General features: G+C 42.8%; 1 protein-coding gene across 2 annotated transcripts; it reads left to right on the top strand.

The window, feature by feature from the left end:
- The first annotated feature begins 24,675 nt into the window (after positions 1-24,675).
- GABRG1 (gamma-aminobutyric acid type A receptor subunit gamma1) lies at positions 24,676-117,543 on the top strand. 2 transcript variants are annotated; one of them, XM_074991798.1, is made up of 9 exons: positions 24,676-24,902; positions 50,812-50,960; positions 68,978-69,045; positions 88,743-88,963; positions 91,235-91,317; positions 94,793-94,930; positions 97,102-97,254; positions 100,263-100,474; positions 112,790-117,543. In XM_074991798.1, exons 1-9 carry the CDS (start codon positions 24,802-24,804, stop codon positions 113,066-113,068), a joined length of 1,404 nt encoding a protein of 467 aa, XP_074847899.1. In that variant the 5' UTR covers positions 24,676-24,801; the 3' UTR covers positions 113,069-117,543. The 2 variants fall into 2 exon arrangements, with proteins under 2 accessions (XP_074847899.1, XP_074847900.1); XM_074991799.1 differs by lacking the exons at positions 50,812-50,960; positions 68,978-69,045 and having other exon boundaries at positions 24,774-24,902.
- Positions 117,544-129,858: the final 12,315 nt, after the last annotated feature.

Genomic DNA, 129,858 nt, shown 5'->3' with positions numbered 1-129,858 from the left:
CAATAGCTGGATCAATGCTTAGGTTCTATAACAATCTAATATTTATCATTTCTTAATTTAAAGGATCATATCAAGTTATATAAAGTCCATGTTACACAGTACTTCAAGGCACTATTGAGGAAATACTGTATAAGAAATTGCATTTATATCACATTTTATCTTGCTACTATTTAACTCGTATACACAGTCACATAATTGTTCATGATACTTTACGCAGAAATAATGAGATGCAGTCTCTGCTTTGAGGATCTTTCACTGGAAGGACATAATCTTGCAAACCTGTATATTAGAGAGTCATGTGATGGGGTCTTGAGTTACATAGTGCAAGATAGGATGCAAAATGAATTGACGTACACCAAGGGCACCATTTATGGGGGCCTAGGGAGGTCTGTAGCCCCCCTGAAGTTTGAACCCTTGAATTTCACACCTGAGGTATGCTTAAAGCCCATGCTTTAGCTCCAGAAGCGGCTTTTAACTGCCAGGTTGTGTCTAAACTGCAGGCTTCTGTTGGGCAAAATTGGCAGATGATACATTATTACTCAAAATAGTTAAGTCCACAGCTGACTGCAAAGCATCACAAAGAGATCTCACAAAACTGAATGGTTGGGCAACATAAGGGTGGATGGAATTCAGTGTTGATAAATGCAAAGTAAGGCACATGGAAAAAATATAATCTGAACTATGCATTCAAAAATGATGAAGTCTAAAATAGTTGTTACCACTCAAGAAAGAGATCTTGGAACTATTGTGGGTAGTTCCCTGAAAATATCTGCCCAATGTTCAGTGGCAATCTAGAAAACTAACAGACTATTGGGAATCATTAGGAAAAGAATAGATAAGACAGCAAATATCATATCACCTCTACAGAAAGTCATAGTATGCCCCATCTTGAATACCACATACATGTCTGTCACCCCATCTAATAAAAGATACTTTTATAATCCTAAAATTTAGTTCTATTTAGCATACAATAATTATATATGACATGTTAGTTAATCATAATATCCACACATTCAGTGAACAATAAACTAAAATCATTGGGGATAGACCACGGTTCTCTCAGTAGTAGCAGCCCACTTATGCTTCTAAGGGATCATGATTGCCTCCTATGGGGCTCTTAGCAATACTTTAGAAGAGCACCTTTTCCCCTGCCTTCGACCGTGCCAAATGACATGGTCTTTCTACAGCTTTTGCTGGGGTGGACAGCCCTAGATACCCTCTACCTCTCACCCGTCTTCAACTGTGTAAATATCTCAGGTACAGCATGGAAACATTTCCAATAAGCATACTTAATTACAAGTTTCCCTGACACATTTTCTTGCCTTCTACATTTTAGTTGCCTAGAAGACGTGAGCACAAAAGTCCATCTTCCCTGCTGTCAGCAGGCACACAGGTGCAGGCAGAATAATTTTGTGGTAGTGCCTTGTTAAATATTTGCAGCACAGTTTTGGCACTGGTAACAACCCAAGGGCAGTTAGCTCAAACAAGTGGAATAGCATAGAATCCACAAAGTTTAGCAGTTCTCTGATTCTGTGGCAGTTTATCTAAATTATAGGGTATTTCTTGTGACATTTTTGCTTTAGATCATAATCAGATTTTGTGGGCAGGAAGGTTTTGTGGGTTTGGGGATTTTGTATGTTTTTCATTGCATGGATGGTGGCGGGTGAGGTGTTTTTGAAAGTAGGGGCTATGTACAGGTAGAAATGAACTGGAGGACCATGGGCCATTTTTAGAATCAAGGGAAATAATGGGAAAAAGGAGAGCAACACTTTACACAGCAAAGCATTTAAAACATTTTGAACAGATGTCCTTGTCACTTGTGGATATGCAAGACAGCTGAAGTGGGAAATGAATATTCATAACGGTTGAAATATTAAAAACAATTCTACCTCCAATTTCTTTGCAGAGCTTTAAAGTCCCTGATATAAATTATTAAAGAGGATAGAATTCAGTGTCTCTTCCACTTTGCTTAGACTAATGCCAGCTCTTGCCAACATTATATAGTATTAGTGAAAAATGGATGCTACTGAGTTTTATTAAGGACTATTCTTTTGTATTGTGCTACAGGATATTTACTGGCTAGTCAAAAAGTCAAGTTCCAACATTCTAAAATGCCCATATTTGGTTTAAAGCTGCCACCTTCCAGCGCTCTCTGGTTTTTATCAGTTTGACTGGCCAGAGCCAAAGTTAGCAATTTTATGACCTACTTCTCTTCCTTCTGTCCACTGTGAGAACACCAGGTACATAAGAATGGCCTTTCAGTTTAGGATTATGCCAACAACTTGATTTTTTGTGAGTGTGGGGTGGGGTGGGGTCATGCACATTCTTCAGCATGTGTACCAAATTCACGGCATAAATACATTTCATAACTCATCAATGCTTAACTCTACAACCTAAATAACGTTATTTTAACATAGGTTTTTATACAATTGCCGAAGTTTTTTAGGGGAAAAGCAAATTCTATTATCTGCAACTAGCAAACCCCAACCACATGCCTCACCAGTGGAGCTTTAACCTTAACCCTTCAGCACAGACTTTTATGCCTTCATTTACGTGAGTAGCTACATTAGCTAGCAGGAAAAAATGGGTATGAGCTTCTTATATTACATAATGGGACTGAAGAAGATCAAGAGGAGACGCCTTCTTATTGCTGAGCTTCAAAGGACTGTAAGCAGTGGAGTTCTTAGAGCTTCTCAGAAGAACATAAGATTAGGCAAGTGAATACAAAGGTCCCCTACAAGTTGCCCCTCTTAAGTTTTTGGGGTTCTGTTCAGGAAATGTATTTTACTCAATTAGGGTCAGATTTTGTCTCCCTTTTTTGTGTTGGACACTACCTTACTCCTCAACCACAGTATCCAACATACCTTCCGTTTGCCCCGGGTGGTGAACGGGACACCATGCTGTGGTGAAATGGAGCTCCCTCTGCCCACTCCGTGCATACGCCCCACCGCTTGGTGGGACAAGTGCATGGTGGCAGTGGCGGCTCCTCAGGCCTTGGGGCTTGGGCCCCTGCTGGCTTAGCTTGGGCCATGGATTGGGCCCTGATGCAGCTTGGTCATGGATCAGGCCCTGCTGTGGGCCCTGACACAGCTTGGGGTGTGCATCGGTTCCTGCCAGGGCGGCTCACTCAGGACCCAGCATGGCTCCTGCTGGCGCAGCTCCTGTGGCTACTCACGTGGTTGCGGTGGCTCTGGTGAGTTGTCACAGTCAGTTTCAATGGGCGTGGAAGGGGTCCTGGCTCTGTGAGATGGGGAAGACATTGCTAGTGTGGGGCTGGGGGTGCCTGGCGCTGGGGGAGAGAGAGGGAGAGAGTGCATATGGCGAATCCAGAAGAACGCCAACCACAAGTGTGGCGATCTTCAATTACTATTGGACACTGCTGCTCTGCAAGGAACTCTTGAAATCTGTGGCTCTCCTCACAGAGCATCATGCTATCCAGCACGAGTAATGAGAGTCTGATGATATCAGTCTCCTGTATACCACAGGTCGCCAACAGAATCCGGTTCCCAAATATTAAGCCTCACAAATGAAGGATTACAACCCCCAGGAGAGCAAACTACTGTGTGTCATAGGAAGAGAATAGGAAGGACTGAAGTGCATGGGTGCATGAGGCCGCTAAAATGGCAGGGGATTGATTATGTGAAGGATATCCTCACTCCTGGGTCCCCTGGGGGAGAAGGCAACCTAAGCACTCTGGTTATGTCTAAACTGGAGGATTATGTCGACAAAACCTGGGGAGTATATGGATTCCCAAAAGTGTTCTGTTGACAGTAAATCAATAGAACACAACGCTTTTGTCGAAGGTCTTATCCCACTCCCCACAAGCCATGCCTGCCGACTGAGATTTGTCAACAGAAAGCCAGTCTGGACATTCCAGGGGGCGCTTTGTTGAAAGACAACCTCCAGAACTCCAAGCAGCCCTGTCTGCTGTGCTTCCAGTTGGCCGTTGGCCAGGCAGTCTGGCTGCTCTCTGTCGACAAAGCATATTGCTCTTGAGATCCGCTTGGCAATTTGGCCACAATCTGCCCACAGAAATTTTGTTGGAAGACGTCATCTGAAAAAAGAAACTTCTGACAATAAATTGCTGTACTTCAGATATAGCCTTCATGTGGGAATTCTTCACCTCCTCTACTGTCTCTGGCAACACTGGTATTCTTTTTTGGCTTGCTAACTTACTCGCACCACTTCACTCCAGCTTCTTCTTTTGCTTTCTCCACCCTTTCTCCCAGCGGGGGAGGCCTTTCAAACAGTCCTGTGGCACCCTGAAGTGAGCTCAGCTAGCCCTAATTGATCTGTAGCAGCCTCTCCTTGGATGCCTCCCCAGCTCAGTGGTGCCTCACTGCCCTGAAGTATCCATCTGTTCATTAATCAGGTTTTCTCTCTCTCCCCTTCTAAGCTAGCTTTCCAGCCTGACCCTGTCACACCAGATAATCCTGGCAAGTGCTCAATGCCCCATTTTACAGCAGAAAGTGAAAAAAAACCCTAATGTTCTGTGAATCTGACCTGGGGGGAATTTTTTTCCTGAGTCCCCATATGACAGTCAGTGAAATTCTAAGTATTCAGCAAGTACTAGGTAGCTAAGCCTCTCAGACAGAATGCTCAGGACTACCTCGGAACACTCCAATGCTCCCTGTCCAATATCCCATCTCTAGTCAGGACCAACCATGAAGTTTCAGAGGAAGGAGATGACATGAAAACAACCAGAATAAATTAGAGGTGGGAAATACCCCCCTGACCCCCACTCTAGTTGTTACGTGTTCCAGCAGGTCTGGAACAATCTCATATGTGCATTAGTAGCTGGCCACATGCAGCTTGCTGAAAAGAGTAATCTAAAAATGCCCTGCTGATCATTCCAGCCTTGCTCTTACACAGGTGTGCAGAATGAGTGGGAGGGATAAGAGAGGGGAGAAAACTTATGTGGACCCTTATTCTTCAAATACCTCTAGCCAGAATTACAGCACCTAAGGGGGAGGTAAAAACAAAGAGGAGCTGGCTCTGGAGCCATGTTCCTTGTTCACCCTTCACAGTAGCCATGATGTGAGCCTGATGCAGCAGAAGTAGTAAGTCGTACCTCATAAAGAGGTAAAATAGGGACAGGCATTGCCTGGGGAGGGAAAGCCAGAGTAGAGCAGAGACAACTACTGCACTGGATCCCCTGGCGTAAGGAGGACAGGTGTTGGCCGAGAGAGAGAGCAGAGCTCCTCAGAATCCGCCTGAAGTCCCTGAACCCTGAAGGTAAGAACTGAGTTAAACTTTTTCCATTTGTTTATTCACTTCAAAAGAATACAGCTCCTGGCCAGACACCAGGCATAGCAGTGCATGTTTTGGAGCTGGGGAATAGCTCTGCCTAGGGACAGAAAGTTAGAAAAAACAACTCAAAACCTGAATTAATGGAAAAAAATATCTTGGAGCAGAAACTCAAAAGACCTCCCCCTCCCCTTTAAATTTAACAGCAATTTGTAATTAAGTCCTTTGGAAACCCTCGAGGTGAACTTAGCCTTTGAAATCCACCCAAAAATATTGAACACCACTTAGAAAATGTCCTTCATCCTAAACTCCCTCCTCCCATGATCCGCATTTAAAGGTGTCGGTGGTTTTCCTATGTGACCCATTCAATGAACTGTTAAATTAAGTTTAAAACAGAATGATTTGAAACCTGTTCAGGTACACAAACATAAAGGAAAATATTTTCGTTTGTTTGAAGCACATGGAAGCGAAATACAGAAAAGTCCCAATGAAATAGATCACTGGTGCTTTGAGGAGCTTTCTGTAATATATACATAAAATAGAAACAATCTTCTTGATAATGTAGCCAGTTCAAGCAAATGTTTAAAGAATTTAAATGTTGAACAAATGTAATGTGGGATCAGACTTAATATGCTTTTCATGCCATGTAAAAGACCATAGAATTTAGTCACGTTTGTTAATTATTAAATCATTGGTGCTTATGTTTGACATTAGTCCCAAGTAAGACAAATATAGATATTAACATTATTCTAGCTACAGCATCCAGGACAGACTGTTTTAAAATTACCTCTTCATTACCAGTCTAATGAAAACACAGTAGGTTGAACATATGTCATTCTGAATGTTTGCTGGAAGCCTGAAGTCAGCACATAGTCTGTCACGAGTACTCTATTATCTTTGGGCTAATTAGTGACTATAGGCTACAGACAGGCAATAACTCTTGATGGGGCAAGTGGTCAAGGACTGCACTCTTCCATGACATTAATGGAGGAGGTGCAGAATCTGGGATGGAAGTTGGGTGCAGAAGGGAGCTTGGGATAAGGGATTGGGGTGAAGTAGGGGTTGTGGGGTCCAGGAGGGAATTTGGGTGAAGAAGGTGGCTGTGATTGGCTCAGGGGCCTGGGATGCTGGATGGAGTTCAGGGGTTTGGGTTGTTACCCAAGTCAGGAGGCTGGGGTGCAGGGGTTTGGACTGTGACCAAACAGGAAGGGATTGTCACCTAGGGCAGGGTACATGTGGCATTGTCTGGGAAGGGGGTATGGGTGCAAGAGGAGGGGCAGAAGGTGTGAGTTATGTGGGGTAGAAGGGCAGGAGTGGGAAGCAGAGGGTTGGGGGAGGGAGTGTCCCACGTGCCAAAGGAAGCTCTGGCCAGGAGATTTGGCAGTGTGGCTCCTGGCCAGCAGTCCTTTGAGATAGGCTCTCTGCCTGCTGCAGTTCCAGATGTTCAAAATTACTCTGCTCCAAGAGACTGTCTGCTTCAGATGCTCAGGGGCGGGGAAGGCTTCACGCATTGCCCCTTCCCACCAACAAAAAATATCGTAGCGCCTGTTTGCTGGAAACTGTAAACCATCCAATGGGGCTGAAATATTTTTCAAGGGAGTGGGAGCAGCATGTAAAGTCTCCCGTTCCCTCCCGGTGTCTGGAGCAGATTGCTACATGGAGCCGGAAGCAGCTTAAAACAGCGGCTGGCTGCTCTGTGCCTGAGGTCCATGGGATGGATCTGGCAGGTTGGCAGGCCAGATCTAGCCCGCAGGCCGTATCTTGTCCACCCCTGCTTTAGGCCTAGCCTTGAGCATTGTAATTCAGACACACACTTCCTGGTCATAGTTATTCCCCTGCTGGTCTATACCAGCTGCCAATTATACCACCCCTGCCCCAGCTCAGCTGTACATAGTCATTAAGTTGGGGTGATGAGGAATACGTGGTTCTTTGGATTCATTTTTCCCAAGATGGGCAATAGATAGAGAGACACACACCAGCTGCTTACTCACGCTGCATGCTGGCCCCAGGTCTGGGAAGTGCTTACTAGGATGCATAGGTGAAAAGAAGGGGAGCTGTGGGCTTAGTATGTACTGGATGATGATCACACAAGTGACAGATTAGCTCTTTGTGGTGTGGTCTCTATGATAATGCGAAACTGCCCAGTAAGACGAAAAGCTGGACAAATACTCCGTTTTGATTGTATGTCCTTGTGGTGAAAAAAGGAGACTTTGAGTTGAGGGACACTGACATCTTATCTTGGGATAGAAAACAGAAATTTGTCTATTTGTCTACTGAGAGAGACAGAGAGAGAGAGAGAGACTGATCAGCATGGGAGTAGGACAGAGACCCGTTTCTGAGGTGGATTTTCGGCTATGACCTAGAGTCTGACATGCCATGTACAATGAAAAGAAATCTCCTAAGAGAGTTGTCATGTCATGGCTCTCTGAAATGACAGCTCTGCTCAAAAATGCACTGGCTCATTTTCCTGAAGCTGGAAGGTTTAACCACTGATCGCTGATAGAGTGCTAAGAAATCCAGTTATGGGGGGTTAGAGCCACAGCTGTGGTGAGAAGGAAAGGAAGGAGGAGGCACTCAACCCAGACAGCAGTGCCTGGAAATATTGCCCTTTTGGAATGTCTGATACCTACAGGGCGTTTGGGTGGATGCAGCAAGCCAACACTATGTGCTATACTTCTACAATAGGGGTAGTCAGTTCTCTCAGCCCAGCTAGCGATTGAAAGGATCCTGCTGAGGCTGGTATCACTACCAGCAATGTTAGCTCTCCCTGGGGTTGCAGTGATGTGAGTCGGACCCCTTCTTGCTGAGCACGGATATAGTGAATGGGGGAAGGGTGCAAACTCACTGTTGTCAGCATGATTACAAAGGAGTAAATAAGGACACATTTCCCTGATTGTAGGAGTTTATTCTTTCCCCTCCACCCTTGAAGATCAAAACTGAGCCCTCTATCTAGACGCTACGACACTGAAATGCTGGAGAAGATGGTTAGATGCTACTGCCAATACTGATCTCGTGATGCGCTGGCCATTTAGAAGTCCTCGCTTTCACACATAACTTGTCTCACTCTCAGGACATGCAAGGGTGCAGTAGCTCTCATAGGGTCATGAGGACTAAAGTAAATGGAAGGTTATGCAACAGTTCTGTTGTTTCAGCCAAAATGTATTTCATGTTAATTCAGCATTCATGTCATGCTCCTTGTTTGCTTTCCCTCCCAAGTCTAATACGGATGAGCCAACCAGAGGATCAAATTACATGATGAATCCTAGTCACATACCACCAGAGACATATTGAGCATAGTATATTGTTGTCATATTAGCCACCCAGTAACAGAGAGTAGGGTGGTTAATTCATGAGTAGATTGTGACCTGCATGGGAAAATATGATCGACTTTTTTTTTCCTTTCTGCTTCTCTGTGATGTATAAAGAAGCTGTGGAGGGTTTTTGTCAAAAGAAAGATATCCAGCTTATTTTACACTAGTAATTCAGATATTATTGACTCTAGAAAACCCAGAGAATCAGTGGATTGGAATCAGAATCAGGCTGGAAGGAATGGGTAGGTTTGGTGCAGATCTGGAAGAATAAACCTCAAGTCAGCATCCTAGAATACTAATGATTAGGTACAGTTTAGATGCCAAAGGGAGAGTTGCATTAGCCATAGCTCTGTGTATTTGGAGATTTAGCTTGTTACTTTTATTTTCCATTCAGAAGCAAATGGGATTGCTGATATATTGAGATAACATGGGAGACCACCAGTTATTGTAATAAGCATTAAATAGCCCTGAAGAAACTTCTTGGCTCATAAACTTGAGATATTCAGGCCTCAAAACATCTACCATGGGATATTTAACTTAAGTTTATTTAAGGCATTCTCTACCTCCTCCAGATTTCCTGATGCCTCAAATTATCTCTGAAATCTAGAGTAAGGGCTGGAATATTAATTCTCTCACTTGAGTGCCTTAAACTGGTGATGGGGGAATTCTCCTTAAGAAGCACATGAAGTTTTTGATAACAGATAGTTCCTACTTTTACCATTTCCTTTACTTTACTATATCTGCGCCCTACATTATTCTGAGTTTCTGGAACATAATTATAGTCTACTTGCCCTTTAAGTTTATTTGCTTGTACAAAATAAACCAAAGTGAGAAAAAGTTAAGTGTTCCATTAATTTCCCTGTAGGAAGTTAAAAGTATCACAAGGATTCTTTTAAAATGATTTATAATAATTTCTTGCCTTTGTATCAAAGTGTTAATTTGTAGCTTAACCAATAAGACTGCAACATGTCAATAAAAATCTCCTGTAATATCTTTATTTGCCATCCAGAATATATAAGATTACAATCCCTAGTGTTGCCAGTTTCTAAATAATTCAAGTTCCTCTTCTAGTGAAACATTTCAAGTCACTTTATTTGAGGAGGAAACAATTTTCTTGCCTTATTTCCAAGTATCTTAAAATTGTTTTCTGATCTCAGCCTTGCTGAAGAACGATTAGAGGTAACACATTCTCAATCCCATTTTATATTTTTTCCTTAAATGTAATCAAGGCATATACAATCTGATCTGTAGTAGTTTGAGGAGGTTCACATAACCCTTTTTTCACTACTCCTAAACTGCAACCGTTATCACTACTGGAAAGTTTGGAGAAAACTCAGCTAAAGGAACCCCACAATGTTTCCCTTCTCTGGGTCCCTTCCCAGGAATTTTAACTCTGGACAGTAAGATCTAGTCCATAACCATGCACGCCTAGAAGAAGTAATCTACAATGCGCATTTACTTCCCGGGGTTGTGTAGAGCTGTGGGGAAACAATCTTATTTTACAAGTATCGTGTGTCCAAATCCATGTTTTCACCATTTGTTTTCAGCAGACTCATGGATTGATAGTGAAAATGGGCATCACCCTAAACAAAAGGGACATTTTGCTGAAATTGACAAATTTGCATTAAGCCACAATGTTACAGCAGAAATATGGTGACATTTCATTTCCCCTTGTATCCCATTCCCATCTATTCAAACACAGGCCAGGCCATAGAAAACCCACAGATAACTCTAGGTTTTATGCTCCCCTGGCAGCATGCCACTAATCCTGACCATTACACATAGCCCTTGTAAAATCCTCCATCCCCTGGAGGAATGGAGCTACATCGCAGAGCATCTTTTTAGCAGCTTCCCTTCATACCAACACCATCACAAGCAGCAATCACCTACCTGCTGTCTTGACAGATTCTTGCTAGAGCCTTTCATAGGGATAGAGTTAATAGGTATACAGAAAAATAGTAAAGCACCATAGAAATTACTTTTAAAGAAGTGATACGTTTTTATTAAATTTTACAATACTTTTCTATAAAAATAACCCTGCTAGCCAGCCTTTTAGTTCTGCAGCATTGCCACCTCCCACACGTGTTTTCTCAGCAGCCTATACAAAGCCCCTGATCCCTTGGAAGAAACTTCAGCAGCAAGAGCAGATCTTCATCAGTGATAGCAGCATCTGGCCCATATCTCCAGTTTTGTTCACGCTTCTTCCCCATGTCTGCCTCTGATGCTTCTCATCATGAGTGCTGGGATTCCAGACAGTTACTGCTCTGTAACTGCAGAATCGTTTTGACCTAGGGTCTCCTTGGGACTTGAGAGCTGTCTTCATTGCTGCTAGCTGATTGGCTGCAGTGTACTGACATTCTTGTTGACTGTGTTTCTCTTCAGCTTGTTTCACAAACTCTGTGCACCAAATTCAGTTTAATTGCTTTGTTTGACTGCACCACTCGGCATTTCCTCCTCTCCAGATTAACTAGTCTGGGGTGGGACCAAATATGGCGGGGTTCAGGTTTCAGTGTGTGGGAGGAGACTTCTGGGGAGCAGGTGTGGGGGCTGTGTAGGACAGAAGGTGCAGGAATGGGCTGGGGGTGGGGGATCTGAGTGGGAGGTATGGTACATAAGTGACCTGGGGGCAGCAGTGTGGGGCTTCATGAGTGGGCTGGAGGTGAAGGGTCTGGGCAGGAAGGAAGGTACAGGAAGAGGCTGAGGGGGAGGGTCTGAGTGGGAAGGAGGATGCAAGAGTTGGGTGGGGGGCTGAGCGGGGCGGGGTGCAGGACCAGGGTGGGACTTTGGGTGGGAGGGGGTGCAGGGGCAGAATAGGAAGTCTGGGCAGAAAGAATGGGCAGAAGCTGGCTACCGGAGGGGACTCTCCTCCATGGCCTGCTACTGCTGTCTTCTCCGCTGGTTGAGAAATGGCAGCAGTGGCAAAAAAAGCCTCTCTAAAGAGCTTTTTCTCCCCGCACTGCTGAGCACCCCTCCCCCCACACTGCATTTTTTCCTGACCAACCCAAATCCTCGGTGCTTCATACATATTACAAGGTGTCAAACATTATGCTGAACTAACAGTGGAAAAATTATTTCTAAGTCCATTGGATTTGCAAACTTTCTGTCACAAAATAATGCCAGCACTTTAAACATTTTCTGCCCCCTCCCCCGTGCAGGCATGTAACAGAGTTTGTGAGAGCAGGAGTGACCCAGTATGGCTGTCACTGAACCTCAGCTTCAACATTCAGGCATTCTGGGACCTGTAGGTGCAACAGGGATCAGATGTTGGCACATCAATGCCAACTTTCCCTCTAGCCAGGGTGCTCAACCACCTCCTGTGCCACTCTACCCCTTACCACAACCCCTCAACCTTGTTCTTCTCCCATTTCACTCCTTCCCCCAAGCTCTGGCTCCTGCCCCATCACCTCCTGTGAGCACATTGCAGCATTGTTCCTCTTCCTCTGTCCTGGACCATCCTGAATGTGGCAGGAAGCAGTGGGAGAAAAAGCAAGAAGTTGGCCAGCAGAGCCACCAGCAGATGCTGGAGGGAGAGAGGCAGAAGGGGAGTTTGGTTGCCAGTGGATGCTGAGCACTATTAATTTTTCTGCAGGGGTGCCCCGGCCCTGGAGCCCTCATGGAGTTGGCATCTATATGTTAGCAGACTGAAAGCTGGGCCTTCTGGGAAAGGCATCAGGAGGAGAAAAGTCAGACTCCACTTCAGTAGGGGAGAGACTGGGCACACCCATGGCAGGTTTTGATCCCTGGAAGGAGAGTAGGAAGGAACAGAAGTAATGGCCGTCAGTCCCTGAGGAGGGGGAATTGGGAGTGGAGCCCAAGTAGAGTGAAAGACTGCTGACAAGAAGGCTGTGAATAAAAATAGAAACAAGCAGATCTAAAGAGTGATCCTAAAAAGTTGTGCATCAGAGCAGATTAGACTGGAGTCTGGACAGCTGCCCATAGTGTAGAGTTCCAGGGTTGCATTGTAAGTGGAGGTCTGTGAGGTGCCACCTAAAGGCAGTGATAAAATCCCCGGAGATGAGAGGGACTTATCTCCTGTTATGTAGGGGTAAAGGGATTGTGAAAAAATGCTGTGACCATGGGACAGGTACAGTACTTCACCTGGGGAGGGCAGGAAGTCCTGTGAAAGCCCTAGTGACACTAGAGGACTGGTTAGCTCAAGGAGGGCCATGGGCCCCACTGAGCCCAGCTCCATGGACTGACACACAGGGAAAAGGGGACCCCTATGTGGAAGGGGAAATGATTTTTCAGCCTAAGGACAGCAAAAGACTTTTTGGGCTCCTGTGCTAAGGACAGACCTGTCTCTGCAACTGCAGGGGAAGGATCTAACACTCAGATGGTGACTAGCAAAAAGCTGTGACCCAAAAGAGGGTGAAAGATATTGGTGTGTTCTTTGAACTTGAGCTCAGGAGAGTGTTTCGGTTTTGGCTGAAGAGTTAACACACACAACTGCCCTACCAGTCCAGAAAACTGAGCCACAGTCATGCAACTGGTGGTGGCCATGCGTAAATCAAGAGAAAGCAGCAGTGTTGCGGACTGTGTCACTTTTTTCTGCAGCGGAACCACAGCACTGTATCCATGTACTGAAAGATTGTCAGAAAGACGCTGGGAGGGTGACACAGGAATGTAGTGGGCAGTACTTTGACTGCTTTGGGACTCAGAGGAATGTTCAAAGTTCAGGATGGGCACTACTGAGGGCATAGCAGGAAGCTGTCCGAACCTGTGTAATGAATTCTGGCTAATGGAGAGAATCCCCAGAGATCCAGGAGCCCTGCAAAATATCACAAAGTGACAAAGGTGTTCAGATGAATGTCGGCAATTCCTCTCTTCATTTTTTAATTGGCCTGCCTATAGGAGGTGCAGGATGAAGCTGTGCTATAGCATATGTTCTCTCAAGGTAGACACATTCATAATTATAAAAAATCATGACAGAAAATATCCTTTGCCATCAGCATCTCAGAACACTAAACATCACTCTGACTGGCAGATGCAGTGACTCACTGTACAGAAAGATCTCCAGGTGTGATTTCTTAATGAAATATGAGACAGAGGAGGAGGATATGGGTAAACAGGGATGACTATAAAATTGCCAGGAACTGAGGTCTGTCTTCTGATTTTCTTTTCAGGTCCTCAGAGGTCATTATGGTTTCCACCTGAAGAGAAAGACTCACCAGAAATCACTTTCATATCTTATCTGACGGTCACCTGTCAAATTTGCCCTCAAATTATTCAATCTGGAGAGCTTAACCAGTACAATGTCCACAATACTTGAAATTAGGGTTACTAGCAGTTTTCCCTGTAAGCTGAGCACTTGGACGGCTCCCCCTCATGAGACAGTCAGGTGTCACCCAGCTGATTAGCACAGCCTCACCAGACCCCAACAGTCAGCATCATATATTTCTACTGGTGGCGCACATCTGCACATGCCTTGGTGCACCTAAAATATATTCTGCCCATGGATGGAAAAAAATGACGGGGAACACTAGGTGTCCAGTTTTTCACAAAAACACCTCGTTGGAAAGGGACCATGGAGGCTCTGGTCAGCACTACCGACCAGGCTGCTAAGAATCTAGCTGGTGGGTGCAGCAGCTGGGGGACTAAGGCAGGCTCTTTTAGCACTGTTGGATTAAGAAACATATGTAGGGTAATATGCAGATCAGCAGCTTGTGTTTTTACCAGCTCTGTGATTAAATAGAAGACTTCAATCCCCTGAGTTGTCAACTAAGTATGAACATGAAATTCACACCAACAACAAAGATTTTGCATAGTAGAGCTAGAGTCATTTGCACAATGAGTTCCTTGATGCTTTTAAAAATCATTTAAAAGTCATTAGTTTAACTGCTACATCTTTAGAAAACTGCCTGAGGCCAAGCCACATGATTATTACTGTCTCCAATAGCATTTCAATACTGAAAACCAGAGTTATATTTTTTTAAAAATGTGTGTATCAGTGCTTTTGTTTACAGGAGTTAACTCTTGTTTGATCTGGGCATTCCTGAAGTGTTATAAAACTGCTGCAGGAATATCTCAGTTATGCAGAAATCAGCACAGCATGGTACTATTAAGAAAAATGTGTTACCATAGAAGTTTAGTAGTTGAAATAATTTAGCCAAATAAATCAGTTTGGTTTCATCTTCTCATTTGGTTATTTGTGTAAGTTTACCCATTCAGCAGTATCCTTTCATTTGCAGGTGTTGGAATTTAATGAAATTGAGTTGTCTTGCTGCAGATAAGTGATGCTTTGGACATAGTCAACTTTGCTTTTTAGCAACACATTCCACATAAGTATAGGGAGTGGTCTTAAAAACTTGCCAATTGTGCCTTGGAGTACAGGGAAATAAAACAACTTTATTTAGAGCATTTATCTATGGAATAATTGGCAAGATTTAGGGGCAATCATTCAAACAAGATAAAAGTATAAAAAGCTTCCTTGAAAATCCCATAAAATATAAAACTCAATGACAACATCATAAATTAGGTATGAATTTGATAATAAAAGCTGTACTATTTTATAGCCTTGTTATTTTGCATTTTATTCTTTAAATTCTTCTTCCTTATTTAAATGACCATCGTGAGCTCAAATAAGATGTATACGCTGATGGCACTAACTTTGAATCCTCAACAGATATAGCAAATGTAATACAGATGACACTGTCCAGGAAAAAAAGTGAGCATAAGGATGACTCATACAAGATTAGACTCCTTATTAGTCAGACATACACTGTACACAGAAGTCATGATGAAGGCTTTTGATAATTTCCATTCAACCAACAGACCACACCCATTCCTTTTTGATAATTAGATGGTAAAATGCTTTTATCATTTTTAGCTTGACCACCATGACTCACTCTGCCTGGGGTTTATCACACAGGCTACACAGACGCTACAGCTCATGCATAATGTGGCAGCACTCCTGGCTGAGAGTCAGTCAACTCTTCCCTCAGACCTGTGCTCTAATCTCCGACCTAGTTCTTCAGCATTCTATTCTGGATCCAAGTCAAGGTATCAGTGTTGCTCAACAGGGCTTGAAACTTACTGGGCCAGATGAACTCAAGAACTGTATTCTTATCTATGACATACTTCAGAGTACACTGGGGTTGATGCAAATAGCTTCACTCTGGATCTTGTTAGCAAGAACTGGAGATACAGAGGTTTCAGCAGAAGGCCTCTTAAGCTATGGAATAAATTACTGAGGAGAACAACCTGAGCTCAACCTAAGCAAGGACATGTCTGTGTACTGGCCTTCCCCAGAAAGATGAGCTTGACGAGCGTAAGCACCTCTCTGATTCTCACAATTTTTTATGTACCCAATGCTCTTTCAGTAACAGCATCCTACAGAAAGCTGTGCTCCTTTGCAGAATTTCCTGTAATTTTATGCCAAAATCTGTGATTCTTTAATAGTCAGGGAAACAGGGAATGTGTACTTAGAACAAGAGGAAAGTTGGAGAATGAAGTTGTGAAGATGAGGTGTCAAAGTCAGGTAAACTACTTTGAGAAGAGGGAGAAAATGTAATAGAAAGAGTTTGCATTGTGTTATATTGTTGTGAGTTTGTCTGTGTTGTTTTGTAAATCAACAAGCCCTTGATTCACATCTGTAATAGGATGAAAAGTACTGGTCTGAGTGATGACTTCAGCAGGGGTATGTGTTGCTACATTATGCATGAGCCTCTGTGCATCCCCCACATAAATGGGTAATGGATTGACGGAGTAGTTGATGTTAACATTGCTCTTTTAGGGACAATTCACTGTCCTTGATAATTTGATGCCACTGCCTAATGAGCATTGAAACCAAAGAAAGAACCTTTTAGAGCAAATTTTTGGAAGCAAGTAAAGGAGCTATGTTATGGTATCTTATTCTTGTGAAGTAATATCTATCTGAGACAGACTTCCTTCAGCCATGGCAGTAAGTGTTTCCACGACCTGTACGTTCTATTAAATCAAGGAGGCACGGGGGTTCCCATTATGCATCTCCCTGCTTAATGCTGTTTCATATTTACATTGCTGCTGAAAACATTTTGCTTTACATCCTTACGTTCCACTCACTTTTGTCCTCACACTCCCCTTGCTCACGCCCACCAAATTCATATTTTGCACCAGTGTAGACCTGAAGCAAGTGGAAGTTCCTCTCTGATGTATGTCCCTCAGTCCCTAGATTGGAAATAATGAGTTCCAAGTGCAATGCCAGTGCAAGCAGAATGAGTGGAGCCAGTGAACGCAAGGGGCTCCAGAGCAGTGCGGCTCTGGATGCAAAAGTGAACATTGTAAAGCACAGGAAAAAGGCACATATTCTGTTGCTATTGCTCACCATCTTGGACTGCCACCAACAACTATATGCACTATTATCAGGAATGCCAGGGACATTGTGAGTACAGCGAAAGCATGCTTCAGCACATTCCTCTGTAAAAATTATGCAGCAAAAAAGTGACAGCTGCCACCCTTTGACATATGTTTGAAGTGGCTGAGGAGCTAATTGACATTTTTAAGGCAAACATCTCGTTGATCATTCTGCAAACATGGCACAGACCATAAATGATGTCTTGGCAAGCTAGAGAGAAATTTGCAATGCCAGATCTTGGCACGGTAAGCAAACAAAGCTGTATACTTCCTTTAAAAAGGTGGTGGAACCAAACTTAGTGATGTTCATATGGCATTTTCATCCTCTGCCTAAGTAGTAATTTTTTAAAAAATGATAATGCTACTAAAGAGGGATTTCAATTTAAACTGCTGTTTAAAATGTTAATAAAATGATGGGAATGTTTTAAGTATTTTTAAAAATGCAGTTTAAAAGTGCTACAGTAATAAGAATGGTTTTAGATTTACAATGCTGTTTACAATGTTAAAAAAAGATGAGTCTATCCTGAGAAACAAAGATTGGAAAAGATTTTGAGTTTGTGGTAGACAAAAAGACAATACAAAAGACAAAAGAATGTGAGCTCCCAGCACAATGCTGTTGCCAAAAAGACAAATGCAATCCTGGGGTGCATGAAGAGGGGGGAAAAATCTAGGAGAGAGGTTCTTAACACTGTTGTGCAATGGTGTGATTGCTCCAATATTGTGTCCATTTGTGGTATCCATGTTTCAAAGATGATGTTGATTAATTGGAAAGTTTTTAGAAAAGAGCCATGAGAAGGATTATAATAAAAATATAAATATAAAGCATTCATAAACTTGCTTTATAGTAACAGGCTCAAGGAGCTCAATCTATTTATCTTAACAAAGAGAAGATTCAGGGTTGACATACATAGTAAGGGTGGGGTGGCTTCCATCTGACACTGACAAAGAGACACTCTCACTCCACCGTCAGTGAGCAGAGTCAGGAAGCCACACTTAGCCACCGGAAGGAAAGGGGCAGGACGGAAAATTTTAGAGGTGGGACTTGCTGCTCAGTTGTGTGAGCACCAGAGAAGGAAACAGGCCTTTCTCACTTGTTGTCAGTGCTTACACCCAGGATGGATCTCTGCTCCACTGAGGACCCAGAGGAGGTGCAGGACTGCTGATGGACCAGTACCCAGAAGAACTACTGAAACCACTGCTGACCTCATGTCCCAGAGAGACCAAAGAATTCCAGGAGACAGAGGTAGGCTCCAAGGGGTTGTAGGGCTGCCAAAACTCAGGTCAACATGTTTTGGCAGGATTCCCACTGACCAAACTTCAGGCTCATCTCCAACTCTTAGAGCCCTGAGTTGGGACCCAGTGGAGCAGGCTAGGTGGAGGTGCTAATAATGGCCCAGTGGTAGGTGGAGGGAAGGTAGAAGAACACTCTGTATATGATTTCTTATCTATCTAACAATTAGCCCTCCAAAAAGGGCTGAAGACAGACCTGATCTGGACCAGTTATATATCTTGTGAAAGCAACTTAGGGAGATGGTCATGGCTTCCATGTAGGCCGGCTGATAGCGGGAGGAGAGGACAACTGCCCCAGGGCCAGCATTTCAAAGGGGGCCCATAGTGCCAGACACCACTGCTGCTGCTTTGGTAGTGGTGGTTGGAATCCCAGGCTCCGTTGAAGTGCTGTCAGCACGGCTATGACACTCCAAGCCATGTGTGTAAGTGGGGTAGGGAGGCAGCACCATTGACTGCCCTATACCCCACCCCTTCTGCCTCTGCCTTGCTTCTTCTGGGGCATGGAGATGGGCCCCCCTCTCTCCTTGCTCCTGTGCCGTGGTGGCTGTTTCCATGAATACCAGGGAAGCATTGCATACAGCCATCACAATCCTAGAAGAAGTCCTCTTTCTTTTTATGTAGAAACTTGCCTGCTGGGAGTCCTAGGTTATTGTGAATCCCACCCATTGCTCCAGGTACTGATAGGACGCTAGTGATTTCACAGAAATCTCATGTGTCTCTCTTGCTGGGAAAATCTACAGCAGTCTGAGGACTGACTGATGATACCTATGATTTGGGTAATGGACCACTGAAAGGATCCAATGGGAAATGGTGACTGAGATAGACACTGATTCCTTTTTTATGGTAAGGAAAGATGGAACTGCAATTGACATATGCTTCTGGATACACACCTACCTGACAAGTCCAAAGAAATTCTGAGGGGGCTGGTACATGTGAAGGCGAGAGGGGCTGAGTGTTACCTCCTAACTTGTGCCTGACTTACATACCTGTATATCTCAGTCCCCTCTCTGGCAGCTATTGCATGACTAAATTGTTGAACTTGTCTCTTTGGTCTCTGGTGGATCTCTGCTCTGCCACCTGCGAATAAGCCCTCCATTACCCAGTCACAGGCCTCATTCAGCTATATTTTCCTTACCATGATACGGCTGGACTGAAGAGAGGGTGTGGATCAAGGACTGCCAATGGCTTTGAAAGCCACCAAATAAAATCTGTTACCAGCACTGAGACTACAATCTACTAGTGCTATGTTGCTCTGGAGCTAGATTGTCAAAATGATCTGCACCAAAAGTAGCACATAGGTCACAGTCCTGATGCATGGCATTTTCAGAAGGCCAGTTACATTCCATACAAACATGTTAGGTGCACATTTTCCACAACAAGGAGGCAATGCTTAGGCAACAGTGGGATATTTAATGTACAGGAGATGGTACTGCCATTATTATGGCTATTCCTATTGTACTTTAGCTCTGCAAAGGGCAGTGTTTTCAGCACCAACTATCAAAATGGCAGCAGGTGCATAGTGTAATACTTTGGCACTAGGTTCAGGCCCAAAAGCTTCTATCCTCCATTGCCATTTTCAGAAGGGCATGGGGAAGGAGACAAAGCATCTAAGAGATACTCCGATATTTGACAATTGTTGTGGCTGTAATTTCAAAAGCCAAGGATTGTACCATTCTGTAAAGTTTCACACCACAGATGTCGTATGAATGTAGAAAGCAAGTATTTTCATATATCTAGCCAGCTAGCTGACAAAATGTATATGCAGTAGTTTGACTATTTGATTTACGAGCGTAATAGCCAATGTACATGGGTAAGCTGGGCTTGCACAGATGCATGTGCATTAGTATGTCTGTCGAAATGTGGTGCCCAAATAAGCTGTTGTATAGATCCACCAAATGGCAATGAACCTACACAAACACGTATTGTCTATGAAAGATCAAAGAAGTAATGCATTGTAGTGACCCTAATACTATTTTAATATTTGTTTGTAATATCCGAAGAATATTGCCCCTTCTTATTAAACTATGGTGCTAGCCTTTTAAAGCGTAATTGAGGTGGACAGAATTTTGGTAAAACTGGTCCAGGAGATAGATTGTAAAAATCACATCATTTTGGTGCAGCATTCATATTATGCTCAAAACGTGAAAAAGCTACATTCTGCCAAATAGTCAACATTATAGGAGAAAATAATATACATAAAACTTTGATTTCTGATAGCTTAATACCTATTTAATTAAAATTTCAAGTTAGATATAACTGTCTCACATTAAAATGATTGCCAACAGTATGACTATAGCTGCACTTGATAATTTAAATGAACGAAGCAGCGTGAAGTGAGTCTGTTCATATATGGGAAATGAAACAAAACAGTTTTCCCTGATTTCTGATTTTTAAAAAGCACTGAAGAGACTATTTCTTTAAGAGCAGCTAAGATGAAATTGTGACTCGGTGTATGAGATGGCAGACGTAAGGGTGGCATGACAGAGAAGGAGAAAATTAGGGACAGTGTTTATCATACCATTCCCCTGGAAGCCTGTGGGAAGCCACTATGAATAATGCTGATCCTAGGTTAGAAAAGTGTTCAAAATATGTTAGAATAGTTAGATGTCTTCAAGTCACCAGGGCCTGACGAAATGCATCCTAGAATACTCAAGGAGCTGATTCAGGAGGTATCCAAGCCATTAGCTATCATCTTTGAAAAGTCATTGAAGGTGGGAGAGATTCCAGAAGACTGGAAAAGGGCAAATATAGTGCTAATCTGTAAAAAGGGAAATAAGGACAACTGTGAAAACTACAGATGAGACAACTTCACTTCTGTGCCAGGAAAGATAATGGAACAAATAATTAAGGAATTCACCTGCAAATATGGAAGATAATAAGGTGATATGTAACAGCCAGCATGGATTTATAAAGAACAAATCACGTGAAACCAACCTGATAACTTTCTTTTCCAGGATAATGAGCCTTGTGGATAAGGGGGAAGCAGTGGATGTGGTATACCTACACTTTAGTAAAGCATTTGGTATAATTTCATATTACCTTATCAATAAACTTGGGAAATACAGCATAGATGCATATCTGGTTGGATAACTGTTCTCAGAGAATAGTTATCATGGCTCATAGTCATGCCGGAAAGAAATAAATAGTAGGGATGAGTTTTTGGACCGATTCTGTTCAATATCATCATCAATGATTTAGATAATGGCATACAGTATTCTTGTAAAGCATGGGTGTCCAACCTTTTGGCTTTCCTGGGCCGCTTTGAGTGAAGAGGAATTGTCTTGGGCCGCATATAAAATATATAATATAGTTAATGTATATAAATCACATAATAATGTTAAAAGTTTACGATCTCGTGGGGCCGCGTTACTAGCTGTCCGTGGCTGCATGCGGCCCGCGGGCTGCGGGTTGGACACACCTGTTGTAAAGTTTGAAAATGATATCAAGTAGGGAGCAGTTGCAAGTCCTTTGGAAGACAGGACTATAATTCAAAATCTAGACAAACCAAAGAAATAGTCTGATGTAAATAGGATGAAATTCAGTAAGTACAAATGCAAAGTATTCCACTTAGGAACAATCAATTTGCACCCACACAAGATGGAAAGTCTAGGAAGGAGCACTTCAGAAAGCAAACTAGAAATTAAAAAATGTCTGTAGCTATTTGTTCTTCAGAACCCCTCTTTGCCTTTTTTACCATAGGTTGCCCTCCTTTCTGGTGTACTTCTTGAAAGAAGGATGAGGCTTGGAGCTATATTTATTTCAGAGACACACAGAGCATGTATCAGCTTTGCTGGTTTGTCTTTTTGGTATGCTACCAATGGTTTTGGTTTCAACAACTTTTCCCCTTATATACCATTTTAAAATGGCAAATCAGATGAAAATGAAACCTGTGCTAAATTTTAATCTCAACTGTAGTTGTTTGTTGCTGTTACACACTAGCATTGTCCTAATCTTTGCCTGAAGCTAGAATTTTTCGAGTGTGCACAGACTGCAAATTCTACAGGGAGCTGCATTGAAATTCCTGGGCCTTGGTGCAGGTACAGCGGTGTCATCATATGAAAGAATTTGTGGGGTCTTGCCGTGAGTTACCATGAACAGCTCTTCACACAGTTTTCTCCACTTATAATGTGTTTCTATATCCAGTTATGACAGCATGTGGGTAGGATAATATTTTTATGGATCAGGAAGAACATTAGTAAAATGACTGATTTTATGCTCTTTGAAAAACTGTGCGTACACGCATGGGCACACACTATCCAGAGACAAGCCTGGACAGCAAATGAGAGTCAGTGTGGTATACACCCTGCATAGGGAAAAAAGTATTTTTAAAGTTCACAGTCAGAAGGGGAGCTGTCACTGTATCCTTTTTCAGGAATGTGTACATGTTTTGATGTGATTGCACTCATGCCAATGTCATCATTCCCTGGAATGACTCTGCCTCCTGGTGCTAATTCATCAATAAGGAGAATCAGGATCATGCAAAATACCATGCTTTGCTTTCTACTGTCACATTTCCTCCCTCCCCAGTGACTTATTTTAAGTGTTTGAAATTTTCTCTCAATACACTATATCTGTCTGACATGTATTGTAAAAAATTCTTATTCTTTCAAGAAAATATGGATCTCAAAATACAATATGTTACCCTAGAGGAAGACAAGAATAAAGAACCCATTGTAAGAAATTCAGCAGTAGACAGGAGATTGAGCTGCACATCAATATATTCTCCATCTTTGACCCCTTTTACTCTTGAGATTCAAAAGCTAAAAATTATTCAGCCTAATGAAACAGAACAACTTATTAGAAATTAAAGAACCACATTTTGACCTGGATGTTGGTGCAACTACACTGACTTCAAAGTTGTTTAAAATGTAAACTCTGCCTATCAGAGAGCTGTACAGTGCAAAATTTATCTAGATTCGAGCTTCTGGCCATGAACACAATGCAAATAAATAAAAAAAGTGCAACAGAAAACAAACACACACTTGCAGTTACATAATTTATTTTTTATTTAGACTTCTGTCCCACAAACATTTACACACCTCATTAAAATCAAGTGCTCTGATTACTGCTTATGAAATGAAGCATACATGCAAATCTTCATGGAGTTGGGCCATAATCTACACAGTGTCCATTTACTCATCCATAGCCCAACCCAGTTGTTTTTAAAAAAGGAGCAAAAACAACCAACACCCCATTATCCTTACATTTTCCTTGTGCTATATTGAACATGCTGAACATTCCCCTACAATTTACTTTGTAGAGGGACTTCCATGCAGCCGTGTCCCAGAATATTTTAATCCAATCCCAAACTTTCCATTCCAGAGACCTTAATTTATTCATAGTTGTAAAATCCCAGAATATTCCTGCTCGGCAAATAGTATGACCCTTCTTTATTAAAGGAGTGGAATATTGTTGGGGAAACTGAGGCGGGGGGGGGGCTGCTAACGTGGGGAACAGAAGAAATCAGCACCCTCCAGGGTTGTGAGTTCAAGCCTTGAGGAGACTTTCAAGGTTGCAGGGCAGGTTAGATTAAAAGAGTAAATCTGCCAGGAATGGTGATAGGTCTTTGAACTGCTGTAAGTGCAGGGGACTGGACTTGATGACCTCTGAGCTCCCTCCAGCTCTATGAGACATATATAGCTTTCTTCAGCAACTTGACTAGGCTTCTTCCTCTTAATATTTCAGTTCTAATCAGTATCAGCAGCAGGAAAGATGAACGGAGGGGGTTGAAAGATGTGGGCAGATGAGATCAAAAGAGACGGAGCCTCCTGGGCGGGGGGGGAAATCACACATCACCCACCGGGGTGATGCCCCCCTCCTTGTCCTCAGGCATCAGTCGTCCAGGGAGACCGAATGGGGCAGCCTGAGGTGGAGCATTCACGCAGCTCCCGCAGGAAGTTTTATGCCAGTCCGTCCAACCTGCTCCGCTTTGAGGCGCGCTCCAGGCAAGTCGGCCGAGGACCCGCAGCTGGCCGCCTTGCGGGGTTGCCGCTGGCTGCAGGGAGCGCGCGCGCGCGCGCCGCCCGGCTTTTCCCGTCCCCATAGCAACCGCCCGGGCAGCAGGCGCTCGAGCCCCACGCTGCGGGGCTGAGAGGTGGGGAGCGAGCCGCAGCAGGTGTGTGCGTGCGGTGAGGGGCAGCTCTGGGGACACCCAGGGGGCAGCCGGAAGGCAGCTGGCGGTTCCAGAAGGGCTTGGCGCGCAATTGGCTCCCTTGCGCTCTGCTTTAGCGGAACCCTTCGGCTCCTTGGGGCTCCGAGCGCTTTGCAACTGCGTCCCGCCCAGGGGGCGCCCCGCGCTCCGCCCGGCCCTAGCGCACGTCCCTCTCTGCGCGGCGTGGGGTCGCTTCGCCTCCAGCCTCAGAAGCCTCCCACGCAGTACGCGGCTCGTAAGGAAGCCCCGCCCCTGCGAGGGCCTGATTCGTCCAGCACTTTTAGAGATAATTTATGGAGCCACCTGATGCGCCTATTGGGCGAGTTGCACAGTCCTTGGCGGGTTGGGCCCTACCTGGCTGGGGGCGTGTCTCTCCCGGCGCCTACGTGCGGGGGGACCCCGGCGGTGCGGAGTAACTACTAGGCTCGAGAGTCCCTTGGAAGGCGAGCCTAGAGGAGAGCCTTAAAGCCAATGGGTTCGCGGAGGCGGCCCTTCTGCGCCGGGCCCCTGGGCAGTCCGGGCGGCAGGGTGAGGCTGCTGCTTCTCCTCCTGACCGTGCGCTTGGGAAACGGGTAAGTACAAGGGAGGGCGCCACCTGATGCTCCTCTCCCTCTGCTGATCGCTTGAGGGAGGAGGGACCTGTTGCACAGTAGCAATCACCCGTCGCCCAACTCCTCTTAGCGCAGTGGTTGTGGGCTCGCTTTCAGCCTCGACTTGCATCACTTTCACCTGCCTGAGAGCATCGGGGGTTCTAGGAAGGGGAGTGCCCTGTTGCTGGTGCAAACCTCCGCACGCATTTCAGCTCTTGTGCAGCAAACGACTCTCGGCGGGTACCTCTCGTGTGAATCTGACATTGAGCCACTAAAACTTTCCTTGCACTGTTTGTCATCGAGTTAGCAGCGTTTGTGCAGCCCCTGCTTCAGTTTAGCTGTAGTAAGTGTCTCCGCTTTGCCTTTAAAGCGATGCCTTTTTCTTACCACTTGATAGTCACTATATGGGGGCTGTGGAAGTCAGTATTTAGGAATCTTCTCAAAGTGTGAACGTATTTGTCAGCGTTTGTTTCCCTAGAGAGCGTTAATACCCCGCAGTAAAAATTGTTTCCTGCCGGCTGCAAGTTATTCGAGTTTCATCTTCAGTAGTTAGTAGTTTCATGTATTTATTGATCTGGTTGAGTTTGTGAAAAAGAAATCTTTGACATCTGACAAATAACTGGCTGCTGTTCTTGCATGTGAAAAGTACTCTAATGTGGACAAATTTGCAAATGACTTTGTCCAATCATTTATTTGAAAAAGAAATAAAACAGTCAAATAAGAGTCTAGTTGTACCAAAGGGCAACTGCTGCTTTGTTTTAGTTTTCCACCAAACTGGTACTGTCTGTATAGCTTTAGGACTTAGGTCCTGACCTGGCATAATTGAAGTCAATGGGAGTTTTGCCTTTGTCCCTAGTGGAATTAGGATCAGGTCTATTATGCACATGTGGAACAGTTTGGTTGGTTGGTTCTGAGGTCCTGTTGTGTTTTCAGCTTTGGACAACAAGCTTTAAAAGAGAATTGGAAGACTGGTCATAAAGGTTCTGAAGAAGGCACTTGCTCCCGTGTCAAAATGGCATTTATAAATGTCCATAAAAGATTGTGTTTTTTTTATCTTTCAACTCCTTTAATAATTCAGAGGTGTTTTTTTATATATATGCTTTCATAAAAACATTAATTAGCTATGAACATGCAATAAAATATTGCCCAGCATATTTATCTTTTTAATTATATTCACCAAATTATCATTCATAGATGATGCAGCAGATGTGTAATATATAAAGGATGTCAAGAAATCCATTAGCATATGTTTAAAGAAAGCCATTAAAACTTAGTCCCCCCCCCCATGCTGAGCTATCATTTATCAATCTGTGTGAAGTGTGCAGATCTTAGCTTATGTCTCATCTTCAGAGTACTGCTGTGTGATCCTAGTTACAAACACCACTGATTACCCTTTTCTTAGGCATGTTCTAGCATCCGTTTCTTTTTTAAAAGCTTGTCAGATTAAGGTAACATTTTTCAAAAGCCCTGATGGAAATATCAGCACAGCTGTGCATCTTCAGAATTTCAGAATGTTTCTTAATGAATATGTTGTGCCTCAGGTATGAAGGAAATTATCAAGTTGCTTGAGAGAAAAGAATATGTATGCTCATGTTATCAGTTCAAAGACTATGTTTAAAGGATAACTCTGATCTTAAAATAGCTGTAGATGACTTTTCATTTATTAAAATAAAGGATGATTGTTTTAGAGGAACTGGTATGTATATATTTAATTAAATGCACATTTATAAATAAGTTAATGAAGAACCCTCCAATGAGAGGGAGAAATGTCCTTGGATGAGTTATTTTATTCTGGGCTGCACAGTGTCTTCCCAGATAAAATGGAAACTTCAATCTAAATATGTATGCACTTCTTCTATCAGCTCTTTTCAGGCTTGCTTTTCAGTCACAGACTAATTGGTGATATTTGTTGAGAGATGTTCCAAGTGACCACAAATGGATATGTTTTCCAGAGACTGAATTTCTGATGTGGAGTTTGTTAAAGCTCATTGATGTCCTGCAGGAGCTGTCCAGGACTTTCTAGATCCCTTCTTAATATTCTGCTGCTAAGCTGAAAGGAAATTTGGAGGGAGTTTTCTGCTCCTCTGCCTTCTGTTCTAATCTGTTGGAGATGGTTTTTCCTTGAATTGCATGTAAAAACATTCTATAAAGCAACATTTGCCTCTACAATATATCACAATTCCCCAAACTGCAGATAATTTCCAGAAATTGCCCAGCACGGGAGATGCCCAAACTCTAATATAAGGGCCCCATCTTTCACACCACACAGACTTCACAGCACCTACACTGGACACTTGTTATCTGTGTATGGTCTTATGTGCAAACCTCCAGAACCCCTGCTGCTAGTAATTGCAACTTTGCAAGTAAACTACTTAGTGCAAATGGAAAGTTAGAGAGTACCTGTAGTAGTACCATACTTTTTAACATAGACTACCAGCTAGAGATGCACATGCATGACCATCTTCACTTTTGCTGGCAGATTCCAACCTCCTAATACTCCATGCCCAAATCTTATCCAGTTCCAGCCACTGGTTCTCTGCAGCATAGATTTATCCAAACAGAGCAGCCTGGACTTCTACTCTTCTTTCTGTGCAAGTCTATGCAATTACGCATTCTCAGGTTTGAAGAAGGGGTGTTGCATGGTTGATGCCTTTACAAGGTGGGGAAAATAAGGTTGAGGTGTACAATGTAACACCAGATTTATGATACTGCACTTCTCATTTAGAACCAGACTCCAAATTGGGTCGCAGCGGAGATGACGGGGCGGGGAGGGGGGGGAAGTATTTTTTGTTAAATATAAGCTACTAACGAATGAAGGGAAAGCAAGATTTTTTTTTCTTCTGCATAGCAAACTTCAAAGCTCTGTTAAGTCAGTGTTCAGTTGTAAACTTTTGAAAGAAAAACCATAATGTTTTGTTTCAGAGTTACAACCAACTTCCAATCATGGGGTGCTCGTAACTCTGAGATACTATTGAAGTTACTTGTTGGTCACTTACTTCTAAATACTTGTGTTTTTTGTAATGAACAAGATCATAAAGTTAAGTTGTCTAAACATAAAAGAACAATAAATATAAACAAATGCATATAGCCTCATGACTATCTTAGACTATAATCAGAGAAAAAAAACTTATTACTAATCTAAAACACACACACACACACACACACACACGCTATATGAATCCTTATGAAAACAAAACATGTTATTACAACACATGTTGATCAGCCTCCATGGACATACTACTGAAACTTACTTCATTATTTATTATACTCTTCTACCAATATACATTATTCTTAAGTAATAGCAATTACACTTTATAAAAATGTAATTTAGTACAACCGTCTACAGAGGAAATGCTCGGAACTAACATTCATATTCAAATTTGACACATTTAACACGTGGGTTGAACAGGGACAGCAATTACCTGACCCATTATAAGTACTCTTTCACATACTTTGATGCTTGATGTAAACTTAACTTCCCTATCCCACATCCCCCTCTCTCTGCTCTTCTATCTGATTTGCCAACCTTGATAACAATTTTTCTGATTTGTCAACTTTGAGAACAATTTTTGGACCTTTGTGCTTTATATATAGAGTCTGTTCTGGTAAGGCTGTAGATATGAAGAAGTGTGTCTGTCCTGCAGAATCTCAACACCTAGTAAATTTTGTTAGCCTTGAAAGGGCTACTCAACTGCTTTTTTGTTTTAGTTGATACATATATATTAATAACTCTTTACTCTCAGTGTGTTCTTTGTGGACAATATATACTGAACTCCAGATAGCAACAGTTTGTTTTTTTTTCTTTCCTCACATCAAACAATGAAATGTTAAGGCTGTTGTGATAAAATATGTATTTCTTAATTTTTAAGAATAATGCATTCGTATGGGCAATAAAATATATAATTAGCAGTTAACTGTCTTTTATGTGCTTGGGGTATGATGTGATGAGAAAGGACACTATTGTCCATTAGCAACCATAACTGGTTTTGGTTTTTAATTGAAGGTTGTTTTATTTAACATTTAACCATATTTTTAACATTTTCTTGATGTAATATGGTATATCCAGCCATACATTAGTTTAATACTGAGAGGAAACTGTTGTGGAAATAATTGTACTTCCCTTACAAGGAAACTTTCAAACTTTGCTAAATGAAAGAAATGCCACTTTTAATATGAGGAGGTGTGTGTGGTGGCTTTTTTTTTTTTACATACTCCTGTATTTGAATAAGAGGTTTTCTGTACCCACTCGGGCAGAAATCCTGCAAAAAGAACTGACAAGAAGACTCCCATTGTCCTTTGTTAGCCTTGTCTTGAGATACAGGGATCTAATCCTGCAGCGTAACTTGCAGAAATGGCAGCTATATTTCTGCTTGAACCCACAGTGAAGTTAGGTTCTTGTCTATAACAGAATATCTGCTTTCTCTGAATTCAAGAAACTACACTTTAAGCAGTGCTATTGAAACCAGAAGGGTTTGGGTACTGTGACACTGTACAACTGTTCAGGTGACCAAGCTGTCACTGTGACTCACTACATCAGTACACAGTGGTGGTCTCTCAGCACAAACTTGGTAAAGCAATGTCAGTTTAACTCAGTGGTGTCCAATAGTAATTCAAGGATCGCCACGCTTGTGGCTGTGGTCCTTCCATATTCACCACAGCCCTCCTCCCCCTGTCCCCCCACTCTAACTCCATGCCCTCTTCCTTCCCCAGAGTCAGGCACCCCGCCACCGCTCTAACTGAATATGCTGATGACTCACTGGAGCCAGGGATTTTGAGGTCACAGGAGCCACGTGGCTCCGGGCTGGGGCCGCAGAAGCCGTGCTGGGGTGAGAGCCACAGGGGTTGCTGTTGCTACCAGCAGGGGCTTGTCTCACCAAGTGGTGTGGCACATGTGCTCAGTGGGCGGAGGGCACTCCATAGCTATGTCTACACTAGAGCACACCTTCATTCAAAAGAGAGTGGTCGGAAGATGCCCTTGCAAGGGGGAGTGTCTACACATGGGCCGTTGACAAGCGCTGTTGAAAGGGGCCATCCAGGACTTCGAAAGAGTGTTTACACTCACCAATGGCCTCCTTTTTGAATGAAGGGGCCAGGAAATGCTACAGACGGGGTCGCAGGACAGCCAAGCCCTTCTGGAGCCGCAACGAGCTGCTCCTTTAAAGGGCCCCTCCCCAACACCCTCACAGCACCAGGCCTGCGGAGCCACCAGCGGAGTGGGAGCCTGGTGGCTGCCCTGCAGCTCCTGGCAGGACCCCCCGCCCACAAGGGGCAGACCATGGGGTAGTCTGCTCCACCCCCCACCCCTGGGCACTCTGCTGGCTCTGGAGCTACCCCACCAACTCAGAGTAGTGGGAGCAACCGGTCGTGGGGGAGTGGGGTGATGACCAGCGGCTCCAGAAATTCTGAATGTGGCCATAGACCTTCCTGGAGCTGTGCCACTGGCTGACCTCCAGCCTGAGACACCAGGGCACCTGGATGCACGTCCTCCTGATGTAGAAGAGGGGTCACGATAGCTGTCTGGAAGCTGGCTGCTGCAGACAGCTACCGCTCCATGGGACACCAATTTGGTGTGGGCAAGGCCGCAGTTGGGGCCATCGTGATGGAAGTAAGGAGGCCTGTGCACCCACCCACCAGAGGGCAGGTGGCCAGGCAGGGGCTAGGAGTGCAGCCCGGGGTGGGGCCAGTGGGGGCCAGGCACACCTCGTGCACTCTCATGAGTGCCTGTGTTCCCTCCCCCAAGCAGGTGGTCTGCTGTCAAAATGCCATGCTCCTCCAGAGGGTCATCCACATCAGGGACCTGGATGTGGCCATCACAGGCTTTACAACACTGGAGTTACTGAATTGCTTCAGGGCCCTTGAAGGTACCCACATACCTATCTGTGTCCCGGAGCATAGTGGAGACAGTTCATCAACAGGAAGGGCTACCATGCTGTGGTCCTGCAGGCCAGGGTGGACAGCCGGGATGTGTACATGGGCTGGCCTGGCTGCACTCAGGATGCTTGGGTCTTCCAGAACTCAGGCCTGTGCCTCCAGCTGGAGGTACAGACCTACATCCCCCACAGGGAAATCCTGCTGGGGGACACCACTGTGACCCTCTGCCTGGTGGCCGATGCAGCATACCTGCTCCAGCCCTGGCTCATGCGGCCCTAAGTGGGCCACTCCACCCCCAGCCAGGAGAGCTTCAAAACACACAGCTCAACCACACCCACCGGTTGCTCGAGCACACCTTTGGCTGCTTGAAGGGCTGGTAGTACTGTCTCCTTGGCCACCGGCATGTGGGTGTCATTGCTGCCCCCCAGGTCATGGGCACCTGCTGCATGCTCCACAATATCGTGGCGAGTAAGGCAGAGGCCTTCGCAGGAGTGGGCAGTCAAGGTGGCACGGGCTACCCTCAGCCGCTACTGCCCTTGGCTGCCAGGCCCACCAGGATGGGATCCATGCCTGGGAGACCCTGTGTGGGTACTTTGACCAGCGGCCCCAGTGAGTGCCTCCCTGGCCACCCCCCCCCGCCCCCGGCAGGCCTACTGCACACCACCTCCTGCCCCCCTCTGCCACCAAGCACACAGCACACAGGGGTTATGGAAAACTAAAACGGTGTATTGTAAACTTCAAAAACTGTGTGGGAAATACTTATTAGTAAACATAATGGTACAGCTAACTATATGTACAGGAAGTTACAGGGGGCTAACTATATATTGGGAAGGGGGATCTAGGTTGCGCGCCCGGTGGCCATCACTCTGGGGCAGGAGTAGAGGGGCATGACCCCTGCTGCCCCTGGGTCCTGCACCACCCCTCATCCGGGGTCTGTTGGGGGGCGGGTACAGAGAGGTAAGGCTGGGGATCAGCTTCAGGCTGGTGGTCCAGGCCAGCGGGGTCCTCTTCTGGGGGGCTGGCAGGTGGGACCATGGCGGGAGGGGGCGGCCAGGCCAGGAGCTCCTGGTAGGAGGCTGAGACTTCCTGGAACATGGCCAGGAACTGCTCCCAGGTGGCCCAGTGCCAGCCGGCCTCCCCCTCCTAAAAACAGAGCCATCGCTTGGCCAGCTCCACCCAGCACCAGATGTAGGCGGGAAGGTGGGGGTCATCTGCTGGCCACCTCTGCCTCCACCATTACAGGGCTCATCATGGTGCTGGTGGTGGCTCTGGCTGGCTGCTGTCCCTCACCTCTGGGGGGCCATCCAGGACCATGGATGGGGTGAGGCTCTCCTGGCCCTCAGATGGCGTGGCTGTGGAAACAGTGGGAAAGAAAGGATCAGGCTGTGAGTACTGACCCGTGCCCCACCGTGGGCATTGGGGCCCTGGCCCCTGTTCCCCATCCATGGCTGTGATGGTTCGGTGGGTGGCCCCCTTGTGCAGTCTGTTCCCTCACCCCTCCCCCTGGGAGCAAGGCACAGTGCTGTCTGCAGGAATGGGTGCTGATGAGAACTGGTGGCCATGCCGCCATCCAGGGGCCATGGTCCGCTGAGGCCCTGGTGGGCTGGGGTTTGCCGGGGTTGTGGGGAACCCCCAGCTGTGGATGGTGCCCCTGCCCCATGATCTGGGGTGTGTGCCCTGTTGCGTATGTACCTAAGGGCCCACCACCGAGGTCAGGGGATGGCCGTCTGGCTGATGCCCAGCTGAAAGTGCGGGACCAAAGGTCAATGACCAGGTCCCCTCCTCACTGGACCAGTCCCCAGCTGAGGCTGGTTCCATTTCCGTCACTGGTGGCATGGGGCTAGCCAACAGTCCCAGCTCCTCCCCCAGCTGGGGCTCCTCAGCAGAGGTGTCCAGGAGGGCTGGTGGGGAGGAGGTGTCCGGGGGCCCCAGATGCTCCTGAGCTTGGGTGTTATCGTGCCACAACTCCTTCACCTTAGTCCCGGCCTGGCCAGGCGTGCGGGCAGGGCGACCCTGGGTAGTCAGGACCTTGGCCAGCTGGGGGAAGGTGGCCGCATTCTGCCACTTGCTCCCATCACCTGGAGCACCTCCTCCTCCTGCCAGAGTCCCAGCAGGTCCTGGAGCTTGTGCTCACTTCAGGAGGGGGTGCACCTTTTCCCCGCCCCCCAGCTGGACCCTTGGGGGATCTGGGGCTCCTCACCTGCCTGGCTGGTGGCCATCGTGAGCAGGAGGCAACTGGGGGTTGCACTGAGGTGTGCAGGGGCAGTACGTGCAGTAGCTGCTGTCTGTATACTCTCAGCTTCCTGCAAGGGGGTTTCCTGGTCCATGCACCACTGCCGCACTCACTGTAAAGCCCCGCAGGGGCTGGGCAGCACACCTCTGCCTAATAGCTGATTGCCACCATGGCAGACCCCGCTCCTTTGAGAAAGCAGGATGTGGAGCATCTACACATGTCCTTTTTTGAAAAAAAGACATCAAAAGAACAGCCTCTTCCGCTTGGAAGAGCGGTTTCCACTCCTGCGGTGCCTAATGTTGATCTTATCTTCCAAAGAGTACGTGGCGTGTGGAGACATGCCACTTGCTACTTTGAAGTGGGGCCTGTTCTTTTGAAAGAACCAGCTAGTGTAGATGCAGCTCATGTGTGCGGGTCTGAGAAGCTCCATTTAAATGCTCCAAGAGCTGCATGTGGCTCCAGAGCCCAGAGTTGTCGCACCATGGTGTCCTGCTCACCTCATGTGGCGAGTGATGAACTGTGCCCCATTTTTGTCGCATCACCTACAAAGTCATTGCTTGTTTTAGTCTATTTAATTATATAGTAAAGGACCATTTAACTGTCTTTAAGCTATTGCATTGTGAGTACTGTGTGCGTTAACAGCATAACCATGTTGTTATGTCAGTTTTTGGTGGCAAAGAGAATTGGTGATGATAAATAGCAATGTTTGGGATGTTGAAAGGACGCTGCTGGCATACTATGGTGTAGAGGAGACAAGCTTGTTTTATGTAACATGAATGACTGTAGGTTGAAATAAACAATCCATTGATTCAGCCAGAAGATACAATTACAATACTGGTTCTGCAAAATTTTATGCATATGAGTAGTTCTATGCATATAAATAGTTCCAAATGAGTTCAATTAATCTATTTGCCCATGTAAAATTAGATTTGTGTAAATGCTTGCAGAATCAACACCTAAATTTTCACGGTCTATGAGGACACTGAACTAACGCTAAAGGATCTAGGAAGACTAGAAATGTTGTGAAATAACAGCATGAAGTTTAAATGGCAAAAAGCCAAGCAATATATCTGGAAGGATATATCCAGCACTGTATGTTGGTTTCCTCGCATCAGTGTAGTGCCATAGATGACTAAAAGTATTATTCAAAATTCAAGCGGTTCTTTAAAGTATGGTGCCACTTGTATGTTTTTTAAAATGTAGGTCTGTTGTGTGGTTTGACATCCTGTGTATAATATAGCTCATATAATTACACTTGATAGTTTCTGTATTGAAACTTCTGTTTTAGATGCCATATATCAGTCCTCAGAAAAAACCCTGTAAAGTATTGGAAATCTACTATGTCTCTAGGTAAGTCATTCCAGGGGTTTGTTACTTTATTTTGCCTTATTTCCAGTTTGAACTTCTGTAGCTTCAGCTTCCAGATACTGGATCTTGTTATGCTTTTCATTTCTAATTGAAGAGCTGCGTGGTTCAGCCTGTCACAGTCCTCATCTCTGGATTGTCTGGATTGTCTCCAGTCTGTTCTGAGTGGACCTGACTACTGTATCCCACATGCTTTTAAAGCCCCTTCCACATTTTCCCCTCTTTGGTTTGTGCTTTTTGAAGGCACTGCTTAACCACATTCACAATTACCTTGAAATACCAGAGAATTACAGATTTATGCAAAATAACATACAAACACATCCTCATTAGTCTCAGCTCACTTTTTCTGAGAGTCTGAGGTCTCGTCAGCTTTTCAGGCGAGACAGTGTACCTTCTGCCTCTCTACAGCCAGGCCTTCCAGCACAAGGATACGCATGCATTCTCTTAAAAAAAAAAAAAAAAAAAAAAAAAAAAAAATGCCTCCTTAAACACAGTCTGCCCTTTTTCCCCATGTGCTCCAAGTAAGAGATTTCAACATCTTTTTCCAATCTGTCTTTGTAGAGTCCGTTTTCCCATGATGATGGGCCAGTACTTGAAAGACTATTAACCTTGGTGCTCCTAGATTGCTCTGTGATGGTTTCCTCAACCATAGACATTCAACTAGGTTTCAAGCCCCAAATAATAAGTAGAAGTTATAATCCAAAATAGGACACTGCAAAATAAAGGAAACAATCAAGGTTACAAACCAAGATGGAGCTCAATACAAAAGAGTTCACATTTGACAACAGACACATCCCACTCTGTCATGCTGTCTACTGTTGGAAATCTTTCCTCATAATAAGTAGTTGTAAACAATGATCGAGTAACATTTTACTTTTTGGGATAAGCTAAATGGATTGAACTACTTAAGTATCTCACTGTAAAGCATACTTTCCAGATGCAAATCATTCTCATAGCTCTTTCCAGTTTGTCAGCATCTTTCCTGAAGTGGCCACACTACAACTAGCCACTGTTTGCTAGTAATGTTCTCACTAATGACTTGTAGAAGTAAAACCACCTCCCTGTTCCCACACTGTTCATGTGTCCAAGGCTTTCATTCATTTTTTGAGCTACAGCATTACAGTGGGAGCTCATGTTCATGAAGCCCTAAGTACTTTTACAGTGTTGGTGTCTCATGTGACTCAGGTTCTTTGTTCTTACACTTGGCTGTACAATAAACCCACGAAATGTATGATTTTGAGTTGCACTTAATTTGCGTTAATATGAGTTAAGTGCAACTTGAAGCCACTCTGAGGCTGCCTGTCTGGCGCCCTCAGCTGGGGAAAGCTGGGGAGAAGCTGTGCCTGGCTCTAAGGGTGGTGGGGAGCTGGGAAACTGACTGGTGCTGGTCAGTTTCCCAGCTCCTGCAACTGGTGTGGAGCTGGGAGCCAGGCTACCACGCCGGGCAGTTTGCTGTCTTGTGTGAGTGGTAGTCTCCGCTGTTCACAGGAGACAGCAAACTGTCTCCTGTGAGCAGCGGAGAGCTGCGAGCCAGGCTCCAGCTCCCCACGCTCACGGGACACTGGTCTGCTTCCTGGCTCCCCAGTTACATGAAAATTTAAACTTATGTGGAGGTTGCCAAAAATGCAACCTCTGCTTAAGTTGGGGGTTTACCGTATTAATATGCTTACTGCTGAATTGGCCTCACTTCACTAAGTGATCCAGAACAACTACTAGAAACTGATCTGCCCCCATCGTTCTATGCCAGTCCACGTATTTTTGCAATGGTTTTATGTTCTCTTTCAAATCACTGGAAATGCTATTGAGCAACACTGGGCAAAGAACAGATCCTTAGTAGCTCCTCCTAGAACCATTCTCGTTTGGTGAAAATTCTTCCTTAATAAGTATTTTTATCTTGCTTATATTAAATCACCAGGTGATGTGATCTTATTCTGGACAGCATAAATTTCAGATATATAGGGCTTTACTATACCTCTAGCATCACGTCCTTACCCCTCATAGACTGTCATATTCTTTTTCTGTATCATTTCCCCCTTTCACAATTGGAGTATTTAGATTATGCAATTACCTAAGCTTATCCTTTTATCTTGGTTCTCTGATTATTCTCCACTTATTTATCTCTGTTTGGTTTATGTCGATAGTTCCACGTTAGTGTTTTGTTTACATTTAATTATTCAATTAATTGCAGGATCTGGCAAAAAAAAAAGTCAGGCAGAAAGGGCCTTCTGAGTTTTGAAGTCCATAATTTTTTTTTCTTATGTTGCTGGTATAAGAACTTCAGAAGGACATCAAAGCATTACAAGACGTACCTATCCATATTCCTCTGTTTTATTTATATTCACTAGGAATATTTTTTCTTAAGTAGGATTTGAGTAAACACACTCTTTACCACCAGTTACTGGTGTAAATACTTTTGACTGATTAATTCATCCTGATAAGATTATTTTTGTTTACATGATATAAATTGAACGCTGACCTTAAGAACATAGTACTTTGTGAAAAAGGTTGATGTTTTTACTACAACAGGCTTTTGCAGTTGAAAATCACAGTCACTTTTACAACATCTAGCTGTTCTTGGTGCAGTGAGAATAACAATTCTGTTGATGTTCAGGTGGTAACATTAAAATCTGAATAGGAGAAAGGAAGAGCTTCCAAGCTGAAAATAGTGAGCACTCTCAAGAACCTTGCTAGACAAAGACTTGCTTTAAGAGGCCATGGTAATGAGAGAGGCTAGTGAGTTTCTCACAATGGCTGCAGATGTGTGCCTAAAATGCACAAGTGGATGTCACAATTATCAAGCAGCTCAAGTTTTGACATCAAAAATAAACTACTTGAAACATCTTCAACAAGATTACAGTGGAGGAAATTGACATGTGATTATGGAATAGAGAGTGATGGAAGGATGTGTGGTCCTCAGTAAAATAACATAGTCTTTCGAGATGAAACCTTTTCAGTATGAATTTTTTTTTAACCAAGCTACAGGAACAGTATCAGAAGATACTTCTCACATTTTTTTTTTATATCTTCCTGCATCTGTTGGGGAGTAACCTAAGCTTGACTCTGATAGTAACTGGCCAAACAATGTTCAGGTTTGTGGGGGAGGGAAGGCAGCTGTTATCCCTTTTTTGCTTTCCAGCATTTGTTATCTTAGTTACACAAGAATCTTAGTTCTTATCTCAAATAATGAAAGAAGGGGATGCGTGAAAAGTGAAGTGCTGTCCTTTGGATATCAAAAATATTATAAATAAGGTTTGCAAATGCTCCCTAGAAGCCCTGTAGGCAAAAGCAGCCTATGTCAGTCAGAGTCCGTTGTTTTGGTATCACAAAATTGACAAGTTTTGAAATAAACAGGCAGAAATGCTTGTGGTTCTGAATAGAATGAGTTAAGTGAAAAACTCAGCTAACTTTGGGACAGCTATGTAAAATGGGGCAACATTGTTTAGGCTTTTAATGACTTTTAAAATGGTTTGGGTGCTTCAGTCTCTGAACAAAGCTTTTCGAGAGAAATTGGAACATACAAGGAACAAAAGCAGCAGTGGTGGTAGAATAGCTTGGCTTTCGTTAGGTCCAGTGATAATTTTCAGTGAAATTTTAGAGCCGCTTAAACTGATAGCAACAATAAGAGGTCAATTTAAAATTTGTTACAGATGGTATGTATTTCCCTCAAACATATGTAAAGCAGGAGAGAGCAATGTGTAACTCCCTCAGGACATCATTTACACGGGGAGACCATTTTTTAGAATCTGCTCTTCAGTGAGTGAAACCAAGATTTCATGAAAAGTAGTGAAACTGCAACAGTGAATATTTACGGGGAGACATGACAATGTCCTTGTTATGCACCCAAAGATAAATCTGGCTGTAGTGAAAGTTCAGTTACCTATGTTATTCAGGTATCACAGGTGTTGAAGGTCATTTATCCAGAAACATAAGGATGTTTTTTGAAGTGAAGATTTTGCTACGATTAAACATAATGTTGCTGATCTTATTATTTGTGGGATTTTTTTCTATGCTCTTTGGAGATGTATTGCTAAGCTGTGATGCATCAAAAGAGGGTTGATCACTGTGACATACCCGTTAAGATACTGATACTAGATGCTCTGGGCACACACAAAATTGGCAACACATTATTTTACAGAATGATTGATTTGAAATGGAACTGAATGGATTTCGATTAGGGACCTGAGTGTGTTTTGATTTTTTTTTTTGAAACAAAGTTTTTTTAATATTTAATGTTAAACTTTTTTTGGTATCTAGTATATCCTTTGAAACCTCTGCCTTTCCTCCTGCCCCCCCAAGTACCTCTGATTTCTGTGTACAATATATTTTAACAGTATGTTTAGACTACTTCTTCTTCTTTAAATTTTTCCACTGCTGTAGGGCCAAAATCTTCTATCGAAATAGCACCATCTGCGAGCAGTCTTATTTTAAATCATTGCCTCCAGTTGGAGAGGCAATGTGAAAAAGGGTGGCAGAACTGATTGTTAAGAGTTATGTATCTTGAGCAGAAAGGGGCTAGTTTTGTTCAAAGCACTTCTAAATCCTTTATTTGCACATTCAGGCTACGTCTACATTGGGGCGCTACATCGAAATAGCAAGATTGAAATAAGCTATTTCGATGTGTAGGGTCCACACATCCTCAAGGGCTGGTGCCGCTGACATTCAGCATTGATGTAGGAAAGCGCTACATTGAAATGGGCCCCACAGGGGAGCGTCTACACACAAAAGCAGCCCCGATCAGAATAAGGGGGCTAGGAAAGCCTGCGGACAGGGTGACAGGGCGGACTATCCCTTCTGGGGCAACAGCAAGCTGCTCCCTTAAAGGGTCCCTACGAGACACACTCACCCTGCACAACATGAGGTCCGCAGAGCCAACAACCGGTTGCAGACCCCATGCAGTCAGCATGGACCCCCAGCTGCTGCTACAGCAGCAGCAGCAGCAGCAGCAGCAGCAACCAGAAGCCCTGGGCTAAGGGCTGCTGCACTTGGAGACCATAGAGCCCCACAGGGGCTGGACAGAGCATCTCTCAACCCCTCAGCTGATGGCCGCCATGGAGGATCCCGCTATTTCAACGTAGTGGGACGTGGATCGTTTACACATGCCCTACTTCGACATTGAACGTCAAAGTAGGGCACTATTCCCATCTGCGGATAGGAATAGCGATTTCGATGTCTCGCCACCTAACATTGACTTCCGTGTCGAAATAGCGCAGGGCACATGTAGATGTGACACGTGATATTTCGACATTGTGCCGGCTACTTCGAAGTAGCCAGCTAGTGTAGACACACCCTCCAGGGCACACTGAGTAGTGTTTAAATCTAATCCTAAATTTTCATTATAGTCTTCTGTAACACAAAATATGTATTTGGGCTTCCTTTGAAATAGGTTTCTGTGAACATCCGACTTCAAGCTCATGAAGCAAAATGACCTACTTGTCCTTTTAGTCTTTGCAGGCAAAAGTGAAGCTGTTGGGTTCCATTTTTTTCTGAAGCCAGGCTGCCATTAGGAAATGGGACTGTGGGAGTAGGAGGAAGGGAATGTTTTAGAGGCTAGCACAGAAAGTCATGAGAAGTGAAATGAATGTGTTATACAGGAAATTGAATAAAGGGGATACAGGAAAATGTGCAGGAGAACAGAGAAAGCTGGAGGCAAATTGAGAGGAATGTAGGGGCATGAAGTAGACTAAAGAGAACTGTTAGGGAATGTAGGGAACAGGAGGAGCCATGCCGCATCCCAAGGGATGTGGGATAGTACATGAGATTCTTTATGATTAGTAAACATGGAGGTCTCACTCATGTCTTCTGAACGCTAGGGCTATGTCTACACTACAGAGATCTTTTGAGAGAAGCTCTTGTGGATGATCTCTTCCAAAAGAACTTCTTTCGAAAGAGTATGTCCACACAGTAAAAAGCGGATCAAAACAGCGACCTGCTCTCTCAAAAAGAGTATTTGCACAGACCTACTCTTTCAAAAGAATATGCCAGGGATCAAAAATGAAGAGTGTTCTTTTTAAAGAAGGGCCCTGCGGAGCATCTACATGTGTTTTCTTTCTAATGCAGCTTTTGAAAGGGGGCGCTCTTCCTGAAACGACAAGTGATTTTCGAAGGGAGCACCACATTCTTTTGATTTGCTTTTGAAAGAAGCTCCATAGGCTCTTTTGAAAGACCCCCCACCCTCCGCCCCTTCTTTTGAAAACTTGCTAGTGTAGATGCAGCCTAGGGGTTGGTAATACATCAAAAGCAATATAGAGATGACAATAAGCAATTTCCTATTGGGCATTCTATATCCAGAACTCTCAAATAACTAGTGTTTTTAACCGTAAATAAATATTAGTTATGTTTTCCATAAGTACAGTGTAGTGAAAGTAAAAAATAAATACAGTTTAAGTTTACAGTGTACAATACTGCTGTTGTTGGTAAAATACTCTGCATACATTTTTGTTTGTTTCTTAACATTAAAGATAAACAAGATTAGATATTATACATTGCTAGGCATACCTTTCTACTACCCAGAATATTTGAATATCTGGCAACCTCCTGGTCCCAGGGCTGCCGGATATGAAAGAGTTTACTGTACCCTTCTATATATGCCCCCTCTTTTGAATCAAATGATCTGTTCTAATGTACTCCTTAAAAATACCTCTCTCCCCACACCTGCTGCTTTTCCCCCTTCTTCCCACTATCCCCAATACGGTCAGTTCTCCAATTGCTGTCACCGAGGTGGAAACTTGTCTAGATTAAGTACCCGCTGCTGTGAAATATACGTTTATTGCTCCCTAATATTTTTGTAGCATTTCTGACATGTGCAAAACACAGTTGGTCCACTTGGTTTCTTTTTTTGTCCTTAATGGGTTTTAGATCAGATCCTGCTGAGGATGTGAAAATTTAGCCAATTCATTCAATTTCTGAACCTTCATTAGCAGACCATAAAAAGAACTTCTTCACTGTATAGGACCTAGAGTTGCCAACTTTGTAGTTTCAGAAAACCAAACGCCCTTGTCCCACCCATTTTTCACTCCAACCCTTCTCTCTTCACTGCTTGTTCTTTCCCACTCTGCTCACATACTTATTTCTACTTCAAGATCCTAACAGACTTACTTATTGTTTGGGCAGATATATTTGTCAGAGTTTAGGTTTTATTTGTTGCAGGGCACTAGAGCTGGTAGTCGAAATAGTCAAAAGGGATCCTTTTAAAAATGAAATTTCACAAAGGTTTTCTTTCTTCCCTTCCCCCCCCATCCTTCCCACTTTTGATAATTAGCTCTTTGTTTTTTGTTCACTAAAGTTCTTGTAATTTTATTTGTGGAATTAGGACTGCACATTATCAGAACCATTAAAAGCCCACCCCTGAAACCCAAATCCATAGAGTCCAACCACAGAAATGCACCTGCTCAGATTTTTAAAAGTTAAATCTGTAGAAACTGACTCCCAGACTTATATACAGATACACATGTATACAGCTAGCATACACTAACACATTTTTCCATAGTATTTATTATTACAATTGTTTAGTGCCTATGGAAACCAACTAAGATCAGCAAAAATAACAAAGTCCTGTGGCACCTTATAGACTAACATAGTTTGGAGCATAAACTTTTGTGGGCAAAGACCCGCTGCATCAGACGCATCAAGGAGGAATTGATCTCGTCAACTCTGGCCTTCCTATGGACTGGGACAACCTCCTTTTCACGAGCCTGTATAATTAGACCCTCCTGGAATTTCCGCTACATGTGTCTGATGCAGCAGGTCATTGCCGATGAAAACTTATGCTCCAAAATATCTGTTAATCTATAAGGTGCCACAGGACTTATTGTTGTTTTTGCTGATACAGGCTAACATGACTCATCCTATGATACTTGTCTGCTAAGATCAGGGCTGCATGTTCATACACATGTAAACTTTTTGTTGTAGACACTTTCTTTTTAATATAGTGTTGACAAAGGTGGCAGGAAATGTATGAAAGTTCTGCAATAACAACTCAACAGCATTTTTTTTTTTTTTGACATAATACATTTATTTTAGAGTTCCTCTCTCTCATTTAAAAACTGTTTATGAAATGAATGCACAGATCTTTATGTCCTAACTTATTGTGTGCACAATCTAGCAAAAGAAATAGAAATTGAAGTACCTTTAAAAACTGACACTCTTATTTATTAGGTCATGAGCTTCTGTGGGAAAGACCCACTCCTTCACATTCTGGAACATTCATACAGATATACATTCATGTGGCAATATACTCATCTCCCTGCACACAGACACGGTCTGTTACACATACGTAATGTACACAGACACTATTTCATACACTTTTCTAGGGACTGTCTGAATCGCCCAGCTGGGAGGAGGAGTGGGCTGGTGCGGGGGGTGGGGGAAGATGGAGGAGGAGGAGGGAAAGTAAAAGAGGCCGAGGATTTGAGCAGGATGGGGATATGAGGGGGCAGAGAAGGGGGGCATGTAGGGTAGATGGGGATCCAAGGGAAAGGTTAAGGCTACACCTTTGCTGAAAATGTGAGGGGCACGGGGGTGTAGAGGGGCATAATGGGAGTGCAGCAGTGTATGGATGTGAATGGGGTACAAGGGTGTTGGGAGTGAGAGACATGGGGTCGGTGGTTCTGGGAGGTGGAGAGAACTGGAAGTGATACAGGGTTGAGAGGGGTAGATGTGGGGCAGGGCAGCATGCACCAGAGGCAATGATGGGAGAATAGGGTTCATATCACACATGGCAGAAAGGAGGCCAGGATGTTTTATCTACTCCCAAATCAGTCAGGGCTCCCGAGCACAGCAGGCAAGCTGTTTGCAAGGCCTGGCCAGCAGTGCTAAAGTCCACTTTCCCCAGCATCTCCAAGCTGTGTACACACCCCACCCAGTTTTCTCCTGCTCTCCCACCCTCAAACGAATGTCTAGTCCTCAACCACCAGTGTGCCCCTCTCCCTTTTCAGTGCCTCATTCTCCATGCCCTACACTGTGCCTTTCATCCACCCTCTTCTTCTGTGGCTCCATTTATGCCCACTGCTTTGTGCATCTGCTTTGGCTGCAGTCAGGCCAGGTCCCAGGCAGCTAGTCCCACACTGGGGCCAGAGTCAGCCTTTGGTGCCCCCTGGCTGGCAGGTATTGCGCTCCTATCCGCACACAGTTGACAGTAAGGAGGGTTAGGTGGCCTAACAAAAAGATGAGGATGAGGACAAGGACCTTATCACTTCACTTCATTCTGGCAAAAATGGAATATTTAAATTAAAAAGGGGGAAAAATGGAAGAAAAAAATCTGATACATCTAGGTACACAGGAGGCCCAGACAGAACAAAGTGGGAAGCCGCAAAAAGAATAGTTAGCCTTTTTATAGCTTGTGTTATGTGAGTGGCTCACTTGTGTGCAACATGAAAAGAGTTTTACCTAGTGGGACTATAATGAGTAACAGAGTGTGGGCTGAACACTGGGGCTGTTAGTGGTAATGACTTAATTTGTTACTTCTCTGAATCTTGCTCTTTGTACAGATTTTTGTTAAGTGGGTATTCACACTCTTTCTGCTTTATAACCACAAGGTCTCTGGAAGAAAAAGTACACAGGAATAGGTCCTGCTGTTACTTTTTTCCAGGCTCTGTTAACTATATTTGGGCTCTGGCCATATCTTTATCTCCTAGATGTTTATGCAATGTGTAGCATTGGCTTTCCCATTTTCCTTCTTCCCAATCTGACTTCACTGGCACTGTAGTCTCTGGCAGCCTACAGAACTAAGGCTGCATCTTGTCAATGTAGCTGTACTCTGGTGTCTGATCTTTCTGTCTTCACCTTTGTCCTCCGTTCATTCATATCTAACTAGTATCAAATGTCTCAGATACATTCAGGTGAAATGGGGGATGTGTGTGGCCAAATGTGTTGTGTTGTGAATACCAATGTAGTGACTTCAGCAGATGGCTAATAGACACTGAAGTACAGTAGAACCTCAGAATTACAAACACCTGAGTTACAAACCAATCGGTCAACTATACATCTTATTTGAAGCCAGAAGTATGCAATAGGCAACAGAAAAAAGAAAGTATTGTACAATAATGTGGTGAATGTAAACTACAGGTTGAACCTCTCTCATTCAGCACCCTTTGGGCCTGACTAGTGCTGGATCAGAGAAGTTACTGGACCACGAGAGGTCAATATTGTTAAGATTACCAATGCTTTGACTGTTTGCTGGGCTGTTAGAAGACATTTAGAAGTAAATTACAGCTAAATAACCACACAGAACTCTGAGAACCAGGACTGGTGGCTATAAACAAATTTTGAGACCACAGGAAACTCGGCTACACCCAAGTTCCTAACTGTCAGGGTGGTCAAACAGTGGAATAAATTGCCAAGGGAGGTTGTGGAATCTCCATCGCTGGAGATTTCTAAGAACAGGTTAGATAGATGTCTATCGGGGATGGTTTAGACAGTACTTGGTCCTGCCATTGGAGCAGGGGGCTGGACTCAATGGCCTCAAGGTCCCTTCCAGTCCTAGTATTCTATGATATATGGTCATCCAGTTAACTAAAATCATGCCAGATTACAGATGTTGCTGGATGAGAGTGTGCCAGATTGGACAGATTCAAACTGTACTAAAAATAAAAAAGGGAAAGGTGTTTTTTTTTTTTTTTTTAAACTTTTTTGACACAGTAATGAGACTTCTTATCTCATTTAAATTAATATGGTTACTATGCAGATGACCAATGCTGCTTTTACTGCTTTCAACCTTTGAGTCAAAGTTCAGCTGTGAACTTTCGAAAGAACAATCATGTTTTGCCCAGATCGGTGAACAATGTGCATTCCCAAAGTGTTTGTAATTACTAGCAATTAAGGGGTTAAAAATGGGCTTTGGCTGGCTCAATGTAGATGCAATGCTATTAGTTCTGTTCAAGGCAATAGTGAAGGTAGGTGTAAACTTCAGATCTTTTTATAAGCGCACTGATCTGAAATGTTGTCAGTTCCGATCACCTTACTGACATTTCATCATAGCTTTTTATTATAAGTATTCTGTGTTAGGAAGGAAATCAAAGTTTTCAAGTACACAGAGTCATAGGGAACACTGAACACTTCCCTGTGGTTTGTGCACTGTTAGTTCCTATTATCCAGAAATAAAATGTCTTATCAACTACAATTAGTCATATAATTCATTTATTAAAACTGTAAGGTCATTTTATCTAAAACATTTAATCTTTATGGTCATTGATTGCTTTTAGGCACTTACATTTCCAGTGTGCCTATAATCCATGGTGCGGGATTTAATTTTACACACGCTGTCTTCAGCAGAAAGGAGCAATATCATTGCTCTGTATTTTTACAATTAATTACATAACTTGACACGTGTTAATTACAACTTTAAAGCTCATCTGATTTTTTTTTTTTTTTTTTTGCCTCATATTAAAAGTAAAACAAAGACCTATGATATTAAAGTCTGAAGATGAACATTCTGCCTGACACTGAAAAGATTTATTCAGTCATTAGTCACTTTGCTCAGGGATTTGTTAGTCATGGTAACTTCTCCAATTAGTTGCAAGGTAAAGAGCATAATGCGGTTATGTTTTGTTTAATTACAGTTAAACTGAACAGTAACTAAATATATAGTTAGAAAACTTCATTTCTAAACATTTATTAGTTATGATATGTGGAAAGACTTCAAATTTAGTGTTGTTTGAAAAGAATTCTTTGTGTAATCAAACTCCGTATCTGAAGTACAATGCATGATAATTAATGTAACACTATGGATCAGTAAATTCTTAATGTTTGAGAGTCTTATTAAATTCATTCTTAATTTTAGTGCCAAAGACCATTTTCCAAAGGCTTCATAGAAAGTGGATCTTGTTGAGACAAATCATACCTATTTCTATTACTTTACACTTCCAGTAATATACAGAGGGAAAGAGGTTAATTTGTCTTGCAGTGGAAATACTGAAATATCCTATGACTCACAGTAAGAAATAGTTTTATTTTTTAATGTATATTTATGTTCCCTCCTCTGCTTTTAGGAACGGGTGAAATTCTAGCAGTAAGAATTGTGGTGGAAAATGGGAGCGATGGGTGGCATTAATATGTACAAGTATTCAGTAATTTACTTTTATTGTGACACAGTAATAAAATGGTTTCTCTCTCAAGTCTGCCCTTGCTGGATCTTTTAAACTACAGCTTTTAGTTCAACAGTTTCACCTCTGTACCATAGAAAAAGAGAGACACCCAAGAAAATGAGTGAAAATACCACTGCCTTGCTGTTGAGGAGGCAGAATATTGAATGTATTTCAAATATGGGATCCTGGACAAATCAAAATAAATGTGGCATCTAATAAGAATCCTCATTAGACTTACATAAGCAAATTTTGAAAAACTGAAAGGTTCCGGGATGGAATTCTTTCAACTGTTTTCCTAGTGCCATATTGCTGATGGGCATTGATCTTAGCAGCTTATGTTTGTATTTGTAGTGTGGAGTTTTGAAAGTTTGAGGAAAGTAGATGTTCCCATTGTTTGGGGGGAGTGAAATAATAAACCAAGTTATACTTAAATCCTATCCTTTTTTTTTTTTTAAATGGGTAAATGTGGGGCAAGAGTACAGGAGTGTATTGACTACTATAATTTAGAACATACTGGAATCATTGGCCCTTTTGGTATATCCTTACTACATTAGCTCAAGACAAAATTCCTTTAGCTAAGACTCAATGGCTCCTTAGTGTTGGAAAGTAACTAAAAGGGGACAGGATCACATCCACTTCACCTGTGTCTTCAGAATTTCATGGGAAGAACTCTCATTCCTTAAAATAACTCCACTCAGGCGTATCCCTGTACCTATACTGAACCTGTTGTTTTTAGTGAATCTTTGGTAGGTGCAGGTTCTGTCTAAATTGAGTCACAGTGGCAGGGCAATGCCTTTCTTTAATTAAAAAAAAAAAAACTGCTTCACAGTAATGATGTCTCCTTGCAATATATGTGTGTTTAAATTCATTCTGACTACTCCATTATGCTCAAGGAGAAAAGCAAAGAGAGTAGAAAGCCCATATATTCAAACGTAATTAAAACAACAATTGCAGTAACAAGGTAGGTAAAAACAGGGACAAAACATAAAATAGCAATCAGTAATTCTGCAAGGATGAATGTAGTTGAGACTTCTCTTATTACTCACATTAGCGTATAGTATGGAATTTCACTGAGACTTTTTAAATATTTAATAGTTGTCTCTGTACAGTACTATCAAGATGTTACATGTTATGCAATCCCTTTCAATTCTAAGGTGCTAACATGATTTCCACACTATTATTGGGGGACCTAGCAGTGAACTCTCTCGCTACACTGTCTAATACTTTCCATTATAAAAGATTCTTACAACTTTTTGAATCGTTAACAACTCCATTGTTTGTTTTTTCTTTTCCCCCCAGAAGAGAAGCCCAGGGATCAGAGAGGTGCATTTTGCTCATTCCATGAATAATCCATTCATCTTTGACTGAATTGTAAACCACTGAATATAGCAATTTCCATTTTGTGCCTGCTTAATTTTGTCAGCCAGCCAAACACCTTGAACATTGAGGCTTTTTCTTGATAACCACAGCAGCAATGTGTACTGCAAGGAGAACAGACTGAGCATCCTTTGTTAGTTGTAGCAAGGAGAGGGAGGGGAAGAGAACTCAGCAGAGTTCTCCCCAGCCCCCAGCTTTCTCACAGACCACATGTATCCCCAGCAGCCCAGACTTTCCTCTGGCAGCACTACATGAGGCAAAATAGCCTTTCCACCTCCCAAAGAACTCGGATTTCCCTTTAATGATTAAAAATATGCATGGACTTCTGTAATCTGTCATCATTTATAACAATGCCTTTTAATGGCATTAATTCACTATAGGACAGTGAAAGTTTTTAAAACTAAAGTTGGGATTTTCAAAATCACCGCAGTGATTCTCAGTGTGATCACTAGTCATTTAGAATATAGCTACACTAGATTTTAAAACCTGCAGCAGTGACTCTCTCTGAGCTTGGGTCCGCAGGCACCTGCCTCAATGCTAAAAACAGCCGTGTAGATTTCAGGGTTGGGCTGCAGCCCAGACAGGGTGGTGGATTTCAGAGACTGAGCTCCAGCTCAGACTAGAAGGTCAGTCCTGTGTGTGTGTGTGTTTGTTTTTTGTGCCATAACACAAGTCCTGTGAGGCCACGTCTGTAGGCTTGCTATCTGAATATGCTGCCATGGGTTTTAAAATGCAATGTAGATGTACACTTAGGCACGTCTGAAAAATCTTACCCTAGGAGTAAAATGGAAAACAGTACTTTTTTTTTTTTTTTTTAAAACTGTATTGATGTGCAACTTTTTCCAAGGATGGTGATTTCATTCCTTTTTGTTGCCTAAATACCTTTTCCCTATCTTAGCACTGAATTGATTTCTCTGGATTCCATATGCTCTCTTGTAATTAATGTTACACAGCCATACAGTGTCTATGCTACAAAAATAACTTGAAAGTTAAACTTTGAAGCAGGGCACTACTCCATTCCTGGGAATGGAGTAAGGACTTTGAAGTTAAGCCTCCCTCCTTTTGAAGTTAACTTTGAAGTAAGGGAAAATGTATGCAGACTCTGTTAGCTACTTCGAAGTGGTGCCTAACTAGCTCCTAGAGCAGACTCGCCCTATGACTCCCATAGTTACTACTGAGACAAGGTAAGTATTTTTATTGCATGAGTTTCTGTTAGTAAGCAAGACCAAATTTTCAGCTTACACAGAACCCTTCCAATAAAAGGTATTACCTCACCCAACTTTCCTCCTTATTATTGGGGGATCACCAGGCCTAACTAGTTACTATCAGTTTTGTTTGGTTAGAAGCCAACAAGAAGTACTTGAAAGATATGGGTGAGTAACATGAATTGCACATGTTAGCAATGGAGAAATATTTAAGTGTGCATTCATCTGATTCAAATGGATTTCTTCCAGGCATTCTTTGACCTTTTTAAGATCAGATAAGTACATCTATATAAACATGCAAACCTATACCATTTTGCTTCTGATTCAGTGATAAATTATAAATTACTTACCTAACTGAAATGTAGCTAATAAATAGGCATGTAATTGTTTTCCTTGTGTATTTCTTCCATCTTGATAAAATGTCCTGATAACAAACAATTGGAACTAAAATGAACATTATAGGACTCTTGCTGCAGTATGGTTACATGCAAATAAATTAATGACACACAACGTTTAGCTCATGACTACGAACATTTATTCATAAAAATAATCCTTGAATACTTTAGGAATCTTTGCTCAATATTTGGACCATGTGAAATCAATAGGCCCTTATGTAGAACATTTGGAGGCTAAAACCAAGTATTACCATATGGCAGATCTTGGTTTGGGAGTGATGTTACTGCACATTAGGAGAAATGTTAAGGTGATGGTCTTGATTTTTGAAACACCTAATCAAGACTCAACATCTCTTCAAAAACATTATCATAGTGCAGGAGTCATCAAACTTACTGGCCATATGAGCTACATAAAATAATGTTCAGAAGTTCAAGAGCCAGAGGACATGCACAAGCTACACTGTGGGACAGTGCCCGGTGGGCTGCAGAGCTGACACCTCTCTGCAGGGCTAAAGTCAGACTCCCCACTCTGCAATGCAGAAGCTCCTAGTCCCACAGTCCCTCCTCAGGGCAGGATCTCTGAGCTCTCCTGCCCTATCTGATAGGGGTCAGCAATTGCCCTCAGACCCCACATTTCAAAGGGACCCAGAGCTCCAGTTGCCACTGCTACTTTGGCAGCACTGCTGAGCACAACTGTGAAGAGAGGGAGGGGAATGGGGAGAAATCTGTGCTGTGGTCTGGGTGGTGCTGAAAGCTGACTGCTCTAGGCCCCACTGTTCTGCCCTTGGCTCTGCCCCTTCTGGGTGTGGAGCCGGGCCCTCCTCCCACCCTCCCCTGGTGCCCATGGCAGCCGTCGACTCCATTGCTGGTACGTGGAGATTGGGTGGCTGGGTATGGGGAGGGCTGTACAGGGGTCTGCAAGCAACTGCATGTTGGCAATAAAAGAGCCACATGTGGCTCATGATCTGCAGTTTGTCCATGCCTGGCATAATGATTTTAAATACATCATTTGAATTGGGAAACGCTTAGGGGACAAAAATCCTCAATATAGAGGTGAAATTGCTGTTAAGACTTCACTCAGCATCACTCTATTTGTGATCAGAGTTACTGTTTTCTGAGTGGCAGATGCTTCTCTTGACACATCGCTAAGGTGGATGAACTAGCAGGTGCTCTCTGCTATTATTAAAAAATAAGCAATAAAATAGTTCCACATACTTGATATACGTGCTGGCACCAAAATGCATTCAAATTGTTTACATAGTCACTAGGCATCCATATTTACTTGGTTATCATTTCATTCTCCCTCGGGTGTATACATTTTTCACTGGTCTCTCTTCCCTCATTTTTTATTCAACCCCCCCTTAGTGCTGATAAAGCTGATGATGAAGATGATGAAGATCTAACCATGAACAAAACATGGGTACTTGCACCAAAGATTCATGGTGGAGATGTCACTCACATACTGGACTCCTTACTTCAAGGGTATGACAGTAAACTTCGGCCAGATATTGGAGGTAAGTTCATCTCGCCTTATATAGTAAATAGATAATATGAACCAGAGAATGCAGACATTGCATAGAGTTTAACAAAATGGCAGCAATTAGCTGTTTAAAAGTCAACTGTTCGTGATATAATGCATCAAGCTATATAAACAGAAGGTCAATAACATGGAACATATGAAAATGATGTTCCACTTATTATAGCAACCACAGTAGAAATTTATGCATACCTGTTTTGTACTGTGTAAAGTATTAACTTTTGAGGCAATATCAAATAGGCAACAAATCATTAATTTTTTTGTTTGTTTCATTTTGCTATTTTAAATGTGATCCTTCTTATTAGACGGCATTACACATACAGACCTTTCATAAGCTGTCAAAATCCACTCATCTTCAAATATTTATTACAAGTGTTTCTCATAGTAGTAGTAGTAGGCATCCTTCAGTCTGCATAGGCTATGGGTCGCGCCCTTTAAAGTTTCGGTTGAGGACTTCATTTACGGTGTCTATTGTGACTATGAAGACCCACACGAGAGTGACAGTCCTTGCTGCATCTCTTGCAGATTGTAGTGGGTGTCTGGCAAGTCCTTATTGTGCTTTCTGTGTGCTCGCTTCTCCTCTGCTAGCTGTCTGATCTTCATCTTGCCCTTCTGAAGGCCCTTGTGTAACCCCTGCCTCCATCTGCTGCGGTCGTCTGCTAGTTCTTCCCAGTTGTCTAGCTCTATGTCTACCTCTCTGAGGTCTCTCTTGCAGACATCTTTGTAGCGCAACTGGGGGCATCTGGGAGGTCTTTTGCCAGAGGCTAGCTCGCCATACAGGATGTCTTTTGGAATCCTTCCATCATTCATCCTGTGGACGTGGCCAAGCCAGCAGAGTCGACGCTGCCTGAGGAGGGTGTGCATGGTTGGGATTCCAGCTTGCTCAAGGACGGCAGTGTTGGTCACTGTGTCCTTCCATGATATTCCAAGGATGCGCCTGAGGCAGCGCAAGTGGAAGACGTTCAGCCTCTTTTCCTGGCGGGCATACAGGGTCCAAGTCTCGCTGCCATAAAGGAGGGTGCTGAGGATGCAGGCTCTGTAGACTTGCATTTTGGTGTGAGTGTACAGCTTGTTATTCCACACTCTCTTGCGGAGTCTGGGCAGAGTTGTGGCTGCTTTTCCGATCCTCCTATTTAGCTCAGTGTCCAATGACAGGGTGTCAGTGATGGTGGACCTGAGGTAAACGAACTCGTGGACGACCTCTAATGTATAGTTGTCAATGCTGATTGATGGGGATTCAGCAACATCCTGACCAGGTACGTTTGTCTTCTTTAGGCGGATGGTAAGCCCAAAGTCCTTGCATGCTTTGGAGAACTGATCCAGCAGTTTTTGAAGCTGGTCTTCTGTGTGAGACACTACAGCAGCATCGTCTTCAAACATCACGTCTCTGATGAGGAGTTCTCGCACCTCAGACTTAGCTTTCAGCCTTGCAAGGTTAAACAGTTTCCCATCAGATCTTGTGTGCAGCAAGATGCCCTCTGTTGAAGATCCAAAGGCATGTTTCAGGAGGAGTGCGAAGAAGATCCCAAACAATGTTGGAGCAAGCACGCATCCTTGTTTGACGCCTCTCCTGATTCTGAAAGCTTCCGATAATGTGCCGTCATATTGGATGGTTCCGCTCATGTCTTCGTGGAACGACTGGATCATCTTGAGTAACCGTGGAGGACAGCCTATCTTGTGGAGCAGTTTGAACAGACTATCCCTGCTGACCAAGTCAAAGGCCTTGGTCAGGTCGATGAAGGCTATGTAGAGTGGCTTTCTCTGCTCCCAGCACTTCTCCTGCAGCTGCCTTAGAGAGCAGACCATGTCAACGGTAGACCTCTCTGCGCAGAATCCGCACTGCGATTCGGGGTACACCCTCTTAGCAATCTTCTGGAGTCTGCCAAGGATGACGTGAGCGAACAGTTTACCAGTGACGCTTAGGAGGGAGATTCCACGGTATTTGTTGCAGTCGCTTCTGTCTCCTTTGTTCTTTACAACGTTACAATGTTAGCGTCGCGCATATCCTGTGGAACCTCACCCTCTTTCCAGCACAGGCACAGTAGCTCATGTAGGGGTTCCAGGAGTGTGTCCGTGGCACATTTGATTACCTCTGGTGGTATACCATCCTGACCAGGGGCCTTTCCTGCTGCAATGCTGTCGATGGCTCTCTTCAGTTCATCAACAGTCGGTTCTTGATCCAGTTCATCCATTACTGGTAGGAGCTCGACGGCATCGAGGGCTGCATCAACCACAAAGTTCTCGCGTGAGTTCAGCTCGGAGTAGTGCTCAACCCGGTGCTCCATCTGTTTGGCTTTGTCAGCAATGACTTCACCAGATTTGGATTTCAGAGGTGCCATCTTGTTCTGGGTGGGTCCTAATGCCTTCCTCATACCCTCGTACATTCTTCTGAGATTACCAAAGTCAGCACAGGTCTGGATGCTGCTGCATAGCTGGAGCCAGTGGTTGTTGGCACAGCACCTGGCTGTCTGCTGTACTGTTCTTCTGGCCTCTCTAAGTGCTTGCTGGGTACTCTGGCTCGGTGAGCGTTTGTACTGCAGGAGTGCAGTGCGCTTCTTTTCAATGACTGGAATCATCTCATCGGAGTTAGCTTCGAACCAGTTGTTCGTGTTTCTAGCTCTTCTTCCAAACACCGACAAGGCCATGTTGTAAACTGTATCCCTCAGATGTTGCCATTTGGTTGTCGCATCGGCGTCCCCAGGGTCGCTGCGCAGATTTTCCTGGAGGGTGAGAGCAGCTGGGGGGAGAGGGGCCAGTGCAGTGAGGAGGGCGGACATGGGAGCAGATGGGGGTAGTGGGTTGGGGAGGGTCCTATGGTGATGGTAGCGGGGGGGAGGGGTGGTGAAAGGTGGGGAGGAGGGTCCTGGGGATATGAGGTCATTGCTCTGCAGGGAGCTATGGTGACTTGTGGTGACAGAGAGGTATGAAGTAGTGGGATCCTTAACCACATTCTCCACACCCCACTGCCTTGTGGGTTATCCTGGGGGGAAGAAAGGCTAAGGGAGTAAACCCTGACAGAAAATCCAGAGTGGAGTCCAAAGGCGGTTCGGTGTCAACTTCTGGCACTGTCCCGGCAACTCCTGCAGCTGAGCTGGTACCAGACGTGGGGGTTATCCTCTCCTTTGGAGTATATCAGTAAAGCCAAGAGGGGGACACTGGTGTCTGGGCAGCCCAGAGTCTCCATAATAAGTGCCCAGGCTCACACCCAGAGAGGTACTCCGGCATCGCTGAACAGCGTTGCATCAACACGGGAGGCAACAGATACCAGTTATAAGCTCTTGCTCGATAGGCGTAGAGAACGAGCGCCAGAGGTTGCCTTCGACGAAGGGAGAGATCCTTGCATCTCACTGGACAGTCACCGCCTGCCTCAAGCTGGGCAGCCCCCAGCCAATAGGGTACCGTCCCGCCACAGTTCACCTGCCTCGCTGGGTGCGTGAGGCTTCAGGTTCCTGAACCTGACAAGTGACTGAAATTTGGGCACCAGGCAAACCAATAAGAAAATCAACAAGAAATGAGAAACATCAACAATTTAAGCTTGCTTGCTGGAATGTGCGGACCATGCTGACTGGCTTGACTGAAGATCTTCAGGCCATCAGTGACACCCGCAAGACCGCTGTCATCAACGAGGAACTGAAGAGGCTCTGAGTTGATAACGCTGCACTGCAAGAGATGCGACTCGCAGATTTGGGATCTCTAAAGGAAAAGGACTACACCTTTTTCTGGCAGGGTAAAGCCCAAGAAGAACCCAGAGAGCATGGTGTTGGCTTTGCTGTCAGAAACACGCTTCTACAAATGGTTGATTTAGTCATGGGCGGATCAGAAAGACTTCTTCGGATCACTCTTCAAACTTGCGCTGGTCCTGTCCACCTGATCAGCGCTTATGCTCCAACCCTGTATGCCACACCAGAAGTAAAAGACAAGTTCTATGATGTGCTTAGTGCTGCTGTAGTGCAAATACCTGCTCGTGAACAGCTGTACATCTTGGGTGACTTCAATGCAAGAGTTGGAGCTGATTGGGCCTAATGGCCTTCCTGCTTAGGACACTTCGGTGTGGGAAAAATGAATGACAATGGACAGTGTCTCCTTGAACTGTGCACGTACCACAATATGTGCATCACAAACACATTCTTCCAAACGAAGCCACAGTACAGAGTGTCGGAGACACCCATGCTCGAAGCACTGGCACCAACTAGATGTGGTCATCGCTAGGCGTAATAACCTCAAAAACGTCCTTCTGACATGCAGCTATCATAGTGCTGACTGTGATACAGATCACTTGCTAGTTTGCTCCAAGCTCAAGCTGAGACCCAAGAAGCTGTACCTCTCTAAACCTGCTGGAAGGCCCCGCATTGATGCCAGAAAGACAGCAAATGTTTCTACCCAGTATTTTTAACCCTGCTGGAGACAATACAGTGCTCTCTGTTTCATGAACAGGTTGAACTCAACTCACTGTTACTGCTTATTTATATATAATCATGGAACACAGTAATTCTGGAATACAAAGTATATTGGAAAGCTAGAACCTGCTGGTGCAGGAGTGCCCTGTATGGCTACAGCCACACAGCTAAATTATTTTGAAATAACATTGCTGTTGTCTACATACACAGTATTTTGAAATCAATTTGAAAAAGCAAATACGTTATCTCGTAATTGGTCAAGCTCATTGCAGGAGGCATAGCACCTATTTCAAATGGTTATTTTGAACGAGGCAATCTTAAGGAACGTGTCTTTCAGAAGGCACATGGTAATGAGCGGCTTGGGAAGATGTTAATGAGGCGCTGAAATAAATATGCAGTCCCTTATTTGCATAATGGCGGCCACATGCGATTCGAAAGCGTGTAGATGGGGGGGGCCTATTTGGTTTAAGAAGGGGCTTTCAAAGTCTGGGGGGTCCTTTTTGAAAGGCTCCCATCTACACAGGCAGCACATGATTCGGAAGTGGTACTTTTGAATCGTGCATGGCTGCCATTATGGTAATGAGGGGCTGCATATTCATGGAAGTGCCTCATTAGCATCTTCCCAACTTGGTCATGACCATGTCCCTTTGGAAAGGAAGGGGCTTGTGTAAATGTACCCAAGATGCCGAATAGCACTTATTTAGAAATAGCTATTGCAAAATAAGGGCTATACCCTGTCTTTACAGCACCTATTTCGAAAGTTATTTTTAAATAGGTGCTATTTTGATAGTGTGATATGTTCAGACTTTGTATTTTGAAATAGCTAAGTGACATTTTTGAAATACATATTTATGTGTAGCAGCCCTGTTTTGAAATAGTTGTTCCAGAATAGCTGATTTCTAATAAGGCTGCTATGTGGACCTAGTCTGTGTGAAAGAAAGCATACAATCAAATTTAAGTAAAAATTTTATATAAACTAAACTGTACCATGGTTACTAATTCGTTGCTTGAATAATGAGAATATAGTAGTAGGGATATACAGTTAACTAACTGGATAGGATGGTGGTAATGACTGAGGAATGCTAAGGGAGATTAGTGATGATACAATTAAAAACGCAGTAATGGGGGATTTCATCTATCCCCAGTTGACTTGCTACATGTGTCCTCAGGAAGGGATGCAGAGGTAAAGTTTCTTGACACCTTAAATGTCTGCTTCTTGGAGCAGCTAGTTCTGGAACCCACAAGAAACAAGGCAATTACAGATTTAATTCTAAATGGAACACAGGATTTGGTCCAAGAGGTGAATATAGCTGGACTGCTTGTTGATAGTGACCATAATATAATTAAATTTAACATCTCTGTTGCAGGGAAAACACTACAGGAACACCATAGGTTTAACTTCAGAAAGGAAAGCATGTAAAAATTTGAACATTAATTAAATGATGCCTTCTTATCAGAAATTAAGAGATACAATACTAAAAGTGTGAAATCCCTACAAGCTTCATGGAACTTTTTCTTTAAGACCCCATAATAGAGGCTCAGCTTAAATGTATATCCCAAATTTGAAAACATAGTAAAAGCACCAAAAAGTTCCACTGTAGCTAAACAACAAAGTAAAAGAAGCAGTGAGATACAAAATAAAATTAAAAGAATCCCCTTGAAGTATAAGGTAAAGCTCAGTGAGGAAAGCAGAAAGGAGACCCAAAAACTAATAGCAATTTTAAAAGTACATCAATAGCTGGAATGTTGCAAAGTAAGCTCTCATAGCATAAGAGAGAGGCTGTTCTCATGGATCAGGAGCTTGTTAAAAGATGGGAAAACAAAGGATACGAATAAATGATTTGTTTTCACAGTGGAGAGAGGTAATCAGTGGTGTCCCTTAAGGGTCTGTACTGGCATTATTACTATTCAACATATTCATAAATGCTCTGGAAAAAGAGGTAAACAGTGATGTGATGGAGTTTGCAGATGATACAAAATTGATGAAGTTAAGTAGAAAGCAGACTGCTAAAAGCTTCAAAGGGATCTAATAAAACTGGATGACTGATCAACAAAATGCCAGATGAAATTCAATTTTGATAAATGCAAAGTAATGCACATTGGAAAGCATAATCCCAACTATACATAACTAGTTTAGCCCCCTTTATATTATGTTACTACTCCAGTGAAAGATCTTGGAGTCACTGTGGATAGTTTGCTAAAACATCCACTCAATATGCAGTAGCATTCAAAAAAGCAAACAGTGTCAGGAGTCATTATGAAAGGGATATATAATAAGACAGATAATATCATTGCCTCTGTATAAATCTTTGGTGTGCCTACATCTTGAATACTGTGTGTAGAGGTGATCCCACCATATCACAAAGATATATTGGAACTGTAAAATCTTCAGTAAGTGGCAAAAATATGAAAAGAGATTAAAAAGACTGGGACTTTTCAGGTTGGAAAAGAGATGACTGGATCGGGGTATATGCCTGAAATCTGTTAAAATCATGGCTGGTGCACAGAAATTAAATAGGAAATTTGTTATTTACGCCTTATAAAACAACAACAAGGGGCCACCAAATGAAATTAATAAGCAACAGATTTAAAAACAACATGAGACAGTGTTTCTTCACACAACGCACAGTCAACCTGTGGAACTCATTGCCACAGGATGTTCTGAAGTGCAAGCTTGTAACAGGTTCAAAGGAAAGCTAGAAAAATTCATGGAGGATAGGTCCATCAATAGCTATTAGCCAGGATGGCAGTGAGCGTGTCCCTACTTTCTGTTGGCTGGAAGCTGGCAACAAGCAACAGGAGATGGATCACTTGTTCCATCTGAGACATGTGGCACTGGCTATTGTTAGAGAGACCTTGGTGTGACCTAGTATGGCCATTCTTTTGTTCTGAGAGGTCAGGGTTCCTTTCTTCTAGACTCTATAGATAAAGAGGAAGAGGTGATCTTGTCTTGAAGAGCTTATTGTCAAAATCAATGATTTTTATTTTCAAATATTTCCATTTGTGGACCCCTAAAATATGTCAAATGGGAATGCAGAGCCCTTTCAAAATCTTAGATATAGTCTGTGCCCTGTTTCCAGGGGTTTGTGGACCACAAGTTGAACACCACTGATCTTAACAGAGGAAACAATCAGATGCACAAAAACCATGAAACGACTTTGCCAAGGTCATTGGTATGGCCATGATTGGAAACTAGTTTTCCATACTCCCACACCAGTGTCGTGTTCATTAGCTCACATTGCCTTTTTCTGTTTCTGAGAATCCTTCTTTTTCCACAAACTTCTGTCCCTGAATAAAACATAGGTTATCAGACTGTGTTCTTTGTTACTCCTCTCCAGAAGAGGTAAACTGCTATCCGTGTACATCACTGGCCTCAAAATCTGAACCATTCAAAGAAATGCATACTATATATTCACCTCCTGTCCTGCTGCTTGTTAAAATGCAGTAGACATTTAATAGAGAAGGAAACAAAATTAGTCAGTAATAACACTTCTCCTATACTCCTCCTTAATAATGTTGATAAAATCTGGTGTTAGTTTCAACATCTCAAAACTTGCAGAACCAAGTAACTTGACCGGAATTAACCTTCAGGTTCAAGTAATGATATCCACAGAAGAATTTTTGCTATTCAATTACTTTGACTCATTCATAGTAGCAATGTTTTTATTTGAACTTGAAGCCTATCGGCTCAAATACCTGCAAAAAGGTTTGGTTTCTTCCTGACGTTGACAGACCATTTCAGAACAAGGGGAAATTGCTGTTAAATTTCAAAGTAGAATCCATTCCATTGTATGAGACACTGAGTTCCCCTTTCTGCCTCTTTCTGGTGATTATTCATGTGAAAGTTGAGAATTCTATGACAATTTTGAAATTGGACATTGTATATCCAGTTATTTTCTGTCCCTTTCATTCCAGTATTCACTACTTTGAGGACTGCTTAAGAGCCACCTTGTTCACTTATGGTCATTATTTCTAGTTTATTTGCTATTGTTTTGAAATGCTTAAAGCATAAAGGTTCTGTTCCAAAACCATATTCTGTTCTAAACATTGTACTTCTGGCTTCCACATGGCTGTATAGATCCATGTTACATACAGACATAATATTGTAAAAGGTTTTATTATTATTCTTTATTATTTGGGAAATCAACATTAATTTCTTTGTTTGCTTGTGTTCCCTCTTCCCCACCACATACTTCTGGTGCATTTCTCTCTTGTTTTTACAGTGATCTGTCTTGTTTCATCTTTGGTCCCACATATGGTCAGGTCTCAAAGTGACAGAAGCAAAGATCGAAATGGTTAACACTTTCAGAATTTCCAATGTAAAATAAAATGGAAAAAGTAAAAAAATATTCACTATTTACATTCCCTCCCACGAATCACTGTTCACTCCATCCACATGACAGGCACTGTCTAGATCCAAAAGAAAAAGTGACACTCCTCTTACGATACACAAGATCCAGCTAGTGCATGGGCATGCATGAGCCACAAGAAATTCACAAGGGCCCTAAAATGCAAACCTGCAACATAAACAGGAGCCACACTCCACCAGTTAGATGCAATTACAGTATTTACTGATTTTTGTACAGGTAGATCCTCTCTCATCCAGCAACATCTGTGCTCTGGTATGATTTTAGTTTACCAGATCACCGCTTATAGTTGTGGCCAAGCTTTCTGTGGTCCTGTAAAGTTTGTTTGCAGCCACCAGTCCTGGTTGTTAGTATTCTGTGCAGTTGTTCAGCTATAATGTACCCCTAAATTGTCGTCTTTGAGCCCAGTAAGCAGTGGAAATGTTAGTAATGCTGCTAGACAATATTGTTCTCCATGGTGCAGCAAATTGTCATTCAGCACCAGTCAGCCCTTGAGGGTGCTGAACTAGAGAGGTTCAACCTGTAGATGTTTTCCTCAGCATGTAACAATACTTCTGTCTTGTCTGAACTGGGCATCCTTCATCTGATGTCCTTTAAATTGTTATCTCATTGTGAGATTGGGTTGTTTATTTTGCTGGATCCACTGAAATGGGACGTTTGCCATTTATTTCAATGGAGCCAGAATTTCATCCCATATCTCCTTCCTGGCCTATCTAACAGCATCCTGAACACACTGAACAGAGGAGGTAGACAAATGGGTTGTTGTGGCATCTCACATGGAAACCCCTTGAGGCAGATGAATAAATGGTGATCTCATGGATTTCTCAGACTGGGTCTATCTACAGCAAAAAAAAAAAAAAATAAAAAATCTATTTTAAGGCACTTAGCTCGATTTTACAATGCGACTGTCTTTGCTGCAAATACTATTAGGTCAGTTTTAAGGGGCACAAAGGTTGACTCTCACCCATCCCTCCCATATGGTGTAACACCAAGTCTAATTGTAAAAGGTTGGGGTGTATGGGGTGTCCAGGGAGGGGTAGCATGTCTGGTATGGGGACTTGTCGTGTCTCTTCGGGGCAGTTTGTGCACCTTTGGTCACCACCTGGCACCCAGCTCTCACCTGTGGCTCCAACAAGCTGTAGCATGCATCAGCCACACCCTGATAAACTGCTTCGACAGGCGGGCTAAACCAGGTGAGGGTAGCCGGCAGGTCAGAACCCTGTGGTGAGGTAGGGAATTGCCTATCCCAGCATGCAAAGTCAGCCCCGGCGGACTGGGCGGATGAGATCAACAGCAAGATCCAATGACCAGGAAAGTGGTTCTGCAATGCACTGTGCAGAGCAAAGGGCATGACAAGGCACCAAAGATGGTATGTCCATCTACTGCAACCTAGGAAGTCCTAGCCGTGACGACTATTGTGTACCATTGGAACCAGGCTTCTGAGGCAGAGAGTGGAACTGCCCCTGTGCAACTGCTTTTCCACTTTAAACATTCTCCCGCACAGGTTCTTTGCACGTTCTCATCACTTCTGTTTACCTCAAAGTCCTATGATGATCGCGGAGGGGCGAAGTGACAGGTGGAGGTGACCCCTGGGAGTCGTAGCTCCAAACCTGCATGTAGGCGGCCTGTGGACTTTGATCACTCGACTCTGACCCCGGGATGACAGAGAAGTTCAGCAGCATCCCAGGCGACTGAGCAGGCCTTTTTAGGAACAGCACTGCTTACCCTCAAAGAAGGAGGGGACTAGAAAAGGTGTCCCAAAAATTGCTTGTCCCAGCCAAAATGGCCAGCATGCCCCAGCTGGCAGTTTTACCCTCACAGCGGTCAAAAAACAGTGAAAAGAAAGATGATATTTGCAGCATGGAACGTTTGCACCCTCTTGGACAGGGAGAATGCTATGAGGCCTGAGAGAAGAATGGCCCTCATAGCAAGAGAACTGGCCCAACATTGACATAGCTGCCCTGAGTGAGAACAGACTGGCAGAGGAAGGCTCCATCTGCAAACCAAAAGGAGGTTACACCTTTTGGAAAGGCAGTCCAGAAAATGAAGACCAAATCCATGAAGTGGGACTTGCCATCAAGACATCACTTCTGCACAAGCTTCCTGACCTACCAACTTGCATTAGTGAGCATCTGATCAAGCTCTGCTTCCCCCTCAACACCTCTTGCCATGTTAGTCATCAGTGCTTGAGCCCCCACACTGAATAGCAGTGACGAAGCAAAATAAAGTTTATATGAGGACCTTGACCATCTTGTGAAAGCAATTCCTCCAAGTGACAAGCTTCTCCTGTTGGGTGACTTCAATGCCAGGATCAGCAAGGACAGCGGGACCTGGAAAGAGGTGCTGGGGCATCATGGTGTTTGGTAACATGAATACCAGTGGCCACCTTCTGCTGAGCTTGTATGCAGAAAACAACCTGACAATTACCAACACTCTCTTCAGGCAAGTCAATAAATACAAGACCACATGGATGCACCCGAGATCAAAACAGTGGCACCTCATTAACTGTGTCGTCAGTCGCAGGGGGAACATTCGAGATGTTAAGATCACCAGGGCCACGCAGGGAGCTGAGTGCTGGGCTGATCATACACTCGTCAGATCAATTGTTATGCTGCACATCATACCACTGCACCGCAAGAAGCTCAAGGTTGTCAGAGTCTCCTTCAACATCGTGAAGCTGCAACACACTGGTCATCATGAGAAATTCTCAGCCTGTCTTGATGAAGTGCTGACATCCCATGGACCTCTGGCTGGAGACCCAACACAAAAGTGGGACCAGTTCAAAACCCTGGTGATGGAGTCAGCCAAGTCAACATTAGGACTGAAAAAGAGAGTTCACCAAGACTGGTTTGATGAAAATTATGAAGCCATCATGAAGATCTTGGAGGAAAAATAGAAGTCATTTCTGCTGTGGTGAAACGATCAATCCTCAATCTCCAAATGTGGTGATTTTAAACACCTTCAGAGCCAGGCGCAAATGGCACTTCGTAAAATGCAAGATGAGTGGTGGGAGAGTAAAGCTGATGAAGTCCAATACTACGCTGACACCAAGAACTCCAAGATGTTCTTCGGTGCTATCAAAGCTATATGTAGACCTTCAAAGCCAAGTACGACACCTCTCCTGTCTGCAGATGGCATGACCCTTCTGAGGCAGAAGAACAGCATCAACAATAGGTGGAGAGAGCACTTCATCAACTTTCTCAACAGATCCTCCATTGTTGACCCTGTGGCCCGAGACCAGATCCCTCAGAGACCCACCATTGACCGTCTTGACCTGCCCCCTACAATAGATGAGGTCAAAAAGGCAATCGGCTAGACCAGCTCTGGCAAAGCCCCTGGGATGGATGGTATCCCTGCTGAAATTTTCAAGGCGGCAGGACCAGAGTCACTTGAAGCCTTTCACAACATTTTGATCAGCATCTGGGAAGAAGACATACCCAAAGACTTTATGCATGCTGCAATCATCTCGCCCTTCAAGAACCAGGGCAAAAAAGCTGACTGTGGAAATTACCAGGGCATCTCCCTTCTCTGTACTGCTGGGAAGATCTTGGCTTGAGTCATCCTCAACCATCTGATCACCAGCATCTCAGAGGAGAACCTACCAGAGGCCCAGTGTGGTTTTTGCCCAGGCTGCAGCACCATTGACATGATCTTTGCTGCTCATCATGTCCAGGAAAAGTGCATAGAGCAGAACTTGGATCTGTACACTGTCTTTATAGACCTGACCAAGACATTTGACACTGTCAACAGAGAAGCCCTGTGGATTATCCTGTCAAAACTTGGCTGCGTGAGAAGATTCATTAACCTCATATGCCTGTTCCACAATGACATGACTGGCTTTGTTCTTTGAAAGGTCGAGTCCTCAGATCTATTTGAGAGATCCAATGGTGTGAAGCAAGGGTGCGTGCTGGCCCGTGTTCTTTAACCTCTTTTTTGCACATCCGTCCTTGCCAACACAATTAGGGACCTGGACCGTGGAGTCTACATAAAATACAGATTTGATGGATCACTTTTCGACCTTCATCGTCTGAATGCTAAAACCAAGAGGCTTGAGAGGCTCATCCTTGAAGCCCTTTTTGCTGATGACTGTGCACTTATGGCACACAAAGAATCTGATCTCCAGCTCATCATCACCAAGTTTGCTGCTGCCACTCACCTCTGTGGTTTGACCTTCAGCCCAGGAAAGACCAAGGTACTGTTTCAACCTGCTCCAGGATCTGCTGTTCTCCTCACTTCAATCTTTATTGAAGGAACAGAGTTAAAAACAGTAGAGGAGTTCAAGTACCTTGGCAGTGTGATAGCCAATGGTGGCTGCCTTGACAAAGAAATCCAATGCCAGAATCTGCCAGGCCAGCTGGGCACTAGGACGTCTGAGAGCGTGAATGTTGAATCAGCACAATATCCAACAGTCAACTAAACTGAAAGTGTAGAAGGCTGTAGTCCTGACTAGTCGTCTCCTCCTGTATGGCTGTGAAATCTGGACCTTGTACAGAAAACATATAAAACTGCTGGAGTGCTTCCACACACACAGCTGGAGGTCAATACTGCACATTCAATGGCAGGGCAGAGTTACGAACCTGGAAGTCCTGGACAGAGTAGGAACCATGAACATCGAAGCCATGATTCTGAAAGCCCAGCTCCGCTGGACAGGGCATGTCATACAAATGGAGTCAAGAATCCCTAAGCAACTCCTCTACGGTGAACTCTCCCAGGGCAAAAGGAATCCAGGTCGGCCTTTCAAGAGGTATAAAGACTGCATGAAGGCTAACATTGCTCATGCTGGTTTAAAACAAGATCAGCTAGAGCAGCATGCAAAAGACTGAACAGGCTGGCGTGCTCTCATACGACATGCATATGACAACTTTGAAGAGCAGCGATGCATGCTCCTCATTGATGCTTGTTAGAGGAAGAAAGCAGCAGCAGCAGCTGCACCAACAGAGCCAGAACAGTTCCCTTGCCCCCACTGTGAATGCCCAGGCTGTTCAAAGCTTGGACTCCTCAGCTACATGCAAGTCCACAACCGATGAGCTTGTGCAAGCTCAAGATGTCATCGTCAGACATGATGGACTACCTATATATAATGTGTGTGTAAAATATTAAATTAGTGGTACTGTGGAAATGGTGTTTATTTTGAATCTATTTTATTGTCTTCCAGAGGTATACCACAGGTATCCCACAATGCCCCAGAGACGTCTGTTCTGGCCAGTTTCACCTCTGCCACTCCAGGTGCACAGGAAGTAGGTAACAGAAAGCCTGGGAATTTGAATTCATTTTCTTTCTGACCAGCGTGGATAGCAAGCCTTAGGAGCACACCTCAGGGGCCAGGGCATCTAGCCATCATGAGTTCTTCAAGGTCTGATCTGAGTTCTCAGGGTTGCAAAAGAGCCCCAGCACGGAGCCATTAGGAGATCCAGGATCTCATTTCTCTGTGGGGTGATGAATCTGTGCTGACCAGACTGTGAACCAGCAAAAGAATTGTGGACATTTTATGGGAAGATTTTCCAGGGCATGATTGGGAAAGGGCATATCAGTAATGCCGGGTCAAAAATCAAGGACCTCAGACAGAATTACCAATAGGTGAGAGAAGCCAATGGGTGATCTGGGGCATCTCCCAAAACATCCCACTATTATGACAGCACGGTATCGTTCTTGGGAGGGACCCAATTATGTTCCCCAGATTAGCATGGGCTTCTCAGAACCTGTCCTCAGGTGTCCGGTGAGAGCAAGAGGGTGAGGAGGAGGCAGAGGCCAATAAAGAGGAGAATGCTGCCAGTCAGCACATGCACGAGCAAGCTGATCCTGCCAGCCCGGAACTCTTTGTCACCCTGGACCTCGTCCCTCATCAGCTCCTGATACTCTCGGGTCCAGCAATACTGGAGAGAACTCTTCTGGTGCGTGCATGCATATATACATTTTTTTAAAAAATTATTTCAGGTGGGGTTGTGGCTGCATGCCTTGACATCCCCTCCACCCCCCCGCCCCTGAGCTGTCAGGATCTTGCCATGTATGCAATTAAATGGTCTGGAGAACTAACATCTGTTTTGCAGAGGTTGATTCACTGTCATCCTTTAGAAGCCAAAAGCAGCCTTTGAAAATAAAGTTGCAATGATAGTCAAACAGAGACTCTCATTGTATGGGGCAGTGTGCTTTGTCACATTTAAAAAATTAGATTTAAATATTGACCTTGACTGTATTCAACAGGCAGCATGAGAGAGGGAGATAAGGTTTCTGTGATGCACCGCAGGAAAAGTTCCAAACAGGATCTCATCCTGCAGCAGCTTGAAAAAGCAGAGAGGGAGTGGGCCAAAGCCACTGCTGACAGAAGGTGGAGGTAGCAGTGGTGACAAAACATGCTCCAGTGCAGGAATCAGGATGTGGCAGAGCTCCTGACAGCTGTCAAGGAGCAAACTGACATCCTGTGGTCTGTTCTTGAACTGCAGAAGGACACCCACCAGAAGGCTCTGTCATGTGACCTCCTCAGTGTGTTGCCCAATCTGCCCTCGATATTGCCTGACCTCTCCCCCCCTGCCTTTGCTGCAGGCACTGAATGTGGGTGGAGGGGGCGGGGAAATGGGCAGGGCACAGACGGACTCGTGGTCCATCCCCAGGACCTCTCTATACTGCAAAAGGCTCACATTCCCCACATGTGGTACTCGGATTCCCTTTTTTCCTACTCCTCAGTCCCCTAAATAAAGTGTGTGTGGTGGTTGTGTGTGTGTGTGTGTGTGTGTGTGTGTGGGTTTTTTTTTTTTTTTTGTGAAAATCAGTGTCATTTGTTGGTTTGCATGGGTTGGGATGCAGTTGGAGGTGCTTTCATAAGGGTCAAGCACACATCATTATGAGGGTGGTATCACAATAGTTAAAACAGCAGATTCACGTGGCTGTGTGCTCATTCATAAAGTAATTGTTCAAAGTCTCCCTGATTTCCTTTGCTTCTGCATGAGCTTTACTTAATGCCCTATTGTCCAGCTGTACATAAACCCTGCCCAGGCCATCTGCCTCTGCCACCCATGGAGGCATGAAATTTCCTTCCTTTGATTCGCAAATATTATAGCGAATACAACATACTGCAACCATGGAGGGAATGTTGGCTTCGCAAAGGTCAAAAGGTGTCAAAGGACACCTGAATCTGGCTTTTAAATGGCCAAAGGCACATTTCATCACCATTCTGTGCTTTCTTAGACAGTAGTTGAAGTGCTCCTCGGTGTGGTCCAAGGTACCTGTGTATGGCGTCATGATCCAAGGGAGCAGAGGGTAAGCAAAGTCACCCAGTATTGCTATGAGTATCTTCACATAGCCAGTCTTGGGTTTCTGGTCTGTGAAGAAAGTCCCATCCTGGAGCTTTCTGTGCAGTCCTTTATTTTTAAAGATGTGCGTGTTATGCATCTTTCCAGACCATCCCACATAGATGTTGGTGAAACAACTTTTGTGATCCACCAATGCTTGCAACACCATGGAGAAGTACTACTTGAAGTTTATGTACACTGAGGCCTGGTGGTCTGTTGACAGAATAAGGATGTGTGTTCCATTTGTTGCCCCCGTCACCTCCGTTAATGGGTGGCTTTGCTTCCATGAGGTTTCCCGTATCCTGCACATTTCAAAGAGTTTTCTGCATCAGATGGGCATAAATTGCCTTTGCTACCTGGATCACCACGGATGCTGCTGCATCTCTGCCTACCCCAAATTGATTTGGTACTGACCACTAGCTGTTGGACTTTTGCAAACATTCACAGAGCAATTGCCACTCACTTTTGACCTGTCAAAGCAGGTCTCATTCTGGTATTGTTGCACTTCAGGGTGGGGAGCAGCAAATCACAAAGTTCCATGAAAGTGGCCTTGCGCATGTGGAAGTTCTGCAGTCACAGCTGGTTGTCCCAGACCTCCAAAATGATGTGGTCCCACCAGTATGTGCTAGTTTCACTTCTCCAGAACCGGTGCTCCACTGCTTGAAATGCATCCAGGGCAGCCAGCAGCACTGCATTCCTGATTTCTGGTTCTTCAGTGTCATCATCTGCTTCCACCTAGTCCTCCCACTGGCTTTGTCTAATAAAATACCACATGACGCTTTGGGAAGTGGCCATAACACACTGTACAATGGCTCTGAATTGTTCAAGATCCATGCTAGAGGCATGCTAGAGGCATGCAGTGGCATGAGCCAGGAACAAGTTTGGGGAGAATGGTCTGAAAAATGGTGTAAAGTTCCGTGGCCACTCGTTTTCCAACAGCAGGGGGACTGGGAGAATTGCACTCTGGGATGATGACATCAGATACCCACAAGCATTTGTGGTGTATTTTTTCCCATAACACACTTGCACAAAAACCCCAGAATGCAATGGGGCTGTAGGCACTGTGGGATAGGTATCTAAAATGCATTGCTGACGCAGTCGAACCTAGCTAAGGCAATGGAGATGCACTGTTGACTTTGTGGACACTCATCTAGTGGTAAAAAGTCAACTTCAGTAAATTTGGCTTTATTGTGTCGTGTAGGTGTAGCTTAGGAGAGGTCCATTCTAAGGATCAGTCGTGTGCCAGCATGATTTCAGCAGGCCTTCTTCATCCTGTACAGGCATGCCACATGACCTCAGATGTTCTTTGGGACTGAGGGGGGAAAAAAAGAGCTCCACTTGCGTCAGCCAGAAATAAGAAGAAAATCTAATTTTCTATTAAATTCTTTTTGTGACTTTTCCCCACCTTTCTGTCCATAAATCAGCAGAGGGACAAAGGACTTAATTTTTAAATCTTTCAGCCCATCCTCTCCACATTTCTGTCCTGCTGAGTCCACTAGATTTAGTGGCAATGAGCCCAAAGAATGTTAATTCTTAACGCTTCCTGCTCTGTTAGGGAGTTGCTGCAGGACATGCCCTCTTCTCTTCATATATACCTTCAGCCACTCTGCAATATGAAATAGAATAAACACAAATTGCAGTGAGATTTTACTCTGTAACATGTAAATATGCTTACTCTTTCAGCTTTATGATTTCAAATATTATTTTGGAGGATGAGTCTTTTTATTTTCTTTCTCAAGCTGACCTTTTTCCATTACTACATTATATAGTCACAAAACATACTAGGCAAAGGTAAGTCCTCCAGTCTTATGCAATGATTGCCGTTTCTGTATTTGATAAAAGGATCAATTTTATTCTAATTTCAATAAACGGCATAAGTTACATTAAAAGCCTACAGTACATAGAGTTGAATGCTGGTGTAATTGTGGTTTTTCTTTTGTTTAGTGAGAACTACAGTTATCGAAACAGATGTTTATGTTAACAGCATTGGCCCAGTTGATCCAATCAATATGGTAAGTCAGGATTGCCTGAAAATATCTATTTCCTTAAAGATTCATTGGATAAATATGAAATAACACCATCTCTATTCAAAGTATTGCTTTTAACTCCTCTAGTTTTCATCCAATTATAGTGTTCATCAGTAGTGTTAAAAAAATTGTGTTTTTAAATTGAATTATAATGCCATTGTGGCAGATGTGGAGATCTCCATATTTTCTTTAATTTTTAAAATGTTATGAGAATAGGTTTCTTAGTAAAATCAATAACCAAAAAATAGTTATTACCCCTTGCCTCTATGCTCTACCAAATGTAATACATCAGTTTTTCCCCTGCGATAAATCAGGGCCATTTTCTAAAGTCCATGGAGCTTTACTGATTTAGATTAGCTAAGACTCTAGCCCAATGTTTTAGTGTTCATGAGTTCGGATCTTAATGAAGAAAAGTAAGAATTGAGCTCATAATTCAGGATTACTAGCTTTGTGGGGATGGAAAGCAGAGAAAATATGAAATTGCATATTTTTTTTTTTTTTGGCTCTTACAATTTTTACATAGTGTCATCAGGTCACCTCCCATCGGTATATGTTTGTATGTCTAAAATGACCTTCCTGCAGGTATGTTGATAGATGCCAGCAGAAGAACTGGTCCATCATATTTGAAAGGAAGTACAGTAGTCCCTCGAGTTACGTGAGGGTTGTATTCCCATGCACCCTTCCCTAACTCAAATTTTGCCTAAGTTGTGTGTGTGGGGGGGGCAGCTTTTTTTTCCCTGGTGGAATGCACATTCTGCAGGAAGGGAAACAGCAGGAGCACCTGGAGCTCCTTTTGAAAGGTAAGTCCTGGGTTTTGGGGGCAGTTGGGGAGGGTTCAGCCTGGCAGTGGGTTGGAGCTGTAGGAGGGGTGCAGGGAGGTGGGGGTGGGCTGGGACCATGCAGCCCTTTGGAGGTTTGAGCTGCAGCCAGAGCGGGGGTGGGGTGAGCTGGAGTTGTGGCTGCATGGAGGGGTGGTGAGCAGGAGCCCCATGGGCTGGGGGTGAACCCGTACCAGAGAAGTTTGAATCGGGGCCAAGGGTGGTGAGCTGGAGCCATGGGGTTGGGGGTTTGAATCGGGGCCCGAGAGGTTTGAGCCAGCACTGGGGGCAGCGGGATTTTGAGTTGCGCTTAACTTGCATTAATGCAAGTTAAGTGCAACTGGAAATCGCATGTTTCAAGGTTTTGCTGTATTTTATAGAAGACCAAAGTAACAGAATTCATGATTGATATTAGTTTTATGCATTTTCTAAATTATTCACATTCTTTGACTTTTACAACATGGGTAGTTCCTCTGGAAAAAAGGTTGACAACTTCAAAAGGAGTCAGTGTTTGCCATGCCCTGCAAGTCTGTCTCCTCTTCTGGATGTAGCTTCTCATAGGAATAGCTATGAGCAATCCTGGCACTCCCATAAACCTGAAGACAGAGATTGTGTGTGGCCCTGAGCAAAGATTAGGTCTGCTGTGTCTGCTCTTTCCCCTCTTGCACCCTGTACAGCATCAAAGTCTTGCATTCATGCAACATGCGAATACTTAAAAAAGGTAAAGAATGTGCACATTTAAAGATGTCCAGTGTGTTTGTGCATATTGACTTATCATGGTCTATCTGAACACAAGCTCTCAGGAAGCCAGAAATGTATGTATTCCTTAGATATCACGGTAGTAGGTGTCTTTTAGAAAAATCTAAGGTAGGTGGTATGACCTACGGCCAAGGTTATAGTTTCTGCGTAGCCTCACAAGCTGTGGGAGAGCAGAGAAGTAATGGGGAAGTGGAAAGCTATCAGATCTCCACCCTCTCTGTAGCAGCATCTACAACCCCATTTGTCTACAGATTTGGCCTCATTTCACCTCATCTCCCCACACTTGCCTTCCTTGGGAAGTCCTTGAAACAGTTCACTGTGGCAACAGCATATGTGGTTAAGCAGCTACCTCTCCAAGAGTATAGCAAATGACATCAACCTGTTCTGTGAAACACCAGCATCTATGGGCAGCAAGCTAATTTCATTTGTTGAGTTTACTGTGCAGATGCTGGGTAGCCTTGATGGCTTGTAATATACAAGAGGTCAGAGTAGGTGGCCTGGTAGTTCCTTCTAGTCTTAAACTGCACGACTTTAAAATGTTGGGGCCAAGGGGAGCCATCCAGGACCAGCCTTATCATAGAGGTGAGAGGAGAACAGGGGCAGAGCTATGAAATTCTGAGCTCATCAAGAGCAGTGTCTCTGAAGGACATTGGGAAAGGTGGGAAGAGTAGATTGAGGTGGATAATTTTAGAAGCGTGTTACAGGTGTGTAAGGACACACAGCTTTGGAGACTCATCTGAATATTGTTATGCCTGTGCCTATAATGAAGCTGTGAGCAATAAGAACATAAATACTGAATGTATGAGGAGTGAGATGAACATTAAAGAAGACACTGAAAGTAACAAATAATCCACTCACAATATTTGTCTTATTATAATTTTATCAGAAGCTAAAAATGTTGCTGAAAATAGCATCAGAATGATAGCAAATAGCTTAAAATGTGGACTACTTTCATAAATGTGTAATCTTTATGTATACCTCATCCCCCTTCCCTACGCTGTTCTGTATTTGTTCATCTTTCAGAGGCCTGATAGACACTTGCCACCAGTTAAATATTATTTCACACCATGAGCTCCCTTTGTAGTCAGTGGAGCAACTCATTGGAGTAAAGTTCTAGCTGATGGAGTAAGGGTATCCCAGTATGGCCCTGAAGGAAACACCTGTGTTAACATTGTAGCTTTTGCTATTCTGAGCCGATTGTGATCTTTTTATTCATGTTCCTGTGTAACTAGAGTTCTCCCACTGATGTTAGTGCAATTGTTCATGTGAGTAGCTACTGATCATTGTGAAGATAGGTGGTCAGAAGGTTGCAATCTGGCCCATGTCAACTTTAGCCTCAGTTATTTATATGAAATAAATTAAAATCATCCTCCTCTTTGGTTTCTGAAATATACTAACAGTGTATGGTGTTGGGTCAGCTATCGTGCATTTAATACAAAATAAAGCTTATTTACCGAAGAAAAATTAATTACATTGGATGCATACAAATCCTCCCCCTACCCTTCCAGTCTAGCCAAAAGAAACAATTCAAAGCCCTTTTGTTCCTCATTCATTTTTTAAAACAGAGAGAGAACTAAGTACCACAGATATGGAAGAACTTTACCTGGAAGCTTAGAAAAACACCTGTAAGGTACCAAATTTCACATCCTGTTCTAAACGCTAGTGTTTCATATTCAATGCATTCTTTGAAATAGCCAAGGAATACTCTTTTTGCTATCAAGTATTAATATGAGTACTTAGGAATACTGGATACTGAATACATGCATACAAAGTAAGGAATTATTAGTAATTCCTTACTAGGGAAAGTGATTTTACTATGATTCAGATACTTATACCAAATAAAAATCTTTCATTTTCAAAACTGGTGATATTTTAGAGGTAAGACGTTTCCTCAGTTTGATTATTTCAATTTTTTTGTGTACCATTTAGGCTATGTCTAGATTGCAGACTTTTGTCAGGAGGCCAGAAGTCTGCTGTGTTGGAAACCTGCTGCCGACATCCCAGTTATCCTCATTCCATGAGGAAGAAAGGCAGTGTTGGTAGAGGGGTTTTCCCAACATTTGGCTATGTGTGGATGGGCAAAATTCGGGAAAGCCTCTCTCAACGGAACTGTCATCAGGAGATACGTAAATTGTGCAATGCATTTGTGTATCTTTTGCTAACGTTTCTCGGCAATCTAGACATAGAGTAAGTCATGAGTAGAACACTGGTTGCCATAACTTTGAAAATAACATTAATATCTTCCAATTATTGACAAATAAGTAAATTGTGGACGTTTGTTGCTGGCCTTATGCTCTCTCATGAGGCCCATTTTATTGATCTTCCATAAACCTTTATCTTTTTGGGTTTCTCACACACCTGAGATAAATATATAAATCAATCAAACTTTTACATCCTAAGTGAAATACAGAAATATACTTCAAAAATGTGCAATTCTAAAAAAAAAAAAGTTGCTATAATAAAAAGTATAAAATTGGGAAACTGCCGATGACTGCATTAGCAACCTGACATCAGGAGTAAGAGGAACACTGCTTCGTATGTGTGTAATCCATATTTGCCCTGTTGTGCTTTGTCACCTACTAGTGGTGGCTGAGGTTGATAAGCCAGTTATATAAACTTACCTAACAGAGGTGGCTTTTTCAGAGCAGAGAAGAAAGGCTAAATGTTTCAGGTCCAAAAGTCACAGTTTGATCCCTACTGCCAACGACCTACCAAGGAACCTTACACTGCAAGTATACTTATTCAGCTTTCAAAACAAAAAGCAGTCAAGTAGCACTTTAAAGACTAGCAAAATAGAGTCTGTTCTGGTCTGGCTGTGGTCTGAAGAAGTGGGTCTGTCCCACGAAAGCTCACCCAATAAACTATTTTGCTAGTCTTTAAAGTGTTACTTGACTGCTTTTTGTTTTGGTAGTGTATAGACTAGCATGGCTTCCTCTCTGTTATTATTCAGCTTTATCTCCATTTTTGCGATGCCTCCCATAGGCTGGGTCTACACTTGCCCCCAACTTCGAAGGGGACATGTTAATTATGGTGATGGGAGATTACTAATGAAGTGATGCAGTGAATACACAGCACTTCATTAGGCTAATTCTCCCCCGCGGCAGCTTTGAAGCTTCAAACTTCGAAGTGCCAGCATGCCTGTAGCCATGGGCACTTCAAAGTAGCATGGGCACTTTTGAGAAGTAAAGGGACTTTGAAGTAGTGTGGGCACTTCGAAGTGCCCGCGATTACATGCATGCCGGCACTTCAAAGTTTGAAGCTGCGAGGTTGCTGCAGGGGAGAATTAAACTAATGAAGTGCTGTGTGTTCACCTCAGCACTTCATTAGTAATCTCCTGTTGCCCTGATTAAATTAACATGCCCCCTTCGAAGTTGGGGGCATGTGTAGACAAACCCATGATGCTTTATTTGGCATAAATTTAAGTTTTCATATTTTATTTAATGTTTTTAGCTGTTACTTTTATCCTCTATTTGCTCCTGTTCTTCCATGGCTCTTTTGTCTTTCCTTTTATCCTAAAACTGATAAAACACTTATTCTCCCTCTCTTTACTCCAACATCTCATTCATCTCATTCCATGTGCCTGGCCATGGTTAAACAAAGAGGATGTCTCTGTTCCTGGGCCAGGTTGATTTCAACGTGAAGAGAGACTCTGATGTGCTGGGTTGAAGATCAGGCTCCACTCTGTACTCTGTTGGGCTATGCTGGTTTTTTGTCACTCTGCTATGTCGAGTGGCAGACCTCACTTCTGTTTGCTGTTGATGCTAGGAAGCTACTGCTGGTTTAAGTTGTGAAACAAAGACGGCTTGTGAAAGGAAGTAGTTAACAGGGAAACAGATTTCTCTTTCAAGTACTTCCTTCCAATTAAACACCCAAAATTCTACTTTTCTGATTAATGCTAACAAGTTTCCAGGCTTTGGGTGCTAAAATACTGCAGTTAGACTGTTTGGCTGAGGGCTTTCTGAAAATACATTGTAGCTTTAAAATGTACAATCCATCTTTGAATTGATAAGATGATGATGATATAGCCTCTGAAAACATTGTTGTTGCCCATGAAAATGGACTGATCATTAACCACAAGAAATGCCAAGTTGAGCTGCATATAGACCACTGGTTGTGCTCTGGTCATATAAAATATGTAAATTCGATAAAACTGGGCAATCTTTCAAAACCTTCTGTAACGGTGCATAGATGTAAAGGACATGCATACGAAGAAATTCTACCTCATCCATATAAATATACTTTCTTGTTACATGTAACACCCTACTTCACAGAGATTAGAGCAGAATAGTTTTTCTCTTTTCTAGTTAATTTTGACAACCGTTTTTGTATCATCAGTTTTATTGTTCCGACTGTACAGGTTGGTCCTCCATGGTCTTGCAAATTTCTTCACTCAGGATGAGTCAGGTCCTGAGGGTGCAAGGCCAGTCCCAGCCAACTGCTGGCTCCACTTCTGTTCCAGCTGGCTTCTCTGGGCTCCCATGTCTCTACCTACAGTCCAGCTATCTCTCGTGTCTCCAGGCCTGAGTGGGCTGCCGGCCCTGGTTCTGGAAACCGGCCCAGCCAAACCACCATCAGCCATGACCCCGTGGATGTTGGCTCTGGTCCCAGATAAGTCGTCAGATGCCAGCCCTGCTGGGCTCCTGGCATGGCAGGGCTGCCACCCCCTCTGCCATTGGACTCCTGGCCTGGCAAGACTCCAATCCAGCAGCCCTCCTTCTACTAGACTCCCATTTCCAGGGATTTCTGGTCCAGAATCATCTGTGGTCCTGCTGAACCATGGATGTTGCTGAACCAGAGAGTCGTGGTTGGAGGAGGTGCAACCTGTATAACCTATACTAATCTATGCTGCAAAGCAAATGTGGGGGAACAGGGTTATAATATTTTAAAAACTCTTTTGCACAGACTCTGAAATTGGAAGGCATAGTTCATGACTATGTATAATTAACTTAGGTTAGAAATGTCTTATCTATTTAATCTGTTCATTTGACACAATGTTGAGAGAAACAGCTTTTTTTTTAAAAACAAAATAGAACACTGAATTAGTATATCACATGACCTCTGTTTCTGAGCTAGTAATGAACACATTTATGCTTGCATGAAAAAAAGAAGCTGTAAGTGTATGTGACGTACATTTGGTAGAATTTGCCTTTGCACCATGGCTTTCAGAATTTAATTTAGTGAATATCTACATATATTTTAAATGGCATGGACATGATGATAATCATTCTTTTGTGCATTAAAGGGGTTTCAGATGCCATATGGTCTGTGAGTACCTATAGATACCAGGTGCTTGAGTGAATATATTCATGTGTAGTATTGGCACAAATCTAGTCTGTGGTATTACAAAGCAGTTGCACAAGATACGGCCAAGAGACTTTTTTTAAAATGCTCTTGGCCCTGATCCCAGCAGTAAGGTCTACTGAAGCACAGGTTGGATCAACATAAAACTTAGGCCCAGATCATTAAATGAGTTTCCAGTTCTCATGCCAATGAAAGCCGCCTTGCTTGGGCTTGCATAGATCCCCATAAAAGATAGAATCCTTTTTCTTCTCCCAGACAGGTCTGTGCTATGTTTTGTAGTGCCAGTTCAAAATAGGGCAATTGACTCTGAGTCTAGGGGATATGCACAGTCTTTGAACTTTGCTGGCTATCTCTGCCCTGTGTCATGGAGTGAGCTTTTGTGCAGCAGTGCTCCAAAGTGTGCAGGTGATACAGGTTCCCCACCCCAAAGATTTTCCCTGGCCTTTCCCATGTGCAGAAAAACTGTGGACATCCCTTGCTTTTTAGTTTCTCAGAGTCCATGCATGAGACACATATGATGATGATTTGACGAGGGGTATGCCAAGCTGCAGATGCTTCCTTTTATAACAGTTTTGACATAAAACAGGGGTTGATCTGTAATTTTTTTTCATGCAAAACTTCCATTAAAATCCATTCCCACTCCTATTGTAGTAATGGGAGTTGTCGGAGAAGGAAGGCAGGAAAAGTTCCATAGTTAAGAAATTCAGTTATTTTACAGTACCAAAAGAGATTCTAGGCCTTTGTGGCACAGAAACTGCATCTGCTCCCTGTCTATGAAGTATTCACAATGTAATTTCACAGATGACACTATGGATGAGAAACAAATAATGGAGAAAGAATTAGGTGATAAAGATAGGGACCACTTTAATGAGATTGTGTAGTTCGTAAGGTATGTGTATATAATGATTGGGGAAATTTTTTTCTTGCATGGCTTGATTTAAAAAAAAATCTGACTAACTTCCACATCTTTAAGAAGTAGGTAACGGTTTGATCTGCTTCTATATGTGTGGTGTTTATTTTTTCTTAATGTCAAATTATTTCTTCAACTTTTAAAGTATATTAATGGATTTTTACTTGTAGGATACATTTCCGTAATTACCCTTCATTTTACAGTTTCATTTTCTTATTATTCCTGCACATTTCTGACTCTTATTTTAGCGTCTATAATTTGTATGTGATGCTTGCTAGTCATCCATTGAAAACAAGCTAACAGTCCTACTTTGAAGCATTGCATGAGTATTTTTAGTAAGGTAGAAAAAATGCTGGATATACGAAAAATTTCACATCATACATCAAATGTGGCTTCACTAGGCACAAAGAATAGCCAGGGTAGTTGCAGGCCTTAGTTTTTCTCATCTTTTATTGCACCATTCATTTCTTTGATCTGTTTTGCTTGCTGATGGTTACTTTTAAATACAAACATCTAAATACCATTTTTATTCTTAAATTATAATACTTAAGAAGCAACACTTCATTTGTAAAGTTTTGTAAGCCAATTCCCTGTATCTGGTATTGTATAAATCCTCAGGTAGAGATTATTAAGCATTGACCTTTATTAGTCTTGGCATAGGATGCTTTGTAGTTTGCAGCACTGGGATTTATGACATAGAATTTCAGTCACTTCTCTGTTTTACATCTTTAAAGAACAGATACTTTGAAACAGATACAGTGAAATACATCAGAATTAAACACACTTGGTCAGAAAGTATATTACTATAGATAATTATTCCTATGCTGAAAAATGTAACACCTGATATTGCATCAGTTAATTGTATTTGATTCTTTGCTGCGACATGGTATTGAATTAAATCTTCTGTTGAAAGAGTATAAAGTGACCACTCTAAAAGAAAAAGCGATACTTTGAAAGAGGCACTATTTTTATTACTTATAGGGATTCAGGCTTGACACTGCTCTACAGGCCTAGTTTTAATGGCAGACACACACTGCTGGCATCATCTACAGGAAGAGTCGAAACACATGTAGGAAGAATGCACAAATAGAAACAAATATGACATAGTGACCTAAATCACTCTTAAAATAGTTTAGGGGAGAGCAATAAAAATAGGGCTGCCCCCCAGAGCTCCCACTGCTATGTTTACTAGTATTTCTGCAGATATTAGGCAATCACAGGTCTTGTGGACCATGAATCACAACTGATTAGCCAATGGGAGCAGTGGGAAGTAGAACACACCTGGACACTGCTTTCTGCCACTCCTACTGTCTGTGATTGACATTCCATGGCCAAAGAGAGCTGCAGTTGCCCAATACCTGTGTACGTGCAGGTAAATATAGAGGTGAGCCCCTATAGAGGACTAATCTTGGCAGACTGGATCCAGCTTTCAGGCTGGTATTTGCCCACCCTGATATAATTCCTGGGAAGATCCACAAGAAATATGTAATAACTATCCCAGCACATCAACTCAGTCTGTATTTCCAGGGCTATGTGAACCCTCCAGGTTTTGGCTCATGATGAGTTTGTGAACTGAACTTTACATAAATTGAGAGTGAATCAACCCCTGCAGCTTTATTTGTCAACTTTGCCTGGTGGCTGGAGTGCAATGATGCCTAAAGGGGTATTTTTTGTCTTTGGCATGGTAAGAAAGAGAAAGGAGGTGCTGGCATATCAGGTTTACTAAGATTCAGAGGTGCAGATATGCATATAACCTGGGCCCACATAAGTGAGTGTGTCAGAATTTTGAGAGAAGATTCTAAACTTCTAGATCACTGAACTCAAGCCGTTTGTGTAGTTTCTGTATGCATATTGTATGCAATTCTCTCTGTAGTTTTTCTGCTATGACAGTATGTCTTCCACAATGCCTTTACTCACAAGTCAGGTCAGCAGTGCTAACTTTTGGTCATCTCTGGAAACCCCTTTCTTTTTTTTAAAGCTCAAGTCCGTCTTTGAAATGAGCTAACAGAACACAATTTTGCAGTTTCGTTTTACTCGTAATGAAAGGTAGATTTTTAATATTTTTTTCTCCTGTCAGAATTATGTGCCATAGTTAGTTGATTTGTTGTCCACATATATATTTGCTGTGTGCTGAAACTGTATGTTTTTGCAGCAGATGAGTAAATCCTGTTTTAGTAAACTTGGCAGTGGAATTGTCCTTTGCTGTGAAATGCACTTAGCGTTGCAATCCATATGCCTGTTAGTGTTAATTGTTAATCATTGGTATTTTATAATTTCACATGACCCTATGAACTTACACAGCACTGCACAAATATGAGTTTACTTCATATTTGCTGTTTACTTCACATTCATTTGGGTATTTTACAGTAGATGAAACTTATTGCTCCAGATCTTGTGTTGCAGTTGTTTTTGCCCCACATCACAGCTATTGTAAAGTAGCTCAGAAATTGTCATCAACTAGCGACTTACAGAAAAATTGCTGCACTGTATGAGGATCTTCCAGTTTCACATTGTGGGCTAGCAGATGTTATGCCACTCTCCCTTCCTATGGCTGGTCAAGATGTGTGGCTGGGAGGGTAAAGTAAAGGAAGTCTTTCTACTTTGCATAGTTGGCACATGTTAAAGCATATTTCAGGGAAAGAACTAGAGCACAGGTGGCCCAGAATGGTAATGCCACCTTTTACATCCCTCTCCCAAATAGCACTGTACTCTTCTCAGCCACTGCTGAGAATTGGGGAAATTAGCCTTTAACAGACTTACTAACTGCAGGAATTGATCCATTTATGGTTCCACAAGGTTTTAATGGTTGTCAGTGGAAAGAGTATCCTGAGCTGTGAATGCCACCGATGAATGCTCTGAGATATGGCTGAAGTCATATTAACACTGTATACCTAGGCAACTTTATGCTACAGTGAAATTTTAAATTGTGTAGCTATCCAGCCAACCCCAACTATACATACAGTATGATGGAGGTTAATTTAGCTACAGCTCATCAGGAAAGAGATCTTGGAGTCATTGTGGATAGTTCTTTTATGTCTACTCGCCAGGATGGGTAAGGAGTGGTGTCCCTAGCCTCTGCTTGTCAGATGCTGGAGATGGATGCCAGGAGAGAGAGTGCTTGATCATTACCTGTTCGGTTCACTCCCTCCGGGGCATGTGGCATTGGCCACTGTCAGCAGACAGGATTCTGGGCTGGATGGACCTGGTCTGATCCAGTATGGCTGTTCTTATGTTCATGGCGGTATTTCTGTTAGCCGGCATATGCTTACATGACAGCCCCAAGTACAGTGGTAGGCAACTTGCAGCCCACAGACCTCATGCAGCCTGTGGACCCCCATCTGCTTGCCTGCCCCACATGCCTCTTGTGCACTGGGGCACTGGAGTCCTGCAGTTCCTACTCCTTCCCTTCACAGCGCTTTCCAAACACCTGATTCACGCTCCAATCCCACCCCACTCTTCCATCCCAGATCTGGAACGACGTGAATTGCCTGTTCACAGCAGTTCAAGCTCTTGGAGGGAGGGAGAGGAGCAGGGACAGAGCACAAATCAGCAGCGGAGTGTGGGGCTCTGACGTCGCAGTGCACGAGAGGTGTGGAGAAGTGGGATCAGAGTGTCCACAGGCCACAGCTGGAGCCCCAGTGGGACATCTGCTGCTTTGACCTACTGAGATGAAGGAGGGCCACTCATGTGTCCCATTCACTGTTCTTGCTTTCCCAGCACTGCTCAAGTAAAATCCTGTGTAATGGGAAAGATCTGACTTGGTAACAAGATCCAATCATGGGTGAAATTTTGTTCTGTTCAATTCTGCTCCTGCTCCCCATCAACACAATGTCACGAATGTCAGATTTACAAGTCCAATGAGTCCCAATAGATTTTGACTTATCAGATCTGGCTTTAGGATCCTGAGGAACTAACCAAATGTGTTTGCTGAAACAAGCCATTTAATTTCAGTGCCTCTTCCAGAGGATCTGCGTTAGATGAATCCATTGTAAGCCTGAAGTAGTTCCCATAGTTATTTTAAAAGGGTCTTTAAAAGAATCCACCAAAGAGAGCAGCCACGTTTTAGAGCATTTTTTAAAGTAACTATAAATGAAAGACTGCTACATTTTTTTAATACTGGAGTTCTTGCTTGAAATTTTGTCCTTGCTTGACATGCAGCTAGGTAGGGGGCGAGTATGTGAAAGAGAGAGGAAAATAAGTGCTCAATGGCAGCATTCTGGTGAGAGGCTGATAAAACAGCTAATAATCACGTATTTATTCCATATTTATTTATATTTTCATCTTTTATATTTGATCGCTTTGATCGCCAAACCCTTTTATCCCTGAACCAAACTGAGGCTGTGGAATTTAGTAATATCTCTCCTTGTTGACAAGGGGCAGTGCTAGTGTGTGTGTGTGTGTGTGTGTGTGTGTGTGTGTAACTTTTAACATCCCTGAAGAAGAAAACAATTCTGTCCTCAATTTTTCTTGAAATCTCTTGCTGAAAATATTTTTTTCCCTTCAGTTTTGTCTTTAGCACAGAACCTCCCCAAAAGGGCAGTGACCTCTTGACAGAATGGAGCTGAGCGGAACCAAATGGATTTTCTTCATATCTCTGCAGCTTGTTTGAAGCAAGCTGCACTGCAGACCTCTGCTGAATTTTCATCTGACAGTTTAGTCTGTAGGCTTTTTTTTGATTATTGGGTTAGGGAAATATGGTTTTATTTGTTTGTATCCTATCATACAAAGAATGAGGGCATTTTTTACTCTGAATTCCCTGTTTTCCATATAAAATATGCTCCAATTAGCATGTCCCTTCTAGCATGTCAGACCCACTTTAAAACTCTCTTGTGTTATGAAATAGACCATAAAACCACTTGGAAAAAAATAAAGTTCCTTTTTTGTTGGATTTTTCTTACACTGTCATGTCAACGTACACCTCAACATGCTGGATTGGCACATACTGTCCTTCAGTAATTGCTTTACAACCTATGCAAAAACTTTCGCAAAATTACAAGTACAGCTCCATAGAATCTCACAGAACAGGGTCTGTTTTCTTTTCTTAGGGCCTTGTGACACAAAGTAGTACCTAGCGCTGTTTAAATACTGACTATGCATATTCTTTTTTCATTTGCTATTTGAAATGACCAGTGGCAAACAAGAGACTCTGTCAGACCACATGAAGTCAGTATTATCTAGCAGCAATGCCCACACTTTCACTGTTTCCTGGGCTTTTAGAAGACATTGAGAGGTAAATTTACAGCTAAATAACAGCACAGAAAACAGAGCCAGGACCGGTGGCTGTAAACAAACTTTATGGGACTGCAGGAAACTTGGCCAAACCCATAATAAATGGTTGTTTGACGAACTAACATCATGCCAGATTATGGATGTCGCTGGATGAGAGAGTGCCATACTAGAGGTTCAACCTGTACCACATAGTCTCAGAAGGATAGCCATGTTAGTCTAAAGGTTCCTGAAAAACAAGCAGTCCTGCTATAGAACTTGGTTTTTTTTTTTCCTGTTCCACATAATGATTGTTCTTTTATTTTTTTTAAGCATAGTTTCTTTTTACCATTGAATTTTCCCCCATTGTAACTACTCCTTTGAGCAATTGCTCAACCTTTTGTGCAAGGTTTCACAGTATGGCTGTTCAATGGTCGTCCATCGATATTCATCATTCTCTCCGCTTTCGAGTTATGTTACAATGCTGCAGAATAATATTTGCACCACAGTTGAAAAGAGGTGGAGAAGCATGGAGGTAAGCTCTAAATAATTAGGCATATTGGCTCCTCCATTCAAGTAATTAAAGAGCAGCATTCTAAAGTATTCAGTGTCTGATCAAATGCCAAATGTGAGCTAACATATGTCATGGTCATTGAACCCTAGCTATAATTTGAGGCTAAATGTGAATGAGCACATATTTTGCTGTGGCCATAGATTAAATCAATTTTAGTCTGTCTGGCTATATCATCATTCATTTCATTTCATTTCAAAGAGAAAGCAGTAAAACACTTTTATGGTAACTTAGTGGCAACAAAAGACAAAAGGTTTGATGAAAGACTAATGGAAGAAGTGATAGAAGTGTTAAATGTAGCTTACTGTACCAAAATAAGGGAGATGAAATAATCATCTGGAGAAGAGTGCTGCAATAAAGGAGTCTGTTATAGATATAAAATACGGTTATGCTGACTAGTATAGAAGTGAACTGTTAGTTTCCACACACATTATGCTCTTCAGTCATCTGGCTCTGGTGAGCATTGGAGACAGGATACTGGATCAGATGGATATTGAGTCTGAGGACATAGGACTTGCTGCTGCTGTTCAGCAAATTATAGGAGCCACATGTTACCTTTTTCTAGAGAAATAATAAATCATTTAGAAAATGGAGAATGAAATAAGTAGCAGTTTCTTCTTCCAGAATTCATGAATCCATAAAGATCATTTAAGATTTCAGGCCGACACCAGAGGCAGTAAGTTTCACTGCTTGTCACGCCCTTCCTTACCACAGCCTCTAGAGCTGCCTGGTGCACCCCAAAAAGCACTTGAAAGTGTCAGTCATCTGTGTAGAGGGGCTCCATGGAAAAGTCATGCAGCCAGAGAATGTATTATGGGCCCTCAACAATAGAGGACTCTCTGCAGATGAGGACGATGAGAATGCTTTGGAAGTGACTGTCACTCTCTCACAGATCCATGTGCTTTGGTTCTGAGTTGCACAGTAGTGAGCTCCTTAGTAATAGATGACAAATGTTATATGTTGTGTATCTGGTGGCATTTTGAACAGTGACACACACTCCCTTCAAGATGTTGGCAAAGTTTCAACATTTTTTTTAAGAAGAGGTAATGGCTAAGAATGTATGCAGTATATGGCTATGTCTAGAATGAATATTTAGAACTAAAATGTAAGCTAATATAAGGAGCTGGCTTGGTTTGGAAACTCTTTTCCTTCTAAATCTTCTAGTAGTTTTTCTTCCCTTTTTAACCTTAAATTGTTGGAGTGGGGAGTGTTCTGTGACTTTGAAAATTTCCTGCTCTGGAGGGTTTGACTTGATACTTTGACATATTTCTTCTTTGCAGATCAAATATGAAAAGTGAATATTTCAAATGGAACTTCCTTAGTCTCCTGATCTGTTCCTTTTGTACATTGAATGCATCATCTGCTCACTTCACTCACTCTTTACTCCTGTTAATGTTGCAGAGGCAGCTCTAGAAGGGGGACCTGGAGTCTGTTCTTTTTCTTTTCTTCTGAGTCTTCAGCAGAATCACTTACTTGGTTTCAATTAAAATTGTGCAACCCACTGAAGTCAGCGGAGGGTGTAGGGAAGTTCTCCACTGCACTGTGCTTTGTGTGGTCATTTGTGCCAGTGCTGAGTGACCGCCAAAGTCTGCCTACTATTCTGACCTAGAATCGTTTGCATCCACTTTGAACTGCTGTGACTGACTCCACCAAGCACAGGCAAATGGAGAGTCAGGCTCTGTCTCAAAGGCAGAATTTAAAGTCAAAGGGGTTACACAGATATAACTAGTGGCCTAATTTAATCTGTGGAACTGCAATTGCTGGGAATAATAACTGTCAGGAAATAAATCAAGCAGTGAGATCCAGATGATCCCAGGTCAGTTTGCATGAGTAGCATTTACTTTGCTTTCCCTAGTCCCCTTCCTGCGTTTTTTTTCCTTATCAGGCCCACCAATGGCACCAGTCTCAAGGCAGAAGAGTCAGCGATCCCCAGTGCACGCACAAGCCACGGATGTGGTTTGCTTGACACTTCGGCCATGCCGTACCTGCACTGACTGCACTGTCGGGCACACTTTCAGCACAGCCAGGGTTTGCGTATCCACCCAGCAGAATTGCCATTTGTCTGACCAAGCAAACCAAAAGACCCTCCCTTCATTCTTCTTTCTGGCCCTCGTTTTGACTCACTTTCTCCAGGCTGAGGCAGGGGCTGATGTACAGGAGAGGATGTGGGGTGCTGGAGAGGGTGAGCTGTTAAGCTCTGAGAAGAGTTTGGTTGCAGAGTGTGGGCTTTGGGCTGAGCAGTGGGGTGAGGTGCAGGAAGGAGTTTGGGTGTGGGAGGAGATCGGGGGCAGTGCTTACACGAGGAAGCCTTGGCCCCCACTCTCTCCCCCTGCACTTCCCATTGGTCACAAATCCCAACAAATGGGATCTGCATTATGATGCTCTTGGCAGGGTCTCTGAATGGAAACACTTCCCAGCATGCAGGGGCTGTAGGGATGTGCTGGCCACCTCAGAGCAAGGGCAGGCAGTAAGCTTGCCCTAGCTCTGCTGTGGTGCCAGCAGCAGCTGAGGCCTCTGGGCCCTTTTTAAATTACCCTGGCCCCTAGGCAGTTGCTCCCTTTGCCTCCCACTGTAACCCCTGCTCCGTCCACAGGGCTGTTCCTTATGCATGGGTCATTTTTGAACCATAAATTACTCATGGATAATAAATAAAATGCCACGGTGCCTTATTGGCAGAGCAGAGACTCTTCAAATTGAAATTGTGTTTAAAGTCTTTGCTATTTCTGACAAAAAATGGGCACGACTGAGACAAGTTTCACGCTCCAGCCATCCCAGGAGCATTTCAGGATGTGAGCAGTGAGTGCCCCAGGGGGTGGCGATTCCTTCCCTGGTCCCATCCATCTTGATGCAGAGGGTCTGTAGCTTTCGCCACTGTGCCACCCCTATGTGAACTCAGTTGTGCAGGTTGGCATATGTGGGGAGAGCATCCCCCACACATGTGGTCACATGTAACCCTTCATGGAGGGGTGGGTCTGTCCTTGTAAAGGTTGAACCTCTCTATTTCGGCATTCTCAGGACCTGACCAATGCTGAATGAGAATTTGCCACACCACAGGAGGTCAATATTGTCTAGCGCATTACCAACACTTTCCTGGGCTCCTAGAAGACATTTAGGGATTAAATTACAGCTAAGTAACAGCACTGAGAGCCAGGACTGGTGGCTGTAAACAAACTTTATGGGATCATGGGAAATTGGGCCACACCCATGATAAGTGGTCATCTGGCTAACTAAAATCATGCTGGATTACAGATGTTGCCAGGAGAGTGTGCCAGATTAGAGAGGTTCAAACTGCACTCCCTTCTGCCTCTTCATCACATTAAAAGGGCAAGTCACTATCTTGCTTTTAATTAGTTACTTTGGTCCATAATAGTTTAAAGATTCTTCTTATTCCAGGCATGTTATGTTAGAATTATTCTGCTGATGTTTTGTTTTCCCTCATTATTTGCATATTGCTGCATAATCTGACTTCTCAAAGAACCATTTCTGGAAGACAAAGCATCCGAGTGGGTGGGGTTTCTTTGAATGGAAACCATCTTTCAAAAACACCCTTCTTCCTGAAAGAAAATTAGGAAGAAGGGTGGTTTTGAGAGTGGGGTTTCCTTCCAAAGGAACCTTATACACACAGCTGCTTTGGCTTCTGGAAATGGCTCTTCTGGAAGCCAAATCACATAGCAATATGCAAATAAGGTGAAGATATTTAAACCTGTGCCTCATTTTCATTTTCAATTGGCTGCATTTGCATTTCCCTTCTGAAAGGGAGGGGGTGTGTAGACACAGCTTCACTGAATACTGAATTGCTCATTTCCTCATTGTGTCTTCTGTAGCACTCATCATTTTTGTCCCTGAGTGTACGTCTACATTACAGAGATCTATCAAAAGAAGCTCTTTTTGAAGATCTCTTCTGAAAGGACTTCTTTCGAAAGAGTGCATCCACACAAAAAAGTGGATCAAAAGAGCGATTTTTTTTTTTTTCTTTCAAAAGAGCGTTTTGACAGCGGTGGGGGGGAAAGGGGCCTGCAGAGCATCTACACGTGTTTTCTTTTGAAAGAAGCTTTTGAAAGGGGGCACTCTTCCTGAAATGGGGAAGGAAGAGCAATTTCAAAAGGAGCGCCACATTCTTTCAGTTTACTTCAGAAAGAATGCTTTTTCTGTGTGGACATTGTGTGGGATCTTTTGAAAGAGCCCCCTCCTTTTGAAAAATCTTTTGAAAGAACTTGCTAATGTAGATGCAGCCTGTGTCTCACAAGCATTATATTTAATCTCAACAGCCTTCAGTGAGAAAAGTGTTAGCGTCCGCATTTTGCACAGGGGAGAGAAAAAGCTAAGACAGATTTTCATCTTGTGAATCAGCAGCATCTGATTGATCTAATTGGTGCCTTTTTTTTATTTAGATATGAGGGGCCAGATATCTGGCTGTGTCAATTGGAAATGTCTGTGTTGACTCTTATGAAACTACAGCCAATTTACAGCTCCTGAAGATCTGGTCCAAGGTTTTCATTTATCGAATATAGTTTCTTTGTAAAATCCGGCTGTCTTTTAAATGATGCTGAAAATACATTGAACTGAATATATTCATTACTTAGGAAACAAAGACATTAGCCCCACTGCTGTCAGTTTACTTTTATATGATAGACACTACATCTTTTTCCTGGTTATATCAACATTTGCTTGCCTTTAAGGTGCTATAGGACTGCTTGTTGGTGTGTGGTTTTTTTTTTTTGTTTTTTTTTTTTTTTGTGAAGCTACAGACTAACATGGCTACCTCTTTGAAACTATTTAGAGGCTGTATCTGAGTCACCTATGTCAAATACTTGAGAATTATATGTAAGTGGAGTACACTATGATTGTTTTCCTTTTTATTAAAACTATGCAAGACAATTTTATACTATATAATAGGGCACACTGCCTCCTCCTATTTAAGGCTCTGTAGATTTCCCCATTCCCAGAAACATTATTTGGTGGTCTCTTCTCCTGTCAAAACTAGCACCTCTTCAGAGGAGACTAAAACCAGCTGCATGAACACCCTACATATGGTCAGGCCCTCTGGCCATGCTCCCTGTGAAAGGGACTAGGATGGAGAACTAGATGGAAAGGTACCTGTCGCCCTGGCCCACCAAGTCTTCTCCTTGTTGACGCACTCTCCTTCTCTTGATGCACTCAAAAGCCTGCGCAAGGTCTCTGTGGGGAAAGAAACACTCTTGCAGATTCTTCCTGCTGTGGTTTAAGGACCTAATATGGCTGTAACAAAACCATTTTCAAAGAAGATGATGTCAGATTGTTCCTTGTCTTAAGTGAAGAGCAGACTGGAAAGATTTCTGAGGAACAAGTCTAACACAGCCATAACATTTCTCCCCACCACAGCATGCAGTTGTTGCTGTCATGTGTAGGTGCAAATTGAACTGTCTAATGAAAATCCTGGTTTCTTTATTTTTATCACCATTCTTCCATTCTGGGTGTAAGATATTATTTGAGGAAATTAGGTTTTCATCCAGACAAGATGTTACTGTCTTAAAAGGATGGTTTTCTTTAAATAAGGTTTTCTTCCTTCTGTGGACTGGTGGAGTTGTTCTCTGAGTGATCAATATCAAAATTTACACAGTAAATGGTGAGGTTTCTCTTGCTGCAGGTTCATAAATTTTTTAAAATGTGTTTTGTGTAGACAAATTCCATAATTGCTGTTCTGATGATCACATTTTACCCATGGAAAATACTTTTTCAGAAAATCTTCAAGATGATTTTAAAAAGACAGCAGTGTTCAACCAGGCCTAGTTACTTTGGTCTAGCCAAGTTATGCTTGGTGCAAGAAGTTTTGTCTTCAATGGAAGTGTTGGGGCTCCTGTATCTTACATCTAGATAACTATGATTCCAAGTTAATAGTCTGGTAACTGGTTTAGGGATGTTCTAATATTTATGTCCCCTGTTTCTCAATTATTCCTTTTCCATCACAAGCTAAAATGCTGTGCATTCCTCAAGCAGTAGAAAGGAGTCCATAGCCAATTGAAAGCGCTGATCTTAAATTTAACTTTTTAAAACAAATATGTGGCATATAGCCTATAGCCTATGGTTTTCTGTGATTTTAGAAATATTAAATAAATGGTTGTTTCTATTTTTTTTCTAGGAATATACCATAGATATAATTTTTGCTCAAACTTGGTATGACAGTCGCCTAAAATTTAACAGCTCAATGAAAGTACTTATGCTTAATAGCAATATGGTTGGAAAAATTTGGATTCCAGACACTTTCTTCCGCAATTCAAGAAAATCTGATGCTCATTGGATCACAACTCCAAATCGTTTGCTTCGAATCTGGAGTGATGGGCGAGTATTATATACTCTGAGGTAAGAGTTCATTAACTGTATATAAAAGATAGAGTACTTTATTAATATTTTCACTCATTGCTATATTCTGCAATCTATTAGAATTAAGCCTGTTAATTTTACAACTTTGAAAACAATTGCAACTGACAGATATAAATGAAATACAATAACTAAACAAAACATTGATGAGGACTTTGAAAGAATTATAGTAACTTACAGGTCTCCTTTGCTTCCAAAGTTCAGAGGGCCAGAAAAAATGAGGAGAGGAATAAGTTGTGGCTTAGTCAAGTGAAACATAAAATATATGCTCTTGTAATGTACTGCTCTATAAGAAATTAAATGGGAACGGGGGGGCAGATTTATTTTTAGTACAAGAAGAGAGTAAAGATAAAATAAGATTTAATGTGACATGGCAAGCCAATATTATGACTTGTGTTTAACTGCTGACACATCACCACTTCAGCTGTATGCTGGGCAGCAGGCTTACTGGACTGAACTGAACTCTTAATTGTGCCCAATAGCTATTATGCACAAAATTATCAAAACAAAAAAGCAATAAAGTAGCACTTTAAAGACTAACAAAACAATTTATTAGGTGAGCTTTCGTGGGACAGACCCACTTCTTCAGACGATAGCCATACTGGAACAGACCCAATGCTCAAGGCATAGAGAACCAAAAATAGTAATCAAGGTTGACGAATCAGAAAAAAAATATCAAGGTGAGCAAATCAGAGAGTAGAAGGGTTGGGGAGGGAGTCAAGAACCAGATTAAGCCAAGTTTGCAAAAGAGCCCCTATAATGACCCATAAAATTCACATCCTGGTTCAAACCACATGCCAATGCGCCTAATTTGAATATAAAAGAGAGCCCAGCAGCCTCTCCCTCCAAAGTAGTGTGAAAACTCCTCTTCAGTAATGCACAGACTCTTAAACCATTAACAGAATGGCCCAATCCATTAAAATGTTGGCTGACTGGTTTGTGGTTCAGAAGTGGTTTTTATGTCTGTTTTGCACCCACCAACTCCCTATCCAAGAGAGACTGAAATTATGTTTCAGTAAAAGAAAGCACTAAGTTAAAATATGTCATCAATACTTACACGTGGTGTGTGGTGCAAGTGCCCATTATGGAAAATAGTTGTTTGCCAGTATAGGAAAGTATCCTGTAACAATCTTTAAAAAAAAAAAAATTACTCTAATGATTTAAAAGGACACTTAGTCCTTAAGTTGATTGTTTTTAAAATTGTCTTATTTTGAAGAGTGTAGCTTTCTGGCAGAGGCCTCTTTAAGGAGTATATCCTGTGTTTTGTAAAATTTTCTGTATCATTTTATGCTCACTGCTTATACTCAAAATGTTTGTTTTTTGAGTTCCACCCCAAACCTGCTCATAGCCATGTCTGCCAGCCACCTTGCTGCCAGTGGATGTTGCAGGTTTTATGCTGCTGTTTCTGGTTAACATTTTTAGGTCTAAGGAAGAGTATTCATGTAAGATCTCCAAGAGCAATGGACGAGGGTGATGTCACCAAGCTAGTGTATGAGACAGGAAGTGTAGTCAACCTTCAGCAAAACCCAGTACTGTCCAATTTGTATCTGTGAAAGAGGTGGCCTAAAAGTGGAAGCAAGCTGAGAAAAGCAGGTTCCAATGATAGTGAATGAAGGAGCAACAAGACCTGACAACACATCAGGCCATTGGGGTCTAAGTCCCCATAAAAGCCTTTGCCACCTTCCTTTTGCCACTTGGTGGCACAGGGTTGGCACTTCACACTCAGCTTGACACAGACTGATTTTTTTTTTTTCTTTTTTTCTCCTCCCGAGGTTGGTCAGCTAATCTCTCTCTGTAAGGCAACCATTTATCATCCCAAATCTGATATAGGTTGTCTTTAATAAAAGGTGATTGTATTTGGTTAATTATACAAACAGAGCAAATCCTCCAAAATGGGGTAAATGGCATTGTTATACAACTCCCCCAAATGTTTGGTTAGTGAGGAGAGAACTGCTTCTCCTATTTTAATCCACTTGCGCTAGTGAAGAGCTGAAAGGGCACAAAAATAGAAAGGCATGTTTGACATATTTTGTGGGTAGTGTAATTGGTCATGCAAACTAGCATGACCAGAGACATGGGTCTTCAGTAATAATACTTGGTGGTTCTTTAGAAGTGATACAAAATACTTTTTGTACATGCTATCTATCCTTAGTGCACAATCTATGGCCAAAATGACTGGTAGGTATTCTAATATGTAGTCCAAAGAATCTAAGTGCTTGAACATAACCTTGCTCATATTTTTTTTCTAATTAGGCTGACAATTAATGCTGAATGCTATCTTCAGCTTCATAACTTTCCTATGGATGAGCATTCCTGTCCTCTGGAATTTTCAAGCTGTAGGTGGTAAAATACTACTTTTTCTTTTATTTAAATTCAGAAACAGCAGGTCAGTGATTGCACATTAAATTCTTATACAACAGAGACAAATTAGCTGCCTATAGTTTGCTTAGTCTTCTCTTGAATTTAATGAGCAATGTTACTCTTCATTTCGCTACAACTTTAAAAATAATCCTGCCAGTTAGGAACCTGATGCAAAGCCCACAGGAGTCACCAGCCACTATGTCCTTTACTTTAGTGGACTTAGGATCAGATTGTAGGAGAGGAAGAAAACTGTGTAATCTAAACTCGCTCAAGGAATTCATGGAAGCAGTTTCCAGTAAGGTTGGTTGTTCTAAGCTTTGGAGGTAAACTGCTGGAGTAGTCACACTTTCAACAGTGCCTGGACTTCCAGTGGAAGGCCACCTTAGGGAAATATTTGAAATAGCTCTCATGCTAGGTTGGAGGCAAAGGTGTTTCATAATGGACTTGCCTTTTGATGTTGGATACTATAGTCTACACATATCAAAGTGAACTTGTGACATCACTGTTTTATGGAGGGCCAATTACATCAATCACTACCTGGTCACAGTGAGTTGTGATGAGGGAGAGGATGGGAGTGGCCTGTCCCTTATCCTTTGGGCTTCTTTGCCTACTGCTCTGCAATCAAAATAATTGGGCCAATAATCTTTACTGGGTTTCCCCTTTCATAGGTGTCCAGCCATGGGAAGAGTATGAAATAGCCATAGGAATTCCTTCTGGTCAAATCTAGAAACTAGGAGTTGACCTGTAAGTTCTTCGGTTTATGGGTATCTAGCTACTCCAATTCGGAATCTCCCCTATAATTCAAGGCAGGGAAACTGGTGAGATTTGTTTTTTAAAAGGAACCATCCTTTGGCAGCAATGACTTTGTAGCTTTCCTGGCTACTTTGGTCATCGTGCTGAGCTGCCACATTGCAGTCTAAGATTGGAAGTGTATCTGCAGTGTTCGTGGATGAGTGAAAATTTACGGACTCCTGGGTTGTTCCCCTCACAGAATCTAGCCTTTGGGAAGGTCCTTCAGGTTCCATGGAGTCAATGCTAGGACAGGCTTATGTTTTTGCTTGCTCCTTAGACTTTTTCTGGATATCTTTGAAAGCTCTGGGACCTTCATGACACTTCATTGAATCATAGAATACTAGGACTGGAGGGGACTTTGAGAGGTCATCAGATCCAGCCCCCTACCCTCATGGCAGAATCAAATAATGTCTAGACCGTCCCTGATAGACATTATCTAACCTGTTCTTAAATATCTCCCAGAGATGGAGATTTCACAACCTCCCTAGGCAATTTATTCCAGTGTTTGACCTCCCTGACAGTTAAGAACTTCTTCCTAATGTCCAACCTAAACCTCCATTGCTGCAGTTCAAGCCCATTGCTGCTTGTTCTATCCTCACAGGCCAAGAAGAACAAGTTTTCTCCCTCTTCCTTATGACACCCTTTTAGATACCTGAAAACCGCTATCATGTCCCCCTCAATCTTCTTTTTTCCAAACTAAACAAGCCCCAGTTCTGTCAGCCTTTCTTCATAGGTCATGTTCTCTAGACCCTTGATCATTCTTGTTGCTCTTTTCTGGACCCTCTCTAGTTTCTCCACATCTTTCTTGAAATGTGGTGCCCAGAACTGGACACAATACTCCAACTGAGGCCTAACCAGCACAGAGTAGAGCGGAAGAATGAGTTCTTGTGTCTTGCTCACAACACACCAGTTAAGGCATCCCAGAATCACGTTTGCTTTTTTTGCAACAGCATTACACTGTTGATTTATATTTAGCTTGCGGTCCATTATAACCCCGAGATCCCTTTCTGCCATACTCCTTTCTAGACAGTCTCTTCCCATTCTATATATGTGAAACTGATTGTTCCTTCCTAAGTGGAGCAATTTGCATTTGTCTTTATTGAACTTCATCCTTCAAAAAGATTGGATTGCGTGATAGGGCTCAGTGGCCTCAGAAGGGGTTCTTTCTTGATTTGCTAGGCAGTCTGGGTTGGAAGGAACCAATTCCCCTTTCAGGAGAGTCAGAAGACCTTTCCAGTCACATCTCAGGATCACTACCTAGAGTAGGTGATCACCACTCGTACCTGATAGTGCCCTATGTGAAAATGCCTGAACTGATCTGCTAATTGCAGAACAACTGAGGCCACTGGGTAAGTAAAGGTCCCCCTCTTTTTATAGGGGCAATCCTAAGGATTGCTTTGGGGTCTCAACTGCTTAGCCTGGGAAGGATCCCACATAGTCCATATTCTATCTCAGGGCATTCCTGTTGGCTTTGTCCAGATAACCCACAATGATGACTATTGTTTAATGTGTGCTTATTTAATGCTTCAACTAAACATGCTTTCACAGCTCAGGCATGGTGTATATCTGAAATTTAGGTTGAACTAGATATACTGCTTACGCGTAGTATAGTTAAGGTACAGTTAAGGTGACCTAAACTTCCTTGGATCCAGCTACTGCCACTTGATGAGAATAGATTTATTACAAGACCTGTGGGTTCGGGGGGAACCACTTCTCTTGGAGTAGCAAATATCTATGCTACTGCAGCTGTGTCACTGGAGCATTTGTAGCTTAGTCGTCTGAAAGACTATTATTCTAATGCAATTAAAACTGGATTAACATAGTTTTAAATCAGGCCTCAAATATTCAGTACGGAAAGGCAAATATGTTTCCAAAGTATTTATATTTTTAAACCAAATTAAATATGACATAAATGAAAAGTATCTACTACATCTAAGCTTTAAAGATGATTCTTAAATTATGTCCCATTTCATTACATTAAACTATCATTCAAAAGAAGCAGAATCACTACATGTTAAATGTTTTCATATTTAAATATTGCATTATTAATTTTGAGACCTACATTTCCCTTATGTCTGTATTCTGTATGGCTGCATCTCCACATGCCACTTCTTCCAGAAGCCGCATGCTAATGAGCTAACTGGATGATGCTAATGAGGTGTGGATACAAATTTTCCACACCTCATTAGCATATTGGCATGTGGTTGGGAGTCCAGAAGACGCTCCTCCGGACTCCGAAGTAAACATGAAGACGCGCGGAAAAAGGGCAAGACGGGGCTTCCAGAAAAAGGGTTTCCTTCCAGAAGATCCCTGCAGGCTGCATGTCTCCATGTGTACTTCAGAGTCCAGAAGAACTTCTTCCGGACTCCAAACAACATGCCAATATGCTAATGACACATCTGCAATATGCATCTGCGCCTCATTAGCATCTTTGGGTTAGCTCATTAGTGTGCCGCTTCCAGAAGAAGTGGCACATGGAGGTGCAGCCTGTCATTTTGGTTGATAGTGCATTTAGCCAACCTTAAAACTAAGACATTTGCAAGGCACAGCTTAATAATAACTCAGGTATGTTTATAGAGCCTAATTTTGAGAGAGCACAAGTGAAAGCATTCTTTGTTGTATACTTTGAATATTTGTTTTTTATCTATTTTGTCCTAGATGGATACCCCAGAAATGAAATTGAATACAAATGGAAGAAAACCTCTGTTGAAGTCGCAGATCCCAAATACTGGAGATTGTATCAATTTGCGTTTGTAGGGTTACGAAATACAACTGAAATTTCTCATACTATGTCTGGTAAGGAAAAATCTGATCTGTTCTTGAATGCATTTAAAGGTTTAGCATCCTATGCACTTTCATTCTCTGCCTAAATTGTGCAAGAATTTGGAGAAAGGGGTAATCAGTGAAGTCACAAAATTTGCAGATGATACAAAATTGCTCAAGATAGTTAAAGTCACAACAGACTGAAGAGCTTCAAAAGGAGCTCCCAAAACTGGATGACTGGAAAACAAAATGTCAGAAACTCAGTGTTGATAAATGCAAAGTAACATAATCCCAACAATACATATAAAATGATAGTGTCTAAATTAGCTGTTACCACTCAAAAGGGAAATCCTGGAGTCCTTGTGGATAGTTCTCTGAAAAACCCACTCAATGAGTAGCAGCAGTCAAAAAAGCAAATAGAATGTTGGGAATTTTTAAGGGGTACATAATAAAACAGACGATATCACATAGTTGCTATATAAGCCCATGATAATTCTGCATCTTGAATACTGTGTGTGGATGTGGTCACCTTGTCTCAAAAAAAGATATATTGGAATTAGAAAAGCTTCAGAAAAGGGCAACAATAATGATTTAGTGGGCTATATAGAGGCTGCTGTGTGAGGAGAGATTAATTAAACTGGGACATTTCATCTTGGAAAAGAGACAACTAACAAGGGGATAGGCTAGAGGTCTATTAAAATCATGCCCAGTGTGGAGAAAGTAAAAAGAAAAAGTTATTTATTCCTTCCCATAACACAAGAACTAGGCATCACCAAATGAAATTAATAGGCAGCAGATGTAAAACCAGAGGTGTCCTTACCCATACGTAGACTATGCAGCTGAAGATTTGGGGCACCACTGGGTTGTGATATTCACCCATCTGCCTCCTCCCATCCCTATTCTGTGGCTCTGCTGTCTCTAGGGAGGATCTAACTTAAGAACTTAACAGTGTAAAGGCCAGAGCTATTAGCAGAAAAATCTGTGAAAGAGGCTTTAAAGTGGGGCTCCTGGGGAGCAGGTTGGGGTGGGGGTGCAGGAGTGAGCTTGGGGTGTGAAGCTGGGGTGCAAGGTAAGGTACAGGAATGGGCTGGGGATGAGGGGGTCTGGGCAGGAGGTAGGGTGCCGGAGAGGGATGGGAGGGGGTGTGCAAGAGGTGGGGAGGAGCCTTGGTGAGATGCCAGTGGGAGCAGCAGAAGGTGGTGCAGGTGGGGAGCACTTCCCAGCCATGTGCAGCAGCCATTTTCTTTCTTCCCTCCCTGCCCCCCACCAGGCTGGGCCCATGGGCTGATTCAGGCCCTGGCTTGCCCTGATCAGACCCATAAATCTCAGGTCTCCTCCTTTTCCACACAGCCATGGTGCCCCATGCATGTGGCTTGAGCACCAGTGCCAGCTTACATCCCTGCAGGGGGTAGGGAGAGTCCTGCGCCTAGAGGGCCAAATCCAGGCAAGCTGTGAGAAGGATCTGGTCAGTAGGCCATAGGTTCCTCACCCCGATTTAAGATTTGTTTTAAAAATATTTTATTGGTATACTGCTGAAGATTATAAAATCACTTCTCTAAAAGTTTCTCCCTCCCAGCTGTCACTGGGATTAGGGATACCAGTTTAACAGTACTGGGTAGGGCCACATAAATCTTAGAACGGCCCTGTGAAAAACCAACAGAAGGAAGTATTTCTAAACACAACACTGTCTGCCAGAGGATGTTGTGAAGGCCAAGGCTAACAGGGTTCTAAAAAGAGCTAGACCAAGTCCTGAAGGATAGGTCCATAAATGGCTATTAGCCAGGGCGTGCAGGGATAGTGTCCCTATCCTCTATTTGTCAGGGCTGGCAACAGGCAACGGAATTGGATCATTTGATGATTTCCTCTTCCATGCATTCTTTCTGTGGCATCTGGCATTGTCCACTGTCGGAAGACAGGATGCTGGGCTAGATGGATCTTTGGTCTGATCCAGTCTGGACAATCTTCTTCTGTTCTAAGAAAACATTTTGTTTGTGTGGGTGCTGTTAATGTGTAGGGCAAAACAGAATTGCAGCTGACTTGTTATGATGGCATCCTTTGGCATCTTTGCCTAAAAGGAAAGTACATTATGATTCCAACTGTAAGTTTAACAACATGGTATGTATTTGGAACAAGGCGTCCAGCAAATTCTGGGACAGAAAACCACTTGTACTGTTTAATTATAATTGTTTTTTTTTTCCTTGTAGGGGACTATATTATCATGACAATCTTCTTTGATCTGAGCAGACGCATGGGATACTTTACTATTCAGACATATATTCCTTGTATATTAACTGTTGTTCTTTCATGGGTCTCATTTTGGATTAATAAAGATGCTGTGCCTGCAAGGACATCGTTAGGTACGTACATTCCTGATGCACAAGGGAATCTTCAGAGAGAAAGAAACTATCCACAGCTTTACAGTTATGATTCTGGGCTTGCACCTCTGGAGCTTCTATATATGCTCTTACCATCATCCAACATGAATGGTAGCATGGTCAATGATTAGGCTAAGAGGCACGGTTTTGCTGCAGTGAGAGTTGCAGAACACAGAGGGAGTTTAATTTTCTCTTTTGAAAGATGTCCCTGTGGGTCTTCCAATGTAGGTCAAAGAGCATCCCCATGCCTTCGGTCAGATTTTGATGGCAGATCTCATATAGGTGGTACGTACCCAATGCCTGTCTTGTGAGCTGTCCAGAGCTTGAACGGTGCGTGCACGGCTCAGGACTCCTCAGTGCCTTCTCTGCCATCCCCATCAAGAAATGGAGTTCAGCAACCCCACTTCCTTACCTTTTAAAGACTAAATTTTCACTTTGTAATTTAGTAATAGTTAGTCCCAGTTTCCAGTTTTGAGCTCAGTTTTAGTTCATACTTACCCCCCCCCAAAAAAAAAAAAAGTCTCAGCCTGCCATCCTGCCTGGCTCCCAGGCTTTAGAGATGTGTCTCGTGCAGAGATGCGGTCCCCATTTCCGATGACCATTTGTAATATGTCTGCTGTTTGGGTGAGTCTCATGTACCCCAGAAATGCAGCCTTTGTAACTAACTGAAAGGTTGGACCTGCAAGGAAAGACAACTCCACCTCTAACTCCTCCTTTTGGAAAATTTCAAAGGCAAAACACCAGGAAAAAGGCAGCTGGCTTTCTCTCCCATCAGGATTGTGTGCCAGACTCTCCTTGCTGCCCAAGTGCCACCTGCACAGCATACCTCCAAAAGTGGAAGAGGTTCACTTCCTGGTGTAATGCCAAACACATTCCTCCAGTTTCCACCACCTCTCTCCCACTCCGTTTAGATAACCTCTTAGACCTAAAAACATAGGGCTTTTCCCTTGGCTTAAAGTTCACCTTATTATATATTGGAGTATGGGTGTCAGGAATTTACTGTCACCATTAACATACAGGGTGAACACAGGAATACCTAGATTTTTTTAAACAGCATAAATTACTTAATTACTTTTTTAAATTAACAAAAATGTTACATAAAACCTTAGGTCAAACAATTAAAATTTAAATTTTATTCACTATCTCATGATACTGAGAATCTATATAAACTACCTCTAAAGTATATTATTTACACTTCAGCTTGGCGACAGCCTGAAAGGGGAAGGTAAATATGGCATCCTGTGCTCCTGATTTATTGTTTGTTGCCAACTGGATATTCAGTTCATTCACTTGACAAGGCTTTTCTTCCAAACTACCAGCCCTGATAATTTACCCTAGGATATGGCAATCAAGTTTGTGGGTTTTTTTCTAGCTTTTCTATCAGCAACAGTAACCCTGTTCCAAGTAAAATGTGTGTAAAATGTATTATAGAGATTTATAATACTGCACCTATAACTCATGCCCTTTGGGCTGTTGACTGACATGGATGTAGTAAAGAACCCTGGTTGACTGTCAAATCCTGCAATAATGTCACTGACTGGCAGAGGGAGCAGTGCTGGTCAGATATATTTTATTTGACATGATGTCATTGTGGGAGCAGGGGGCAAAAAACCAAGAATACCCCCACCATCCTGTGTTGGTTTTTTGTTTTTAGAATCACTCATCTGTGTACAACCACACTAGAACTCTATATGACAATCAACGACCCTCTGCTAAAGTTTATTGCTCTCATTAAAGAGCTGACTATGAGGAGACTTTGTTGCAGCCACAGAGACAGTGGAGTAATCTCCACACCTTTTCTCCCCACCCAGTCTCCACTTGGGAAGCTAGGGAATGGCAGCTAACAATAGCAGTGTCTGTAGTGCTTTTATTGTGAGGAAGTCAGGGAATGTTTGCTACTGCTCCTTCTTACCCTGTGGAACAGGATGCTAAAAACAGATTAGTGGGGAGGGGACAGGTTCATGTCCGTTTCTTCCCCACTGACTTGTGGTGGGAATGGTGCTTTGAAGAAAGGGACTTGCTAATACGTGGAGCTGACTGCTCACTCCGCCCACATGTCTGGCAGATTCTTGGCAAAAACTGTCTTTCTAAAGCACTGTGGTTCAGATTTTTGAAGGGACCTAAAAATTCAGATAGGCACCCAATGGGATTTTTTTTTTTAAAGTACCTACTGGGAGACAGGCATTTTTGAAAATCCAGCTAGGTATTTATCTGTATTACCACCTGAGCCGCTCTGGAATTGGAGTAACCCTTCTAATCTAAAGTTAATCGTTTTGAAGCAGAAAAATATATTATAAAATTATTGCATTACTTCAGTGACGTGTGATGTGGTGCAGATTCTGAGTGTATCCTCACAAATGCCAGCTCTTCTGTGCGACTGGCTCATATGTCAGAAGTTGCACAGTGAGTCTTAGGTGGTATGCCTCTCTATTAGTTAGAACTTCTGTGGAATTGAAGGCCAGAAGGAATCGTTAGATCATCCGGTCTGATCTTCTGTATATCAAGGGCCATTACATATTGATCACTTGCCCTTTTTTCTTCTGGGTTTTTCTGGGTTGGTTAAGTGGTTCGCCTTTTTGCTAGATGGTTTGTTCCTTATTCATATTTTTAAAATATTTAAAGTCCAAATAATGGTGTATAAAAGCTTGAAAAATTACATTTACAAACTTTTACAATTTATTTAACTTGTCAGTGTGTAAGGAAAACAGAGATGATTTGAACAGAGTCAATAATCATCTAATTCTCTAACCCCAATCCTGCCATTGGACACACAGGGATGGAGTCATATTGGCAGACATTGTGCTCATGTGGAGCTTTATAAAGTCAGTAGGCTTTGTGTAGGTCCAGTCACTCAAATTGTATTGTAAGACTGGGGGAGGCTATGCCACTTTGCTTTGGCACAAAAGTGAATAAATGCTGAACAACTAAATCTGTTTGTAGGCTCACTCTTGCTCTATTGAAACACCCCCCTTTTTTCTGTCTTTGAACAGGTATTACTACAGTATTGACTATGACAACACTAAGTACAATAGCTAGGAAATCTCTCCCCAAGGTTTCATATGTGACAGCAATGGACCTTTTTGTTTCCGTTTGTTTCATTTTTGTCTTTGCTGCCTTGATGGAATATGGCACCTTGCATTACTTCACCAGCAACAAGAAAGGAAACAAGGAGAAAGAGAAATCTTCAAAAACCAAGCCAGCTGTAAGTTTAGGAAATTTAAAAGTCTGTTTAATCGTGTTTCTTTGTTTTTTACAATTATTTTTTATTATCTTAACAGCTGGAAGGCCTAGTCATGGACCAGGAAAACCATTGTACTAGGTGGTGTTGTATGAGCACAAAAGCAAAAAATGACTCCTGCCCCTCAAGCAGTTTCAAAAAAATGTTTCAGAGGCTAGCTGGTAAAGTTTGAGGCTAACAGACAAGGATGGTTAACATGACAGTCTGTCACTCTAGGGTTCATTTCCTGATAATGGCACAAATGAAAATAAATTCAAGCTTATTGGGTTTTCTAGTGAATGTAAGTTAAGAAAAAAGCAGTTGAACGTAGTTTTTCTTGACTTCAAAGCAAGAAGCCAAAGCCCTATTGCAGTGGTGTCCAAAAGCAACTTACTGGATCGCCACAGCTCTCTCCCACACCAGGCACTGCCCCTGTCCCCACCAGCCAGGCCACCCTGCAGCCAAGCATGGCCCTCCCTCCCCAGCAGCCAGGCCACCCCCCAGCCTCCGATTACTCACTGGAGCGGTGCAGCGTGAGCTGCCAGAGCCACTGTGCTGCACTAACTGCCCAAGCACCTGAGCTGCTGCACCACTCGAGCCTACCGGGTCCAGAGGAGCTGCCTCTGCTGTTGCTGCCACATGCTAGTCCCGCCATGTAGTGGGGCACATGCGCAGAGCAGCTGGGGGCACACTCCACGTGTGTGGCTCTCCTGAGCCACATTCACCACAATCCGCTTCCCCATTCGCCATGTGTGGCAAATGGGGAGTGTATTGGACACCGCAGCCCTATTGCTTCATTGGGATCCACTGAAGTGGACTCAGTAACTCAACGAGTGATGAATCTCACTGAAGATTCAGCATGTGTCGAGGTCCATGCTAAAATATCCAAACACAGGATCAAGCACAGGCTGGTAGCAGCAGAAATGTTTGAAGGTGGATTGAGGTTATGAGGATTCACGTGGACTGACATTACTGTCTTTGGACACTTACATAGAAGACATACCTAACTTAAACCATAAGTCTTTATTCTTTGCTTTCATGAAAAGCAAATTCCATGGTCGTATTTAAAGAATTTTTGAATCAACTCAACACCTTGGCATTACAGTCTGAAATTTTGCTGAGTGTGAAGCCCCACACAGCAGAAAGTGCAGGAACAAATATGAGGTGATTTTCATGAACTGTGTGTTCTAGTACAGGCTGAACCTCCCTGGTCCAGCACCCTCAGATCAGACCAGTCCTGAATGAGGGAATTTTCCAGACTGAGGCTGGTCCCCTGCTGCCAGCCCTTCATCACTTCCAGCCCCGGTTGGCACCCTTCCGCTGGCCCTCGACGGCTGCCACGGGCCCAGCTCCCAGCCCGGGCCCAGCTCCCAGCCCAGACACAGCCCCAGCTTATAGTTCCACCACGGTAGGGCTGGGAGCTGGGCCATTGTGCCCCAGCAGCACGGCACCCCAGCCTTGCAGCTGCCTGGTTCCATGGCCCTGGTGGCAGCTCCCTAGCCATGGCTTACCAGCCCTAGCGGCAGCTGGTTGGCCAATGCCAAGCCACTATTCCCATCCATGGCTTTCCGCCTCCTGATGGACCATGGTCCAGACCAGAGAGTACCTGAGTTCCAGAGAGAGAACCTGTATATAAAAGCTGTTCAGTGTATTTTTCAAAGAATCTAATACTAGCAAGTAGTAAAAACTACACTTTAAATTGACAAAGATGTTGAGGTAAAGGCATGACTCTCTCATGCATTGAAATACAAACTGAAAAAGCTTTATTTAATAACTGAGGTTTGATCAACACTTTCTTTGGGAAACCCTGCAGGATGCCCTGAGAGACAGGAAAATGCCCCAGATCTGTCTTACTGCAAAGTTCCCTTCCAAATCACTGAAATAAAAGAAGACACAGATTGATGACACCACCACTACATACATGACAAACGCTTCTTCCTGTTTTCATCCATGCCCTGAGGAGATCTGAGAATGACCTGTAGAACATGCTTGCATGATCAGATAAAAAAAGTTTGTAAGTAGCAAAGGTGAACACTGCTATTGGGATCAGGGTCTCTAATCTGACTGAACTGTGTTGGGGACAGGTCTGGGATGACAGGTATCAGAGAGGTAGCTGTGTTTAGTCTGTAGCTTTGAGAACAACAAGAAGTTTTGTGGCACTTTATAGACTAACAGATATTTTGGAGCATAAGCTTTCATGGGCCAAGACCCGCTTCATCAGAGGTCTAGGATGGAGTCCGGTGCAGCAGGGAGGGAAGGAATTTAGCTGTAAGTCACATGTCCAGTCCCCTAATGCTAAGGCAGTCCAGCCCAAGCAGGGAGCTATGGCAGCTTCAAGGGAAAGGAAGGCTTGGAACCCCTTTGTTCCATGTGGGAGAAGCATTTGCGGTCAGACAGAGAAGGAGAGCCTAAGCAAGGGGTAGATTTGATGGGAGGGGGTGACAGACAGAGGCTCCAGGTGACAGTGTTTTGGAGCTGTACTTTTAGGGCATGGCTCCGGGGCGGTCACTGCAAGATGTACTCCTGTGGGATGTGTCTACTGGTCATGGTAGACTGAAATAGGAGGGAGCCTCTCAGGGTACCAAAGAAGAAAGGGAGTGGGGGCAAGGGGAGGACCAGGTCTGGAGGAGTTCCTGGAAATCAGGGCTGGGTGTGTGTGTGCAAGAGGGCAGGAGTCAGGGATAGGGGGCAGTAGTCTGGGAGCAGGGAGGAGTCCTGGAACTGTGTTCTGAAACAGTGTAAACCATTTGATATTTTTGCAGCAGTATAAAAAGAGGATGAAACCTACTAGGCCCATTTTAAATCCCCTCCCTCCATCCCATTTAAATTTCACTGCAGTCAGTGGACTTATAACAGATAAATTATGGTGCCTGTTTGTTTCCTAGCTGCTGTGTAGGCTTCACCCCACCCCACAGTCCTGGACTAGCTTGTTCCCTCATTTCCCAGGGTAGGGCCAGATTGAGATAGGGCTGAAGCCTAATAGTTCAAATACCCCTCCCCAAACAAATGCTAACACTTAATGGAAATCACTTATCGGGAAGTCCAACTGTAACTGAAAAGTCAAACAAAGAAACAAGATCTATGGCAAAAGTCCTCCAGTTTTTAATTTACCATGCATCAATTAGCAAAGTTACACAGGATATTTAAGTGTATAAAATCAGTTTTCAGATAGTTACAAAACTCCAAAAGAATTATGTTGTAAAAAGAATTCTTTCCCTTCTAAATCATTATCACCTATGCAAAGTGGAGCTGCCAAACTCCCTACTCCCACCCTACTTCTCCCATCACCTCTCCTTTTTCCACCTCCTCTCAAAGGCTGGGTGGGGGGCAGGGGACTGTGGTTCTGGCCTTTGAGGAAAGGTACAGGCAGAACGAATGGAGCAGGGGGTGAGCTTCCCCAAAGGGGGGTTCCACCTGCAACACCTGTCTGGGAAACTTAAAAGGGTTTGGAGCTCCCAGACCCTTTTAAATTGCCTGGGGCCCTGGGCATTTGCTCCCTTTGTCCCCCATCTGTCAGTGGGCCAGGCTGATCCCCCTTCCACACTCCAGACCCCTTGGCCCCAGCATGGAGCCCCTTCCTGCTGCACCCCAAGCCCTTCATCTCAGGCTCTACCCCACAACATGCACTGCTAGCTGGAGCACCCCATCTCACACCCCACCCTTCTGGCCCAGCCTCAAGCAGCCCCTCCCATATTCTGAACCCATGATTTTTGTGCTCACCCCAGATCCTAGGGGGGGCCCCACAAAATCTAGTAGCCCTGGCCTCCAGAAGAGTTAATCCAGCTCTCCTACACAATTCACCTCCCTTCATTCTGTGTCTGTTCCCTTCTGAACCCTCTCCCCACCCCACCCGTCATGGGACTCCTCCAAATCCAGGATCCCCCATCTAACCCCTGACCTAGGTCAAGCATCCCTCACTCCAGAGACCATTCGCTGCCTCTTACTCCTGTGGGCACTTGTAGGGCTCTGAGGGCTGGGTGAGGGGGTCAGCACCGTGGTCCACTATATGCTGCTCCCCGTGAGCTACCAAGCTAAGTGTAACCCCCCAGCAGCTGCCCCCCAAGTGGCTGCCTTCCATTCCCCACCATAAGGCCCTTTCCTCCCACCCCAATCCTATTACCTGATAGCAGTGTGCGTGGTGGGGGCGGGAGAGGGAATATCTCAGACACAGCCTACTATTCTGTCCCCCTCAAGTAGTGTGAGCAGATTGCACAGCAGCCAGGCAACCTGACCCCTTGCTCCCGCCTCCTGTTGCCCCGGGGGCTGCCAGCAACAACTTGTTTAAACAATCTGTTTATGGATCCCACCCGCCTGTCTCCTCCAGCCTCTCCAGCTAGCTCTTTAAACAACCCTGGCTGCTTAAGGAGCTGTCTCTCTTTAAATTTCAAGTCCTCGCATTGCAACATACTGGATGATTAGCCTGTTTTTTTTTTTTTAAAGTAGGGATGCTCTCCAGGGAGATAAAAATAGGCACAGTCACGGTGAAAACAGACAATGGTCACCCTCCCAAAGATACAGTATCTAGAACACTATTTAATTATGTGCGTTCCTTTATCAATGCGCTTTGTTTCTTCAAGTCTGAGAAATGCACCCATCTGTTCATCCAGATTTCGTCAAACATGCTTAAAACAAACTAAAAATATCTGAGATCTCATGTTTAAGTGATTAATCTGAAAATAGTAATTTTTAATTTAATGTATTTAGTTACAAAAGCTACCCAGCTGTTAAAAATAGTTTTCGCTCAGTGGCATTTTTTAAAGGTAACAAGATTTCTAATTCCTAGTAGTAAAATTAAACTACAAATCTGTTTAATTACAGAGAAGCTATACAGTTACAAGTCCTGATCTTTTTCAGCCTCCTGTCCCCAAGTTCTCTATTAATTCCTTTTTTTCCTCCTGATTATGGGTGTGCTATTTTAAAACCAATTTAATTAAAAATCAGTGTAAATCTTTATAAAAAGGTTTCATTCACACTAGTTCTGGAAGGATGACCTTATAGGAATCTTTTATTTCCAGCTAGGCCTTTAATTCAGTTTGAAGCTCTCTAGTCCAGCACACTCATCCAGCAACATCCATAATTTTAGTTAGCGGGATGATCATTTACCATGGACAAGTTTTGCGGGGTCCCAAAATGTTTACAGCCACCAGTCTTGGCTCTCAGTGTTCTGTGCTGTTATTTAGCTGTAATTTACCCCTAAATGTCTTGTAAGAGCCCAGTAAGCAGTGGAAGTGCTAGTAATGCTGCTAACCAGTATTGATCTCCCGTGATCTGGCAAACTTTCTCATTTGGCACTGGTCAGGTCCTAACAGTGCCAGACTAGAGAGGTACAACTTGTAAGAGAATGTTACTCCAAGATGATGCTGATAACATACAGGACTTGAGTAAAGGGCAAGATTTTGCAGCTGATTGGAACTGTGTTTATTCCACAGAATACTTACTACCATTTAGGCTCAGGCGGTGAATTAACAGCATTTTACTTCATTTGTTAGTATCCATGTAGTCCTTTTGATGATGGCTGTAGAAAAGAGAGAAAAACAAAGAACAAAAAACAAAGAAAAGTTACCAAAGTCATTATAAAAAGGAGTTGCTTTTTCTTCTCCAGCGAACATAATACATTTTTATAACCCCAAAAGGGCAAACCTAATAAAATAGCAATATGCAATTTATCATTATGCTCCATGTAACATCATAAGCAAAAGGATACATCTTGTCTTTATAGCCTCAGAACAGCAAGTTTACAACAGTACATGGAAAGGAAAACATTTTCCATGAATAAAAGTGGTTAAATAAAGATTTATTGTCTGAGCACCACTTGAACAGTAAAAAGCTTTTCTGAAAGTAGAATACAGTAGTGCCTCGATTTACACAAGGGTTCTGTTCCCATGCACCCTTGCGTAACTTGAATTTCGTGTAAGTCGGGGACAGCTTTTTCCTCCAGTGGAGCTCACATTCTGCAACCAGCGAAGCAGCAAGCACCACCTGGATCTTCTTTTAAAAGGTAAGTCCTGGGGTTGCACGGGCAGCTAGGGAGAGTTAAGCCTGGTGGTGGGCTGGGGCTGTGGAATGGGGCAGGTGGGGCGGGGGGGTTAAGCCTGGGGTAGGTGAGGGCTGCAAGGGGGCAGCAGGGGTGGTTGAGCTGGAGCAAATGTAGGGGGGGTTTGAACTCCAGGGTGGAGTGGGGTTGAACTGGAACCACAAGCGGGAGTGTAAGCTGGGGGGTGGGCTTGAAGCAGGACCGGGGGTTTGAGACGGAGCCAGAGCTGCATGTGGATGGTGAGCAGGGTTGGGGGCGGTGTTGAACCAGGGCCATGCAGGCCGTGGGGTTGAGCCAGGCCTGGGGGAAGCAGAATTTAAGCACAACTTGAAATTGTGCATTTCGAGGGTTTACTGTGTTCGTTAGGTTTAAAATTTTCCACAGTGTGGAAAATAGGCTGAGTGACAAAGTTCCGGATTTAAAAGCCCTTGTAACGTTACATAGATGCAGATTACACACAAGGTGCACTGGAGAAATTTTGAAGCAGCAAGGTGCATACGCTATTGTACTAGAGCTGTCAGTCGCAACACATAAGTGAGACAAAGTCGGGGGGAGAATATTTTCTATTGGACCATCTTCTGCTGGTGAGAAAGATAAACTTTCTAACTTACAGAGAGCTCTTCTGCAAGTCTGGGAAAGGTACATGCTGATCATAGAATCATAGGGTTGGAAGAGATCTCAGGAGGTCATTGAATCCAACCCCCTGTGGAAAGCAGGACCAACCCCAATTAAATCATCCCAGCCAGGGTTAAAGATCTTCAGGAAAAGAGATTCTACTGCCTCCATAAGTAACCCATTCTAGAGTTTTACCACTCTCTTAGTGATTTTTTTTCTAATATCCAACCTAGACCTCCTGCACCACCGCTAGAGACCATTACTCCTTCATTTATTACCACTGAGAACAGCTTCTTTCTATCTTCTGTGGAACTTCCCTTCAGACAGTGGAAGGCTGCTATCTTATTTCCCCTCACTCTTCTCTTCTATCGACTAATAAGCCCAAATCCCCCAACTTCTTCTTTTTCATAAGTCAACCACCTAGTCATTTTTGTCACCCTCTGCTGGACTCCCTCTAGTGTTTCCACATCCTTTGTATAATGGGGGAGGGGGCAGAATTAGACACAGTATTCCAGGTGTAGCCTCACCAGCACCAAATGAAGGGTAATAATCACTTCTCAAGATCTGATGGCAGTTCTCCTACTAATGCACCCCAGTATGCTGTTAACCTTCTTGGCTACAATGTCACAATATTGACGCATATCCAGCTTCTCATCCACTGCAATTCCAAATACTTTTCTGCAAAACTGCTGCTTAGGCAGTCAGTTCCCAGCCTATAGCAGTGCTTGGGAATCCTCTGTCCTAAGTGCTGTGAACCTCATCAGACTTTTTTGGCCCAATCCTCCAATGTATCTAGTTCTCCCTTGACCATATTCCTACCCTCCAGTGTATCAGTTTCTCCGCCTATTTTAATGTCATCTACAAACTTGCTGTGGGTGCAATCCATCCCGTTATCCATGTTATTAATGAAGATGTTCAACAGAACCCACCCTTGGGGTACTCCACTTGACACTGGCCACCAACCAGACACTGAGCCACTGATTGCTACCTGTTGAGCTCAACGATTTAGTCAGCTTTCTGTCCATCTTACAGTCCATTTATCCAATCCATTCTTCTGTAACTTGCTGGCAAGAATACTGTGGGAGACCATATCCAAAGCTTGCACTAAAATCAAGATAAACTATAGGCCCGTCAGGCTTACCTCAATCCCTGGGAAATAATGGAATCCATTTTGGAGCACTTGGAAGGGGGAAAAATGATCAAAAGTAGCCAACATAGATTCACCAAGGGCAAGCCCTGCCTGACCAATCTGATTAGCTTCTATAATGAGGTAACAGGCTCTGTGGACATGGGGAAGTCAGTGGAAGTGATATACCTTGACTTCAGCAAAACTTCTGATACAGTCTCCACAACATTCTTGCCCGTAAGTTAAGGAAGTATGGATTGGATCCTGGGACTATAAGATGGCTAGAAAGCTGGCTTGACAGTTGGGCCCAATGGGTAGTGGTCAGTGGCTCAATATCTGGATGGCGGTTGGTATCAAGTGGAGTGCTGCAAGGCTTGGTTCTGGGCACAGTGTTGTTCAATATCTTTATTAATGACCTGGATGAGGTAGTGGGATTGCACCCTCAGCAAGTTTGTGGATGACACAAAGCTAGGGGAAGAGGTAGATATTGTGGAGGGTAGAGGTAGGACCCAGAGTGACCTGGATAAATTGGACAATTGGGCCAAAAGAAATCTGATATGGTTCAGCAAGGAGAAGTGTAGAGTCCTGCACTTGGGACAGAAGAATCTCAAGCATCATTATAGCCTCGTAACCAGCTGGCTAAGCAGCAGTACAGCGGAAAGGGACCTAGGGATTATGGTGGATGAAAAGCTGGATATGAGTATGCCCTTGTAGCCAAGAAGGCTAATTACATATTAGGGTGCATTAAGAGGAGCATTTAGAGCAGATCTAGAGAAGTGGTCGTTCCCCTCTATTTGGCACTGGTGAGGTCACATCTGGAATATTTTGTCCAGTTTTGGGCCCGCAGTATAAAAAGGATGTGGATGTGCTGGAGCAGGTTCAGCGGAGGGCAACAAAAATGACTAAGGGGCTGGAGCACATGACCTATGCAGAGAGGCTGAGGGATTTGGGCTTGTTTAGTTTAAAGAAGAGAAGACCGAGGGGGGATTTAATGGCAGCCTTCAACTTCTTGAAAGGGAGCTCTAAAGAGGATGGTGAGAAACTGTTCTCAGTGATGTCAGATGGCAGAACAAGGAGCAATGGTCTGAAGTTACAGAAGGAGAGGTGTAGGTTGGATATTAGGAAAAACTGCTTCACCAGGAGGGTGGTGAAGCACTGGAATGCATTGCCTAGAGAGGTGGTGGAGTCTCCATCCCTAGAGGTTTTTAAGCCCTGGCGTGACAAGGTCCTGACTGGGGTGACTTAGTTGGGGTTGATCCTGCTTGAAGCAGGGGGCTGCATTAGATGACCAGCCCTATAATTCTATATTATGTCCACCGTCTTCTCCATTTACACAGAGCCAGTTACCTCATCATAGAAGGCAATCAGGTTGGTCATGCCTGACTTGACTATTCCTGGTCCCTTTTTTCTCCTCTAAGTGCTGCAAAATGGATTTCTTGAGGATCTCCACCATGATTTTTCTTCGGACTGAGGTGAGATTGACTGACTGGTCCGAAGTTCCCCAGATTTTCCTTCTCTTTTCTAAAATGGGCACTGCATTTACCATTTTTAATGATCCAAGACCCGCCCCCCCCGATTGCCAAGATTTTTCATCAGTAAAGGTGAGCCAAAGGTTCTGCAATCACATCAGCCAACTCCCTCAGCACCTTCAGATGCATTAGATCTAGTGCCATGGATTTGCATATGTCCAGCTTCATTAAATATTTCTTAACATGTTCTTTCTCCACTGGGGGCTGTCCATCTCCTTCCCATACTTTGCTGCCTACTGGAGCAGTCAGGGACCTTGTCTGTGAAGACGGATGGAAAAGAAGCATTGAGTACTTCAGCTTTTTCCACACCATCTGTCACTAGGTTGCCTGCCTCATTTAGTCAGGGTCCCAGACCTTCACTGACCAGCCTTTTATTGCTACCATGCCCATAGAAACCTTTCTTGTTCCACATCCCTTGCTAGCTACATCTCCAATTTTGTGCTTTAGGCTTCCTGATTACATCCCTGTATGCTCGGGCAATATATTTATACTCTTCCATAGCCATCTGATCAAGTTTCCACTTCTTGAAAACTTCTGTTTTTGTGTTTTAAGCTCATCAAAGATGTCTCTGTTAAGATAGGCTGGTCACGTACCCTATTTGCTCTTTTTAATGGACATCGGGATGGCGTGTTCCTGTGCCTTTACACAAACCTTTAATGACCTTTAGATTTTCATTAATGTGTATTTTTTTAAAAAAGGTTTTCATTTATCCTGAGCTTTTCTGCTTTTTCTTATCCCCTTCTTTTCACTCACACAATCTTTCTTCTCTCTTTATGATTTTTTCCCCTTTATACTATATTTTCCTTTTTTGTTTCATTTCCCTCAGTTGAAACTTTGAACTATGGAACATTCCAGTAATTGTCTTTCTCTTCTCTGAGTCGTTCTGTGGAACATTCCACTAATTCTCCTTGTGATCAGACTGATCACTGTTGTGTGACTCAGGTATTTCTCATTCCTTCTTCTCATGAATGAGTTTTAGGATATTGCATTTGCAAGATTCTCAGCTCTTTGCTAGCCTAAGAAGAAATAGACCAGTAGGATTTGTACAGTCTGGTTCTTCCATATGTTTGGTCCTTTCCTGTGGATGTACTGGAGCAAAAACATTTTGGGTTGCACATGCTGCTGCTTTTTTTGTTAAATGGGACATACCCCTCTGAACATGTGATGCCATTTTATCTTTCATAGTAGTCACAGATGAAACATACCTCTTTCATGCTCTTAAATACACATGCTTTGTTTTCTTCTGTTCCACCACATATATCCGAGCCTTTTCTCCTTCAATATTTGTTCTTTAAAAGCATGAAAATCTCAGAGCAAGGGACCTAGAAATGCCTTAACTATTTCTATTTTTAGGTAAAGAAAAGGGTTATCAAACCATTGCATATTATAACTGTTTGTTTGGGTTAAATTCGTGTGTTTTCCTTTACTGGCTGCAACAAGAACTGCTAAATTGAATGTCAGAGACCTTGCTTTCAAGATTCTTACGTAGTTTCAATTCTTGGGCATCTTTTTACACAAATAGTCAAGGAATCTCTGGGACCAAATAGATCTGCCATCTTGGAAAAAGTGACTTGACAGCTCTGGGCCTCAATCCTCCTACTTGTAATACAGGTGTAGTACCTAGAGGCACTGAGCCTTCATCTCGGGTGAGAGAAGTCTCTGCTCTATAGCTTCAACTGAGAGCTAGCTGACCTTTAGCTCATGTGGTAGAGTGCAGGGCTTTAGACCCTATGCTTGTAGGTTCTATCCCTGGTGCCAGCAACCTCAGGTCTGTTGGCATTACACAGGCGTAACAATATTTAACTGTGTTACAGAGTTTCTGTGAGATCATTGTTTATTAACAAGATTACTGCATAAAGAGGTATTGATATTCAATGGTATACTCTACTCTGACTGGTTTTGTGCTGCTTCTGCTGAACACTTTAGTACATTTTTGAATTAATTGCTGAATGTGTGGTCATTTGGCAAAAAAGCTTCTGGGGAAAAATAACATTTTATGTGTGTGCATTGCATACAAGCAATGCTGAAAGAAGTGAGGTTTTGGTTATTCTCCTAATGACATCATGTTTAGAAACATCACTCCCCACTGCACCATTTATGCAACCTTCACCACTGTTCCTTGAATTTTACATCCATGAAATCAGTGGAGTAATGTTGTGAATCAGGCTCTGTATCTTTCTACTTATTGGTTTAAAAAAAGTAATAAACAGGAATGTAGAGCTGCAACTTTTTTCTCCTTTAAAGGTGAATCTTATTTGTATAATCGGAAATGAGGCGCGACACCTCTGATTGCTGAAGTAGTTAGTACAAAGATGGAGACAATAATTACCTCTTTGTTCAAAATTGAGAAACTGCAGTCTCTGCGAAATGCCCATTCATATGATCCATATAAAAATATTTAAAAAATAAACTTTCTGGAGGCTTTTGACACTGTCAATAACTATGGGCTATTATACCAGTTCACTATCAACTCTGGGGCTATGTCAATGCTACACTGCAGATATCTTCTGACAAAACTTCTGTTGACAGATTGCGGCCACACGTGAAAGTGGATCGCTCTGCTCTGTTAACAGAAAGCAGTCAGACTGCCTACTCTCTTACCAAGGAATAGAAACTTACCCAGTATTCAAGGCAAGAGCTTTGTCAGTGGTGAAACAGCACCACAAAAGCACAAGCTTCCAAGTGACGTGGGTTTACAGAATTGTTATTGGCCATCTTGTATGCTTGTTTCTTTGCCCCAGCCATGGGCACCCACACATTCCCTTCCACATATGCAGACACAGGGAATATAAATGCTTTCACTGCAAATTTGTGCTCTCCTGGCCTATCTGCTAAATATATTTCTTTCTATTGCTTTCTGTCTCATTCCTGTTCAATATACCAAGGTGCTCAAACATGAAATTCTGTGTACTGTGCTGTGAAATATTTATAATTGGACATTGCCCAAGGTTAGGGTTTTTTCTATCTGATTATAACCAATGTTTTGTTTTCTTTAGAAATCGTCTGCAATTGCTGTCCGTTCTGGATCAACATTAATACCAATTAACAACATTAGTCACCTCCAGCACCGTGATGAGGATTATGGATATGAGTGCCTGGAAGGCAAAGACTGCACCAGCTTTTTTTGTTGTTTTGAAGACTGCCGAACAGGTTCTTGGAGAGAAGGAAGAATACACATACGTGTTGCCAAAATTGATTCCTATTCTCGAATCTTCTTTCCAACAGCTTTTGCCTTGTTCAACCTTGTTTATTGGATTGGCTACCTTTACCTGTAACTTTCGGAGGTTTGATGAACTCAGAAAAGGGATAACTCAACACTGGTACTGTTTAATGTACCTCAGTGAACAATATAAAGTTAGAACTGGTCAAAATTTCTGAAATTTGGGCAAAATTTAAAACCTTGGGGAAAAAATGGAATTGAATGATATTTTCAAACTTTCTCCTTTCTAATGGCTCAATTATATAGCCAATTTTTAAGTTTTGGAATTAGGGCTGAAACTTTCAAAAAAAAAAAAAATCTGAAATTCTTTCTTTTGTCCAACGCTAACAAAAGTGCAGAGAAACCAGTGGTTAAATGGCTCAACCAAACACCTCTTCATAACTTTAAAATGTTGTTTTTGAATGGAAATAACAGCTAAACATTCTAGCATTTCTTACACCAAAGTTAACGAAGCCTTAATAAAACAGGCTTAGCGGCACTGTTATTGGACCTTTGTCATATCTACCTTTTCTACCACAGAGTGACTTTTAAAAATAAAACCGAACTTTTATAAATTCCTGTTTTAAAGAGGTTGGCATGGAATATTCCCATGGTCCATTTAACCATTTGTCCTCCGCATAATACTGGTAACAACTTTGTGTAAACCTGAATGCAGTTCATTAACACTTAATGAAAGCAAAATTTGTATTATAAGAAGGGAGCAGTAATTCTGAACTGGTGTGATCCTGGCCATCACATAAATATTGTGCTTAAAACTAGAGTTAAGTTTGTGTTTGAATTTTGCCCATTGTTATTTATCTCTTGTTAGTTTCCGAGGGTTCTGAAGAAAGGGCAAAATCTACAGAGACCCTTAAACAGTATGCAGCTCTACTGATTTCATCACTACTGTTTTTACCTTACACCATATCAGGATCTGGTCACTGAGCATGGTACTTATCCTTCCCCTCTCTTGCTCTCTACCCACAGCTAGTTGCATTCATTTAAATGGGACTATTCACAATTGTAATAATCATGGTGCCAAGTTGAGTTTTCAGGCCATGGGGCCAGCTGTTTTCTCCACCTTCAGCATTGCCATAGTCATTACATGTTACTTGCAAACGCTGCCCCTCAGAGCACCTCTTCCTTCTCGTCCTTGGAAACCCATATTATTCACAGGTTTATCCAAAATGATGGTGTTTCTCTTGATTCAGTTGGTTTCTGTGTGTCTCGGTCTGAGCCAATATTAAAAAAAAACCAAAAAAAAACTAAACAGCTGTTTCGTACACCTGTAAAATGAGTTGACTTAAAATGGCCATTATAATGTTTGTAGGTTTAATTAGAAATATCTGTTGTTCAGAAAGAAAAATGAACATTTTGTATCTTAGGTAATTCTCCACAGCATGACACATGCCTAAAAATCATAGGGTTGTATCATGTGACTCCTCCTCACTCCGAAGCTACTTTGATTCTAGTAGATGTTATGCAAGTGATGGACTTTCCAGACTCAGTTCACTGCTTTGTTGAATATTGCTGGCTGGCAAAATCAATTAGCACTTTTGTATCATACATCATTTTGTTTTCGTTTCAGAGAAGTACAATCTTTCCTGCTTTCTGACCTTTCATGAACAATGAATAGGGTCTCAAGTGAAAACACAAAAGCCAGCTGTGTAATGGAAGAATACTTTAAGTAAAAGTCAAACAAGAGTCCCCGAACATACTTTAAAAGGGATTTATGGGACAAAGAGTTGACTCCTGAATATGGGCCTTAGTGCAGATTGTACTGTATTGGAGGCTATCTCCTCAAACTGAAAGAAAATAACTAATAGCCTGAGGTAGACAAAGATCTATAGTAGACAAAGATTAATCATTTTACAGGGGAAGACCCTAGAGTTCTATGGAATATCGTTCCTTCTCTAGGTTTGTCTCAAAACTCTAATACTGGAAAAAATATCGTTTGATGATCAATTGTATTGTTTGATGTGGACAAACAGGAGATGGCCCAGAGAAGAGCAAAAAATATTTTGAAGGGTCTAGAAAACATGACCTATGCAGGAAGATTGAAATAATTTGGTTTGGAAAAGAGAAGACTGGGAGGGAACATAACAGCTTTCAAGTATATAAAAGGTTGCTACAAGGAGGAGGGAGAATAAGCAATGGAATTAATTGCCTAGAGAGGTTGTCGACTGTCCATCACTGGAGATTTCTAACAGTAAGTTAGATGCACACCTGTCAGGGATGCTCTAGACGGTGCTTGGTCTTTCTATAAGTGTTGGGGACTGGATATAATGATCTCTAGTGGTCCCATCCAGTTACATGATTCCACACTAATTTTATCGGTCCAGAACCTTAAAGTGTTTAGATGGGAATTAGGAGCCTAAACATATTTTGAGGATCCAGGCCAGAGGGACTACACAATGTAAAACAGGAGGAGAACTGCATTCTTAATTTCAATGAAAGCAAATTAAAAAAAAAAGTGATTCTGGGGAAAAATGCATTGATAGATATGCATCAGCGTTAATGCAAATTTATGACAATGTAGAAATGACCAGGAAAATTTAAGACTGTCACTGACATTATCAGACTTTTTACTGGGTGACCTTTTCAGATCTTAGTGTTCCGTACCTGTTCATAATGTGGGTAAAGGTGATGCATCATCTACAGACATGTCCTATTCCACTGTCATTTCATTATTGTTTAACAGTCCACTTTCTGGGATATGTCCAAATAAATTGAAATCAGCCAGTTCTAACTACCAGTGCAGCTGGGATGTTTTGACTGTGCATTGTACACCATCCTCACAACCTGAAAATGAAGTGAGGGTGGTTTCAATAACAGTAAGTTTAAAGTAAAATGAAGGGTAATATACTTACTATAAAACTAAAGGCTCCTAATCCTGCTTTGAACAAAGGGATTTGAGGGAGCTCAGTGCTTTGCAGGAGGAATACTTCACTTCTGCAGTGTGGGCATTCTCTCAGCACATCCAGTCCATCATTGCTATTTCATTTAGTTCTCCATTGCCAATCAGCCTCCTGTGAATGAGTTAGCAAAGAAAGATCATCCTGAACTGGCAGTGGATGGACAAGATGTCTGTCATCGCTCATTAGTATGAAACAATGCGAAGGAGTATTAAAGCTATTGAATGTTAAGGCTCTCTTGACTTATAAACACACTTGCTACTGTCTGTTGCCCAACTTTTGTGTGTACCTCTTTGTTTCTGGTGAAATCATTTCCAGCTTTTCATAGTACTTTGTGTGCAAGCAGAAATGGGAAGGCAGTGAACTATCCCTTGGCATACAATAGATGTGTTGACAGAACCTTACATGCTTCCTTTCTAATCTGCCTGCAGACACTTTCCCGACTTACCAAGGCATCTAACTGAACTTAATGAAAAATGGCAGGAAGCAGAGATTCAATGTGATCATCTTTCAAACACAGCTAGCTATCAGAGGGAGAGTGGTTGATTTGCTGAGATATGCTACTGTGCGATTTGGAGTAGTGCACTTTGACCTTGATTCAGTACAGTACTTAAGGGCATGCTTAAGTCCACCCCAGTTCAGAACAACATTTGACCTGGATTCAGGAAAGCACTTATGTATGTGCTGAAGTAGTCTCACAAATAGTGATGTTTTCCAAAAATGAGGCCTTAAACGTGTTTTAAATCCCTTTGCTTTCAGTATGCAGCACTGAAATGACTGAGCCCTAACAACATGATCCAAAGCTTATTTAAGTAAATTGGAGGTTTTTATTTTTGACTGACTGCGATGGGCTTTAGAACAAATGAAGAGGGGTGGGAAATTGGAAATAGGAGAAACCGCATGAAACTGTGCTTGATAGTTTTGGGAGATTTCTGAAATATGTCTTGTGAAATACCTCCAGTGATACTTTTGTAGTCCAGTGATCATCTCACTGTTGTGTAACTAATGCAGTTAAATGTGTTATTTTGCACAAGGTTTTGTGTGTTTGATTGTATTTCACTCCATATGGTGTTTGAATGTTTTATTTTGTGGTGTTAAAGAACTAAGCCCCCCCTAAAGTGAACTCTGACTGTGCTTCACACAATTTCTTTCAATATACTTTATGGGCCTGGCTCTTGTCTTATGATATGAGATATTGCACCATTTTAAGGGAGAATTACTTCTCGCAATGTTTGTTTTGCCACTGTAATTAACTGTTGCTTGGTCCTTATGTTAATATATAGTTTCCTATATTTGAAAGATGTTTTGTAATTTGATCATAGTAATATGCACCTTTGGCCTCTCGTATCAAAAGCCCATGGAAAAAAATAGATTTATTTTTAAATATTTGTTTATATTTGTATAAAACAAGATACTTAGTTTGTGTTCAACATCAAATTCATATTTTCAGACTTACTGTAAATAACCCTATTATTTTTTAAAAAAATCCTTATCAGTGTTTAAAGTTAAATTGCAGACCGCTGTAATTCTTCTCTGCATAGTCGTACTGTCAGTGATCTTTTATCTGTTTTTATTGTAGCCATTTAAAAATATGGCTTCTAATTATTATGCATACAGCGAATGGAAAACAAAGTCATTGTTCATGAGCTAAATTAAACAAGTTGTTAAAATACAAGAACAGTATTTGACAGAATTCCTTTGCTTTCTTTTCTATAAAAGCTTAAATCTCCAACACATTTTGGTAAATATAGCAATGAAGCAATTCACAAAGGCGTAGAAGTCCCACGCAAGCAGGTCTGCACAACTGAAGCAACAGCATGGTGCAGCATATGCTAAATAAGCCATTACAGAATCCTAGGGCTGAAAGCAAGGTGACTATCCGCCCTGTATTGGGCGAGACAGTCCCATGTTTGGAACACCAAAAAGGTGTCCCGGTTTTTTAAAGGGCACTAATTGTCCCATATTTGGGCCCTCCCCCCACTGACCTTTGGCACCTGCAGCTGCGCAGGCGCAGCTGCTGGCAGGAGTCACTTCCCTGAACCTTGGGAAAGCCGGGGAGCATGGGTGGCTGCCATGTCCCCGCCGTTTCCCCGGGGCTCACAGCAGCGGCTGCTTCCGTGGGAATCCTGGGGAGTGTTGGTGGCTGCCACTTCCTTGGGGCTCCTGGAGAGTGCTGGTGGTTGCCACTTCCCTGGGGCTCCCAGGTGAGCCAGTGCCTCTTGCCTCCTTCCAGGCTCCCTGGGGCTCAGTGGAGCTGCCACTCCCTTGCATATCTCCCTGTCCCATATATGGGACAGGGAAATATGGTTGTACTAGCTAGCAGAGATCTTAGGAGGTCATCAAGTCAGTCCCTCTGCTTGAAGCAGGATCTACCCCAACTAAATCATCCAAGCCAGGACTTTGCCAAGCTGTGACTTAAAAAACCTAGGGAAGGTCTCTGTTCTGGCTTGGAGTAAGGCTGAGATTTTCAAAAGCATTCAGTGTTGCACTAATTTTCTTCTCGGTGAGGTCAATGGGACTTTAATCACTGACTTCAGTGGGAAAGAATTAGGTCACTTTTGAAAAAGCATCACCCTTGCAACTTGGCCATTGTATTGCCTTCTTTCAGTTAGGGCATCTTCAGAGGTGTTCAGTGTGATTTCCACTTCAGCATAAATGACTTTCTGTTTTTAAAATAGCAGCAGAAAAAAGTTGTAACCTAACTGGATTTAAAATAAAAAATAATACAAGATCTGGGGTCTTTCCTAGAGGTTAATGACTAGCTGGAAGGAGCTAATGGCATCAACTCCATTGGTCATTAATTCCTGTGAAATCTCTTGTTATAGGGATATTGGTGCTATTATGGTCTTAAAACCAGCTGGGGAAATATTTTTGTCTTATTGCTATTTAATTCTCCAGAAAGGGCCTGTAAATACCAATTGAAACTTAATACCCTCTACTGTTACGCCAGTAAGATTGTATGAATCACATCTCCTTATGCTATAAAATTTTTCATATCTTGCCTGCCCCTATTACGGGGGCTTCATGTAGGTTGTATTATGCTAGTTTATTAATGAAAAGGTCATAGGTATTAAATGCTTTACTAAATTTAGATGTACTACATCTACTGCTTCCCTTTATCTACAAGGCTTGTTCCCTGATGAAGTAAAGCTATCGGGTTGGTTTGACATGATTTGTTTTTGAAAAATCCATGCTGACTGTTACTGATCACATTATTATCTTCCAGATGTTTGCAGATTATTTGTTCTGTCAGCTTTCCTGGCACTGAAGTTAAGCTGACTGATCTGTAGTTTCCTGGGTTGTCTTTATTTCCATTTTCATAGATGGGCACTATATTTGCCCTTTTCCAGTCTCCTGTAATCCTTACTGAGCTTCCATGATTTTTCAAAGATAATAGCTAATGAGTCTGATATCTCCTCAGTCAGCTCGTTGAGTATTCTCGGGTATATTTCATCAGACCCTAGTGACTTGAAGGCATTCAAGTTAAGTAATTTTTCGCTTTCCTGTTTTAGCTTCTGAACCTACTCCATTTTCACTAGCATTCACTATGTTATGTGTCCAAACATCACCAGCATTAGTTGTGGAAATAGAAATAAGGGAAGTTATTACACACTTCTGCCACTTCCACATTTTCTGTGAATTTTCCCCCTATTCATTGAGTAATAAGTCTACCCTGCCTGTGGTCTTTTTCTTTTAATATACTTGTACAATGCTTTCTTGTTACCTTTTATCTCTCTAGCTAATTTGAGTTTGTTTTGTGCTTTGGCCTTTCTAATTTTACCTGCATACTTGATTTACTTATTTGTGTGCATCCTCTGTAACTTGACCTAGTTTCTACTTTTAGTAGGACTCCTTTTTGATTTTTTTCGATCACTTAAGCTCTCCTGGTTAAGCCAGGATGATCTCTTGCCATTCTTCCTATCTTTCCTACACAGTGAAATAATATGTTCTTGTGCCCTTTACAGTGATCTCCAAAGATGCATTTTTTTGTTGTTGTTGTGATAGGGTCTGTACACTACCAGGGTAGTAAAAGGATTGTTGTGGGCTAGAGAGGTCAAGTGACCCACCTGTTTCCCACCTGAAGTATGGGCCAGGCTTCATTAAGGGGGAAGCTGAGCTGGATACAATAAAGAGAAGATGGATAGAGCAGAGAGTGGAACTGCTGAAGGTGTGCCTGAGAAAAGCTCAGGTGGGACATTATTTCAAGAAGGCTTGTGAGACCCTAAATGTAAAGAGGGATGTCAGGGGTAAGTATGCCCCCCCCCCCACCCACCTGTGTTTTGCTGGCTTCACAGGCTGATCTCGGTCAGTGAGGTTGAATTTTGCAATGTTGATCAATGGAAGTACTGTATACAACAGTAACTTCTGTGATTGATTCTGGTATGGGAAATGGTGTACTAAGGACCTGTGACAAAATATGATGCTTTTCTGTCAATCAGATGATGGCAATAGGCGTACAAGGCTGTCCTATTAAGTCAGATGTGTGCAGAAATTTGTACTGGCCCTGTGAAAATGCAAATACAGGTTGGCTCTCCCAAGACTAGCACAGCCCCCATCTCCCAGGCTCCCCGTAGGGCTGTTGGCCCATACCTGGCTTCCAGGCCCAGCTCCCTGTCCATAAGAGATCTCAGCTGCTGCTCCCCAGCCACCACCAGCACCCCAGCTGCCACTGGCCCACCTACTGTCACCCTGGCCAGAACTTCCTAGGTGCCACCATATTCTCTTCTGCTGCCCTAGCCTGGGTGGTTGCTGTGGCTTTTTGGCCATTGCCAGCTTCCCAGCTACTGCTGGTCCCTTTGCCACTGGTCTTTTGAGCACTCCACAGCTCACAGCCACTGGACTCTCAACAGGATTCTATTCCCAGCCTCTGGGGATCTCTGGTCCAGCAACATCCATGGGTCCACCTGACTATGGATGTTGCTGCACTGGAAAGTCTCAGACTTCAGAGGTTCAACCTATACTTGATCTATGTTCACTTGTGGGCATTCATGCACTGAAGTCAATCACATTTGTGTCCATATGAGTAACATTAAATATCTGTCCTTGTTAATGGGTTTTAATTTTTTCACAGGCTGACCTTTGAAATCTTCATTTTCCCTTTCCCTGAAGCTGTGCTAATCCAGTTTAAGTTGATTTTATACTTAAAAAAATACAGAAGAAACCTTTTCCATGCCAGCCCCATGAAGACAATACCCTGCATTGTAATTATTTTACTGGGAGCTGGGAAATGCCTAAAAGCTCCAGTCAGGAAATGATACTGCACTATGCTAGTGTGCATGTTTGCACTCAGCCCCTGACAAGTTACAATGAACGTAGGATTTCATTGGCAGAGGGGCTGGCAAACTTGCCATTTCCTAGGCAAGGCATGTGGGGGGGGCGTGTCTTTGTGCTTCTGGAAGAGGTAGGGCCTCAGCCGGAAAGGGGCATGGCTAGGGGCATCCAGCCCCCAGCATGGTGTAAGTACATAGATACACATACAGTATATAGGACCAAATCCTTAGCAGGTGTAAACGGATTTCTCTCCATTGATAGAGAGGTAACACTGTAAATTACAAGAATTTATGTAAAGTTACTTTGCCATCTATTGCAACAGGAAGTGCCCCTCAAGAACTACCTATTTATAACAAAACAAACAAAAATGAAACAAAAAACAGTTCTGTCGCACCTGAAACACTAACAACATTATTTAGTAGGTGAGGAGTTTTCAGGGGACAGACCCACTTCTTCAGATCTGGAGAATCCTGATAACAGAGAGAATTAGAAAAAAAAATGATGAATCAGGTAGACAGGGTGGACTATCTATAGCACCCAATCAATGGACAGAAATCTATTTACACCTGTGAAGGATTTGGTCCTATATACTGTATGGGTATGTATGTAACGTAAGCCTGAACTCATACCAAAATCCCTTCCAATGGCCTTACTACCTCTTTGCTTTTGCTGGTCATATAACAACTGTACTGATACATTTGTGTTAAGTTGTTGGTACAATGCCAACAATAATTTTCATGTCTCTTCAACCTCTATTATATTTAGCTACACAGAAGCTTCAAGAGTAGCCCAGCATGATTTTAATATGATTAGGTCATGGTTTGTTTCATCTCTCTTAAATGATCATGATTTCACAGTGCCAGACTAAAGGACTTGTAAGTATTAAATAGATAAAGTATCTTTGCCAAGTTGCAATCCTGTGCAAGCTTCACTGTAGTTTAATACTTGACAACATTATTAAAGGTAGTGACTATGCTATTAGAATTCAGAGCCAGTAAACAAACAAAGTCACGGCCAACCCATGCATATTTGAATTGTAGTGGCTGTAGTATAAAGAAAAATGAGAAATTGAGAGAGACATTTTTTCTTTAGGATGGATGGGAGGGTTTGCAACTTTTACACGTAGATCATTTGCTGAACTAGCATTCTGATATGTTCTTTGGGGCATATTTTTTTATGCTACTGTGCACTGGAATAGCTTTTTGGAGGAAGCTCTACACTTCCTCTACACTGTTATGTGGTAGTTGAAATAAGAAGACTGTAGGAAATACAGCCAAATGTGTCAATGCAACATGAAGTTCTGCACAGTTAAAATACAGATAAGATATAATGGCTTAGAGATTCAGGGGGTCCCTTTTTTAGGGGAGAGAACATTGCATTTAACTTTTTAATATAAAAAGTGTACAACCTGCTTGAAGATTATCATTTCAATGGTTGCAGTCAAACTCTGAAATTCAGTCTTCCACTGAGGAGTCTGGGCTATAACTGGTGAATGCCCGCCCTTCTTGCAACTGTTAGGTGGCTGAAGATAGATGTATTTTTGCAAGCTTGTGCTTGTACAGCAGAAGTACGCACAGCTTTATATTGGAATGGCTTTGTCCACAATGGGAAAAGTGACAGTTAGGCCTAAATTTTTAAGCATGATTACCAATTTCTGGCTGCATATTCTTTGGTGTTTGATCTCATGCATCTTAAAGGAGCCTGGTTTTCAGAAGGTGGGTGTTCAGCACTTTCTGAAGACCAAGTCCTTTAAGCTTTCTCATGTTGTACATCCAAAAGTGGAGATTCTGGTCTGCTCCAGGGACAGTTTCAGGACATGGGTAAATTATCTTAGCCTTCAGAGGGTCGCCTATGGGCTGATTCACATCCAAAGCACCCTTAAATACCCTGAAGCATCTTGGGCTATTGCTCCAACTAGTATGTCACTAGGCTTACAGTCAGCTGTAGTATATAGAGGGGCTGGTGTGGGGAATGTATTTGTGTGTTTCTTTTGTCTGAGGTGCATAGTAATGCTACGTTTCAGTTATGCCTTCCCAGATTGCCAACGTGCTCTATTACATGTAAATTTCAATAAAATTGTGCTACTAACTGCACAATACCATGCCCCTGAGAGCATAGCGTTATTTAGATAGCAGTTTACTTCCCAAACAGCTGCTATAGTTTGGTTCTTTTGGAGTAGCTAATGAATGGGGTAATTTAGTCAGAATCTGTATGTGCAGAATTGATGTCAGCTTGTTTAAATTTACATTTTTAAATCAAGCATGGGTTTAGAATTGAAGCTAGATTCTTGAGGTGAAATATCTGGAGAAAGACATCCTTCAGTCCCACAAGACTACACCAGTCTCACAAGGTATTTCAGGTTTCTTTGGCAATGTGTCTCAATCCTCACCAGGGGAGTCATTGCTAGTTATGAGACAGTAGTTGAATGTACAGGTGCAATCTGTCCTAGGCTTCTCTGCAACTGCTAGCCGAGTTGCCATTTGCAATGGTTGTTTTTGTGAGCACCGGTCCATTGGGAACTGAACTACAACCATCAAACTAATTCACACAGGCCAAAAAAACAGCCATCACATTATAATGATTTTTATTAACTACCAGCCTGGGCTAGAATTCAATTGGTAACTGAGAAATTGCAGACTCTATCACCCATTACCTATCCCCTGAGCCATACAGCCTCTGATTAACTGCAGGCCGCCTCTGTGTCTTCCCACTTATTCTCTCCTTCAATCAACATTGGTTCAGACTTTCTTTTCTTTCCTTGCTTGTCACTATCTTATACCTTTCTCTTGACTCCCATTCTACCCTATCACAATCCCATGTTTCCTTTTCTTTTAGCTGGAGAGAACTGTTAGAAAGAAAAGCCCCTTATTTGACAATATTTCAAATGGTAGTAAATAACTGTCTTAGAGAAAAGACAGGAAGATGGTTATGGGCTCAGGCTAGTGTTACAGTCTCATCCCATTTCTTAGAATACAAAATAAGATAAAGTCTCACGAAAGAGAAGAGAACTGTAAGGATACAAAGTGTATTTTCTCTCCCTGCTGTGATGGGTAGACTAGCGCAATCCCTTGATTATTTTGCTCACCAATTAGGCCTAACTTCAGAAACACTGATTCTTAATTTTCCCATCTTGTTTAACTGGCACAATCCTTAAGTTGTTATATCAGGCCTTGCTGTTTAAATTAATGTAATCTTCCTCCTTTTTGTACTTTTTTCCATCAATTTTTATTGTTTGAGATTACTGCAACACTTTATAAAGGTAATTCAATTTCTCACAATTAAATTTACGATTACGGCAGACTTGTAGACCCAGTTATTATAATGAAACACCAAGCTGAAGAAGTTCAGTGAGGATAAAAGGGCCCAATTGTATTCTAAATGAAGTCAATGGCAGAAATCCAATCCAGTGATCTACAGGTGGTCCCCCCTGACTAGCTTAGATAATTAAGTGTGTGGTCACAACCTGTTGATTTAAACTCCATTGGAGCCAATTGCTGATTTGTAGCCACAAATGATGACTTAAGGAGTGGGGGGAAAATGATTGACAGCCATGAACTAGTTTTTGCATTAAATTCCATTGCTGTTTATGTGTAGCTGAGAACTGATGTTTTTGTCTTCAGTGGATGGGAAAAGCAGGTGTCAATTTTCCAATGTGCCAGGAGGTGCTGGAGGCCCTGGTGGAGTGGAGGAGGGATTAATCAGTAGGGCCTGCCAACGGGCAGGACCTACAGGTGAGAGCTGATAGGGCTTACAGCCTCTCTTTCCATTTTATTTCCTCTTACGGGGCTTGGAGCACTCACAGAGCCAGAGCCTATGGTGGGAAACCAACTCCTCCTCCATCCCTCCAGTGCCTCCTGCATGATGGCAGGTGCTGGCCATCAGTGTCTCCCCCTGTGTCCCCATGCCTCCTGTCTGCCATGCTCAGCTGTTTCCCAGCATGCAAGAATTCCCACAGGAAGGTGGGGGAAGCAAGAGCCAAGTGTGCTCAGGGGGAGGGGCTAAATGGAGTAGGAAAGGTGGGATGGGATGGAACAGGATGAGGCAGGACGTCTGGAGAGAAAGGTGGAAATGGGGGCAGGATTCAGGGCAGAGCCAGACATCAAGCAGTGCCCAGCACATTGGAATGTTGGAACTTGCATTTCCCATGCACTAGAGATACAAAGTCTCTTCTAGTCAATTAATACTTAAAAAAACTCAACAACAACTTTAACATTTATCTGTGGTTTTTGTATGCAGTGTTTTGAGTTATCAACTCACGGTAGCACAGCAGTCTAACTCTTTTCATATTTCAAGTACAAAACGAGAGCATATAGATACACACTGAGAGGCAATCACTTTTGTCTTCCCTATAGTGAAATGAAAACAGTTCTGATGGTGTTGTCATGTAACTGCTGCAGAGGGTAGGAATATTAGATTTTTTTCCTTACTTCTCACTTGGCCAAAAAAAGGCGGGGAGATTGCTAAAAAATGAATATGGGGTGGGGGGAAGGAAGAAGAGTGTCTGAGGCCTCCCAGCCCAATTTAGGAATGGTATGACACCGGAGAAGAGTCACTCCTCCCTTGGCACAACAAAACATATAGTAAAGGTTGATCCTCTCTAGCCCAACACCCTTGGGACTTGACTGGTACAGAATGAGAGAATTTGCCAAACCACAGGAGGTCAATATTGTCCAGCAGCATTACCAACACTTCCACTGCTTACTGAGCTCTTAGAAGACATTTAGGGGTAAATTACAGCTAAATAACAGCAGCGAACACTGTGAGAGCCAGGACTGGGGCTCTAAACAAACTATGGGAACACAGGAAATGTGGCCACATCCATGCTAAGTGGTTGTCTGGCTAACTAAAATCATACCAGGTTATGGATATTTCCAGATGAGAGAATGCTGGACTAGAGAGGTTCAACCTATATTAATACAGTCACTGGGTCAAACAAAGGGCAGCTGCAGGGACCACAGGGCCTTTGACCCCTTGCTCTTGGCAACTCATCTCCATTTCTCTGCTGCATAGTGGAGATATGAGGCTCAGGTTTGAGAAACTAACAGACTGTGATTGCTTGGCCCCATGCACGCCCCTTGCCTTCAACAGGTGTTTTTTGTTCTCACCAGCCAGTAACTTCAGGGATGTTATATGTTCTGCTTTTCTCCACCTCCTCCCCATCAAAAAAAAAAAAGCCTTAATAAATAGCCATATTAACATTTTTCAGAGCAAGGTGGATCACCACTTTAAATGGGAACTGAAAATGAATCTCTTAGGCCATGAATATCAGAGAGGTAGCTGTGTTAGTCTGTAGCTTCGAGAACAACAAGAAGTCTTGTGGCACCTTATAGACTAACAGATATTTTGTAGCATAAGCTTTTGTGGGCAAAGACCCTCTTCATCAGATGCGTGAGCATGAGTGCCCCCAGTCATGCATCTGATGAAGCGGGTCTTTGCCCACGAAAGCTTATGCTACAAAATATCTGTTAGTCTATAAGGTGCCACAAGACTTCTTAGGCGATGAAGAAACCTTTCACTTTATAAATCCATTCATGTAGTGGAGCGATTATCTTCTTTAAGGCCAGAGAGGTGTGGGGGGGGGTGGGGTGGGAGGGAACAACCAGCCTGGTCTCATTATCGGTTCCAGGTGGGAAGAGGTAAAGTGTTCTCTGTACAAATGGAGAGAGATCACTTAGTGGAAAGCTGTGGAACCAAGACTCTTCTTGGAGCAGAAAGAGGGGTATGGAGTAAAAGATCTCTCGGCCCATTCAGCTGGGATTTGTTGGGGTTTTTGTTAATGGGAAAAACAAAACAAAACACACAACATTCTTGAAAGAACAGCCAGAAAGACCTGAATGTGTTTAATTCTTCCTTCCCTGGCAAAAGTGGCTGACAGCCCTACAGTTCACTTGCAGGATGTTACAATCCAGGTAGTTGGGTAGTGGTGCCATTTAAAAAAAAAAAAAAAAAAAAAAAAAAAAAAGAAAGGGTAATGGCTGCTGACTCTCAGCACCATCAGCCAAACTTCTTGTTTGACAACTCTCTCCTGTTTTTTTCTGTAGTCTGTATTCTAGCACTGTGTGACCACTGTATTTTGTTTTCTCTCTTGGTATAAATCAGTCAGGTTTTTAAATCCTCCTCTTAAATGAATTGGAGCACAAACCTGCGTGAAAATCTCTGTTCTGGGTCTTCCCTACCATGTGGTGCTCTGGCCTGCTCTAGGAAGAGAAAAACTGGGCTTGGGTCAATCTAACTTCTCTGGTTTATAATGTTGATGCTCCCAGTTAAAAATGTTTCCTCTGAGGCCTCGCATTCACTAAAGGGTGTATTGTCAGAATAAGAAACTATTTTATCTGACACATGTCCTATTTTTGGCTTAAAACACAGCAGAGAGATAACGTTTGCATTTTTACATATAAAAATGAGCTGTAGCAGCCATTACTTCATTTTAAAAGTCCAGATCTGGGCTAGCCCTTCCATGGCTATTTACGGGGGAAAGCGTATTTGAAGGAAAGATGAACAGGGAAGAAAGAGCTGCCTTCTCCCTTTGTGCTGGCCTTGTATAGGCTGCCAAGAATAGCCTCTGTATGGTTGCCAGCACAAAATTCACTAGATAAGGTGAGTGTGGGAAGGCAGGCAAATCCACAAGGGAGTTTGTTAGTTCGTCAGGTAACTTAGTTTGCTAGATTTTTATTAGTAAACAATAAATCAGCACTCAAGAGGCAAATGTATACCAATCTGGGAAATGGCATACAGCAGCTAGTTTTGAAAATGTGAACTTGACTTTACCCTTCTTTGTATCATACTTGCTTAGAGCAGATGGAAAGTCCCCAGACAATACAGACCTTTTAGTCTTATCTCATCTATACCTCCAGTTTTTCAGAGTACAGGAATACTTATTTCTAGGGTCTGCACTAGGATTTCTAAAAGATAAATACACAATATTGATTATATCTGGCATTACTTTTGGAAGGTTCTGCATATACAAATGGTTACATACACTTTGCCTGCATGGCATGACTAACAAAGTATACTGGTAGACTGGTTCATGATTAGTGTAAATGCAAAGAATGGAAAGTCATATATAATATGAGAATGTTATTCAATGGTATTGAGTGTTAGACACAGCAAAGAATGCTGGGAAGGAATGCCAAGAACATAGAAAGCAGCCCATTCTGCAGAATGTGGAGATCCTAGTTCCTGCTTTCCCTACTGAAAGACCATGGATTGTGCTAGGGCAATGAGGAACCATCCCAAGAGAGCCTGAGGAAGATAAGGAGAAATGGAAAGATTTCAGAGAGTGGGAGCATCACAAGGAGGATACGAATATAGGAAGTCCTATTGGAAATGGGAGAAGAATGGTTGGTTTCTGCTTCACTCACGGCCTCGGCTGGAGTTGACAGAAGAGGGAAACGAGATCTTTTTTGCCCTCTTCAGACATGGAAGGAAAGGAGAACCTTGATAGACCTTTGTGGGAAGGTACTTTGTCCTAAGTGTGAGAAGCTCATTGAAGATTGCCTGATAGAACCATTTGAAATTCTGGATTTGGTCGAGAGGAACAAGTGTTCATCGAAGAGGAAAACTACAGTATGGTACAGTATGGTTGCATCTCATGCCCGAGTGCTATGGTCATTATTATAATATAACTTAATTTTCTAATATTGAAGATATTAGATATTGTACTTAAGGGTCCCTTTTGGAATCCTTTATCTGCTTTCAAAGCCAGTTTCACATTTGTTTGTTCCATTTCTGAAATGATTTAGACATAAAGAATAAACTCATAAGCTTTGCTATGTATCCTTAAAAACTAAAGACCACTTTGGTCTGAGAAAGTGAATCAGTACTTTTTTATATAACAGCAAAGGTAGTTTTGGAATAACTTCAATGATGAAAGAAGATTGCTGTGAGGGGAGGGATGATCGCTGTCAATTATTGCAAAATACAGCTTAAGTAACAGTAATCCCATCGTTTTTCATCATAGAGTGTAGTCGTGTTGCTATCAAACTCTTATTATGGAAACAATGTGTGAATTTCTTTCATGTTGCCAGTTCTGATTCATAATTTAAAGAAATGGAAATATTTTACACTTCCCCTCATAACCCTGAAAATGAAAAGTGTTATGCTAATGATACACAGCCTGAGAATGCTGACTACATTTTCTAAAACATGATGATTTGTTCTCTGCTAAAACCTGCACACTTTAACTAGTTAATGTTCATCTTAAGGATTTTGTAGATGTGCAGAATAAAGGTGCAAACAACTTTTTTAGCTTTAAAATGTTTTCTTCAGAATAATTTCAATGACGCTACAAATTAGAAAAAAGAGCAATCAAATTAAGGGCTAGATTATTTTGGGCTGTGCCAAAGGTCACCATATGAGTTGCACCACCTCAGGAGCAACCCAGGAAGGCATTTTGTTGTGGAAATGCCTCTCTAAAGTACAGTTCTTCTTCTGACCCTCTCTTCTCCCATTGGGAAATTAAGTTATAGCAACCTTTGTTTTACTTCCATATACCAGAGCATCTAATCAGGCCCTCTGAGTACAGGGGACAAAGCTAAGACTCTAGCCTTGCCACTGGAGCAGACAGGCAGTGAGTGGGCATAGGAAGTGTCTGCTAGCCATCCTGCCTGGACCTATTCTCTCGATAGCCTATACAGGGGGATGAGCAAGAAGAGATGAGTTACACAGCCCTCCAAACCAC

The sequence above is a fragment of the Carettochelys insculpta genome, chromosome 4 (assembly GCF_033958435.1).
Source record: "Carettochelys insculpta isolate YL-2023 chromosome 4, ASM3395843v1, whole genome shotgun sequence".
NCBI classification, from domain to species: domain Eukaryota; kingdom Metazoa; phylum Chordata; order Testudines; family Carettochelyidae; genus Carettochelys; species Carettochelys insculpta.
Note: the sequence above shows the minus strand (reverse complement) of the source record. Positions and strands in the feature narration are given on the sequence as shown.

Bases quoted from the DNA above. Each gene is read 5' to 3' on its own strand.
- GABRG1 (XM_074991798.1), top strand. From the start codon at position 24,802: ATGGGTTCGCGGAGGCGGCCCTTCTGCGCCGGGCCCCTGGGCAGTCCG. The intron at 69,046-88,742 runs GTAAGTCAGGAT...TTTTTTTTCTAG, and splicing joins CAGTTGATCCAATCAATATG to GAATATACCATAGATATAAT. The intron at 97,255-100,262 runs GTACGTACATTC...GTCTTTGAACAG, and splicing joins GCCTGCAAGGACATCGTTAG to GTATTACTACAGTATTGACT.